Here is a 140,978-nt window from a genome sequence, read left to right on the forward strand (position 1 = left end):
ATGGAAATATAACAATATAACGTCATGTACATGCAGTCAGATAGTCAATTATACATACATAACCATATGTTCATTTAATGTGTGCATACGTACAGATGTGTATGAATTGGAGTTTTCTTTTTTCTTGTCCACTGGCTATGACAGAAATGTGGGAAATGATCGAATCAGTTGCAGCTTTGCTAGCAGTTAGTATTGTGGAAAATATGAATGAATAGTGAAGGAATTGTGCAGTCCCCAAAAAGACAAACATGTGAAAACAGTTATAGTATATGTGAGTACATACACTTTCTAAAATGTGCTCTCTTCTCCGCGTTGATGAACATGTAGCATATGTAGCTCAGAGTGAGCTCCGTGGAAGAGTTTGGAAGAAAAGAGAATGAAGTTCAGGAAGCCACTGCTGCTTACCCAACATCAGTTTGCTGTTGTAGTGTCCTTGGGCAAGACATCTTTCCCACCTTACCCCGTGTGAATGTGTTTGAATGTGTATGAATGTTGGTGGTGGTCGGAGGGGCCGTTTGGCGCGATATGACAGCCACACTTCTGTCAGTCTGCCCCAGGGCAGCTGTGGCTACAAACGTAGCTACCACCACCAGTGAGGATGTGTATGAAGGAATAATCTCTGTAAAGCGCACTGGGTGCCTTGAAGGGCGCTATATAAATCCAAGTCATTATCAGAGCACTCGTCAGCAGGGGGACCTGCTGTAAATCGGTCAATGATTAATGCGCTGTCCGCGTGTCACTTTCATACCACCCATTTATTGCCCGAAAGGGCACTAAACTGCTGGGCTTTGGTGTCATTCCTTAATTTTCCTTTGTTTTAAGACCCTGCGGTCAACGTTAAGACAATACGGTCTTAAAATTGAGGCTGGTCTCAGAGTTAAGGCGGATTTATGGTTCCGCATTACACCAACGCAGAGCCTACCTACGGGCTGCGTCGATTTAACGCGGAACCATAATTCAGGCTTTAGGCCTCAGGGCTGGGCCTTAAAGTTGAGGCTTCCCCTGTTTACATTGGGCTGCTACCCCCTGAGGAAAGTATCTTCTATTCATGCATACCTGCATTTTCCAATGCAGACTCACTGGGATCTGCTGGAGTCTTTCCAAATGCTTCAGGCTAAAAGCAGGAATACATCCAACAATCGTGTCATAACACTATCCCTTGTGGCACCATTGTGCTGCAGAACATGGTGTCTGATGTGCAGCCGTTGAGCCTCAAAAACCTGGTTTCCTGGTAGTATACCATGTACTGTGGCAATGTTTGCTGTAACGGTGAAACTCTTGGTGTGCAGCTGACTGCAGGATTAGAGCCATCAGCCGCTCCCCGTTTGACTAAAGCTGTGCAAGTTTCAAAAGGTGAGCTTTACAACTGGGGGAGAATTCTTGCTTTTTAGCCATGTCCCACAAACAACCCCACCACCTTTTATCTGCAATGTGGCCATTCTGAACAGTCCCATATTGGGCTACACCACTTTCCCCAGGAACCATGGCCATATGGAGGCCCTGCCAACCACCTGCAAGTGAAAGTCTAAGCAGCATCCATGCTTACACTGCACAGCTATGCTACCAACCTCAGGATATGGCTTGTAACACTCGACTTTCACGACCCGCATTGGTGTGTTGGCGGGAATGTAACCTACAATTCCATTTTGCATTGTTAATTTTGGTTTACCTCAGTTAACAGCATTTTGTAACCATTATAAATAAGCATTCCCCAAAGCCATGTACAAGTTAAAATCTTTATTGGCCAAAGCTGATCAGAATCTTTTATGCAGACACATTTCTGCCAGCCTTGAGAATCCTAAGCATTTCCTGCAGAAGTCTAGGAGGCAGCTTGGAAGACCTTTTTCTGCTGCACAGAACCATGGTCGTCAGAAGCATGCTCTGTCAAGTAGTGGACGGCCTGAGAGTAGTCTTTGCCCTTCTCATGGTGCTGGCTGAAGGTAGTCTGGGTGCCAGGAGGGTACAGGCCATACAGGAGTTTGTGGTCAAAGTCTGGATAGGGGGAAGGCGAGAAACCACCCACACCAAAGTGGGGAACCACCACACTTGTGGATCCCTGTTGTCCTTGGCCCAGTTGGTCAGCCGGATATCCAAATTCTTCCGTCTGCCGCTGGAAGTTGCCAAGTTCAGCTTCCCTCATAACACTGGCAGCTTCTCCTGCCTGGAAGCTCAGTTCAGGTGGTGGTAGAGGAGGTGAGAGGAGAAAGTCACTGGCATCCATGGTCTGGGCATCATCTGCTGCTTCAGTCAAGCTTCGGGGAGGAACAGCCCACTCGGTTTCTGTGGAGAAAGTCAGGATACAGTCCTCAAACACAAGACTAGTACCATGCATCTAAAGACTTATGTGGTAGACAAGACTGACCCGCTCCAGCTGGTCCTGAACCAACAACTCCTGCTTGAAAGGGTAAAGAAGAACCAGAGACAACATAGCCAGGCTGAAGAGGCACAAGTGACCCAGTACCGACAGCTCCTGCCTGAAGGGGCACAAGTGACCCCGTACCGACGGCTCCTGCCTGAAGGGGCACAAGTGACCCCGTACCGACGGCTCCTGCCTGAAGGGGCACAAGTGACCCCGTACCGACGGCTCCTGCCTGAAGGGGCACAAGTGACCCCGTACCGACGGCTCCTGCCTGAAGGGGCACAAGTGACCCCGTACCGACGGCTCCTGCCTGAAGGGGCACAAGTGACCCAGTACCGACAGCTCCTGCCTGAAGGGGCACAGCAGACCCAGTACCAACATAATATCCCACAGCAGGTGCAGCCGAGTCCTGGCTACTTCCTACTGGAGTAGTGTAGCCAAAAAGCCGAGGGGGGTTAGGATTTTGGACAAGTACTGGTGCAGATCCCAGTCTAGGGGCACTGTAGAGTACTGGTGCTGAATGACCTGTGGGTTCTCCCTGGTAGGAGGCAAAGCTTCCACCAGCACCGCTGCCACCACCACTCTGTTGGTGAGATTTTGATCCTGAGGACAGAAAACAGATGATTTAAGCCAAGTGTGATACACCTAAACATGTCATGTCTTCAGCATCTCATAGCCTACCCTTCAAATGCATTCCACATGACTCCACAATCAACAACACAAAGAGGGAAACCCTGAAAAACCAGAACAACAACATCAGAAACTTCTAGAAGCAGCTGGAAACAGTTGCTTCCAACCAAGACTGTACCAAACCTCAGGAAGAAGCCTGCAGTCTTCATAATGAAAGTCAGAAGTAAAGGAGACAGCACGACTGAGAGTTTTTAAATGTTGCCAGGGACCAGTTGTGACCAATCACAGCTTAACGGGCTAACGACACACAGCTGCTGTGGTCTAACTCTAAGGAACCGTTCTTACCTCAGCTGATGCTCCAACTGACTACATTTACATGGACCACAATACTCCCAACATAATCAGATGGAGGAAAGAGTTGCATTAAGACATTTACATGTAAATAGCAACTTGCAACTAATTAAGTTAGCATTTTCAGTAAGTGCTAATCACATTAAGGTAGGTGGAGTATCCTGATTATAAACTATATTTAGATGGACAACAGCAATCTGATTATTGACTGTAACCGAATTAAGACAAAATTCTTATGAAAACTTTTACATGATTTTAGCTTTACTTCTTTTTTTTTTCTTGAGTGGCAATGATTTTAGCACACTTTCTAAATCTCCTCGTTGTGGATGAGGCAGCTATTCAACCACTGGGGATCAAAAATGATAAATAAAATGTTAATATTTCACCTCAGTGTTGGTGTTAATGCACTAATAATCCTCAGATTTGATCATCAGCAGCGCTCCGACTGTCCTTTACGTGGACCTTGCCCCCGTACGGTTCCTTCATTCCTGACAAATTATTCACGTTTTTAGGTTGAACATTCTCTCATATTAAATCCCTGATGTTTACTGTGTGGATCTACATCCCCATGGTCACCTTTGTGAACTTTCTTTTAGAAAGAAAGCCTGTAACTTTAGAGATGTGTTGTGCTAGCTTAAAAGGACTGACATTTTAACGTAGGATAAACAGAGAAAAGGACGGATAGAGAACGGGAGGAGCATTCCCGTTCAGATGTATAATGTTTGTGTGTGGAGCGTGTATTGTCTGTGTAGTGTGTTTGTAGGCCTGTGGGGGGCATATATACATATATATGTATATATATAGAGAGAATACATGAAAGAAACATGTACATATTATCTATGTCTGGACATGTACATACATGTACCTTTAAATGCTCCTTTAGATGGAAATATAACAATATAACGTCATGTACATGCAGTCAGATATACAGTCAATTATACATACATAACCATATGTACATTTAATGTGTGCTTGTACAGACGTCTATGAATTGGAGTTTTCTTTTTTCCTGTCCACTGGCTATGACAGAAATGTGGGAAATGATCGGATCAGTTGCAGGTTTGCTAGCAGTTAGTATTGTGGAAAATATGAATGAATAGTGAATGAATTGTGCAGTCCTCAGAAAAGACAAACATGTGAAAACAGTTATGCGAGTACATACACTTTCTAAAATTTGCTCTCCTCTTCTCCGCGTTGAGGAACATGTAGCATATGTAGCTCAGAGTGAGCTCCGTGGAAGAGGTTGGAAGAAAAGAGAACAAAGTTCGGGAAGCCACTGCTGCTTACCCAACATCAGAGCACTCTTGTCAGCAGGGGGACCTGCTATAAATCACGGTCAATGATCAATACACTGTCCGCGTGTCACTTTCATACCACCCCTTTTATTGCCCCAAAGGGCACTAAACTGCTGGGCTTTGGTGTCATTCCTTAATTTCCTTTGTTTTAAGGCCCTGCGGTCAACGTTAAGACAATGCGGTCTTAAAAATCGAGGCTGGTCTCAGTCAAGGCTGATTTATGGTTCCGCGTCATACCAACGCAGAGCCTACCTACGGGCTGAGTTGATTTAACGCGGAACCATAATTCAGGCTTTAGGCCTCAGAGCTGGGCCTTAAATTGAGGCTTCCCCTGTTTACATAGGGCTGCTACCCCCTGAGGAAAGTATCTTCTACCATGCATACCTGCATTTTCCAATGCAGACTCACTGGGATCTGCTGAAGTCTTTCCAAATGCTTTAAGCTAAAAGCAGGAATACATCCAACAATCTTGTGATAACACTGTCCCTTGTGGCGCCACTGTGCTGCAGAACATGGTGTCTGATGTGCAGCCGTTGAGCCTCAAAAACCTGGTCTCCTGGTAGTATACCATGTACTGCGGCAATGTTTGCTGTAACGGTGAAACTCTTGGTGTGCAGCTGACTGCAGGATTAGAGCCATCAGCCGCTCCCCGTTTGACTAAAGCTGTGCAAGTTTCAAAAGGTGAGCTTTGCAACTGGGGGAGAATTCTTGCTTTTTAGCCATGTCCCACAAACAACCCCACCACCTTTTATCTGCAATGTGGTCATTCTGAACAGTCCCATAATTGGGCTACACCTCTTTCCCCAGGAACCATGGCCATATGGAGGCCCTGCCAACCACCTGCAAGTGAAAGTCTAAGCAGCATCCATGCTTACACTGCACAGCTATGCTACCAACCTCAGGATATGGCTTGTAACAGTCTTTCACAACCCGCATTGGTGTGTGAAGAAGTGTAGCCTACAATTCCATTTTGCATTGTTAATTTTAGTTTACCTCAGTTAACAGAATTTTCCCCAAAGCCACATACAAGTTAAACATCTTTATTGGCCAAAGCTTATCACAATCTTTTATGCAGACTGGCAGGGGACATATTTCTGCCAGTCTTGAGAAACCTAAGCATTTCCTGCAGAAGTCTAGGAGGCAGCTTGGAAGACCTTTTTCTGCTGCACAGAACCATGGTCATCAGAAGCATGCTCTGTCAAGTAGTGGACGGCCTGAGAGTAGTCTTTGCCCTTCTCATGGTGCTGGCTGAAGGTAGTCTGGGTGCCAGGAGGGTACAGGCCATACAGGAGTTTGTAGTCAAAGTCTGGATAGGGGGAAGCTGAGAAACCACCCACACCAAACTGGGGAACCACCATACTTGTGAATCCCTGCTGTCCTTGGCCCAGTTGGTCAGCCGGATATCCAAATTCTTCTGTCTGCCGCTGGAAGTTGCCAAGTTCAGCTTCCCTCATAACACTGGCAGCTTCGCCTGCCTGGAAGCTAGGTTGAGGTGGTGGTAGAGGGGGTGATGGGAGAATGTCACTGGCATCATCTGCTGCTTCAGTCAAGCTTCGGGGAGGAACAGCCCACTCGGTTTCTGTGGAGAAGGATACAGTGCTCAACCACACGACTAGTACCATGCATCTAAAGACTTATCTGGTAGACAAGACTGACCCGCTCCAGCTGGTCCTGAACCAACAGCTCCAGCTTGAAAGGGTACAGAAGAACCAGAGACAACATAGCCAGGCTGAAGGGGCACAAGTGACCTAGTACCGACGGCTCCTGCCTGAAGGGGCACAAGTGACCTAGTACCGACGGCTCCTGCCTGAAGGGGCACAAGTGACCCCGTACCGACGGCTCCTGCCTGAAGGGGCATAGCAGATCCAGTACCAACATAATATCCCACAGCAGGTGCAGCCGAGTCCAGGCTACTTCCTACTGGAGTAGTGTAGCCAACAAGCTGAGGGGGGTTAGGGTTTTGGACAAGTACTGGTGCAGATACCAGTCTAGGGGCACTGTAGAGTACTGGTGCTGAATGACCTGTGGGTGCTCCCTGGTAGGAGGCAAAGCTACCACCAGCACCGCTGCCACCACCACTCTGTTGGTGAGATTTTGATCCTGAGGACAGAAAACAGATGATTTAAGCCAAGTGTGATACAACTAAACATGTCATGTCTTCAGCATCTCATAGCCTACCCTTCAAATGCATCCCACATGACTCCACAATCAACAACACAAAGAGGGAAACCCTGAAAAACAAGAACAACAACATCAGAAACTTCTAGAACCAGCTGGAAACAGTTGCTTCCAACCAAGACTGTACCAAACCTCAGGAAGAAGCCTGCAGTCTTCATAATGAAAGTCAGAAGTAAAGGAGACAGCACGGCTGAGAGTTTTTAAATGTTGCCAGGGACCAGTTGTGACCAATCACAGCTTAACGGGCTAACGACACACAGCTGCTGTGGTCTGACTCTAAGGAACCATTCTTACCTCAGCTGATGCTCCAACTGACTACATTTAAATGGACCACAATACTCCCAATAATCACTTTAAGGTAGGTGGAGTATCCCGATCATAAACTATATTTAGATGGATAACAGCAATCTGATTATTGACCATAACCGAATTAAAACAAAATTCTGCTGAAAACTTTTACATGATTTAGTTTAAAAGTATTCTCCTCATAATCTAGCTTTACTTCTTTTTTTTTTCTTGAGTGGCAATGATTTTATCACACTTTCTAAATCTCTTCGTTCTGGATGAGGCAACTATTCAACCACTGGGGATCAAAAATGATAAATAAAATGTTTCTTTAGCCGAACATTATCCTCTCGTAGAGTCGAGCAGATGCCTTCAAGGTCCGTAACTCGCTGGCTGAGGTCTACTGTGGCGAGTCCAAGGGAGAAAAACGTTGGCCATGGTCCTTGACCGTGAACCGCGTTTGGTCGAGTTTGGAGTCGAGCTGACTGAAAGAGGTTTTGAACTCGGTGGCTAATGCAGCATGGTGTTCCTCGAGCAGTGTGGTGATGGCCGCCAGGGTTAATCTAGCGTTGGCATTGTCTTTTTTGCCCGACTTGCTGCATGTCGAAGCCATCTCCGAGGTAATAGGGCTCGTTTAAGAGAAAAAATTAAAAGGAACAATAGGGATTCCTTTTTAGCGTGAAAGCTTGGGGCTTGGTGGTTTTAAGAGTTTGGCACTCACGGGAGCACAACTACATTGCTCGGCCCCCTGGGAATCCCGTCATGGTGTTGTTGAAATTTAAATTTAAATTTTGTTGCACAAACACCTGAGCTGCAGATCATCAGGCAGGAATCTGTCTCCAGTCCCATGCAGTGACCTCTGTTGAAAAAGAGGGGTAACATGACCAGTTGGTCGTATATAAGCTATATATTAGCCAATATATAACATATTGGCTATAGTTTTATATCAATTTATCTTGTTAGCAGCGACCTCATTGATGACTTTGCACCCAGAACATAGAGACGTGTGCACCTGTAAAAGGCGTGCGTGCATGTTTAGTGCTGATTTCAGACCTGCAAGACCTGCTTTCAGTTTTTTGTGGGGGATTGAGGTGGGGGAAGTTACTTTCTTTTGATGAGTAACTGATGGCTATTTGTGATTTGTTCATTTAATTAAGTTTTGAGTTTTTATTTAATATTTATTTATGTATTGATTTTTTTTTAAATGTTATTTGAGTCATCCAATTAAAGTATCTATACTTACAGTTCACTTGTTATTATTGATAAAGGTTTTCTAGTTGAATGGCATGTTGTTATATGGTCATTTTGTACCTATAATACATTTGGGATGGGGAGAGGTGTGAGGGTGGGGGCCGGGGGGCCTCCAAAAAGCATTTTGCTTAGGCCCCCAATTCGGTCAGGGGCGGCCCTGCTCATGGTGTTGATGAGGATATAAATCAATGAAGTGGTTTGGTTTCTACTTTGTCCCAATCTTCCTGCCAACTGGGCTAAACGTTTCTTTCCTGACTTTGTTAACTTTAACTCTGTTCTGAGAAAACACACACACACACTCCCAGCCATTTCTTTTAAACATTTGATCGATTTTCTCATGTCTTTTTTGGACATTTGGAGTTGTGCTGACACTTTTTTTGACAAACAATGTTATTTTTCTTCATTTCAACTCCTTACTATTATTAATTCTCAGTATACCAAAGTTTTCTTAGAATGCATTGCAGGCCTGAAATGCATACATTCTCACATTTCTGTAACTTTTTCTGTATTGGGGTTGCTGCTATTTGCTCATTATAATAAGACGAAGGCCATCAGTTCCAACTACTAATTCTTCCTTCCAAAACTATGATCTATCTCTTAATCTAATGCCCCTATTTTTGTACGTACATGTACCTAAACTCTCCGGGATTGCATCATATAGTTAAGTTCAGACTGAGTGAGCCTATTGGTGGACCTGCACAAATACAGTACCCTTACAACATTTAAACAGAAGCAAATCTTCACTGGTAAAAAAATAATAATTTTGTAGATGTGTCCAGAGCTCTGAGTAAGACAAGTGTAATATTCTCACAGGTTTGTGCTGAGTGTGCCGTACAGAACCAGGTTATCAGCAGAAACGGGCTGCTCCTGACCTGCTGTGTTTGTGCAGCTGCTGCTTGTTCATCAAAGAAATATGGCAGTAACACACGAATAACGCTGTTGGCTCCAGGACGATTACACAGAGTTATATATAGCTATATTTGAATATATCGTGTGTGTGAGTGGAAGTGTGTAAATGTTTTTAGAAAACATAGTAAGCACTTGCCCTCGGAGGACTGGGAAGAAGCGTGTGCTAAAGCACAAACAAAAACTACCAATACACGTCAAAGTACTGCAACGATCTTCCATTGTATCTGGAAATGCAATAAAGTTCAACAATTCTGGTGGGAGATTAAACAAGCTTCTAGAGACTATCCTAGGTAAAACATTTGTTCTTGACCCTAAACTGTTTATCCTAGGTTTATATCCTGATAGACATCTTATGTCTAGAAAAATAATCCATGCCCTGGATTTGTGTTTCCTGCTTGCAAAAAGAGTCATAGCACTTTCATGGAAGAGTACCAGTAAACCAAAATTCATTAACTGGATTAAGGAAATGTCTACAACTTTACCTATGGAAAATAGTACTTACATTATAAAGGGGAAACTATCATTATTTCAAAACATTTGGGGTCCTTTTATGGAATATATGGAGAGTGTGGATTTAAAGGAGCTTGAGGCCGGATTGAGGCAGGATTTATGAAAAAAATTAGTATACGTTTTAAGTTTTCTAGTAATAATGTCAGACGAAGCGTTCCAAACCCAAAAGAATGAGTCCTCTAGTGTATCTCTCCTTTGCCTTGAACAGGCTGTGTGCTGCAAAATGTGCTGCAATTCGGTCCCGAATTTCCCGCGCTGTCCTGCGGATGTGACGTCACATGACGCTGCATGCACGTTCTCCCCGTTCTCCCGTGCCGGCTTCACTGTTGGCTGCAGTACCCCCGACGGCCGTCGTGGTGAAGGGTGGCGCTAGAGAGTCTCATTTCTTAAAAGGAGCCTCAAGCTCCTTTAAAGGGTCTGGGGCGGATGAGGCGTAGCTACCAGTGATGCTCTGCACTGTTCTAAAATCATTTCCTTTCTTTTGTTACTTGATTTCTTTATTCTGTGTGAATTGTAAATTCGAGTTTGTATTTCTGAATTTTGCACAATGGTGAAATAATTTGGGCTAACCCTTGAAAAATAGAGAAACCTTTGTTGTTTGGATTGTTGTTACTTTCTTGTTTTGTTTGGGGTTTTATTTTTTCTTTCTTTCTTTTTTCTCTTTCCCTTTCTCATATAAAACTAAATTGAGTGTTGCTTTATGATATCTCATAAATACCTGACTTGTAAGGAAATATGATTCGAATGCTGGACAATAATTCAGCTGGTGTTTCCTTTTATGTAAGAGCATTCTTATTGTTGTGTATCATTGGAACGATTTTGAAAACCAAACAAAGATAATATTGAAAAAAAGAGAAGAAAACGTAGTAAATCCAAATCTTAATGTTCTTGTAAATGTCATAAAACAATAGATTTTTATGGTATCTTATGGTAACAAATGCAAAAAAGGACATTGGAGGTGTAGAAGAATGAATTTGTTTTTATTCAATCAAGTACTGCATCAAGCTAGCAAGCAATTTTTCATTTCAATTCATGTTGTGATGCTCAGCACTTTCATTTTCTCATGAGATCAGCAGAACAGTAAATTTAGAACAATTTGATCCCAGTGCATTCAGCAAACGGGAGATGCTCTGGGTTTGCATTCAGGTAAAGAGCTGCATCACTGTTCATCGTTTCCTCTGGATCTCCTGTCAGGAACAAACACACAGTGTTAAAGAAGTGGAGAGCATGCAACCGAACAAGAACTGGCATTAAAAAAGCCAGACGCGTTTGCAATCTTAAGTTAGAGACAGGTTCTCTCAGAAGCTACAAAATGACTGAAAAATATACAGTTATTCAACAAACAGTTCTCTGAATGGCTTTTGAACTGCAAGCGGTAGATTCATCTTAAACTTCTACCGTATCTGCAACCTCATTATATTTGTCATAAAAGCCTAAATATATGAATGCTGAGTGCATCAGTTAGATATGAAATTGTGTCAGTGACTAATTGTCATTGACAAAAGAGTACGTATCTGCAGAAACAACATTTCTAGAGAGCGGTGTCAAGATAGAAAAATCACATGCTAACTTACTTTCACTTCTCTAGGAACAGCTTTCTTGGCTCAGGTATCACCTTATCGAAGGGTGATCTTGTTCCTGCAGTTTATGAATAAAACAGAAAGAATCGTGAGGAAATTGCTTCATTGTACATGCAGTTCATATTTGCAAAGGAGTTGGAGGACAGTTAAAGGTACGTGCATGTGAAGAAAACTGATCCATTATAATGAAGCTAACACTTTTAACACCCTAATGAATTGGTTCATGCATCTTTTATGTATTTTTGTAAAATTATTCTTAGATGTGCTTTTCAAATCAATATAATGCATGTAAATCAAACAAAAAAGGGGAGTTATCCAAAGTCTGCTGCTATGGCCCGAAAATTCTGTCCTGCCAGTTTGGAAAAGATGGAAAAGATGGTGGTTGCATTTAAAATCCACCACATCATGAGGTTTAGCGAGGATACTGGACAAGGAAGCTTTGAAAACTTGCTCTAAAGGCTTCTTTTTCTCTTGATTTGTCTCACCAAAAACTTTGGATCAATTAAGAAATAAAGTGCTTCATGAAAGGTACAGATTTATGAGAAAAGGACAAGTGAGTGAGGAAGGTAGTGGGAGGCATTTATTGACTATTGGCTGGTGTCGGATGTAGTTTAGAGTCCAGCATTTCACCAGTCCTGAAAAAACTCATACTTGGAGATGGAGCAGTTATTAAAAGCAATACGTACTGCATTGATAAAGGCGATTGATCCTCAGGATGTCCATGCGACTCATCTGGGTGGCTCTGCCGATGACCACATTCGCGTTGGGAATGGGAACGATGGTCGGCTGCCGGTTGCTAGAGAAGGCGAACCTGTGACATAGATGAACAGCTTAGTTTGATGTGTTTCTGGGCTTCAGAAACGAGAGACGTAAGGCTAAAACAAGGCTGCTAATTCTTGGTGTGATCATCCGAAAAAAACAGAGTTGGAGACAAGCACACAAATGCTACGATGGCTAGGCCATGCTGATGCTGCCGAAGGGCCAGCAACGTCCCGGAGGAACCGGTTGAGTGCAATTTGATTTGATTCAATTCAATTCGATTCGATTCGATTCGATTCAATTCGATTCGATCCAATTCAATTAATCAATCCATCCATCCATTTTTTTCCGCTGCTTATCCGGAACCAGGTCGCATTCTCAACAGGGATGCCCAGACTTCCTTCACCTTCCTTCACCCCAATTCAGTTCAGTTCGATTCAATTCAATTCAGTTCAGTTCGATTTAATTCAATTGAAGGGAGTGATAACCTAGTGGTTGCAGAGGGGGGGCTGGAGTCCGGAGGACCCAGGTTCAAGACCCTGGTTTTCAACTGAGGCCAACCACTTAATCCTTACTAAGAGAAAATTTGATTTATAATTCAGTTTGATTCAATTCAGTTCAGTTCATTTCAGTCACTTAGATTGTAACAAAGCATGTCGGGAGGATAAGAATCAGGATACAAACCCTTCCAATGAACATTTTATTTATTTTTTTAATATTGTCAGTGTGCGTTTTGTTTTTGTTTTGAGTTATGTTGCAGGATGACGCTAGGCGAGTGCTCGGCGTTACCTTCCATAGTGCATGACAGAGCCGTAATCGTAGGGTGTGCCAAGGTTCCTCGTCGCAATCCTCCGGAAGTTATACTCCGTTCCTGCAGAGAGATGCACAGCACTCAGTCAGCAAGGCTGGGGAAGAGAGGACAGCTCGTCTCCAGCAGTGCAGGTCCATGCTCGACTGCTCTGTCTGTTTCCTGAAGGCACAGCCGTTAGTTCCACGCTTACTTAAACTTGTATTAAGGTTCTGCGTTAAACAAAAGCAGAGCCTACTCCGTTGCCGTGACGCCGCCGTGAACCCTTCGGACTTCTCCGTCACTCCATTTCGCCACGGGGCAATACCCCCCCCAGAGCACTAATTGATACATTGTTTAGCTTCCGGTTTTTCCGGTCACAGTGAATCAAAGAGATAAGGACAACTATTGTGCAAAAAAACAAAACATAACAAATCACACACACACGAAGAAAAGAGCGCTGAAAGTACACGACTGCTTCACGAACCGGAACTGGAAATGCGTTGCTACCAAGCGAACCAATCACAGCCCTCTCGGTCTGCGACTGAGAGGGCTGTGATTGGTTCGCTTGGGAGGTGCAGGTTTTTGGGAGGTGCAGGTCAGGCTACGGCGTAGGCTACGGAGAGACTCCCGGAGAGACTCCTTGCTCAGGTGCCCAAGATGGTTCATCTTGGTTGCCATTCTGGGCCCACCTCTGTTTATGTTTATGTTTATGTTTATTGAAGGATCCCCATTAGAGACACATGACTGAGCCTCTAGTCTTCCTGGGGTCCTGAATAAAACAAATACAGTACAAATGTACAGCTAAAAATACAATTTAAAATAAAAACAGAAAATAAAAATAAAAATAAAATAAAATACAAAGAACACAGATACAAAGAACAAATTCACATTAATCTGTAGCCACTAGACTACCACCCCCCTCTTCCACCAAAGAGCTTTTCCCAACCGCTTGACTGTAAAGTCTAGCCCTCGGCAGGAGGGTCCCCCCTTATGAGCCTGGTCCTGCTCAAGGTTTCTTCCCTCCTAAAGGGGAGTTTTTCCTTGCCACTGTTTGGCTTAAGGTTTTTCTCCCACTAGGGGAGTTTTTACCTGCCATTGTTTATGTAATAACTGCTCGGGGGTCATGTTCTGGGTATGGGTCTCTGTAAAGCGTCTAGAGACAACTCTGTTGTATTAGACGCTATATAAATAAAATTGAATTGAATTGAATTAAAGCAGTGTGACCCACCACGAATCACATTCTGCAGTTGGATGCGGACGTGACTGTCCCTGTCGGAGCGGGTCTGCTCGTGGTTGAAGCCCAGCGCGTGGAGCAGCTCGTGCTGGACGATCTGATGGAAGACACACCCCCGGCGACTCAGCGACACCACCTGAGCATTACCGCGACGTCCAACGAATGAGTAACACCTGAAAGAGACGAGCGGTTAACACCTCATACCTGTGGCAGACAAATGAGCGCTCAGATCATAGGATGCTTTTATTTGTGTGCTTTTCCTCACCCAGAGCGAGACTGGATGTCCACAAAGTCCCTCTGCTGGCCACGGGGGAAGAAGCGGACGCAGGAAGATGCTGCGAATGACTGCAGGCCGCGGGTGATGATGGCTCTTTCTCTTTGGGCTAACAGTAAGATAAGAATAATAATCATTAGACTATGAAGCAGATGTGTCTGGATTTGAGACAAACGCCAGGAAGCAACTGGAGCAACTCTGCACCACTCTGTGTACAACACGTCTGCACCTGAAACAATGGGAGTTGTGAGTCTAAACATGTGCCTGATGGACACAGCAGTAGTCTGGATGTTGCTGCTATGGAGCAATCTTTTAGATTCTGCTCTGTGCTTCTTTCATCACTTTTCTAAAAGATGCCTTGAACATCCCATAATTGAACCATAATTGATGTTCTTTTACAAAGAAACAGAAGACAAAGCCTTGCTGGGACTTACAGTACTGGTTGGAGATGCGGTAGGGCACGTAGACGTTGCCATCGGTGCTTTTGGGCCACAGGCAGCCTCGCGCTGTGCAGGGGTCGGCGTTCTGGAGGCCCGTTGGCATCGCTATGTCCCCATCCATCACCAGAGGCTCGTCCAAGTTCCGGCCTACAAAAGATAACCAGGCAAATGCCACCTATGTGTGAATGTGGCGTCCTACAAACACATCATCTCAGGTTGGAATTGGTTTGTTTTGTTCTCATTTACAGAAGCTGCTTCATCTGTCATCTATGGAAGAGTATTAGGGCCAGGCAAGAGAAAAAATTTTAGAGGAGGAAGATTTTTTTTTTTCATTATGCACTTTGAGAAAAAAGTCGAAATGTCGAGATTAATGTCAAAATACAATTTCAAGAATAAAATCAAAAACTTTGTGAATTAAGTTGAAATTTTGAGAAAAAAGGTGAAATTTCGACTTTATTCACAAAATTTCGACTTTATTCTTGAAATTGTATTTCAACATTAATCTCGACATTTCGACTTTTTTCTCAACATTTCAACTTTTTTCTCAAAATTGTATTTCAACATTAATCTCGACATTTCGACTTTTTTCTCAAAGTGGACAATAAAAAAAATCTCAAATCTTTTTCTCCTGCATGGCCCTAATTCTCTTCCGTACTTGTCTCTCTAAGGGGTTATTAACACATCAGTCCAAAACCACGCAGACGCACCGACGTTGGCGTTGGCCTTTTCCAGGAGGGTGGAGATGCTGAAGTCATCATCTTCAAAGGTGTTGCCTGGGTAACAGCACAGCGTGTAGGAGTAGCACGCATTGTTAGGGGAAAAAGAGAGTTGGAAGTAACACAATTATATTTAAGAGAATAATTAGAATACATTTGAATATTAGATTTATTTATATAGTGAATTAGCAGGGATTCATCGGACATTTTACTTATCAATAGCTCTACACAATAAAAATCATACTAAAGCAGTAATCACATTGTTTAATAATATTCCATATAATGATGAACAAACTGTAAACACAAAGATGTCTTACCGGAGGTTTTATCCGTCGGTCCGGTGGAGATCTGTAATAAAGGAAGCAGGTTTAAAAACTCTTGCTGTTATGTTTCTCTTTTCTTTTAATTGTTATCGTTGAATAATAACATCTCTTGTTTAGTTTGTTTCTAAATAAATGAAAGAAGTCCCTGCATATTAGATCCACCAGAGTCAACTTTAACAGTAGGTACATGATAATGGGACACGTACGGAAGAGTTTTAGGGCCAGGTTGGAGAAAAATAAAATAATATTTTAGAGGAGGAAGATTTTTTTTTCATTATGCACTTCGAGAAAAAAGTCGAAATGTTGAGAATAATGTTGAAGTACAATTCCGAGAAAAAAATCTAAATGTTGAGAAAAAAGTAAAAATTTTGTGAATAAAGTTGAAATGTTGCGGAAAAAAGGTGAAATTTCGACTTAATTCTTTAAATTGTATTTCAACATTAATCTCGACATTTCGACTTTTTTCTCCAAGTGCACAATAAAAAAAAAATCTTCCCCTCTCAAATATTTTTTCTCCTGCCTGGCCCTAACACTCTTCCGTAGACACATCCTCTGGGTCGGCAGGATGAGTCCCTGCAGTCACATCCAATCACGTCAGCAGAGGAATCTTTTCAAACCTGAGAGGTGGCGGTGTGGGCAGAGCAGAGGAGCCCGACGAGGACGACCAGGAGGAGCATGACTGATGCTGGAACGGCAGGAGAACGCCAACACAACGCTGAGAGGAAACACAAGTGCTCACACTTATATAGGTGCAACGCCAGCAGGGTTTCATCCTAATATGGTTAAACTGGACTGGAAGTGGCAGTTATTACTTAAAAGGGGGAGTGCTATGAGTTTTGTTTTACTAGTAATTATTAGTGAGTGTTATTTACTACAGTGTAACCTGAGTCCAGAGTCTGCAGCGTTTATCACTGTTGCAGTTTTGCTAATAACATTCTTCCATTTGTCTGTAGAATAAATACAATAAAACTTTCCATTTCTATGTAAAATAAATAAGATAACTTAAAACCTTCCAGTTGCCTGTAAAATAAATACAATTACATAAAACGTTCCATTTCTATGTAAAATGAAAAAAAAAGAATAAATAAATAAAACAAATTAATTAAAAAATACACAACATTAGCTAATGTATTCATGATGACGCAAAATAAATATTATTTAGAGACTGTTAAAGACAAACTGAGGGCATTTTTGATTTCAACATATAAAAAAAGTCTAATTAGAAAAAGAAAATATTTCCCATGTTTTATTTCTTATGTCAGGCATTAAAGGGTGGAATTAAATGATTTTCTAATGATCTTATTTTCTTATGAATCATTAGAAAACTTAAGAAAAACTGGCTTGGCTGAAACTTAAGCTTAATGTTGTTTATGCAGATTTGTGTTTAGAGACATAAAAGGATGCTCAAACACACGTTTAGTCTCGTTATAATATCGTGCCTTACACATTTTCACAACCTCAAACACAAGAGTGAGGAGTTGCAAAACCCTGCGACCTTACTTCTCCAAACTGTGGACGGAGTTGCGGTATGCATTTGCTTGGGAAACAATCTCGCAATAACTTGCAAAAAATCCCGTAAGAAACAGTAATGAATTAGGAAAGACATGAAGACATGAGGCCTGCTTGATTTGTGGATTGATCAAAGATGCATCTTTCATTCATCAAAGCTGGAATCAGCCAACGGCTACATGTGTAAGCCACGTCCGTCTGCAGAGATCACAGGAATGAATGAATGAATGAATGAATGAATGAATGAATGAATGAATGAATGAATGAATGAATGAATGAGCTAAACAAGTATTAGTACCCTGTTTGTCATTGGCTTTAACAGAATGAATGATTGTGGATCCACAGGAGGCAAATCAAACATCACATTTAAAAGAATAATAAAAGCCAGTTTGATGAAGAAATATCATGATAACTGTTAAGTTATGTGGGTTTTCTTTTTTTCTCTCTCTCTTTTTAGCACCATTGGCATATTTTTTTTCTTTGAATCAAAAGAGAATACGACTATCTGTGTTTGATGACAGCTATTTTGTGTTATTTTATAACTTTGTTGTAGTTGAACGAATGAATGAATGAATGAAGGTTATTCAGTCATGACAACACAAAACAACAGCAAAAAAAAAACATTGTGCACAGCGTTAACATTTCATACAAAACCAAAAAATGTGTTGAACAATAAGTGAAAAGGCATAGGCTGAAGCAAAATGCTTATAAAAGCCTATCCTATAGTACCAACTTTCTTTTTTTGGCTACCGACCTCCAGAAAACCAAAAAGAGAATAGAAAAGCAAAGAAACAACAAAAAAGCAAAGAAACAACAAAAGGCAAAGAAACAATAGAAAAGCAAAGAAACATTTACAGATGGTCAATTGCACTTATAAGCTTAAAAAATAGCTTTACAAACCATTTTCTTAAATACAAAAAAAGAATGACATGTTTTTAAATGTATGTTGGCATCATTCCAGAATTTAACTCCAGTAATGGAGACACATCTCCTTTTCATACCTTTTTTAGCTTTTTGTACTGTGAAATTGCAGACACCTCTAAGATTGTAACGAGTCTAGTTCTGTTTTTGTTTTTTTGTTTGTTTGTTTTTTTTTAAATTACGTTTATTGGAAAGTGTTTGTTTTTTTTAAATTGCGTAATTTGTATTTTCTTTAGTTTTTTTTATTGTTACATTCATTGAAATTTGATTTATTAGGAAAAAGAGACAGATAAAATAAGCTTAGTCTTCTTTCTGTTCCCTTTCATTCAAGGAAAGAGATTTGTTGTAATTATATTGAACTGTTTTGTTTTTCCTTTAATGAATGAAATAAAGAATAAAGAAAGGAGGCAACTACCTACATCCTGAGACATATTACAGAACCCGACCCCCAACCACCACCACGGCCCTTTTTATCCCTTTCCTTCAATGTTTATTTGTATAAATCTTATTTATTCCTGACAACTGATAGAACTTACCCCACTTTCTAGTCTTTCAACTACTTTGAAAACCTTTTTTTCATCACCTCTGAATCTTTCCCCCCCTTCCTCTTTCTGCCTCTCACAGCTTCCTGGCCTGTGTGTGTCGTGTGTGTGATACTCCACATCTATGCTGTGACGGGCCGCAACACTTGATCAAACGTTGTAACATTCTCAGTCCCCTGATGAAAACACCAATAGATCTATCCTTCTTTAAGCTTTAGAGTATCCTGGTCTCTTGTATTGTGTTTATCAGGCCTCAGACGTTGGATTCTAGACCCTCAGAAAAAAGACGTCCATCCATCTGGTGGACCACTGGTGGACAACTAAACATTAGTGTTTCAATTTAACATTTTGATTTCTGATCTATTTTTCATCCTTCAGCTGTCTGCCTGCTTTATTCTGCTTTAATTACTTTATTCTGCTTTAATTGCTTTATTCTGCTTTAATTGCTTTATTCTGCTTTATTGGCCCTCCCCGCTCCAGGAGCACATAAAGTGCAGCACAATGTAAAATAGGTTGAAAATTAATCCAAACTATTCTAACCTGCTCCAGGCCGTAATGTCACACGTCCAAGCCCCCCTTGAGTTCACTTCAGTGCCAACGAGAACAGTGCAACACATTTTTATTCTAAATCAAAGCGTTTTATTTCTCATACAGAAAGTAGGAACTTAAACTGTTCTTTGCATTTTTATGAGCTTTAAAGGTTAAACGGTCCCAAGTGTGGATCAATTATTTTAATGTGTATGCCGTCATCATGACCTCTGACCCCCCCAGGAGGATATTAACATTTCAAGTGTACTAAAGCACAAGAACTGATAAGTGAAACATAAAACGTGACTACGTGAAACCTTTTATTAGATCTCTTTCATTAATAAATCAATATAATTATCAGCGTGGATTTGAGCGCACATGTGGGAGCACAACACTCCACCCTGTCTCCTCCCTCAAAGTTAATGAAGATAATTATCCATTAAAAACCGCTCATCCTAACAAGGAACTTGCAAAAACAAGTAAAACAAATTAAAAAAAAACCATCAGCCTTGAGCAGGAGACAGTCCTGTCAGAAGTTGAGGCCTGGAAAAAATAATTTATTTGGGGTATTTCTTCCGATTTCAGCTGCATTGCATTATGGGTAATGCTGTTCTTTGCTTTGCGTTGCGTTCCGTGAAGAGTTGTGGTTTTATAATGATCGTAAGGGTTTGTGAATGTTTATGGGCAGCGTTAGTGCATCATTACACTCTGCTTTTCTTGTTTTTATTTTAACACCAGACACCAGAACTTAAGTTGGTGGATGAAAAACGACTCCTCGTTCCGCTTTATTGTCACGTGTATGTACTAACGGATTAAGCCCAACGTTCATGTGTTATTGAGTCTTACAGATTGTGGATGTCCGCGATCACCTCTCTCATACCTATAACAATACGAAACATATAAACTTATATTTAAAACATCACAATCTGATTCCTCTGCTGCAGAAATAAAGACAACTTGTGCCAACGGGATTATCGAGGTGCAAACGTGAGAAATAAAGAACAAAGTTGCTGTAACTCGGAGTGTTGCATCCGCAGGAGGAGAGACCGGTCTAGATCCTGGTCCATCACCGGAAACACTTTCACGATCCTGCAGCTCCTGCAGCTGACTAATATCAGACTCTGAAAGTCGCCTAAACATTCAATAAAGACTTCTTTCATTCAACTTTATTCATCATTTCTGATTCACATCAGTTCGTACCAACCAACCTTTCCATGACATCTTACTTTTATTTTAAAAGACAACTTTACAGAACCGGTTTTTAATGTTATTTTAATGTTTTTCTCTCCAGACACAGTTATGGGATGTTTTAGGGTCTGGCTTTAATCTCCAGTAGTCGTCCCATGCGGTCGTCATGGTGACAGAGATGTCCGACCTGAAAGATCATGTTGGTCTGAACCGGAGCAGCTGGTCCAGTTCAAGACAGAGATCCAGAAGATCCTCTTGGTACCTAAACCTGATGGTTCAGTCTCAGTCCTGGACCAGCAGGTCCAGACTAAACCAGCTGATGGTCCAGTCTTAGTCCTGGACCAGCAGGTCCAGACTAAACCAGCTGATGGTCCAGTCTTAGTCCTGGACCAGCAGGTCCAGACTAAACCAGCTGATGGTCCAGTCTTAGTCCTGGACCAGCAGGTCCAGACTAAACCAGCTGATGGTCCAGTCTTAGTCCTGGACCAGCAGGTCGGTGTGATCTGATCATCAGCAGGTTCCTCTAACGGAGCCAAAGCTCCATCAGGATTAACTGGTTCCATCGTTGAGCTCCTTTAGTTGTTTGTTCAGATCATGTGGTTGATTGTGAGATTGTTGCAGCTCCATTCCTGTGTAACTTATCTGGTGATTTCACTGCATCACCAGTCAGTGTCACCAACGGACAAAACCTCAGAAAAGTGCGTACACCAGACATGATTTGTGGGTGAAAGACCAAAACTTTCCACGTTCAAATCACTTTTCGATCATACGACCGTGAGTGTAGAAAGTGGCGTACGCACGTTTTTTTTCGCGCCGCACGTTTCGATCATGAGGCCCCTGGTATCATGCACAATGTCCTATTTAGGAGCAAGTGGGCAGTTCTGAGTGCATACGTGCACACCTGACATTATGATCCATCCTCACATGCCAGCTGAGGGATTTACGTATCACTTTTGAATGCAAGTAAACATGCAGTCAACATCAGACAATCAGCAACAAGCAGTAGTCTTCTATTATATGTGTATGCACACACTGTTGCCCTTAAAGTTGGAATTGACTGTTTTTTACATCTTTGCATGAAATTATTGTTAATGAAAAGATATGAATAAAAATAAGAAATGTTTCTGTAAACAAAATAGTGTAAAATAACTTTATGGGCCTGAGAGATGACTTGCTCCCTCCACCAGCCCCAGGAGGGCCCTGCACTGAGCTCAGGTCTCTTCCTTAACCTGAGGAGTGAGCAGGCAGCTTCTTTTCACCAGACAGGGTGGGGTTTCTCTGGCCGGACGTAGCGCGTGGAAGGATCACGTTATTCCGGCCAGATCCTCCCCACTCCGTCTGGTTCCCCGGTTGGCCAGAGGGGGCAGTGTAGCCCAGGACTGCTACCCAAGGGAACACAGGGAGAACATGCAAACTCCACACAGGAAGATCCTTTCGCCAACCCCACCCAGAGTGTGGGTGCTCAAGTCATGGGGGAACTAGCACACACTACCAGCTGCGCCACCGTGCCCCTCGTTACCTGCAGTATTAACAGGTTGAGAAGATTCACTCCGGACTCGGAACAGATCAAACACGCAACATTCAGTCTTTATATGTATTTATATATATTTCAGCAATATTGATAGTGCATCTGGATATATGACAGGATACCTCTAAGTGTCAGCTTCCATTAGAGGCCTAAATTATGACGTTGAAAGGTTCAAGAGTTATGCCCATGGTTATCCAGGTGTCTTTTTGGCATCTCCAAATGGCCATTTTTGGAAAGGTCTAGACATAATCTTACAAAAACATGTGTAAAATACTAATGTTTTGTGGTATTATTATCAAATTTGAAATTGCACTAGATAAGGCTTCATGCTGTGGTCTTATTGTGTTTTCCAGCTAATAAGTCACAGATTCTCTCATCTGCAGACATCTGATTACAAAACTAATTTCCGGCCGAAATAAAAACCTTGTATTTCAGTGTGTTCAAACTTAGATTACTCAATTCTAGTAGCAATTACAGTGATTCTGAAAACTTCAGAGTGTTACCTTTCAAAAGAGACCAAAACCATCCATGTACTTCAAATGGTTCAAGAACAGCTTTCAATTTATTTTGGGTATAACTTGGATAGGCGTTTTGGGCGACTTTTACAGGAATGGCAACGAGTTCATTAAAAGTTATTGCATGCTGTGTATGGGAATGCTTTTGCATGTTGCTAGTGTTTCCTCACTTTGTTGAAATATCCACATTACAAGTATTGCAAGTCGCCCTGTTGTCATAATACGATAAGGCAAACGATTCCAAGGAATTGAAACCCTGGGAACTGGTTGTCAACATGAACTGGTTTTCAATTCCCATCCCTATTATTAGGGCCCGAGCACCTTCAGTGCGAAGGCCCTATTGTATCTGTAGGAATTTTTCTTTCTTTCTTTTTTCTTCTGACGAAAGGAGGGCCTTTTTGCCCCCCTAAACGTGCCCAAAAAGTCACCAAATTTTGCACGCAAGTCAGGCCTGGCGAAAAATTTGATATTTAATGGTTTGCATTAATGGGCGTGGCAAAATGGCTCAACAGCGCCCCCTTGAAAACTTTGTGCCTCAAGCCCCACGATACGGTTTGACGTACATGCACGAAAATCGGTACACACCTGTATCATGGGACAACTTAAAGAAAAGTCTCTTGGCGTCATGCCCGAAACCGAACAGGAAGTCGGCCATTTTGAATTAATCGTGTCTGTTTGGCACAATTTATGCCATTCCTTCGGCAGTTAATTCAGCCCGAACCATAACGTGCAACCAGGTGTGTTATACATCAAAATGTGCGTCCCTCCTGCGACCACACGCATTACTTTTCTCTTTCAAAAGCGTTACCGTGGCGACGCTAGACGCCAAAAAGCGCGCCCACCCTTCATCTGGTTGGTTCAGACAGAAAAAACTTTGCGCCTCAAGCCCCATAATACGGTTTGACGTACATGAACGAAAATTGGTACACTCCTGTATCATGTCGCAACTAAAAGAAAAGTCTCTTGGCGGCATGGCCGAAACCGAACAGGAAGTCGGCCATTTTGAACATTCTGAATTAATTGCGTAATTTTGGAGCAATATATGCCATTCCTTCGAGAGTTAATTCAGCCCGAACCGTATCGTGAACCCAGATGTGTTATACATCAAAATGTGCGTCTCCATCCTGCGACTACACGCATTACTTTTCTCTTTCAAAAGTGTTACCGTGGCGACGCTAGACGCCAACAAGCGCACCCCCCCTTCATGTGATTGGTCCATATTTGATAGTTCCCCAAAAGGCACCAAATTTTGCATGCAAGCCAGGCCTGGTGATAAATTTGATGTTTAATGGTTTGCATTAATGGGCGTGGCAAAATGGCTCAACAGCGCCCCCCAGAAAACTTTGTGCCTCAAGCCCCACAATACGTTTTGACGTACATGCACGAAAATCGCTACACACCTATATCATGGCACAACTTAAAGAAAAGTCTCTTGGAGCCATGGCCGAAACCGAACAGGATGTCGGCCATTTTCAATAAATTGTGTCATTTTGGCGAAATTTATGCCATTCCTTCGGCAGTTAATTCAGCCCGAACCGTAACGTGCACCCAGGTGTGTTATACATCAAAATGTGCGTCTACATCCTGCGACTACACGCATTACTTTTCTCTTTCAAAAGCGTTACCGTGGCGACGCTAGACGCCAAAAAGCGCGCCCACCCTTCATCTGGTTGGTTCAGACAGAAAAAACTTTGCGCCTCAAGCCCCATAATACGGTTTGACGTACATGAACGAAAATTGGTACACTCCTGTATCATGTCGCAACTAAAAGAAAAGTCTCTTGGCGGCATGGCCGAAACCGAACAGGAAGTCGGCCATTTTGAACATTCTGAATTAATTGCGTAATTTTGGAGCAATATATGCCATTCCTTCGAGAGTTAATTCAGCCCGAACCGTATCGTGAACCCAGATGTGTTATACATCAAAATGTGCGTCTCCATCCTGCGACTACACGCATTACTTTTCTCTTTCAAAAGTGTTACCGTGGCGACGCTAGACACCAAAAGGCGCGCCCCCCCTTCATGTGATTGGTCCATATTTGATAGTTCTCCAAAAGTCACCAAATTTTGCATGCAAGCCAGGCCTGGCGATAAATTTGATATTTCATGGTTTGCATTAATGGGCGTGGCCTAACGGCTCAACAGCGCCCCCTAGAATACTTTTATCTGCCATAACTTTTGAATGGTTTGACATAGGAAGTTGTGGGTGGTGTCATGGGACTCTGTAATGAGTCCTTAAGCTTCGTTGGCCTTAATTAGCCCCGCCCCTTCTTCTGATTTGTTGTCCCTATTTTCTGCTATAACTTTTGAATGGTTTGACATAGAGAGTCGTGGGTGGTGTCATTTCTGATATGCTTATGGGGGACGGTGGCCGTGAGTGCGAGGGCCCGTTCATCGCTGCTTGCAGCTTTAATTAAAGCTTAGGTCCTTCACCATTTGCAGCAAGATGTTGAATATCTTTTATAAGTCTGTCGACGTTGGGTTTAAAGAAGCTGAACAAATTGAAACAGGACCGGCTCTGTCCTGGCGACTGCTCTGGAGACCATGGACAACCCTGATTTGATTTGATGATTTTTGAACATGCAAAAAAGAGTACAATACATATATATATATATATATATATATATATATATATATATATATATATATATATATATATATATATATATATATATATATATATATATATATATATACTGCTATAAACCTCTGATCAGCTTTCAGAACCAGTTCCTATAGGATCCTTCTCAGAATTGATCAGAAATCTCTCAAGAATGACTGAAAACCTTTGTCAAACCTTGCAGAGCTCACATGATACCGGTTTATTTTTATGTTTGAGAAGCCTTTGTAACTTAAAAACAAAAGAATAGCTCCACAAATGTTCAGATCAACGGCGTGCAAGTGAAGGATCCTGAACTGATAGCACGAGTCGGCCTTCAGGCACTGGTTTGGAGAAGTATGAAGTGTTTTATCCCTTTATCCCTGTCCTGATACACCACACTTAAACACCTGTGTAAACAGGACACAAAGTTCCACAAGGATCACAAGGATTGTGATAACGGCGTGCTGCTCTGTTTGCACATTAACTTTTACTTATTAATTCTTACGGACCCGGGGCGCTTTATAAAGCTTCTCCCTGAGTGGCAGTAGCACAATAGCTGTCAGGTAAGACCCCTCCATCACCGCTGAGCTGCACACCAGTCCTGTACGCAGGATACGCCGTTTAATTAAGTATCACATCTCCTTATATGTTTTCTTCTGTCTTGTGTTTTTAGAAGATCCACTGCAAGCATGTTGGTTTTCTCCTGGTCTCTTGCGGCTCTGCTGCTGGTGTCGTCCTCCTGGGCTGAGGTGGGGGGGCACACTCTGACACAACACACAGGAAACCAACGCTGCATTTATCTGACTGTCAGCCTGTTCAGACAAAACCTGCAAATACAAAGAAAAAGACATAGTGAAATGTCCTCAGTAGCCTCTGAAATGAGAGGGCTAGAGAGCAGTTTGTAAGATTTTAAAACAATGTAGTGTACAAGACTGTCTCAGAAAATTAGAATATTGTGATAAAGTTCTTTATTTTCTGTAATGCAATTAAAAAAAACCAATAATGTCATACATTTTGGATTCATTACAAATCAACTGAAATTATTTTAATATTGCTGATTATGGTTTACAGTTTAAGATTAAGATTCCCAGAATATTCTAATTGTTTGAGATAGGATATTTCAGTTTTCTTAAGCTGTAAACCATGATCAGCAATATTAAAATAATAAAAGGCTTGCAATATTTCAGTGGATTTGTAATGAATCCAGAATGTATCACATTTTTGTTTTTGTAATTGCATTACAGAAAATCACAATATTCTAATTTTCTGAGACAGTCCTGTATAGTGTATTAATGTAATTATAGTAATAATATTGAAGTGTCATTTTAACAGATTAGACATCTCATTATTTCATCATAATCTCTGTTTGAGTGCTCCTATAACATCTTCTTTTTTTCTTTTTTGGTGGTTAATGCTGCTGCGTGACTGAGTACAGGAAGGTAAGGCACAATAAAGCCACTAAAAAATGCAATAAGAAATGAAGCAACACATTTAAAATGTTCTCTTTAGTGCTACTTGGCGTTGGACTGAATGATCACGAGCAATTTCAACTGTCCTGCATCTGCAGTCCATGTAAATGTTACTGAAATCTCCCTCGGTATGCCGTGCAGAGGTTGCTGCCGTTGAGGGCGACGCCTCCAAGGAGCTGACGGTCAGCGAGCTGCTGACCAGAGCCAACAGGGACCTCAGTAAGTTGCTCCTCCTCTCTGAAGCAGACGTGTTTGTGTCCTCCGTGAACACCACTACCGTGCCGGGGGCCCGGGCTGGCCCCGACTGGCCAGTAATCTGCCTCGTATCCGCGTATATATATATATATATATATGCATTTTTAATATATAATGTATATATATATAATATAATATATATTTTAATATATCATATATATTTATTTTATTAAAATATATACAGCCACAATCCATAATGCAAAGCAACAAAATATTTTATTTTGGTATATAGCAGCAGATCAAATTAAAGCCAAACTTGAAAGATGCATTTAAAATTGATATAGACTACCTTGTTGCAGCTATCCTTGTTCAGTTTTTGATGTTATTATGTTTGCCTTTTTTTTATTTATTTATTTATTTTTTATTATTGTATTATCTTTTTTCTGTTTTTCTTATTATTAATTGTTTTCATGGAATACTTAGTTCCAAGGGGTGGGTTTGGAAGGGGGTGAAAATATGTGTTAATGCTTGTTTGACATCATTGTGGATGCCGCCGTTTATAATAAGAAAATCATGAAGGATAAATAAAAACATTTGATCACAAAAAATGTATATATATATATATATATATATATATATATATATATATATATATATATATATATATATATATATATATATATATATATATATATATATATATATATATATATATATATATATGTATATATATATATATATATATATATATATATTTTTTTTTTTTTTTTTATTTTTTTTTTTTTTTATTAATTTATTTTTTGTATTTTTTTTTTAAATATATTTTATTTATTTATTTTTTGTGAAGGGGAGTTGTGGGGGGTGAGGGGCGACATCCGCTGCTAGTCTAAAATGCAAAAAACAGGGAAACGCACAACGAGCACACGAGCCTTGGAGATCTGTAAGAGAAAAAACAAACGAGACATGAGAACAGGCAGAGACACAAGAAGCAACCATGTCAGGTCCCTGAGACTGAATCAAAGCTAGGATACTGCGATTATCTGTCCCCCAAAACTGTGGAGTGAGTATGCACAGTAGGGGAGTGAGCAGGTGTGTGTGTCTGTGTAACTGTGTGTGTCTGTAAAGTCAAAACGCTGCTCTACCTGAACCGTAACTCTACCCCTCAGCCCCTGACTTTGATGAGCCCCGCCTGGTGGGAGGAGACATCGCCGTCAGGTCCGAGGCCGACAGGAACGCCGACCCCTGCACCGCCAGAGGCTGCCTCTGGCAGAAGTACAGCGATGGGAAAGTCTACATCCCCTACTTCATTGCCAACCACTACTGTAAGGATGACATGTCGTCTTCACGTGTATATGACCTGAGGTTAACTCGCAGCATGGGTTATAAAACTGATGGTATACAAGAATAGAAGTTACTGATCAATCTACTGTGGAAGAAATGTTGGACAGAATTTACTTCATAATAATACATTCATGGAGATATTATAGTTGCTAACCGGATGATTAAAATGCTTCATGCAGAGGTACACTATAATGGGCCAAATCATTGAAAAAATGCATTTACTGAATGAAGTTGGATACATTTCTTACAAATATTAATAGTAATGCCGACTCACTCACTTACTCCATTTGCTAGTTTTTATGGATCTAATATTGATTCTCTTTAAATTAAGTTTGAAGCTTATCACTAACTTTCGGTCACTGTCGGTGGACAGACCGGGCAGACCCAAACGGATTGTGAGGGTCTGTTGGGAACGTCTGGCTGAGCCCTCTGTCAGGGACATCTTCAACTCCCACCTCCGAGAGAGCTTCTCTCGGATCCCGGGGGAGGCGGGGGACATCGAGTCCGAGTGGACCATGTTCTCTGCCTCCATTGTCGACGCGGCGGCTCGAAGTTGTGGTCGCAAGGTCTCCGGTGCCTGTCGTGGCGGCAATCCTAGAACCCGGTGGTGGACACCGGAAGTACAGGATGCCGTCAGACTGAAGAAGGAGTCTTACCGGGCTATGTTGGCCGGTGGGACTCCTGACGCAGTAGATGGGTACCGGCAGGCCAAGCGAGCCGCGGCTCGGGCAGTCTTGGAGGCAAAAACTCGGGTCTGGGAGGAGTTCGGGGAGGCCATGGAGGAGGACTTTCGGTCGGCCTCGAGGAAATTCTGGAGGACCGTTCGGCGCCTCAGGAGGCACCGTTTATGGTGCTGGTGGGGAGCTGTTGACCTCGACTGGGGACATTGTCGGACGGTGGAAGGAATACTTCGAGGATCTCCTCAACCCGACTGACATGTCTTCCATTGAGGAAGCAGAGAGTGGGGGCTCGGAGGCGTGCTCATCCATCACCCAAGCCGAGGTCACCGAGGTAGTTCATAAGCTCCTCAGTGGCAGGGCACCGGGGGTGGATGAGATTCGCCCTGAGTACCTCAAGTCTCTGGATGTCGTAGGGCTGTCTTGGTTGACACGCCTCTGCGACATCGCATGGAGGAAGGGGACAGTACCGCTGGAGTGGCAAACCGGGGTGGTGGTCCCTCTGTTTAAAAAGGGGGACCGGAGAGTGTGTTCCAACTACAGGGGGATCACACTTCTCAGCCTCCCCGGGAAAGTCTACTCCAGGGTACTGGAGAGGAGATTACGGCCGATAGTCGAACCTCGGATTCAGGAGGAACAATGTGGTTTTCGTCCCGGTCGTGGAACACTGGACCAGCTCTACACCCTCCGCAGGGTGCTCGAGGGTTCATGGGAATTTGCCCAACCAGTCTACATGTGCTTTGTGGATCTGGAGAAGGCATTTGACCGTGTCCCTCGTGCCATTCTGTGGGGGGTGCTGAGTGAATATGGAGTCCGGGGCCCTCTATTAAGGGCTGTCCGGTCTCTGTATGATCGAAGCAGGAGTCTGGTTCGCATTGCCGGCAGTAAGTCAGACTTGTTCCCAGTGCATGTTGGACTCCGGCAGGGCTGCCCTTTGTCACCGGTCCTGTTCATAATTTTTATGGAAAGGATTTCTAGGTGCAGCCAGGGGCCGGAGGGGATCCGGTTTGGGGACCTCAGGATTTCATCTCTGCTTTTTGCAGATGATGTTGTCCTGTTGGCTTCGTCAGACCGGGACCTCCAGCATGTGCTGGGGCGGTTTGCGGCCGAGTGCGACGCGGCAGGGATGAGAATCAGCACCTCCAAGACCGAGGCCATGGTTCTCCATCGAAAAAGGGTGGCATGCCTTCTCCGGGTGGGTGGAGAAGTCCTGCCTCAGGTGGAGGAGTTCAAGTATCTCGGGATCTTGTTCACGAGTGAGGGAACAATGGAGCGTGAGATTGACAGACGGATCGGTGCAGCGTCCGCAGTTATGCGGTCGATGTACCGGACCGTCGTGGTGAAGAGGGAGCTGAGTCGAAAGGCGAAGCTCTCGATTTACCGGTCAATCTACGCCCCTACCCTCACCTATGGTCATGAACTTTGGGTAGTGACCGAAAGGACAAGGTCGCGGATACAAGCGGCCGAGATGAGTTTCCTCCGCAGGGTGGCTGGACGCTCCCTTAGAGATAGGGTGAGGAGTTCGGTCACCCGGGAGGAGCTCGGAGTCGAGCCGCTGCTCCTTCACATTGAGAGGAGTCAGCTGAGGTGGCTTGGGCATCTGTACCGGATGCCTCCTGGACACCTCCCTAGGGAGGTGTTCCAGGCATGTCCCACCGGGAGGAGACCCCGGGGAAGACCCAGGACACATGTCTCTCGGCTGGCCTGGGAACGCCTCGGACTCCCCCCGGAAGAGCTGGAGGAAGTGTCTGGGGTGAGGGAAGTCTGGGCATCCCTGCTGAGGCTGCTGCCCCCGCGACCCGGCAACGGATGAAGCGGGAGAAGATGAGAAGATGAGTGAGCTTATCACTAACTTTTATATATGATTTATCTGCTCAGTCAGAGAAACCTGTACCTGTACCCACAGATCCTGCGTCTGACTAATATCCGGTTCACCTAAGTGGAACCATATTATTGAGGTGTGATTGTTAGCTAACAAGCCTGATGTGTGTCCCGCCAGCCTCCCGCGAGAAGTCCATCATCACCCGCGGCCTGGAGTCCTTCTCCCAAGTGTCCTGCATCCGTTTCCGTCCCTATGGCAACGGAGATCACGAGTGGCTGAGCATCGAGTCCAGGAGCGGGTGAGGGCGGGCCGTAATGTCACAGCCGAACAAATACATGTTTCCATGAGTAGACCTAGTGATGTGTGATGTTTCTGCTGTGAGCCAGCTGCTACTCGTTCGTGGGCCGTCAGGGGGGCGGCCAGACCGTGTCCCTGAGCAAGCAGGGCTGCCTGTACCACGGCACCGTGCAGCACGAGCTGCTGCACGCCCTGGGATTCAACCACGAGCAGACCAGGAACGACAGGGACAACCACATCAGAGTGCACTGGAACAACATCATCGAAGGTGGAGTCAACGTCATCCATCTGTGTATCCATCATCCATCCATCCATCCATCCATCCATCCATCCATCCATCCATCCATCCATCCATCCATCCATCCATCCACCCACCCATCATCCATCCATCATCCATCCATCCATCCATCCATCCACCATCCATCCATCCATCCATCCATCCATCCATCCATCCATTCATCATCCATCCATCATCCATCCATCCATCCATCCATCCATCCATCCACCATCATCCATCCATCCATCCATCCATTATTTATAATGCACTTTATATTACTGAGAATCTCAAAGTGCTACAGTTTGATCATTAAAAAGGAAGCAGAAATAAAATCAAGATAAGAGATAAAAGGATAAAAAGTCAAGACATGGGTTAAAAGAGAATAAAACAATTAAAAACAGCAACTAGGAAAAAAACAACAACATTGCTTAGTGATAAAATGCTTTGCTAAAAAGAAAGGTTTTTAGTCCTCTTTTAAAACTGTCCGTGGTTTGTGGTGCCCTTAGGTTGTCAGGGAGGGCATTCCAGAGACGTGGGGCAGCGACACTAAAGGCCCTGTCACCCATGGGTGCAGAGTCTGGTCCTGAGAACATGGAGGCGGTTAGTTTGGGAAGAGCAGAGGGAGCGTGGAGTGGGTTGTGGGAAGAGTAGTTCTTAGGGGGGAGCATTTCCATGGACACTCTGGTGAGTGAGGAGGGAGACCTCATATTCAACCCTGGTGGAGACAGGAAGCCAGTGGAGTGACTGAAGAATGGGGGTGATATGGTCGTGTTTCCGCACTCTCATCAGGATCCTGGCTGCAGAGTTTTGGATGCATTGGAGCCTCTGGGAACTCTTGCTGGGGATCCCGATGAGTGTGTGTTACAAGTGCATTACAGTAGTCCAGTCTGGAGGAGACAAAGGCGTGGACCAGCTTTTCAGCATCTGGGAGGTTGAGGGTGGGACGGAGTTTGGCGATGTTGATGGTTATGTGGGAATCAAAGGAGAGTTGGGGTCCATTTTGACACCAAGGTTGGTGACAGATGAAGAGAGGGGAATGTTGTGTCCAGAGAAGGTGATGCTGGTTATGGATGATGACTGGGTCCGGTGAGGGGGGCCAACCATGATTGCCTCTGTTTTGGAGCTGTTCAGTTGAAGGAAATGTTGCTCCATCCACACCTTTATCTCCTCCAGACAGATGGTGAGTTGTGAAGAGGATGACACTGGTGACAGGGCTGCAGCTGTAGTTTTGACATAAAGTTGTGTGTCATCAGCATAGCAGTGGAATGAAATTGGCCAAGGGGAAAAAGGTAGAGGGTGAAGAGGGTGGGGCCGAGCACAGACCCCTGGGGTACCCCACAGGTGACAGCATGGGGTTTGGATTGGGAGTTACCAACGGAGATGAGTTCTGTTCGATTTGTAAGGTATGACTTGAACCAGTCGAGGGCTGTGTCGGAGAGACCAATGGTGTGATGAAGCCGGTTTAGGAGTATGTCATCGTCAACTGTGTCAAATGCTGCAGATAGGTCCAGGAGAATGAGAAGCATTATGGACTCTGCACCCCCCCCTTCCTTCTTTTTAAATTTTTAATCTTTAACAAATGACACTGAAAATAAACACATCAACTCTCTGATCTGCAGGCATGGAGTACAACTTCTACAAGATTGACACCCTGAATCAAGGAACTCCTTACGACTACAACTCTGTCATGCAGTATGAGAGGTGAGGACATGAAGTCGTCAAGTCTCAGTCGGCAAGTCGTAAACGGCTGTTTTTACACAAGTACCAGATGATATCTTTGTAATGATGTTGAACCTTTCTACAGCATCTAAGTCAGGACATGTCAATTACTGTCAATTAACGTCAATTAAGTGTCAATTACTGGGACTTAATAGTTTCAAATCAACCGTATTTGCTTATGCAGTAGTCTGTACAAGCACTGTGATGATGAAAAGGCCCCACGGAGACTCGTCTGGTCCAAAGTGAAGTAAACATATGCTTCTCGTAGTCATACGCAACATTGTTCTACAGAAACTCTGCATTGCAATTTCCTACTTCTCAAGGACTAGTTCAAAGTTCAGTTCACATAGTTTAAAAATGAACAGTTCACGTTCATAGTTCACCATTTTCACTTTGAAATAGTTCAAATTCTTCACTGGTCATGTAAAGACTGCACCGGGCTCGGGCATCCGTTGCCATGGAGATGGTGCCTGTTGTTATGCTAGTGTGCGCTGCATTGTGGGTAATGTTTGTAAAGTCGTCGTCTCGTGGAGTATTTTAAATGTGCCGCCCGCTGGTGAAATGAGAAGGATTATTCCGTAATTGGACCTAAACAGTGAAACTGAATCTGAACAGTTCAAATTCCAGTTCGTGATCTGCAGATCTGAACAAGTTCACGTTCAAGTTCTTTATTTGCAAATATGTTGCGTTCAGTTCAACGTTCTCACAGAAATGAACGTGTTCAATGCACAACACTGAAACTCTGAATGGGGTTTGGTGGTCTTTGCTTGAATGTACTCTTCAACATAATCTTCTGCATCAAAAAGCTAACGTTTCACTGTGTTTCCTGTTTTCCAGGTACGCCTTCTCCAAGAACAACTACCCCACCATGGAGCCCATCCCCTACAGCAACGTGGCCTTTGGGCAGGCCACCCAGATGAGCCAGAACGACATCACCAGGCTGAACAGACTCTACAATTGCTGTAAGTCAAATACTGCAAAAACACACTTACTCAAAGACCCCAAGTATTAATAAACTACACTAACAGAAAAGTTACATTATTCTGCAATCTGTGTGAAAAAGAAATGAATGAAATAAATCAAAAAGGGGGACCTTTCTCCAGTATTTTAGCCTTGAGGAGTCCATCCCTCGTGCCACTCATTCCACCTCCGGGGGCAGTTGTGGGGATAAAAACCAACCCCGCTCACTCTGTGCAAAGGTTTACTTTGATGTTCATGGTAGCCGGATAAAAAAACAAAACAACCCATGTCAGCTTCACAAAGGGGACGAGCCAGAGAGGAACTGTGGGTTGGCAGAACAAAACCTGCACTTGACCAATTCCCCCTTTTCATGCGGCTTCACTGTGAGAGTGCCAGTGCCATCTAGTGGCCGTTGTTACTACAGCAACAAGACACAGAGGAGCTTCATCTCTACTGTCCAGTTTCTTCTTTGAGTTCAAAGCTCAAAGCCCCTAAAGTATTGATTATTGTAATGCTTTCTGGTCTTCCTAAAAAGAGCATTTCTAGTCTCTAATTATTACAAAACTCAGCTGCACGTGTGCTGATGAAGACCAGAACATCACACCAGTTTTAGAATCACTGCACTGGCTCCGCAGGCCAGCACGCAGCTCCTGAAGCTCCGGCCTGCAAACATGCACAAAAGAGGAAAAAGGGGCCAGCAAGTATCCTCAGTTGCAGCCCCTTCTGTGCCCCGCAGTGATGATGGCCCCTGCTGCAGCTGAAGGGGGTTAAAGGAAGAACTGGGAGTTCAACCTCCTGTAAAAGCCTCTAGCTCAGTCAGCAGGAGAGAGTGATGTCCGGCCTGGTGCCTGTCCCCGTTCTCACTGGACTAACGAGAGGAGCACTGCCGTGTCAGCCGGGGCTGAAATGCTTTTCTTCTTCTAAAACCTCACTGACATGCATCTGTTTTTCAGAGACAGCAGCTGCGGCTCTTTGCTCGACTCCGACCAGACGACTCCAGAACATGTCAACGGTCTGAAGGAGGCCTGGGTTTGGGGCAGAAAGCAGTTTTGGCCACAGTTTTCTCATTTCTGTCCGACGACTAAATGTGAAGAAATAAAAAGGTTAAAAAAAAGAAGTCTCATTTCTTGGAGCTGAAATTGATTCCTTTTTTTTTTTTATAAATATTTTTATCCCGGTTTTTTTCCCATTGCTCCTACCTAAGTGTCAGTCCTGGGCATTGCCACCAACCCTGGGAGGGCCCTGCACTGAGCTCAGGTCTCCTCCTTAACCTGAGGAGTGATCAGCAGCATCTTTTCACCAGACAGGGTGGGGATCCTCCAGAGGGGGCATGTATAGCCCAGGACTGTGTGCATGTTTTTGTGAGGGTAGCTCACATTAGCTACCCAGGGAAACACGGGGAGAACATGCAAACTCCACACAGAGTGTCCCCGGCGGGAATCGAACCCAGGACCTTCCTGCTGTGAGACGGCTGCACTACCAGCTGCGCCAAGGACATAGCGCATTAGTCGATGTAACTCATCCAGAAATGATCAAAATCACCCGCGACATCGCGAGAGCCAGCATGGGAACTGCAGGAAAAAAAGCCGTCTCAAGCGGGAGTTCGCGAGTTCGAGCCCAGAGACTGCCGATAACGAGAACGTGTCTTTTAAGAGTAAAAACAAATGAGATGGTAGAAATAAAGGTTCATTCTACACATTTTCTTCCCTAAGCTATGTCCAATTTGGGACAGTTAGCCTTGTATAGATTCTAAAGGATCTTATCCTTTAGAATCTATAAGTTTATAACAATGGAATAAGAGGAAGAAAGTCATAAAATCACTTATAAACATACCATTTTATTGAAATAATAACAATAACAAATAACAACAACATAACAAATTATAATAATAACAAATAATAACAATAACAACAATAGAAACAGTAATACAACAACAATAGAAACAGTAATAAAACAATAAATGCTGGCTCATATTTATAAACTTCTATTAACTTATATAAATATATATTTACATGGTAAAATAAAACAGCAATAACAACAATAACAATCATAGCTGTAACGTTACATAACTCATTTATATTTACAATACTAATATTTTACTATAAGATGTAAAAGGCATATAATTACTAATATTTAGAAATAAAAAAAGAAAAACACCCATAGCAATAACAATATTCCCAAAAGAGTGAAGGTTTTAAAAAATAAAGCTGCTAAACCCAAACACAAAAACACAAAACAGCAAAAAAGTTACCACCAAATAAACTAAACCCAACTAATTAACTTTTAAGAAGCAGGAGGGTCCTTGATTTCTGGTTTTTTTTTTTGCTTTTTCTGTAGCCTTTTTTCTCCAATACAGCCCTCCATTGATCATATGATTGTGTCTCTGTTTCTCCACAGTACCAGTTGCCGAATTACTGCCTGTGTGATGGCGTTTTTCGGCTTTCTTTGCACTTGCTGCAAATAATCACATCTGTCTTTCTGGTGTATTTTCTTTTTCCTTGGGCTGTGTGCTCTTCTACCTGTTTCCTACGTCCGCTTTCATTGTGTGCTTGTGTCTGGGTGGATGGTGATGATAATGGTATATATGAAAGTATGTATTGTGAGCATCCAGGTGCAGCTGTCACCTGTGAGGATGCAGCCCCTGACGGGACAACGTAGCCAGGTGGTAGTTGTGACAGGAAGTGCAGCTGTGGATGGGGCTGTGCGGTTGGGAAGATGGCTTGGGGTTGTGGAGTTGGGAAGATGGCTTGGGGTTGTGGCCTCCCTTTCAGTTGTGCTTCCCCAGCAGTATTTGGTGGCAATATGAATTGATGAAGCGGCAGTAAACTGGCTGAAAACAGGGAAGGACCTTTCTGTAACGCTGAAGGTTTTTCTGGCCAGTCATGAGTGGGTCTGGAGCTGGGACGCCCCGGAGCAGAATTTTTTGTTCCTGTCCCCTGCTGCGCCTGCTGTACCTGTGTAAAATAAATATATAAGAAGATTAGTACTTTCTTTTCAAGGCTTTAATTACCTCGGAAATGCAGGTAAATGTGAGGTAAAGTGAAATCTCTGTAAAGCTGTCAGCAGCAATAAAGGTGAAAGATAACACTTGATTGTTTTCATTGTAAATCCATTGTTTTGGTGCAAAATTGTACAGATTCTGTCATTGTTCAAATCCTTCTGTACTGAACTGTATATGAAGTATGCTGAGGTCCTCACCATTGTGTGAGTGTGGCAGCGTTTACTTCGGGGAGCTGGATGGTGGTCTCACTCATCACCGTTTGTTATCAGATGTGCTTGTATAAACGAGCCACCACTGTGAACCGGGACACCTTTTTCCCATCACAGTGCACGGCATTTGGGTAGAGAGTGTCAGGAAGACGCCTCCACCACCCTGTTACAGACACTGAGCTGGACTGTGGGCCCCGATGAAAGATCTGAAAAATACAATCCCATACATACTATTAAAACACAACTTTTTTCAGTGTTATTATTTTGTAATGAGATATTTTGAATTGTTAATATATTTTTTAAACAGTCAAGACCTTGTTCTTGCTTAGTTTATCTACCTGTTGTAGCTCTGATGCTTCTATGGTGTTAGTTAAGTTCAGGCTTCCATCTGCCCGTCTCCTAAAACGCGGCTCCACTAGATTCAAAAATAAAATAAAAAGTTTATAAATAAAATGCAATACTTGAACAATTGGAACATTAGTCACACAGACACATGTGTGTAACTGTGTCTGTTTATTAGCAAATACAAATGTAACACTGTAGTGTGGATTATCTCATGCTAAACAGTGAATGAATGCCTGCAAGTACCATCATGATTCCCCCAGGGGATGGAGAGTTGTAGTTTATTCACATTCTACTATATACTATACTGAATTTACTTATTAATGCTATTGTTGTTAATATTAAAAACAGGGATTGAAAATATCTATGGTTTATAACAATGGATTGTAAAGATTTATTTCCAATTTGGAGGAAAACTTCTTTATGTTTTGTTTGATTGATCTACAAAGCCAAATCATGCTCATCTGATTTACTCCTTTTTCCGATTTTCAATCATTATAATTCGCCAAGGTTTGTTCATAAAAGTTGATGATCCTTTGTTCCCTTTCTGCACTGCATTGTATTCTTTATCCGTACATAACTTTACATTCACAGGATTTAGCATCCGTCCCAAAACCACCTTTACGAGTGGTTTTGGCGTCGTTTTGACGCAGAACCATAATATATAACTCAGCCCTTAATCACCGTTAGTAGCATGCACGTTACAGAGCTACGGCACAGATCTTCCTATAAAAATGTATTTCCACTTACTTCTGAAACGTCCGGAAAATGTGTTGGGGGAGGATTTGCTGTAGTCGGAACAATCTTCAGGCTGGTTTTTCTGAACAGCGGAAAAAAAACATCCCCAGCAGCTCCGCAGCGGGCGGAGCCTGTACTCGCTCCTGATTGGTCCATTTCTGGATGTCGCCGGGACATCCAGAAATTTACCGAGCCCTGATTGGTCGGAGCTGTCAATTCTTGGTTAATTCTTGGATAGATGCAGGAACGCCATTGGCTGTCACAACCAGGAATAACCAAGAATAACCTAGATTTACAAGTGGCCAGAGGCGCCACCGTGCGCCCCTGAAATTGATTCCTAATCTTTGAATATTATTCTGAGAAAAAAAACTAAAAACACAGTATTTTTGTGCTGCAAATGAAAGGCTCTTGAAGCACTGAGAAAATAATCTCTGATTCCTTTTGCTGCAGAATGTATCTGCTATTTTACTGTCTGCTGTGACACCCAGATCAGATAATTTCAACATGCTGCTGTTGTTTTGCTTGTACAGGTTAGAATGGTTACATAACATATCCAACCTCCCCGGCTCCAGCTCCAGCCAACATGGCAGAGATCTGCACATGCTGCACACTCCTTTGTTTAATTCAGGACATTGTTTAATTCAGAATTAAAACAATGTCCAAACATTAACCAGTTTAAAAACAAATGTAAAAAAATGAGTTTCACAAGGTACCAAGAGGAAGGGGTTAAGCAGCATTTAGGGGCCTGCAGATAGCACTATTGGGTGAATGGGTAGAGTTTATATTCATGTACAGAAATGGGCAGCTAATTATATGTGTATGTATGCATATGTATACATGTGTATGTGTATATATATATATATATATATATATATAGGGTGAAGTAAACATCTGAAATGCTTTGCCACAAGCTGTAACTGCAGGAACTACACAAAACTCTGGTGATGCAGATCTTCCGAGATGGTATTCCCCAGAGCATCCACATTGTTGGAAACCCTTCCGCATCGTCAGCGGGGTTCTCAGGTTCACAGGTGTTTCGCCCCTTAACCTGTACACCTCGCCTGAGTGGTGCAGCAAAGACTGACTAGCCTTCACCTGCAGAAGTATATATATATGTATGTACTGTATGTATGTATGTGTGTATGTAGATATATATAGATATAAAGCAGATGGAGTTAATATAGAGATAGTATGGTGTAAATAAGTATATTTATATAAACATGTATGGGCATGTGTGTACAAATATATAGAAATACTCAACTATATGTATGTATAGGTAAGTGTGTGAATATAATATATAACATAACATAGTTATTATAAATAAAAGGGGGTAGGATTAAATAAGTTGACACTTCCTTCTACTCCTTTTTGCACATGTATATTAAGATATTAAGTGTTAAAGTATGAAATTCTTTCTTCTTAGTTTTTTTTTGTTTTGTTTTCTCATCTTCTCTTTTAATTGTTATCTTTTACGTGTACAAAATAAAAATCAAATCAATCCTCAGCAGAGAGCTGCAGCATCTCTGGGCTGTTTTCACCGCAGCATGTCATCAAAACTCCGTGTAAATAAGTTACACTAATGAACTGCTACAAACACCTCTTCCCAAGAGTCTGAGACGGTGAGTTTCTAGACAGCGCGTCACTGGGAGCTCTATGTCCCACATAGCCTACTTATGTATTACCTGGGAAACGGACAGAGGCAGAAACGCCCGTCTGGAAAGAACCAGTGTGCCCTACTGTTGTTTCTGTCAGCCTGTTTCAATTCTAGTTTCAGTCTAGTCTTTGGGTCCAGCTATCATTTTAGTTTTTATTAGTTTTAGTCACATTCATTCTCCTTTTAGTCGTGTCAAGTTTCAGTCGACTAAAAGTCTGAGCATTTTAGTCTTATTTTAGTCAGAATTGTCCATTTTAGTCTTGTTTTAGTCAAAGATTGTATTTACAAACCCATTTTACAATTCAAACAAGGTTATCTGATTATTATATTATTGTTTCCTTATAGATTCAAGAATACATTCATTCCAGATACAGAACTCTAATTTGAGTTTACTACAGATTTTTCCGCATTTCTCCCCGTCTTTTTCTTTTTCAACGACCCATTGGGTTTTCTTTTCCACGTCTATGTAGGAAAGTGGATCCAAAGATCTAAAGACTAAACTGGTTTAAAGACTAAACCAGAGGAAACTACTTAAAAAATGTATATTAAGGATCTTTGTTATAACATCTCGTCTTGATTTGGTCAACGAAAATGAAGACACATTTTAGCAGAGTTTTTATTTTCTGATCTACATTTTAGTCTGGTTTTTATTCCTTTGTAATATTGCATTATATATTTAATCATCGTTATCGTCACATGACCAGCATTTTCGTTGCGTCTCATCTCGTTTTCCTCAGGTGATAAAGGTTCGTTGACGACGATATTTAGTCATAATTTTCTTTAACGAAAGCAACTTTAGTGCCCAGACGGGTCCGGTCCAGCGCTCGTATAAGGTAACACCCACTAGTCTAGTTTTTTAACCTAATCTTTGTTATATGAAGATGAAATCTTTCCCCCTGAGTACGGGGTAAAAAAAAAAATCAAGAAATACTTGACTTCATTGAGACTTTTAAATACATTCCCTCTGAATATCTTCGGTTATGACTCTTTTTCAGCGTAACGATGTTTGTCTGCACTGCTGGATTATCATCAGGTGACACATCAAAATGACAAGGAGAAGCTTTCAGTTGGATCATCTTTGTTAGAAATAAAAATTCATACCTTTATCCACATTTTTGGATTAAAACATGATGATCATTCGCAAACCAAGTTACTTTATTCATCATTTTAAAGATTCCTTTCATCAAGTCTCAATTTTCCTCCCCATAATAAAGTCTATGACCCTGGTGTCATCGTTGTTCCTCCAGTCTGGTCTCCAGTTTGTCTGCGGTCATGTTGAACTGACACTCCCTCAGCGCAGCTACCAGGTCCTCAGCTCGGGCCTCGGCCCCGCGCAGCTTCCTCCACTCCTTCAGCAGCTCCACGGCCGTCTCCTCCAGGTCCTCCGGGTGTCGTCTGGAGACCGACTCCAGCTTCACGTCGCTGACGCGGAGCCGCCGGCCCAGCTTGCGCCAGTTTTTCCCCAGATTCTGCGATATCACCTCCGTGGCAATCTCCAGCTTGGCTGAGAAGAGGAGAGGGAACGTTTAAGCTCAAAGCAACACATTTTTATTCCATAGTTTTATTTCTCGTACAGAAAGTAAGAACGCTACTAACTTAAACTGTTCTTTGCATTTTTATGAGCTTTTAAGGTTAAGGGCCAAGTGTGGATCATTTATTTTAATGTGTATGCCGTCATCTTTACCTCTACGGAAGAGTATTTGGGTCAGGCAGAAGAAAAATAAAAATAATATTTTAGAGGGAGATTATTTTTTTTTCATTATGCAATTCGAGAAAAAGGTCGAAATGTCGAGATTAATGTTGAAGTACAATTTCGAGAAAAAAGTGTAAATGTACAAGACTGTGTCAGAAAATTAGAATATTGTGATTTTCTGTAATGCAATTACAAAAACAAAAATGTCATACATTCTGGATTAATTAAAAATCAACTGAAATATTGCAAGCCTTTTATTATTTTAATATTGCTGATCATGGCTTACAGCTTAAGAAAACTCAAATATCCTATCTCAAAACATTTGAATATTCTGGGAATTTTCATCTTAAACTGTAAGCCACTCACTCACTACATTTCCTAGTTTTTATGTTGATTCTCTTTTTTTTTTGTATGATTTATTTATGAAATTTTGAGCATACAAATATACAATACACCACCTACACAGAGAGAAACTGATACATAGATGAATACCGTGGAACAGGGTACCAAAAAAGAGGCAGTTTTATCCCCAATTCCCACCCCCACCCTCCCGTACAAGTAAAAACGAAATTAACACAACTAAGTACATGCATAAATGCAAAAAAAAAACAAAAACTAACTAAATAAATAGATAAATAAAAAAAACACTGCTACTGCACTATAGGCTAATGTTCATGTGTGTGTGTGTGTGCGTGTGTGTGCGTGCATGCGTGGGGGGCAGCATCTAGATGTCAGGGTCGATCTCTAATTGGAGAGATCTGACATGATCCAGGAAGGGTCGCCATATTTTATGGAACTTCCGTTCGGAGAAACGAAGAGAGTATTTAATATTTTCCATTCTCATAAAATGCAGGGCGTCTTTAATCCATTGAGAATGAGAGGGAGGGTAAGGGCGTTTCCACCGCATATGTTGATTCTCTTTAACCGAAGTTTGAAGCGTATAACCTCTGACCCCCCAGGAGGATATTAACATTTCAAGTGTACTAAACCACAAGAACTGATAAGTGAATCATAAAACGTGACTACGTGAAACCTTTTATGAGATCTCTCTCATTAATAAATCCATGTAATTAGCAGACCAAATTATTCATTTAACTGCTGCCATCATTCCTATAATTCAAGAGACATTGTAAACGAGGCCTAGGCAGGACTAACTTTCACCAATTAGCCTGAACCATCTATTTCTGGGTGGGAAGGAAGCCGGAGCGCCGGGAAACATGTTAACTCCCCACACGAGACCAGGCCAAACCAAGATCAGCCAACAGTGACGCTCAGGACCAAACACAAACCTTCCTTCGACATTCCCTGAAAAAGCAGGATACAGGGATTGTATGTTGAGTAAAGATGTCCTCATGTCAAAGTAAGAAGAGGTCCACCCGGAGCAGGGACTTGTGTGGTAATGTCCCCGCCCGGGCCTGTTCAGTAACCACAGGTCCCTCCTCCTCTTCACATCCTGTCTAAGGCACCGGGGGATCACAGTCCTGGACCTAACGTGAGGATTCATTTCCACTATTTGGAATGATACTTTCTCAAAGCAGGACAAAATAGGCCTGAGTTGAAAAAAATCGATTTTCCGATTCTGAAATTGATTCTCATATTAATTCCTAAAAATCAATTCGTATGTCTAAAGATCGATTTTTTTTCATCATTACGTTACAACTTTTGGTATTTTATTTGTTTATGTCCAAAAAAGGATGTTTTGTTGGACACGAGCATAACTAGTGCCATGTTTTTGCCTTTGAATATGTTTAAAGGTATGAAAACATTAAAGTTTTCAGTTATAATTGCATAAATTGTCTATATTTCATTACTTTATATGCGTATATATGTATTGGGGTTACATTTGCATAAATTGCTAAAAACCAAATTCTCAAAAATTAAAAACTGAAATAGACAGACAATGGAAAAAATTAAAACGGAATGTGGGAAAAACTAAGAGCGATTTCATCCGTCTCTGTTTCCTCCCTGGATCTGTTTGGTAATTCTGCCCCACGATGTTTCTGTTTCAGTTCTATCAGCATTCTGGGAGCTGATTGGTCCTTACAGCATCATTAGCTTCAATACTTGCTGTTGAATCTCAATATACTACTAGTATTAATATGTTGCAGAACTACAGTCATATCATTCATGCAACAGCTCAAAAAACTGTTAATAACACTAACCCAAATCAATATCGGAATCCAATCAAATCTTGATAATCGATGCTGAATATTAAGAATCTGAATGTTCCCTGTGTGATTTAAAAACACGTGCTGTGCTGTTCTATTCTTTACATTCTTGTGGTATCAATATGGGAATATTGCACATGAGCGTTTCTACCTTTTTGGAGTAAAAATGTTTAGTATTAACTCGGAAAGTCAACAAAGTCGTTCTGAACACCTATTTGTCAGACATGGTCAGATATTATGGAAATAAAGTATTTTACAATATCCTACTGTGGAAAAAGCGCCACCCGTTTCCAGTGAAAATGTTTATTAATTAGTGTTCATAATCCCAGCAGTCTGGAAGTCATTAGACATGAGAGGGGGGATTTATTTAACCTCAAACACTATCTCAAGCAAAGGCATCAGGACTTTTCCTAAACTACTTAAAAGAAAAAAAAAAATCAAATTTTTTTTTCCCCTCCAGTGAAAATGTTTAATGTTCTTGTCTTGAATTGGAACTCCTTGTGATGAATGTAGTCCTGAACCCAAACACATTAGCCATTTTGATACATAATTAATGAAGAAACGAGGCTGTTTATTTCTGACACTTTACTGATTGTCTTGTTATCTTATTTTGAAAGGCGGAAGTTGCATTTCCCGTAAAGATAAGAATATGAGCGCACTCGAAAAACATGCAACTGGCTGGCTGGACAGTCGTCCTTTACGGTAGAAATGTTGCATAAAATAACTTTAAATTAACTCCGCCTTATCCAGAATCAGCGTTTGCCTAACGACATACAAAGCAGCCTGTTGTTTTACAAAATAAAACCTGAAGTCGCGAACCTCTGTAGAAATCGAGCCGGTGTTCTGCCAATCCTTGCTCCCTGCCGGGAAATGCTACTTTGTGGTTCTGCGCATGCGCACAGTCGATTTTCAAAGTTTGTTTGCCACGCCAATCATTTCTTGCACCATTTAAAATTGATAATATGGGATGTTGAGTATTTGATCCTTCAAAATACACGACCCATGACATGAATTGCATTACACTTTGTCAACATTATACGATAAAGAGAAAAAAAAACAATTCTATCGCTTTATTTGATATTCATTCAGTCATTGGCCTTTATTTAACCAGGCAGGTCATTAAGAACATTCTCATTTACAATGACGGCCTGGCAAGAGACAAGGACCACTTGGGGGGGAAAAGGAAGTGGTTTAGGGAGTAAAACACAGTAAAATTGTAGCTCTACAAAAAGGTAGAAAACCATTAGGGAGCATTTTCTGACATAACACCGGCTATCTCCTGTCGCGTCTGACGTTTATGACGTCAGCCGCGGCGGCACCTTTGATCTGGACCTGGTACTCACCTCTCTCCCTCTCGTCAGGAATAGTTTCTGTTTGTCCAAATCCTCCGTGTAACTTGTCCGAGAGGTCTGAGCGGTTGATCTGTTTGAGCAGGTCGGACAGGTAGTCGGTGTTCTCGGGTCCCAGGAAGCCTTTCTCCGTCAGAGACTGGAACAGTTCGTGTCCCTTGGTGATTTTCTCCAGCTCCCTCTTCCCGATGTGGTCCCGGACCAGGAACTTAATCTTTTCCAGGTGGTCTGTCTTCATGTCGCTGGAGATCTCCAGTAACACGGCGTTAAAGCGCTGCCCGCTCATGTCCGCGGCCGCCGCGGCGCGTCCCCGCCGAGCTGCTGCTTTTACTTTCACTTCCTCCTGCAGAGAGGACTGGGGGAGTTTCTGCAGAACTTACTCAGAGCCGGCGCTGCTTAGCGCCCCGTGGCCACTAGGGGGCACCCAAGACTTAATAAAATAAAAAATACTATTATTTTCTTATGTGTGAGTTATGATTCATACATTATGGGTACATATAGGTATGTTATTGTACAAAAACACAATAATTAATATTATTACATAAACAATATTATTTTCGTTACATTAACGTAAAGACTCAAATCCTGATCTTATGCGTTACATCAACGCACATCCTAGGTCACTTTTTTTTTAACATGTTTATTGCACATTTTGATATTTTACAAGCAATGAACAACACAGAACATGAAGGCACAACAACAACAACAATAATAATAGCAATATTATATATATATATATATATATATATATATATATATATATATATATATATATATATATATATATAAAACTAGAATGTCAGAAGATACAAGTTCCACTACCTGTGCATATACACACTTAATATATATAAATCAGAAAAATATGAAAAGATAAATCAGTCATCAGTCAATATCCTTTTTCTCAAGGAAATTACAAAAAACCTTCCAGATTTTCCAAAATACGTCGAGCTTGTTCTTTGAGGTGTAGCTTATCTTTTCTAAAGCAAGTAATAGGACATCCCTGTCAACCATTGTGAAGTGTTACAAGGTTTCTCTTTTTTCCATGAACAGGCTATACATCTTTTGGATTCCAAAAAACAAATATTGAGTAAGTATTTGTCATTTTTTGAGGACACAAAATCGTTTGGGTAAATATTCAGTAAACATAACTTGGGTGTTAGAGGTCCTAGGTCACTTTTGCACAGACTCATATCCGGCACTTTAAAAACCTCATGTTGTACATTTTCTCTCTCTTCATTATATATTCGGTCTTGTATTGTATTGCACCAATCACCACAACAAATTCCTTGTGTGTGTTTATCAAACTTGGCAATAAACCTTTTTCTGATTCTGATTCTGATAGAGTAGATACTGCTGGCATATTGACTGCTGCCCCTCGGCTCCAGAGCTCCAATTTGTTCATTCAACCGTGCATTGTTGCGCACGGCACTTCACATCTGAGGAGTAGGTTGAAGGCCCACCATGTCGCAAAAACTGACTTTATTTGTTTATTCTATTTAATAATGTCTGTTTTTGTACATTTGAATTTATCCTTATATGGACAACATATTGACAAGGTTCTGTTTATCTAAGTTGAGTGATTTTAATTATAGTTCTAGTTTTTGTAGTACTTTGTTGTTCCACTTCAAATTGTTGTTGCACATTGCTGTTGCAGTTTATTTAAAACCAAAAATAAAGTAGATAACATGTTTACAGTAAATGGTTTATAAATGATCTATGTGATTATTTTGTTTCTTTTAGTAGGCCTACACTGTAGATGACACTCAGTATCACACTTAGTACTATATCACTTTAAATATTAAGTGTCAATCAGGCCCAGGCCGCTCTTGTAGCTGAATTTGCTCCATTTCAGATTAAAAACCATAGATGGTAAAAACCTGCCAGGCTGACAGTAGGATGATGGAAACAACACTGCTGCAACTGTGCAGCCCTTTCACCTTTGACCTGTTGCTTCTCTGTGTGGCCAGTAGGGGCAGTTGCTGACTTTGTAAAATATTAATTGAAAGATTTTTCTGCAGGTTTGTTAATCTGTTGTAGCTTCCATGGTCTTAATCCCTGTGGATTACAATCTAAGTACAACAAAAAGTTCTTACATCTAGTTTTACAAGTGTATTTGTAATGACAGGGAAGAACATGAAATAAGTTTATAGTGGGTGTGTGAAGGATCAATAATCAGTATTATTGGCAGTAATAGAGGGCCCCAAAATCACATTTTGCTTAGAGCTCCATGGAGGCTTGGACCGGCCCTGCCCTCACTGCCACACAGACACGCGAGGTCTCAACTTGATCAGATCGATGGAGAATATACAGTTTTCTACTTACCAGTAGTGACATGAGAGATACATTTGTTGAATGAGTTCTTAAAAAAAAGGAACAAGTTTCCATCCAGAGATGATAAAGACACTTTTCTCTTTTGTGCATGTTTGCAGGCCGGAGCTTCAGGAGGAGCTGCACGCTGACCTGCAGTCCCCCCTCTGATCATCCCACTGCTGCTTCCACCTGTCTGTGTGGATGTCTGGTGGATAACTGCTGGCATCCTCACCTGGTCCTGGTCCAGGTTTCTTCCCTCCTAAAGGGGAGTTTTTCCTTACCAGTGTTTGGCTTAAGGTTTTTCTCCCACTAGGGGAGTTTTTACCTGCCATTATTTATGTAATAATTGCTTGGGGGTTTATTTTCTGGACTCTGGAAAGATCCTAGAGACAACTTCTGTTGTAATAGACACTATATAAATAAAATTGAATTGAATTGAATGAGACTTTTCTTTTCACAAAGGTGCTAGTTTCTAGTACCTTGATGTTTATCACTAAAAAGGAGAGACGGGACCAAAAGGGAGGAAGACTCTCCAAACCTTGTTTGATGACATACAGACATTATACCTTCAGATAGATGGTGTGGCTATTGTACCTCACCTGACACCACATGTGTTGTCATGATCTATAAAGAACTAAAACAAAGAGAGAAGCAGACATATATATGTATGTATATATATATATATATATATATTAAAAAAGTCCATTCAGGCAAATGACCTCTCGTTTATTTGCAGGTATTAACACGCGCAGCGCAGACAAAAGAGAGACGAACAGAATAGGTCTACATGCAAATACAGTCACATGTCGGGGCATGAGCTCTGAAGAACATCATTCAGGTGTTTCACGCGTCGTAAAAAACACGGCAAAAAAGCATCTGCACATCCCCCCGCAGGCTTAAAGAGACGAGTACAGGTTCTCCAACAAGCTTTCAGACCCTGCACAAAGGTAACCTGTCACTGAATGTCAGCTCTAGCCTACGTGCACACGCACTATTACAAGGGGAAGGTATTTGGCCAAAATAATTGTGCAGTTATTGTTACGATCCAGAGAGATGTAGCATCTTCAGTGATCAGATTTAAGCTGCATCAGCGAGTATTTCCCAGGCATCTCTGCAGAATACAGCAGATCAGGTCCACCTGATGCCACGTAGTTCTTAAAATATAGATTTAGAATCCAAACCAGTGAAGTAAAAACAGTTTATTACTGTCCATGGAGCAAAGGTGTGACACAGCGTTGGTCCTCGGTGGGTTGATGAAGCAGCCTCCTCATCATGAAAGGGAAGGACATAGGGATAATTGATGACAGCGTATAAAATGATGATCCTCAGAGCCGTGGTTATCGCTGAAGGCTGAGTACGGTGACGGAGGACACATTCAGTCTGAGCCCAGGGTCACGTCTGGGGGGATTCAGTCCAGTGGTGGCTGGTGCTAACAATTTTGGGGGGGGCGCAGTTTACCTTGGCATACATAGGGGTGTAACGGTACAGAAGAGTATTAGGGCCATGCAGGAGAAAAAATAAGTCAAAATGTCGAGATTAATGTTGAAATACAATTTCAAGAAAAAAGTCAAAATTTTGTGAATAAAGTTGAACGAACGAACGAACGAACGAACGAACGCACTCACTCACTCACTCACTCACTCACTCACTCACTCACTCACTCACTCACTCACTCACTCACTCACTCACATCCTTGGAGTGGAACGTTAAGGGGACGTTTCTGAAGTTATGCAACTGCATATGTGTGATATGTGTTTTGCATCAATATTGTAAAGCCAATTCTTATATTCTGAACCTTGTTGTTACCTTTTTTCTCAATATTCCGACTTTCTCGAAATTGTACTTCAACATTAATCTCGACATTTCAACTTTTTTTCGACATTTTGACTTTTTTTCGAAGTGCATAAGAAAAAAAAATCTTCCTCCTCTAAAATATATATATTTTTTTTATTTTTCTCCTCCCTGGCCCTAATACTCTTCCGTAGTAACGGTACACAGAAGTCACTGTTAAGTACAAGCTTGGTACAATGGGGGAAAAAAAAGGTAGAAACTAATATTCTGGTCCTTTAATTTTGAAAAATGTAACCATCCAACAATGACTTATTGGTCATAAGTTTTAGTGAAGCAGTTCAGTTCTGCTGCAGTGGAAACAGAAAACTGAACATAAAGTAGGGGTTTAACATTTCAACAAGTTCACTGTTATTTTGTATTGTTTTTTTCTTTTCCTGATTTTGGTTCAGTTTATTTTGCACATTAGAGAGAAGAAAAACATTAACATTTCCATTGTTTTGTCTGGAATTCATATTATTTGAAAAGATAACGGTCCTTTCTTTCAGATATTTGATAATATACAAAATCAACAAATATTATTTCAAAAGCAAGTGTTATTTAACCAAATTAAAACAAACACAAAAATCTGGTTTGTCTAGTTAAGTTTGATTTTCTAAAAAAGACGGGGAATGAATTGTCCAATCACCTTAGATTAAAAAAAACAACACGAGTACGTCACGGTACTATGGAAGAGTATTAGCGCCAGGCAGGAGGAAAATAAAAATAGTATTTTAGAGGAGGAAGATTTTTTTTTTCATTATACACTTCGAGAAAAAAAGTCGAAATGTCGAGAAAAAAGTCGAAATGTCGATATTAATGTTGAAATACAATTTCGAGAAAAAAGTTGAAATGTCGAGATTAATGTTGAAATATTGAGAAAAAAGGTGACATTTTGACTTTTTTCTCGAAGTGCACAATAAAAAAAAAATCTTCCACTCTCAAATATTTTTTCTCCTGCATGGCCCTTTACGAATCTAATTCCAACCAATTAAAAGAGATCCTCAGGTCAGGTGATTATCAAATGTTGGAGAGTTTACATTGGATTCTGTTTGACCGGCACCTCTTACTTCCGGAAGTAAATAAAATAAAATAAAAAACATTTTGGAACCAAATAAATATTTAAACAACATTGAGTTACTATTGACAGTCACCCACAGACTGAAACAACACTTTCTTTTAATAATTAAATGCATCTTACATGTTTTTTATTTAATTTTTTCTTCTTCTTCTCTAAATTTGATGGGGCAGCGCCTTAGCGCCCTCTACTGACCAGCCGCCACTGATTCAGTCTAATCAGGGGATCATCCCACTCTGCACCCCTAACATGTACATGTTACACAGCCAGTTCCCAGTACATATCCAGTCCCACATATTGTGTTTTAGTTTGATGACTACAAAAAAAAAAGGAAATCTTATTCAGTCTTTGAGTGACAGCAGGTAAAGAAATGCAGAGGTGAAAATAAGGCAGAGTAACGGCAAGACGGCACTGCTTCGCCAGGTTTCACTGACAGGCTGAAGTTCTGATATGAAACTATCAAGGAGACACTGAAGTAAACAGGCACGACTTCCGGGCTGTCCGGTCTGTAGTCCGATCTGTTGGGGAGTTGTGATGGAAGTCTAAGGCAGAGTTGAGTCGGCACTTTGCTGTCAGAGTTGTCTGAACCAATGTCACAGATCAGCAAACAGACACACCACAACTAAGATATTCTAATAGTACTGTATATAAAAAAGCCATTCGCAAAGCCAGAACAGCTTATTATTCATCGTTGATAGAGGATAACAAAAGTAACCCACGTTTTCTGTTCAGTGCTGTAGCCAGGCTGACAAAGCATCACAACTCTGTGGAGCCGTGCATTCCTGCAGCTCTCAGTAGTGAAGACTTTATGAGCTTCTTTAACAGTAAAATCACGAGAATTAGAGAAGAAATCAACCAGCCGGTGGTGGGTGTTTCTTCAGCTTTAGCGACTTCCCTAGGCTCTGACTTGACTCTAGACTGTTTTGTTCCTGTAGACCTCCCTGAGCTGACCTCACTCGTAATAGAGCTAAATCAACCACATGTTTGTTAGACCCCATCCTAATAGATGCTATATAAATAGAATTTAATTGAAAATTTAACTATTCACTGTCCTACCGCGATTGACCCAAGCTGCTACACAGCTCAACACTATCAAGAGTTCTTATATGGAAGGAAAAGAAAACTGGCAAGACGTCGGAGCCACACGTAGAAAACGGTAGCAGCTAAAGATTAGTTCAGATTTCTTTCTCTTTCTTTTTCCTGAGTGGCACGGTATAATGATTGTGTCATGCTTGGTGCCGTTGGATGATGATCCTCAAGGATTTGAGCCGTTTCTCAGGAAAACACCTGCATTAAAAACGGACTAACCGGAACTTTCCTGGCCCCATAGGAAAATAATGCAATACACAAAACATAAATAGACAAAGTTAGTAATTAGCTTAAGAAAAATGACACATCATTATAGAGGATATATAAACATTGCTCACACAGATCTGTTGTAGCAGGTTACGATGTTCCTGGTAGTTTATTAACAACAGTCTTCTTCTGCACCAAAATGAAAGTAATTGTACCTTTGATGAAGTTTTGTAAGACTTTAAAGCAGCACAAATGAGCATTTTTCACGTTAGAATTTCAGTTTCAATTTCGTTGGAAGGACTTTGGGAATTGTTGGTTTCTCTCCACCTGAAGATTGAAGGAACTCCGACTCCTGGACATCCTGGACATCCTGGACAGTGTCAAAAAAGTGACTCTGACCAAAAACGTTAATTTCTTCTGCTTTAAAACCATTGAATTGCCGAGCTCAGCATTTCAATAGTAGCCTAGATTTCAATGAAGGTCCACCAGACAGTGGAAGTATCTGTGTAAAACACAAGTAACACATCGCATTAGCAAGCTGGACGTGACATTTGTGTTTCTACTTGGAACTTCCAGCTTGTGCTTGCAGACATGTCCAGCTGAGCTCCGTCCAGCCGTCCCCTCGTACCCAGGGTGTCCTAAACGCCACAGAGAACAGTGCACTGTTCACGTTCGACACAAACGCTCGTCCAAAACCTGCCCTTTATCCAAAAAATACAAATAAAAATAATATAAGATGCATATTTGCATATATTAAAACTAATTATTATCAAATTCCTGGATTTGTTCATAACTGTGCAAAGGGAAATAAACTAAAATCACCCTAGCTAAGCTTTCTGCATGAATTCAGGACATGTCCTTTTGTGCCGCTGTCCGGTGACGGGTGAGCTCTTCCCAGAGGACCATTTGGACGGAATCGGAGGCAAAGCTGCTAATCAGGGTTCCTGGGAGAAGCGGCAGCTAGAAATCCTGCTTTAAACTTTGATCTCGTCGGGCTGCAGACGGACTTTGGCACTGCTTCGGTGAAGCTGATGGCTTTTTCCTGTTGGGCACATCCAAGCACTGAGGGAGAGAGATCAGAGTTCTACGGCAGAGCACTGCCCACGTCGGGGGTGGAAATATGGCTCATGGTTAAGGAGCGGGAGGAACAAGCCCTTACTGGTGAAGGATTTCTGATACCAACCTCTTTATGCTTTCATTTGGGGGAAGTAAAGTGAGTCTGAACTGATGTCTGCAGATTGGTCGGGTGTGGGGGAGGAATGTTCAGGGGTTTACCAGCCGGCCTTGCCGTGGCTAGCGGGCCGTGAGCGGGGCTGCTGGGGGCTCTGGCTTAGCGGGGACGGGCTGCTGAAATGATCCTGGTGGTGGTTGTCCCGCGCCGCCTGCCTCTTCCCCTGCTCCTCCTTCATGAACATCTCCACCATCAGGATCTTCTCCTTGTGGATCTGGAGGCTGATGTCCTTGGGGATGTCGGGGATCAGCCAGTCCACAAAGTCGCTCATCAGCATCACCACATTCTGCGTGGGACAGAGACAAAGGGAGAGTTTCTGATGGATTCAGATTCAGACGACTTTATTCATCCCTTTGGGGGAAAATGTACATCTCCATCTCACACACATAACACTGTCATTTACAAATCAAACACCCATATAACAGTGGTGAACCGTGAGCACGACCGCTGGGGCTTCACCTCATCACAGAGAAAATAAATCATCGTGGAAAAAAACAGTACACAACATCACTCTTGTCTTCCGCCATTTAACTCTGTCTCTCAACCGTCTCTCACCTCTGCAGATATTTGAAGTTCAGACTGCATGAAGGCCGACGATCTTGTGTTTTATTCCCGCCCACTTGAATTCAAACCGTGATTGGGGGATTTGCCCGTCACTCTCCACACCAAAACACATAGTAATAGTAGAGTCCTGACCAATGAATGAGCAGCTAACCGGGCCTTAATAGAGACAGACCATTCTGATTGGATAACAGGTTTTCAGGACATGAACTGGATGAACAGTAAACTTAATATTAGAACATAGATGAGTGAAAATAGATAATGAGAAAATCATTATTATTACATTTATTATTATTTCTTTTTTTTTTTAGGTCTTCTCTGAAGGCGTAGAAGGCCCTGAAGGCTCCCCACTGCCATATAAAGATAATAAGACAAAAAATTAAAAATAAAGATACAAATAAAAACAAAAATAACGATAAAAATTGCAGTGCCATAAAATAGATAAAATAAATAAAAGTTATTGCACTGTCCTGGAGATCAGCCAGTGACATGATTCTGTGGTGCTTTTCCTTCTTCCATTACTGTTTTTTTAACATGAAAAATATGAATGTTATTGTGGCAGGGTGGAGAGGTGGATGGGACACGCGCACCTGTGTCCCATCAACCTGAGTGGCTGCCGCGCCTCCACCCTGCCTGCCTTATAAGGCAGAGCTGGACAGCAGAAGGGGATGTCGGAGGAGCTGTCTAATGCTGTGCTTCTGCACTGTGTGAGGGTTTCTCCGCGGGTCCCGCCGCCTCGGGAGCCGTCGCTTGGCGGCCCGCAGCTTCTGCCTCCCGGCCTCTCAGCTGTGGCGCCGCCAGCTCCTCCCGCGCTGCTGCGGCGACCCTCAAGCGGGGCGCAGGGCTGGGTCGCCCCGCGGCCACGAGCGCTTCCATTGCGGCGAGCTGCCGCTCGCCCTGGTCGCGGAACACGGCTGTCAGGTCCGCCATGGCCTGGGCGAGCGCGTCCAGGGCCCGCTCCATGCCTCTCTCCTCCATCCTTCGCGCCCCACGTTGGGTGCCAGATGTAGCAGGGCGAGTGCTACCGTGGCCAACCGAAGGATGGAGAGACACGGAGTTTCGTGCAGACCCGTTTATTTCAGTTTCACCAACACCAGAAACCCTCACACAGTGCAGAAGCACAGCATTAGACAGCTCCTCCGACATCCCCCTTCTGCTGTCCAGCTCTGCCTTATAAGGCAGGCAGGGTGGAGGTGCGGCAGCCACTCAGGTTGATGGGACACAGGTGCGCGTGTCCCATCCACCTCTCCACCCTGCCACAGTTATATTGTTAAAACATTTATAATATAATTTTGTGAGTCCTCCAGACTCTTCCTGAAGGCATACACAAACATGTTCTGATTTGCAACACTTGCCCACGGGTGACTTTCAAAATAAAATATATAGAGAAAAATAACGACAACAAAAAAAACAGTGTACAATAACCTAACAAAAGTAAAAGAGACGATATATCGGTGCTCTCCTCTTTGTTTTTTATTCTCCCTTTTCCTGCTCTGCCCAGTCTGGTCTTCAGCAGGAGGGTCCCCCCTTATGATCCAGGTCCTGGTCCAGGTTCCTTCCCCCCTTATGATCCAGGTCCTGGTCCAGGTTCCTTCCCCCCTTATGATCCAGTTCCTGGTCCAGGTTTCTACCCCCCTTATGATCCAGGTCCTGGTCCAGGTTTCTACCCCCTTATGATCCAGGTCCTGGTCCAGGTTTCTACCCCCCTTATGATCCAGGTCCTGGTCCAGGTTTCTCCTTATGATCCAGGTCCTGGTCCAGGTTCCTTCCCCCCTTATGATCCAGTTCCTGGTCCAGGTTTCTACCCCCCTTATGATCCAGGTCCTGGTCCAGGTTTCTACCCCCTTATGATCCAGGTCCTGGTCCAGGTTTCTACCCCCCTTATGATCCAGGTCCTGGTCCAGGTTTCTCCTTATGATCCAGGTCCTGGTCCAGGTTTCTACCCCCTTATGATCCAGGTCCTGGTCCAGGTTTCTTCCCTCCTAAAGGGGAGTTTTTCTTGCCACTGTTTGGTTTAAGGCTTTTCTCCCACTAGGGGAGTTTTTACCTGCCATTGTTTATGTAATAATTGCTGGGGGGGTCATGTTCTGTTCTCTACTTCTACCTCTGACAAACTCTGTGTCTGGTAGTGAAAGGAATGTGATATTTGGATACTTTCAGCTGGCTCACTGGCTCTCCAACGATGACAAACGTCATCCCTGAAGGACTTCATCACAACTTGGTCTCCGAAGTTTTTTCCTTTTCAACTCAACGACTGTCTTCACTCAGAAGTAATAGATTTACTGTATTAACATTTGAATGTCTACTTTGCTTTGTCTACATAAGACATGAATCACAGAAAACACGAAGAACTGCTCTGATAATGTTTGTGTTGGTCCAAACCTGAAAGACGATGACGAAGCCGAGGCGGACCGCCAAAATGGCCCAGAACTCCTTGGACAACTCGTACGGTGTACTGGACCAGGGAGGCTCCCGGTAGTCCTTATATCTGCAGACCAGAACACACAGGCCTGGTTAACGCATCTACAGGACAACAGACATGCCAAATGGACTGCTCCATACACACACAGTACATAATATGTAACAGCCAATCAACTAATAAATATCAGACATTACATTTTTATTCTGGCCAAAAAGAATCATAAAAAAAGTGACTAAATGTGCTGCCCTGAGTCAGAAACTGCAACACAGAACACACAGTTGAAGACACGAAAGATGGCTAAGACCAAAACATCTGACTTTTCTAAGTACCCTTGTATGAGCCCTGATGTCAATCCTTTTTTTTCTTTTTATATATATATATATTTTTTTTTATTAGGGGGTAAGGCAAAGTAGAACAGGAATCAATGACACATTTACATTGAGTATCATATTATTTCTGTATGGCAATCTACAATATATAAGATATTTGACACCATAAAAATACTGTGCATCTCTATGAAATGAGAAAAAGACATACAGTCTACCTCCTAGGAGGTTTTCTTGATTTAAGGACATAACATTACACAATTCAATAAAAATAATGATAAATAAATAACTGAAAATTATTTTCAGTAATAATTAAGTATTAAAGCTACACAGTATAAATAAAAAAATAGATGGAATGCACATGACGTCACAGATGCCACTTCACAGCGGGTTTCGCCCACTGAGTGTCAGAAAGACTGAGTGGCAGCGTAAACTTTCAGTTTGAGCTACTGGAAAACATCTAAAATGGGAAAAAGCTGTTTTGCAATCGACTGTACTCATAGATCTAGCAAGAAATCAGAGTTATCGTTTTACAGACTGCCGAAAAGAGAGCATGCGTGGACAAATATTATTATTATTATTATTATTATTATTATTATTATTATTATTATTATTATTATTATTAATGTATTTATTGTTTTTCTCCTGTGCAGGGTCAGGGTCTTATCCCAGGCGAGAGGCAGGGCTTCACCCTGGACTATTAGTCTGGATTATTAGGTATTTTCATTACAATTTATTATTTATTAGTAGTAAATCATTTCACAATTCAAAATATGTCCCCACGTTTGCAAGTCCACATGAAAGTGAAAACATTCAACATTTTTTTCATTAATATGCTTCCATCTCAGGTCGTGTCCAAAAATCTAAGAAAACGAGGCCTTACCTGCAGACATCTACATTGTAGCCCAGGTGGTCTGGCTGGAGAGGGTCTGTGCCTTGCTCAAAGTCACTGACATTGAAATACGCCAGGGTGTGATCCACAAAGCCGTGCAAGGTTCCGTCAGGACTGTATGTGTACTGGTAGACCAGCCGAGGGATGAAGTCGGAGGTGAAGGCGATGACAAAAGCCTGGGGAGGAAATTATATATGTGTATATATATGTATATATATATATATATATATATATATATATATATATATATATATATATATATATATATATATATATATATATATATAGTTATACATGTAAAAGACACAGAAAGAAATAACAAAGAAAAATGTTGTTTTCTTACAGGAATAACAAATGCCACTTACATTAACAATGACTGCTACTTTGCTGAGGCCCCTCAGGAGGTTGTACCAGATACCTGCAGGAAGTCAGAAACAATCCCTCAGAGGAGAGCAGCATGCTGGGTCGCTGTAATACCACTATATGGCCACTAGATGGCAGAATCCCCCCCTGTACCAGCGAGGGGCTGAAGATTTCCTCATATCACCCACACACAGGACAGCTGTTCACATTACCTGCTTTGTATATTCTGAGCTGCAGCTGAAATATGGCAGACTTGATGAAAGAAGACCCATTTACGGAAGAGTATTAGGGCCAGGCAGGAGAAAAATGAAGATAATATTTTAGAGGAGGAAGATTTTTTTTTCATTATGCACTTCGAAAAAAAATTCAAAATGTCGAGAAAAAAGTCTAAATGTCGTGAATAAAGTTGAAATGTTGAGAAAAAAGGCGAAATTTTGACTTTATTCTTGAAATTGTATTTCAACGTTAATCTTGACATTTTGACTTTTTTCTCGAAGTGCACAATAAAAAAAATCTTTTTTCCCCTACCTGGCCCTAATACTCCGTACCCATTGGGCCATCTTCAGATATAAACGGAGGCCCGTGAGTTAACAAAACCACAGTTAGGAGTATTATGTTGCATTTTTGGCCAACTGATCCTTCAACAGTAACATTTAAAGATGGTCTGATGTCAAAGACCAATAACTTAAAAGAGAGATATAGCAAAGTCTGTCATTTAACGTCATATATACAGTTTGTCTTTTGCTTAAAGCAGCACAACGTAACTTTCAGCTTTTGTTGAGTTTGGCGGCTCCTTTGGACAAAAGCGGTAGTGCTTTACCAGTAGTGTGGCAGGGTTCCTACCATCCACCTCCAAGTTACATAGTGCCAGTGAAGGAGATACAGACCCCTCAGACCATGACAGAGGTTCATTAAACCTGTTGGAAGTTGATGTTCCATCACAATGATGATGATGAAATATTAGATTAAGGTGGAAAAGTTACATAGTGCTGCTTTAAAAGAAAGATTCATAGTGCCCACCCTGGACATCCCTAAGCTGCCCCCCTCCCCCCGTAAAAACTGGGTTAAACCAATACACACACGCACGCACGCACGCACGCATATGATATATATTATATATTATATATTAAAAATGCATATATATACTGTATATATATATATATATATATATACTGTATATATATATATATATATATATATATATATATATATATATATATATATATATATATATATATATATATGTGCCTTAGGTTTTTATCAACTTGGTATTAACCATTGCATGCTATTATAAGGGATGAACAATCTGGCCTTTAACGGTCTAATGTGAAGCCATCCAGTACAATGTTTTTGCAGCACTGATTCTGCTGCATCCATCTGTTGCATCATAAAAGTGAAAACAGTGTTTATTTCTCATAGTGGAAAGTTTCTCAGTGATGACACTGAGATATGAATCCTGCACACCAGTGTGGTTGAGGTCAGTGGGGCGGAGGAAACTTACCGATGTCTTTGGCCTTGGCTGCAATGGGCCTGCGCAGCTCCATGACAAACTTCTTAGCATCCAGGCGAATTTCAATGATGTTATTCAGGAGGGCGAAGAGCGGGGCCAGAGGGAAGGAGGCCACGAACAGAGTCACCATCCCAAACTGGATGACTGGAGACACAGATGAAGCTCAACTTAGCAAGATGAACCACTTTCCTTACAGATTTACAGAGACAACCACACTACACTTAGGGCCAATCCCAATGTTCACCCTACTCACTACCACTTCACCCTCAAAATGAAGCCGGAAGGGGTAGGGCTTTGTAATGTTCCCTAGGGATTGGGACACCACTTGCTACGTCACTGCGTGGTTTACGTTCAGGTACGTAAGTGGTCCTGGGCATTTCACGGATTTTTGTGAGATCAGGTTGAAAATGTAAATCGACGCAGAGCCTACGGCGTAGGGCATGCGTCGACGGGCACCGTACGGCGCGCGGCGACGCGTACCCTACGCCGTAGGCTCTGCGTTGGTGTAACGCGGAACCATAAATCAGCCTTTATTCTGGCGAGATCTGAAAAAACTTCGCAACAACGAACAAGCAAGTGATTATGTACATTCACTGAGTGAATATTATGAAAGTAAAATATATATTTCTCGCTAGAAATGTAATCAAAACGCATTTTTATGCAGAAACTAACTCAAAATATTGATTTTATTCACTTAAAAAATGAGAAATGTCCGCCATGTTTTTTTGTTTGATTCAGTCTGCAAATGATGACGTAAAGCATTCTGGGAAATTTTCTCTGGCCCTCCGTCGGTAAGTCAGCATCTGACTGAAGAGGAATTGGGACACCACTACCCTTGCGGGAACGCGCAAAATGTAGGGGTAGGGCTGAAAAGTAGGACTAGGGGGGGATTGGAACTGGCCCCTAGTGTAGTTAGTATCCTCCCTGCTTTCACCTGTAACATAGCACCAACAGCAGTCCAGGGGAGGGCTGATAGTCTGCAGTAAACTATCTGTGTCACTGCCACCAAACAAACATACATGAAGGCAAACGTCAGAACATCCTTGACCTTGTGTCTCTTCCAGGATCACAGAGAGGGAATCCAGCGAACACACAACAGGGATTATTCCCTTCTAATCTAGTTTTGCCTGGACACAATATCACTGTGGGGCCAGAAGCTGCTTAAATGCTCCATTTTAAATCTCATACACTGATTTATTGTATTCTGCCAGTACATGACCTGGAACTATCAGACCTACAGATCTGCCTCCTTCCTGTGGAGAACACGTTGTCGGTCCCTCCCCAGAGACGTCAGAGGCCTGAGGGGTTTTACTTCACTTTAAAAAAAGATAAATAAATAAATAAATAAATAAAAAATATATTAAAAAAAGTATATATATAATAAATACATATTTATTAATAAATAAATAAATAAATAAATATGATATATTAAACTATATATGATATATATTATATATAAAAAATGCCTCATTTTAAAAGAGATATAGCAAAGTCTGTCATTTAGCGTCATATGTACAATTTGTCTTTTGCTTAAAAGAACTATTTATACAGTAGTGCGCACCCTGGACATCGCTAAGCTGCCCGTAAAAACTGGGTTAAGCATATATATATATATATATACATATATATATATATACACACACACACACATGTACATATTATTAAAATAAATATATATGATATATATTATGTATTAAAAATGCATATATATATATATATATATATATATATATATATATATATATATATATATATATATATATATATATATATATATATATATATATATATATATATATATATATATATATGCCTCAGGCTTTTACCAACATGGTATTAACCATTAATATATATGCAGACAAAGTACAAAAAAAAGAAGAGATCTGAGGGTGCAGCACTGGCAGACACTTTAGTTGTGTTAAGCATTGAATAATTAATAATTACTGAGTCTCCCTCGGGAGCAGCAGCAGTCTTTCCTCTGATCCGATGATGAATCATTCATCTTTTTATAGTTAATACAGGTAAAATGTTTGCTAAATGTGCCCACAGGCACTTCCAGCAGACAGAGCAGCATTACCAGAGAAGAAATACTTCCCCTGTTGCAGTAAGGTTTGGTTTCGGTTTAGCTCCGGGCAGACAATTTATAAGAAACCACTGCTTGCTGCTGACATTTGTTAATAAACAAATATTGATCAAGTCATCACGTATGTAATACAACAGCACATGATGAATTTGCTCCTTTCAATTATTGATGAAAATAATGCAGAAGGGATTCAGTCAATACTCATTACTTCAAATGCTTGGTGGATCGATAATTGTCCGCGCAGCACTGCCTTTGGGGTGAGAAGCTCTGCTGCTCGGTGTGAGGAAACACCTCCTTCCTTACAGCTCAACTTCACCTCCAGGATGGAGATGAAAACCATCCACTTCCTTTTTTACGTATTATCTTGCAAATACCATCAGGACACAACAACTCCAGGTCACACATTTCACTTCAGTCCCATTCAAACTAGTTTACACACAATCCAACTATAAATCCTTTTAGCAGACATTTTTATTTCAATAAAAACCTATTTACAAAATGGTCATTGGTACACGGTTGTCTCGCGAAGGAAAGCAACACATTGTAGTGAATTTTTGTGTCACTTCCTCTCTTGGAAGAGTTTTAGGGCCAGACAGGAGAAAAATTTAAATAATATTTTAGAGGAGGAAGATTTTTTTTTCATTATGCACAATTTCGAGAAAAAAGTCGAAATGTTGAGAAAAAAGTCAAAATTTTGTGAATAAAGTTGAAATGTTGAGAAAAAAGGGCGAAATTTCGACTTTATTCAAGAAATTTTGACTTTATTCTTGAAATTGTATTTCAACATTAATCTCGACATTTCGATTTTTTTCTCGAAGTGCCCAATAAAAAAAAAATCTTCCCCTCTCAAATATTTTTTCTCCTGCATGGCTCTGATACTCTTCTATAAGAGTGGAGAAAATACCCTCTTAAAAACATCATAATCCACCTGGTGTTTAAAAAAGGAGGATATATGCTCTCACAATTATGCAGATACAATTTTCAAGTGTAGTTTGGTGCTTTCTTTAAGTGCCTTAAGAAGTCTGCATGCACATACCAGAACCCCAACTGATCACATAAACATACTTTAGTTCTTTCCTACTTTTCTTAGTTCACTTTTTGCACTTTTGTTTATGTAGACAAAAGACTGAACCAAAAATAAAAAAATGCTATAAATTAGTAATTGTATTGTTTTGCTTAAAAACAGGAAGCTTTCAGACTGGTGACCCAATCAGGTGAATGGAAACAACTTAAAGGATTTTCAAATTTTTATTTTTTAACTTAAATACACAAGTTGTGAGAAATATGTGTTTAGTAAATTTTACGAATTGGCTCCTTCGTTATTCAAATATTCGTTCAGTAAATTGCGTATCATCCTGATACCAGCACAGGATCAGCTGGACCGTAAATGCTAAAGCTGCTATAAGTGATAAAACCTGCATCTAGAAATCCCTTTTCTTTCATTGCTGAACGTTTTTTCCTCTCGGTATTCCCCAGAGTGGTGATGTTTTCTTCTGATGACTCTCTTTTTACTGTTATTGATCTATTATCATGTAAGATTCTATTATCATGTACGATTCTATTATTATGTACGATTCGATCTGATATTGATTTGGGTTAGTGTTATTAAAACTGTTTTTTGAGCTGTTGCATGAATTATATGACTGTAGTTATGCAACATATTAATATTAGTATTATATTGAGATTCAACAGCAAGTATTGCAGCTAATGATGCTGTAAGGACCAATAAGCTCCCAGAATGCTTTGCAGAAACACCGTGGGGGAGAATAACCAACCAGATCCAGGGCAGCAAACAGAGACGGATGAAATCTTCCCACATTCCGTTTTTATTTGATCCATTTTCTGTGTTTTTCAGTTTTTAATTTTTGAGAATTTGGTTTTCAGCATTTCATGCAAATTTAACCCCGAGACAGTATATAAACCAATGATAACTGAAAACTTTAATGTTTTCATACCTTTAAACATATTTAAAGGTAAAAACATGGCACCAGTTATTCTCGTGTCCAACAAAACATTCCTTTTTTGGGCATAAGCAAAAAAAATAGCAAAAGTTATTTGTATGAAATAAATAACTAAAAAATAAATAACTCAAATATGCCTTTCAATATCCATTTAAAGTGCAAAAAAAGAAATTGCAACAGCTCAACCGCGCATGTGTAAATTAAATGACGTACTGGGATTAATCTTCACCGGGCGAAAATGTAATGATGAAAAAATCGATCATTAAACATAGGAATCGATTTTTAGGAATTAATATGAGAATCGATTTAGAATCGGAAAATCGATTTTTTTCAACACAGACCTAATCATTAACATTCGAGGGTTTTCTGATGGCTCATATTTGGACGAGAGCAAAAGTACACTCTAAAGCTGGGCATACACTGTGCAATATTTTAAATGGTTTGATTCAGCCCCATCTCACACTGCACGACTAGATTGCTGAGTTCAAAAGTTCACAGCCCACGATTTATGGTCTCACACTGTACGTCCCGATGCTCTGATGCTCCGTCTGCTCACACTATACGATCATAATCCTCACGTCGGACTTTTGTTACTGGAACTGCAACGTCAAAAAGAAGTGGAAGAGGAGGAACCCCGAAGTGGTAGACACCAAAGATGCTCAGCAAAAACAAACGCGCTGCCTTAAACCTGAATTATGGTTCTGCGTTAAATCGAACCTCGTCGTGAGGTGTTACTCTCTCGTCGTGAGGTGTTAATCTCTCGTCGTGAGGTGTTACTCTCTCGTCGTGAGGTGTTAATCTCTCGTCGTGAGGTGTTACTCTCTCGTCGTGAGGTGTTAATCTCTCGTGGTTACCCCACGTTTACTGCACGAGGCACGACCAACGATTGGGTCGAAATCTGGCCCGATCCAAAAAATTGTCACACGACTGGAAAATTGGTTCAAAACGAGCCGATAATCGCAGAAATGTGAGGATGCGGAGTGTGGCGGAGTGAAGCGAGGAAGGTTATTCTGAGAAGGAAAGCGGGACAGCAGACTCACTCATCTCCATGTATTCAGGGTTGATGCCGGCGAAGGGACCCAGGATCTGGTCCTTCTCAAAACGCCGGAGAGACTCGCTGAGCTTCTCTTGTTCTTTGTCTGACAAGTCTGACTTCCTCTTCCGGAGCAGCTTTTTCAGCTTCCTGCACAAACCCAGAACCCAGGACAGAAATGAAACATGCACCTTTGTTGAGGCCCAAACTGTTCCCAGGAGCCATCTAGGAACAGATTTTGGTAACTATGCATGTACCTTTAGAGGTTTCTGTAACTGGCTGCCTGATATTGCCTGATCATATGAACCGGGTCCATTACGTGTTTCTCACAGGCTCCTTCTATAATATTATGCATTTATGAGGTTAGTAACTGTACCGTACATCAGTAAGTTTAACTGGAGACCATAGAAGGTTTATGCAGTGAATGAAATACAGAAATGTGTCCAACTAGATTCCTTCTTATTCCAGTGGATGAATGTCATTAAATAAACGACAGGGAGGACTATTGTTTGCTGACATGAATATAAAAATACACAAACCTGTGTTAAAAAACACCAATTTGCACTAAGGGCATCAATGAAATTACCATAAATTTTGTTCTCCTCAAAGGGGACCTATTATGAAAAACAAGTTTTTTCTTTCATTCAGGCAGCCAATCAGCACAGAGCCTCATTATCATAGCCCCGCCCACTCAGAATCCTGCATGGATAATGAGGTTAGAGACTGGGAAGATAAAGACATGGTTTAAAGGCTGAATTTCTAATTTATTAAGCAAAAACAATCAAAAGCTTGTTTTTAAGACATTCAAGGCCTGTTTAAAATAGGTATTAGATGCCATAATAGGTCCCCTTTAAGTTCAAAAACACAATTCTTTTTAGCTCTGTATCACCAGCAGTCATGTATTTACAGTTTGAAAAGCTAATATTTTGGACTACATAACTACTTTCTGATTGGTCTGGTCGGGTTTAAACCACTGACAGAACAAAAGTAATAAAGTTAATGTTTTTTTTTTAAAAGTATAACTTAACATAGAGAACAATTCTACAGTGAAAAAGTTCAGCAGTGTTGTCTGGCCACCAGATAAGTGTGTTTGAAAAGCAGACGGGCGTTTAGATGATTCCTTTCAGCTGAGTGGGCGACGTGCAGTAATGTATGTGACTTACTAAACCCACGTACTGCGACCTACGAGGATCTCTTGTTCCGCTCGTGTACTGTATGTTTCAGGTAAATGGGTGCTTGAGTGTGTCCCACGGCCCCTGCTTTGCACTTACGGTATGCCGATTTCAAACAGGTTGTTCTGGATGAGCTGCTTGCCGAGCATGGTGATGCACAGCTGGATGCACAGCTCCATGAGGCAGCCTGCATGGGCACACTGGACAGAGCACAGAACAGTCACAACGACGGCCAAGAAGAACCCATCAAAGCCCAGAATCACAACCAAAATTAAAACTGACCCTCAGTCGGAATGAGATGCACTAATTTTGGATTGAATTGATTTGTATATGAACGGGCCCTCGCACCCTTGTGCACGTTCAGACTGCAGTGGAAGCTTGTATGACTTCATGTAGATTCTTCAGGCCTGGACATTTAGTGGATGACACTAGCCACGACTCTCTATATCAAACCATTCAAAAGTTATGGCAGAAAATAGGAACTACCAGATATCGACCAATCAGATGAAGGGGCGGGGCTAATTTGCACCAATTATGTTCAAGGACTGAAAACTAAGTCCGATGACACCACCCACGAGTCTTTATGTCAAACCATTCAAAAGTTATGCCAGAAAAATCGGAAGTATCAAACATGGACCAATCAGATGAAGGGGGGCGCGCTTTTTGGCGCCTATCGTCGCCACAGTAACACTTTTGACTGAGAAAAGTAATGCGTGTCGTCGCAGGATCGAGACGCACAATTTGATGTATAACACACCTGGGTGTATGTTACGGTTCGGGCAAAGAAACGGCCGAAGGAATGGCATAAATTGCAGCAAAATGACACGATTAATTCAAAATGGCCGACTTCCTGTTCAGTTTCGGCCATGGCGCCAAGAGACTTTTCTTTACAAAGTTTTCTAGGGGGCGCTGTTGAGCCATTTTGCCATGGCCATTAATGCAAACCATGAAATATCACATTTTTGGCAGGCCTGGCTTGCGTGCAAAATTTGATGACTTTTGGGGCACGATTAGGGGGAAAAAAGGCCTTCATTTCGTCGGAAGAAGGAAAAAAAAACGAGAACATTTCCTAAAGATACAATAGGGCCTTCGCACTGTAAGTGCTCGGGCCCTAAATATACGGAGAAGCAGCCGGTCTGTGATTTACCTCCTCCATTCTGTAAGTTCCAACCACATACAGGTATTTTCCAGGTCTTCCAACAAGTCTAGAAAATGAAACACAGCAATAATCACATACTTATACAATGGAAAGCTGTGAATGTACACAGTGAAACATGATCTGGGAGGAGCATTACTGGAAGTGCCTGTCGTCTTATCATTACTGCTCCTTTATCAGCAGAAACCAGCTGAACCGGTCGTCTCACCTGCCCCTGAAGAAGGCCAGGTACACGATGGGCGTGAAGGCGTTCACAAACTTCAGCACGAAGGTTTTGAAGATGAGGCGCTCTTCAAAACTCTTATCCGTCTTTGGAACCTCTGACAAAAGAGACAACACTTGTTTTTCCTCGTATACACACATATTTAGCTCCTAAACCGGTCTGACTTTATTGACTGAAACTCTCCAGCAGTGACTGGATAGTTTGGACTGCTCATGCAGCAGCAGCTGCAGCCATCACAAGCACCACTTCAGGCGCCGGAAAAATATTCATTTCACTCATTAAAAGTCTGTAAATGGCCCGCTCGGTGGCGCAGTGGGTTAAGCAAACTGTGGCTTGAACCCAGAACTTCATGTGTGTAGAGCAGATGTGATGATCTCTACACTACAGACCTACTAAGTATCTGAAGAGGAAATTAAAATCTAATTTTAACACCATTCCTAGTTAGAAATGGCTATCCAGGAAGAACTAGAAAAGGTTAAAGGTTAGAAACTAATTAAAATTAGAATTTTTACTGCAGTGGGTTAAGCAAGCGGCTCATATACTACAGTCCTACTGCAGTGGGCGCAGGTTTGAATCCCGGCCTGCGCACCTTTACTGCATGTCATCCCCATTCTCTCCTCCTTCCTGTCTGCAACTTGAAAAAAGGCCGACTAGAGCCACAAAAAAATCTTTAAAAAAAAGGCAGTGAAAACTACATTGACACGTAAAAAAATACAAAGTATCAAGGATACAAATCTGTGCAAAAAAGGCATTAATTAAAGAGAAGAAAAGACTACAGAAGAGTATTAGGGCCAAGCAGGAGAAAAATAATATTTTAGAGGAGGAAGTTTTTTTTTTCATTATGCACTTCGAGAAAAAAGTCGAAATGTCGAGAAAAAAGTTGAAATGTCGAGATTAATGTTGAAGTACAATTTCAAGAAAAAAGTCGAAATGTTGAGAAAAAAGTCAAAATTTTGTGAATATAGTTGAACAACAAGGTTCAGAATACAAGAATTAGCTTTACGATATTAATTTGAAACACATATCACACATATGCAGTTGCATAACTTCAGAAACGTCCCCTTAACGTTCTAATCCAAGGATGTAAGTTAGTTAGTTAGTTAGTTAGTTAGTTAGTTAGTTAGTTAGTTAGTTAACTCCAGTGTGATTAGCAGACAGCACCGTGGGTGAGGGGACGGTGATGTGACGGTGCTCCTCACCCAGCGTGGTGAGCCAGCGCGCGATGGCTCCGTAGATCTCGTCCAGGATGATGATGATGATGACGTTGATGACGGCGGCGGTGCCTTTGACCGTGGCCCGGATGTTGGAGCGGGCGGCGGGGTAGTTGCTGAAGTGCAGCGCCGCCTTGACGCTGATCCGGTACAGGATGACCCCGAACACCATGGCAAAGGTCAGGGCTATCTGCAACAGAGCAGAGAGATGGACGCAGTCCCAGGTGGATGAGGCTTCTCTCCCTCTGTCTAATGAGCAGCTCAAAGCTGCCACACCACACCGTGGAGGGGGGTTCAACTCTCCAAACTCACAACATGTACAAGCGTGGCTCTCAGTAAACATCCACGTCTCATTTACGGCTGCTGAAACTCACCATGAATCCCATCATGACCACGGTGGTCATGTAAGCTGGCATTCTGTCTGTGCAGGTGAGCTTCACCTTCTCCTCCTGGAACAGACAGTCAGAGGGAAGGCAGTCAGACAGAGCAGGCTGGGGGGGGGGGTTGTCTCTGCTCCAACCACTGGAGCAGAGACAACCCCCCCAGGTGCCGGCCATGGTGCATGTGCAGATGTGACCTTGGCTGAAGACGGGAGACGGGAGAAACCTCCAGGCTGATTCACAACCATCATGGTGAGTGGTTGTGAAAACAAGCTTGAGCCTCATCAGGTTTGATTCTACGTTACTCAGAGCTGATTTTCCTGAAATAAGTTAAATGCAGCCTCAGATGAATACGGAAGAGTATTAGGGCCATGCAGGAGGAAAAATATTTGAGGGGAAGATCTTTTTTTATTGTGCACTTTGAGAAAAAAGTCGAAATGTCGAGAAACATGTCAAAATGTCTACGAGGCATTTTGTAAAGACCGTCACATGCGCTGTTTGTTATAGTCTCAAAAGGTTGACTTTATTCTAGAAATTTTGACTTTTTTCTCAACATTTCAAAGTTTTTCTCGAAATCGTACTTCAACATTAATCTCGAAATTTTGACTTTTTTCTCAACATTTTGACTTTTTTCTCAAAGTGCATAATGAAAAAAAATCTTCCTCCTCTAAAATATTATTTTTATTTTTCTCCTGCCTGGCCCTAATACTTCTGTATATTTTGAGTCTTTTTTCCATGATTTCGTATCCATCATCCATCACTTCATCTCCTTTCATCATATCTGGATTTAAACCAATATAACCTGTGAAATATTCTCTTTTAGAAAATATTACACTCAAATGGAAGAAATGTCACACAAGCTCGTTCCCTCACAGGTGGAGCACCTACGAGTGAGGAGAGCTGAAGGGCAGCAACGGCAGTCTTACCTTCGGGGCCGACTGATCCTGTCTCATGCTCTTCTGCATGACGCAGAACTCGTACTCTGCTCGATTGTGGTCCTGCAAGAGAATCCACATTTAGTGGTGCTGTGGTTTATGCATGCACACTAAACTCCTAACAGCAACTGCAGGAGCAGCTCGCCTGCAGGAAGGAAGCAGCATTGGTTGGAGTCTGAGCACAGAAAATAGAGAGTGAATGAAGCCGACATGAAGAGATGAAGCTTCAGAGCGGTGTGGTACCGCTGACGGAAACTGTTAAGACAGAAACATCTTAACAGTGTGGTGAAAATCTGTTCCAAGATTATTGGACTCAAGCAGAGAGACCTGGGCTCCCTCTGGGAACAACAGGTTTTGAGGAAAACTCAGAGTATTCTGGAACTTGTGGGCATGTCTTGGGAAAATAATTTTTACTGCTGCCTTCAGGACGTCGGGTAATCGCTTTTCCAAGTCTTTTATCCCCTCTGCTGTCCGGCTATTACATTTATCCTTATGAATTTGTTTGGTATTTGCATTTAGGTACTGTGTACCTTCTAGGGATGATATCACCCGGTGTTTGTATAGACTGTTTTTTATTAATTAATTTATTGGTATCAGCACTTTTAATGCAACAAATTGCAGATTTTTGCACACAGCTGCCAACGTTCTCTCTATGTTTCTATTGAATGTGTTATGTGTTTGTTATGTGTGTGTTTGGGCGCAAGTTGTCGAATCAAATTTCCCTTCAAGGGATAAATAAAGTTGTCTTGAATCTTGAATCTTGAAACTCCTTTTGTGAACAGAGTTCTGTTGCTAGAACTTCTGCATGGAAATTTGTCACATGTTTGTCCCACGTTATCAATTACATTTGGTAAAAGGTTGAATATGGATCCTCCTTCCATCCAGCTGTTAACCATGCAGTACAAACATCTTCATACGACTTTGAGCCTGACTGGTGTCGCAGTCACGTAATCCTTTCACAGTGAGGAATAAGGCAACATAGACATATATACTTATACATACATATATACTTATGTATGTATTTAATATGTGTCCAGGAGAGAAGGGAGGTGTGTATTTGCATCAGTCTCTGGTGATGGGATGCCGCCTTTAAAGAAGAAAGTGCTGCCAGAGAACAAGGTTGAGAGTTAGAGCCAGTCCTGGCCTGAAGGCCCGCGTGCCGAGTTAATGTACAGGTGGGCAGAGTGGAAAGATGCTGACAAACCCCAGGAAAGCAGATTAAGGCTGCTCAGACGGAGCAGGAGGGGATTTCAATCGTAAACGTACGACAAACATGATACCTTCAGGGGGGAACGTCCATGTGGACGGCTCTGGACCACTTTTTGGGATTCATTTCTTTAATGCTGTTGCTTCATTTTCATTCTTGCATGTGTTTAACCAGTGAGTTTCCATGGACACTGTGATAACAAGCAGCTTTTAAAGTTTGTTTTTTTGGATACTAGTGTTATAAAGTACGGAAGAGTATTAGGGCCAGGCAGGAGAAAAATAATATTTTAGAGGAGGAAGATTTTTTTTAATTATGCACTTTGAGAAAAAAGTCGAAATGTTGAGAAAAAAGGTGAAATTTTGACTTTATTCACGAAAATTTCGACTTTATTCTTGAAACTGTATTTCAACATTAATCTCGACATTTCAACTTTTTTTCTCGACATTTCGACTTTTTTCTCGAAGTAAACAATAAAAAAAAATCTTCCCTTCTCAAATATTTTTTCTCCTGCATGGCCCTAACACTCTTCCGAAAAAAAGGGATATTTTGCACGAAAACCAGAGTCTTAATCCACCTTAGCTAACAACACAACATATATATAACAACAACAAATATAGCTTCATGGTAGATATGCTGCTATAGGCCTATGCTGCAGGCCCCGACATGATCCACTGGGCGGTGCCTCTCACCCTTCTTCTCCTCTCCTCTTCCCTCCCTCTCTTCTCCATTACCATTTTTATTTATTATAAATATCTCATAGCTATCATTTTTGTCTATCGTTCCTGTAGTTTCTTGTGCCGGCCCCCCTTTTTTCTCTTTTGTGCATGTTTGCAGGCTGGAGCCTCGGGAGCGGCGTTCTGGCCTGTGTCCCCCCCCCCCCCCCCCCCCCCTCTGGTCATCCCGTTGCTGCTTCCACCTGCCTGCGTGGATGCCTGCTGTGCTGTCGACGTCCCTGACTCCCCCAGTCTGGCCTTCGGCAGGAGGGTCCCCCCTTATGAGCCTGGTCCTGCTCAAGGTTTCTTCCCTCCTAAAGGGGAGTTTTTCTTGCCACTGTTTGGCTTAAGGTTTTTCTCCCACTATGGGAGTTTTTACCTGCCATTGTTTATGTAATAACTGCTCGGGGGTTTATGTTTATGTTTATGTTTATGTTTATGTTTATGTTCATGTTCTGGGTCTCTGGAAAGCGTCTTGAGACAACATCTGTTGTATTAGACGCTATATAAATAAAATTGAATTGAATTGAACACACTAAATCACGACTGTGCATCACAGTATATCAATACTCCCCCCTCGATTCAGCTCAATGCTGCAGGGATTTTTCAGACACAACTTAAATGTCTGCTGAACATTGTTTGTGTGAGACAAAGCCGTGCCATCCCAGCCAGTGATTTTATTACTTTACCTCTTTTGTTATCGTTTTATTTGTTATTTACTGTTTAATTGTGTCTTGCTGCTTTTAATGTGGATGTAAAGCACTTTGAATTACCTTGTGTTGAATTGTGCTATACAAATAAACTTGCCTTGCCTACATCAGTGTAACATCCTGTCAGGATGAAAGACTGCTGCTTTTCTGCACTAACCAGGATCTACGGGACGAGGGTGAACCTGGGAAAACCTGTGAAAGCTGCAGAGCAGCAGCAGGAGAGACGATGAGACTGTGCCAGAGCTACAGGTGCACCCCAAGGGGAGACAAGCAGACTGTTAGGTCCTTGAGGGAGAAACTGGGTTTAGTAAGCAGCCGCAGAGCAGATCCGAAATAGTGAGTCCAACTGAAGTCAGCTGCAGTTAAAAAGGAACAGAAAATAAAACAAGTCAAATCCAAACCTTGTGTTCCTCCTGCAGATGCACACACACACATAAAAACACAGGGAGAAGTCGTCAGCATACAGTGTTTGAAGACAAAAAGATCATTAATGTTCACATCTTGAACCGTTAACAAACCACAGCTTAGAAAAGCTTCCAGAAAACGTAACGGCTCTCTTCTATTTACAACTGAGAAATGTTTGTTGAGGGCTGAACTTTGACAGAAACGAGCAGCTACTGTGACTTGTGTGTTTTAGGTTCACCTACACACACGCTGCATTAGGAAACATGATGGAACTGGTGGGAACATCATTGTAAAGCTGTGCTGGACCTGAGCGTGTAGCTCAGCCATCACACTGTGCAACACCAGTGATGTTACATGCAGGATTAACACAGCTAATTCATGAAAATCAACAAGTCCTTGTAATAACATGGTTGTAACACAGCTCAGCACAGGGTGGCACAAATATGACTTGACTGAAACTCTTCATCATCTTCTCTCTCTCACACACACACATACACACACACACACACACACACACACTTAGACAGTGATGGTCAGAAATGGCAGAGAATAATTACATCTCAAAAAGCTGCTTCAACCTCTCATGGACGCGTTGTTTTTAAAAGAAATGCAGAGTTGGTGCATAAAGGTATTCATAGATTCATCGTACCTCCTCCTCCTCGCCAAAACCTGTCAGGTCCCAGATGTAGTTGAGCCTCATCTGTCGCCTCTTCCAGTGCTCCATGAAGAGAACGGCTGAGGGATCGAGCAGGGAGGAAACAAGAAACAATTCATGTTTTTGGAAATGTATCACACCCACACATTATGGCCCTTTTCCACTAGTACCTACTCTGCGCGCTTCTACCCGCCACGCCCCCGTCTTGCGCTTTTCCACTACGGGCTGAGACGGGTAAAGGCTGGCCGAGTAGATACTTTTTCTGTAACTATTCTGCCGAGGTTCTAAGCTGCTGAGTCGGCTGTATCTGACATCATCACACTACAGGCCACCGATTGGTCGGGGGGTTGGAGTCAGACGTCTGAGTCAGGAAGTGGAAATCAGTGCGAGAGCAGCCCGTGGCTTCCTCATTTTATCCGACAGGCAATGGCAGCAAAAGTCTGTTTCATGATCCAACTCTGAGATGCAGATGTTCATAAACCTGGTGCTGAGGAGAGAATTAAAAAGGGATCTAGACGGGAGATAAGGAACGACCAGGCGCTCTGTCACTTCTCAGCCGCTCGCTGATTTATGGTTCCGCGTTACACCAATGCAGAGCCTACGGCCCAGGGTACGCGGCGACGCACACCGTATGCCGTAGGCTACGCCGTCGATTTAACCCGGAACCATAAATCAGACTTTATTTCTCATCAGCGCCGACGAACAAAATAAAAAAAACGTCGCCACTTGAAGCTTCTTTCACTCTCATTTTTTAACTTGATATCGAACACAAACCACAGACCCAGCAGCACATCTATCATCTCCTCCAGGTTCTACATCTTTAGTGTTGTTGTCTTCTTCCTTTAGATACACAATCAAATACGTCACAGCAGCTTCACTCCAACCTCCTACTTCTCACCTGGGTGTCGAAAAACAAACGAGGACAAAGCAGGTGGAGGCGAGACGAGGCAGGACGAGCCGTCCCAAGTCGGGCCGCGCTGAGTAAGTACTAGTCGAAAAGGGCCAATACATACATACACACATACATGCATGTGCATGCAGTCCCACACATGCACCCTTGGGTTTTCATGTATCCTCCCTGGGGAAGGGGGGCGGGTCCTGGAGGGGGGGCGGGTCCATACGGCCTTCATATTGAGACTATCAGACATCAGATCAACTGAACACAACACGTCTCTGCTCTGAACCCTGCTGATGCTAGCAGATGGCAGAGACGTCTGGCAGGACATCAGAGGAAGACCAACTGTGTGTGTGGTAGCTTCATGGATTCATGCTGTAAATGTGCGCCAGCATTCATTTTGTTTGTCAGAAGTCCGATGGGTAGGTTGATGATACTGTATTAACTGTAACTGAACCAGTAGACGTGTCTGAAAGGGTGCTAGATACTGTACCCACTGGTTGGAGTGTTGCATATGTACGTATGAATACTGGATGTAGGAGTGTATCCTTACCCCAGAGGGCCATGAAAATGGAGAAAAAGACTGTTGCTGGGTTGTCAAACAGGTGGCTGGCTCGAGCCGTGCCGCACGCCGTCACCAGCTTCCAGTAGCTGCAGGCGCGGTCGCACAGAGGACACATGGTGATGTTGTTCCTGGGATCACAGATCTCCATGCTAACCAAACCAAAAAGAGACCCATTACTCCCAATGTAAGGCAGCAGATAAGACATGGGCTTTTCAGATTAAGCGAGTGCCTTTAAATGTGCACGCTCTGATGAAATCCTTTTGTGTTTACAGTCTGATCCATCTTTTCAGGGAGGATATAAAAGGTTCAGCGCTTGCTTCATACTCATTAAAGAGATTTGGAGAAACCAATTTGTCAAGCTGTAGTAAACACCTTCTGGGTATCAACTGGAACTATGATATAGCACATGTGGAAGAAAATCAGTTAACAAAAAAGAAAACTCACCTATAAAACTGCCTCACATTAGTGTAAATATACTGTATATATTTTGCACCAGCTCGTTGTAAACAGCGTGTCATGCTGGTCGTCCTATTGTCCAACACTGACACGCTTTCTCTAGAGTATACATGACTGTGTTGCAATTACCTTCAGACTTTAAATAGCTTTTATGTGAACAAGTCGAGTCGTGTTGAGGGTGTGGAGCTGGGAGTTTACCAAATACATGAACTTATGGTGATAAAATTGTGAGACTACTTTATGAAGCTGGCTCGGTTACAAAAGACAATTTTAGTGATGAAATATCTACAAAATTAAAAACATCATCGTAAAAAAAGGAGGGAATAAAAAAGAAAACCTGTAGTACACAAGAGCACGTGCATGAGACGTGAGAGATATGCTCTGCACACCTGGGTATGTTGTCGTCAACAGTGGCACAGCCATAGAGGAACACGATCACTCCGACAATGGCAGCGGGGATGAGCATCTGTGTGTAGACCCCCAACCAGGCGAAATACAGGCCCACCTTCTCCCCAAAGTACTTCCTGCAGGAAGAGATATGCTGTCAACATAGTACTGTCAAATTCACCTTGATACCTTGTATTAACAGGTGAGCGTCTGGCCCGTGGGATTAGCTCATATTTGTGAACATCAAAGTCACAGTTGAAGACTTGGACCCTCCGGCCGTCTCTAGATTCCCCTCCCTTCATTAGCACGAGTCATTTGGTGCGTCCGAAATGCCATACTATACAGTATATACTCAAAAAGTATACTTAAGTTTGGCACACTTTTGAGTAAATATCAGTAGTATGCATTAATTCATACGTACTACTAAACATTGGGAGGGGGAGTTGTTACCATGGTAACAACTCCTGTCACAGTAGCAGTAGCAGCACCGCTCTGCTCTTTCCCGTTTATCCTGGCCCAAACAAGATGACATTTCTCCTGCGCTGCGTGGTTTTATTATTACCTCTTCAACTTCTAACGAAAAACAGAAGAAGAAGGCTTAACAGACGTCGGGACTGCGACACCTAATTACTCACATTTGAATTGTAGCGTGATGGTGGTGTTCCTGCTACAGCTCTGCTTGGTACCGGTAACGTTATCCTTCATTTTTGTTGGTTGCTAATCTGCGCAGCACTTAGCAACCAAACACTGCTGCATTGCATTGTGGGAAGTTTCTGCTTAGCTAGTGTCCATCAATCCACACTAATACATTTCTCCGGAATGAGTATGGATAGCGCTACTATTGTGTACGTACTAATGTTTCGGACGCACTAAAAACTCTCACATACCTACTGTTTTTGCTACTCATTAGGGTGGAAGGATGGAATTTCGGACGCAGCTAATGTTTTGTTTGGTAAGAAGACCCCCGCTTCACTCAGATTTACTTCTGAGCAGCCCACAGTGCAGATCAGCTTCCTGCAGCGCCACACCTCACATTCACATCGGTCTGTGACATCACTCCTACAAGCTTGTGGGACCAAGAAGAATGGGACACGTCAGGCAAATGCAACTCTCTACACACTGTGGTTCTGACCTGATGAGTCCGATGGGCTGGTACTTGTAGAAGCAGCTGTAGCTGGCCCACTCCTCGTACAGCAGCTGTGAACCGAGGCCAGAGTTAACAATCCCACCGCCACATTTCTTCCTAATGGTATTACGCTATCTGTTTGTAATCGGAGGTAAGGCAGAGCTCGCAGAACCTGCGGTAATTTCATCAATTAGCCTACTGATTATTTCCTCTGTCCTGGTCTGTTATGTCAGTGAAGACTGTTTTATGACATGGCGTATTAAGATACTTATTTCTGATTAAGCAACTTATCAAACATTATTCATTGGTGTTCAGGGAGAGAGATAAAAGCTTCAGTATAGACTTCCCAACATTAAAAGACTTAACTTTGACCTTTATGTATGTATGTATGTAAAGTATGTATGTATATGTATGTAAAGTACCCCCCCACCCCAAGCAATTTTCTCACACACAATTATCTGAAGTCCTGGGTCTTCCCTGGGGTCTCCTCCTGGAGGGACATGCCTGGAACACCTCCCTAGGGAGGAGGGACATGCCTGGAACACCTCTCTAGGGAGGAGGGACATGCCTGGAACACCTCCCTAGGGAGGAGGGACATGCCTGGAACACCTCCCTAGGGAGGAGGGACATGCCTGGAACACCTCCCTAGGGAGGCGTCCAGGAGGATCCGATACAGATGCCCAAGCCACCTCAGCTGACTCCTCTCAATGTGAAGGAGCAGCGGCTCGACTCAGAGCTCCTCCCGGGTAACCGAACTCCTCACCCTATCTCTAAGGGAGCGTCCAGCCACCCTGCGGAGGAAACTCATCTTGGCCGCTTGTATCCGCGATCTTATCCTTTCGGTCACTACCCAAAGTTCATGACCATAGGTGAGGGTAGGTGCGTAGATTGACCGGTAAATCGAGAGCTTCGCCTTTCGACTTTCGGCTCTTTCTTCACCACGACGGTCCGGTACATCGACCGCATAACTGCGGACGCTGCACCGATCCGTCTGTCAAACTCACGCTCCATCATTCCCTCACTCGTGAACAAGACCCCGAGACGCTTCAAACCGCTTCAGCACATGCTGAAGGTCCCGGTCCGATGATGCCAACAGGACAACATGATCCGCAAAAAGCAGAGACGAAATCCTGTGGTTCCCAAACCGGATCCCCTCCGGCCCCTGGCTGCGCCTAGAAATCCTGTCCATAAAAATTATGAACAGGACTGGTGACAAAGGGCAGCCCTCCCGGAGTCCAAAATGCACCGGGAATAAGTCTGACTTACTACCGGCAATGCGAACCAAACTCCTGCTCTGATCATACAGAGACCGGACAGCCCTTTTTGGGCAAATTCCCATGAACCCTTGAGCACCCTGCGGAGGGTATAGAGCTGGTCCAGTGTTCCACGACCGGGACGAAAACCGCATTGTTCCTCTTAAATCCGGGGTTCGACTATCGGCCGTAATCTCCTCTCCAGTACCCTGGAGTAGACTTTCCCGGGGAGGCTGAGAAGTGTGATCCCCCTGTAGTTGGAACACACTCTCCGGTCTCCCTTTTTAAAGAGAGGGACCACCACCCCGGTTTGCCACTCCAGCGGTACTGTCCCCTTCCTCCATGCAATGTTGCAGAGACGTGTCATATCCCTAAACATGTTGGTAAATCTACTCTTACAGACGACACTTAAAAAAAATTCACTGTCAAAACAAACAAAGTAACAAACTCTTCCAAAGGCATCAGTGACATCTCTGAGCTCGGAGGTGTCTAGAGCGCCATTCAGAGCACGGTTTCGTTTCACCTTTATAGCCCCTTTATTCTGCCCAGCTGGCCTGTGAATGGCGAAGGAAGAGGAGCGGTACAACCCTTTGTTCTGCAGCAGTAGCGCCTGGCGGGACAAGAAATCTGACAGCACGATTCAGATCTGCCGTAAACGCCTGTTACGAGCGATTAAAAAAAAATCCCACCAGGTTTTCAAACAGTGGTCAGAGGCAGAGACTAGCTGGACTAGCTGTTTTTAAAACTTTTTCACTCAACTTAGAGCCTCCAGCAAACCCTGCAGTCAAGTTCATGAACTGGGACCGGCCAAAGCCGGGCCGGCACCTCTGTTCCGCTGAGGCTGCGTCCTCCACCTGACGAACCACTGCAAAGTCCAGCAGCCACAGGGACACTGAGACCAGAGCTGTCACCCGTGTCCCAAAGACGTGGTTCTTTTTTATTATCGTCTCTTTCAGCGCCTTGTTTTATCCAGCACTGACTGAACAAAGCCGCCAGTGAGCAGAACCCGTGGGGACTTGGACCGCCTTTAGGTTGTGGAATGCCGCGCTGCTTTGTGAAAGCACACACTGTGGCGAGATTATTACACCTCCGTGGGCCTGCGGGAGAGAGGTGGCAGGATGGAGAGGCACATCTTTCTAGTAGGACTGTTGTGTGATGGTGGTTCAGGAAGGCCTCATCACTTAGTGCTCTAGATGCATTCTGTGCTCTGGAAATGTCCTTAGGGTCCCAGATTACTGGGAAGGTGTTTCTGCCTGACATGCAAACATTAATGTATATTTACAAAGAAACTGAAGTTTGTGATACATGATACACAAACCCTACATGATACAGACCCTAGCCCTATCCTAACCCCTAACCCTAACCCTAACCCTAATCCCTTTTTAGGGTTAGGACCATGACGGCTGCGTACAAATACAATTCAAAGTTCTATTGTTCCCTTTTGCGTTTTCCATGTCATCCCATTTTGTTTTGGGGTTGTAGCTTCTACAGGTGTTAAGATTCCCTGCATTAGAATCTATCCATCCATTTTTCATCCTTTAACAAGTGCTACGTCTAAAACAAACAAATGTACACCACCGTGAGTGTATGACGTTCCGCTGACACAGAATATCACCACATCCATGAGGCACTTTTCAGGAATTCAGCAATTTGAAATTTGGTGAAAAGGATGAGAAGTTGGATGAACAAACGAACTGCTAGGTGCTCATGCAGCTTTTCACGAGACCAGTGAACATCAGTGCGGTGGTGATGACTGGTCCAACAGCAGGTACTGCAGCTCATCGGTAGTTCGGATTTGGAGTTGAGACTGCAAGAACCCAATGACAGCTGCAGATCGGCTGTTTCCACTGGAACAGCAGCAGCGGGTCTTCCTGGACAGTCTTTCAGGGTGCTTTTAATTAAATTAAATTAAATTTTACTTGTATAGCATCTAATACAACAAATGTTGTCTCTATGCGCTTTCCAGAGACCCAGAACATGGCCCCCGAGCAATTATTACATAATTTCAGACCTGTGGCCCGTTTGTTTTGTTCCGATTCAGGGGCTAAATCGATACAGTTGTTTCGTTTTACGTTTGTGGCGTTTTTGTTCACAAGGCAACCGTCTGTAGCGGTTCAAAGCTGTTAAAAAATGCCATGCGTGAACCAACTGTTCTCTCATTGGTCAGAAATGAACGCGGAAGGAGTTTCCTCTTCGTACCCGGGAAAAACAACAACTATGGAGCATCGTAAGTGAGTGTTGAACCACAGTTATGAGTGAGTTGTGTCGGTTGCTGTGTGGATTATGTTCTCACTCCAAACAAACTGCTCCAGGTCTGGAATGGAAGCGAGCCGAGACCACCTCTACTAGGATCTCGGCTTGCTTGTTTTGTGCTGCATTCCGAGCGTGATTGCTGTGTTCACATGAACCAAACAAACCGATCTTTAGGGGGAAACGCTCCCTGTTTCGGAACAACTGCTCCAAACGGGACAGGTGTGACAGCACCCTCATTCCCAATGTTACAAACTGTTAAGCAAGACTTGTGTCTGAAAGTACTTACAAAACCTCCAAAGAGAAACTGCCCACAAAGCATTCTCAGCTGCTGACTTTCAGAGTGCTGCACCTGCACATTTCTAACTCAGGACTTCGTTAACTTGGGAGTAATTGTGAAGCTGAACGAGTGTGCAACTGGAGACCCGAGCAATATGAAGAAAACAATCACACGTGTGTGTGTGTGTGTGTGTGTGTGTGTGTGTGTGTGTGTGTGTGTGTGTGTGTGTATGTGTTTGTCCTCCAGTGTGATCGAAGGAACATGTTGTAAACCGCATTTATATGCTAATCACTGCTGTGTGCTATGGTCATGATCACATAGCTGATTGCTTCTGTTTCCTGTGTTCCTGTTCTGATCCAGATACTAGAATCACTGATAATCACTCATACTGACACGCTCCATTCACAGGCTGCACAGCGACAAATGAAGCCATTCTATCACAGGAAAAGCCCAGCGCAATGTTCCGACGGCAGACTGAGCCCGGGGAGAAAGCAGCGTTGTACATTCAACATGAAACATCAATACTCTACTCCCACATCCCACAACGAGGCCTTCCTTCAAAATGCACATATGGACTTTTGCTTCAAGTATGTTGATGTGGTGCATATTCTCTTATGCTTGAGAAGAACAGAGGAGGCATGATTTGGCTGTTGCCTTAGAAACACAACCTAGAATATAATTATGGAGAGGGTTGGCATGGTAGGAGGTGTCTCCAGACCCACAAGCTCCGCTTCCCAATTGTGAAGTTAATTTTATTCTGAACAGTAGGAGGCAATGACTCAAAAATGCTAAAATGTTCACATTAGTTGTTTTTGATTTGTCACTGTCACTGTCGGTCTTGTTATCAGCACCTCTAACCAGCACGAATCTGAGGAGGAATATGAGGAATATGAAGAGGAATCTGAGGAGGACTTAGATATAAATACTTAAGAGATAGATAGTTTGTGTGATTAGTTGTTTGCTGGTGGGTTTTTTCCCTTTGATTTTCAAGTTCCCTGTGAGGAAGTTTTGAGTTCCCTGTCTGAGTTTTTTGTGTTTTGACTATTAAACTACGCCTCGTTTTGGCTAAGTTTAACCCTGTTTGGTGTTGTGCGCTTTGGTTCAGAAAAGAAATGCATAACAAGATAGATAGACAGATGGATAGATAGATAGATCAATCCAAACATGTATTGCATTGGTCAGTTAAAAATGTCTTCACATCGACTAATTAATTGGTTCTTGCACAAGCATGTGTTTGGTGCTTCCATCTCATTCAACTGCTACCACTACCACTACTACTACTACTACTACTACTACTACTGTCATTTACCAGATGCTTTTATCCAAAGTAACTTACATCTGAGAGAACAACCAGCCATAAACCTTATATGAGGGTCCAGCTGGATCAGATCAGAGTTCTGAGAGTCCAGTTGGACACAGGTGCTGTCATGCCAGTGCTAGAGGATTCTTTTTTTTTGTTGTTCCCTTCCCACCCTGCACAACAGTCCCTTTATACAGCGAAACTAGGTGTTAAAATTCACCATCATACGATTGGCTCACCTTCCTGTCGTTGGGTACTGCGTTCACTCCCTCGATATCTCCCTGAAACACACACAATACAACATGTTTAGTAAGCACTTTGCTCAAACAGTACAAACATCATGAAAAATGCACTTCCCAAAATGACAGTCTTAACATTGTTCTCATGTTAAAACGGCGACTTCCTGTCTTTTGTTGTTTTCTGTGGCAGGTAAAACAAGCATCAACCTGTACGTAGCTCCAGTTTGAACCACTAAACAATCTGTGTGGGGGTTGTTCTGTGTCACTGTGTCTGTCTGTCCCTGATACGATCTACGGCCAGGGTTGAGGATGAAGGAGGGGGGCGTTACGTTCCACATTCATAGATATTGAATGAAGCCCAGGTCAAACTGCATCTAATCCTTTTATGTACAGGAAGGGATTATTTCTGACGGAACACGCTTTAACAGTAAACAGACAAACCTGCTCACTCATTTTGAACTTTTTCAGGAGTTCAGGAGTTTAAAAGCAAACAACACGACTCCCTTGTGAGAAACTTTGGGAGCTACTCGAGTTATTGGAAACAGACGATATCTGATCAGCAAGTTCTTTGGGATTTTCATTATGAAAACCCAAAGAACTTGCAGTAAATATCTTAGCATATCAACCTGGATCTAAAAGCTGCTGTTGGGCCGGTGAGGGAGAGGCGACCGTGGAATCTGACAGCAATACTCACATCATGCAGAGGATAAGCCGACGTGTAGACAGCATTGGCTAGCAGACTGGTGATCCCTGCAAGAAGGAAATTCAGTGGGATTAGCACTGAAGCAGCAACACACACAAACACACACATATGCAACACACACAAACAAGACAACTGAACCCAGAATGCAGCACAGTGGCCGACGATAAGTAAGTCGGATGCTTTTTGAGGCACAAAACTTCATCAAGAGAGCTGGGTTGAAGGTCCAGAGCTGAGCTTGGACTATGCCAACATGAACATGGATATTAGTGTCAGAACTACACACCACACTACTAGTCCAGATTGGTTTTTACAGAATTTACGTGCAGAATGTACACAACTGCAGAGTCTGACGTTTGTTTGTTTGTTTTATTAAGGATCCCCATTAGCATTAGCAACAGCATTAGCTATTCTTCCTGGGGTCCGACATACACACAACACACTAATGAACACTTAATACATAACAGACATACATTATACATGACAAACAACACAATAATAGACACAACTCCCTTAGTCTCAAACAACAGAGGAAACTAAATCACCATCATTCTCAGACATAAATACATAGAAATGAAATCAAATAAAACACCTTCATAAACAAATGACCTTATCTTAGAATTCTTGACCACTTTTCATCTTTATTGTGATAGGGTTTACACTACCTGTAATTCTATTCAAACTTCATTCTGTTCCTTCTAAATGTCAAATCATAATTCATTCAATTTTAAAAGATATTGTTTCAACTGAATCTTAAAGCAATCTTTGCTCCCTACATGAGAAATATGAACTGTATAGAGTTCCAGCCAACCACGGCTCTGTAAAAACAAGTTCTCTGAATCAAACCTGTTCTCACTCTTGGTATGAACCTCCTTTCTGATGTCATTCTTGTACTGTAACCATGGTGAGCAGAATGATAGTATAATCTGACGTAAACACAAAGATGGGAACGATGGTAGCAGTGTCCCACGTAAACTCTGGGGGTGCCCTTGCAGAGCTATACGGTTGGTCTTGTACTGTATCTGCTGGCCACTGAAATGAACTCTATTAAAGGAACGCCTGCAAGGAGGAACTTAAACTTGGGACTTTGTGGGACCATTCAGATCAGAGATGGATATACACCAGCATCAGAGGTGTATAATTCAGGTGCCATAAAGTAAAAATCCTGTCCAGCAGTTGTTCCAACCCTCTGAAGAAGCATGTGAAGACAAGGCTACAGCAATGTCTGCTGTTTGCAACATGGGAATTGGTTGTTTTTTTCCCAGAGGTGTTTAATCCAGGTGCGATAAAGTAAAAACCCTGCCATGTTTCTGGATCAGCCTGTACATTTAGAACAGGGGTTTTCACTAACAACCATCTACCTGCAGAGGAGCTGGTTTAGTGACTGGTTGGAACAACTGCTGGACTGGATTTTTACTTTATGGCACCTGGATTATACACTTCTGATCAGCATAAACAGATTTAAAAGGTCCACACATAGAACAATATAATTAAAACATCAGCACACGACATGGACCTTCGTATCCGGGCTGGCTTTGCTTCGTGAACGTATACTGGTGTTTGGCAAAACTAGAGACAAAATGTGGCCAAAACTGATAACTTGATCCATTCTGAGTGGACTGTCTCTCCCTCTTTTCTTGAGCCTTCTCTCCGGTGCTTCATTAAGAACGGCTGAACTTTTTAACCCAGTAAAATGGCAGCATACATAGCAAACGCCGATATTAGGATGTTTTTATTGATTTTTCCTGTGTTGTAAATTTTACATTTTAAATTTTAAAGACAAACTATGATAAAGGAACAGTGATGTACAGCGCTACGTCTGCATGGAACCCACTCCCCAAACACTTTAAGCAAACTATTAACATAAAAGAATTCAAATTGTTAGTAAAGAAACATCTCTTGAATAGATATATATAAAACTTATTTAATTATTATTAAAAATATTAAAATATTATTAAATAAATAATGTAGATAGTATACATGTACATATATACATGTATATGTATATATATGTATACGTGTATGTATGTATGTATGTATGTATGTATGTATGTATGTATATATACATATGTATGTATGTATACATATATATATATATATATATATATATATATATATATATATATATATATAATATAAATAATGAATATTTATTATAAATATGTATTGTTTTTATTTATATCTAAATGTTAAACGGAATTACTTTTTATTTTTTCTTTATTTTCTGTTTTTCCTTTCTTTTTTATATGCAACCTCTTTAGGTTTGGTGTGTTATGTGTGGGACCCCAGGAAGAATAGCTGCAGTTTTGCTGTAGCTAATGGGGATCCAAATAAAACTATAAAACTATATAAACTATATAAATAAAGGATGGCTGGAGTGAAATCGTCCACTGGCCGTCTCTAACACGTGATGCTTAGATGGTCAGTGTTGTCCACAGGCTTGTGCTGATAACCCAATTACCCCTGGATCCATACTGATTTAGTCCTTAGAGAAATGACGGCTGTATTACCCATAGAATATTTGGCTCTCGTGCATCGTGTCCTCTTCAGCACCTCATAAACCTGGGGAAAGAGCAAACACAGAAGAATCTAAGCAATGCTTTGGAAATATGCACTAGGAAATGGCATGAGACAAGAGTTGATCATTCACTTGCTGAATATAACACAAGAGAGTTTGGAGGCAGCGAGCAAAATGAAGAAGGTAAATGGCTGAATTTCATGCGTCTGTCCTCAGAGAGGCTGCAAAATAAGGAGAACTCCACAGAGTTTTATTGATGAGCGCTGATGCACGGCGGAGAGACGAGAACTGCCGTGATTGAGGAGCTTCAGCCAATACTGCGAGGTCAATGACATTATGTAGTGATTAGTGAAGCCCTGGGTAGCTGTGTAGGTGTTGGAGGGTAAATGATGCAGAACATGGCAGCTGCTCTTTCCCTTCACAGGCAAGATGTGTTGCTGGATAAATGTGAACAAGAATGAAAGCTAACGGCCCACAATAAAAGAAGAGTACTGCAGTCATTCTTAAATGAGATTCATAACCAGCGCTGAAACAGAGACTTACTATTGAGCTCCTGGTCTTGCTGTCAAAGAACTTGTCCCTGTCAGACATATCGAATCTGGGGAAGACAAAAACCAACAAAAACAGGCTCAGGTTCGGCTGCAGGTGCAGGAAAGGTTGAGGAATACGTTTGAAAAATACACTTAATCTTTGCATCTTGAGTCACAGGGGCCACTTTCATTGGACTGCCTTAAAATACAAATGTAACTATTTAAAAAGGCTGAACATTTGATTTCCCCCAAAACAACCTGCAATGAAAGTACAAACCCAAAGATCTGTCAACTTCAAGTCAGCTTCATTTATGTAGCACATTTAAAGCAAAGTGCTTCACAGAAGGAAGAACAAAAACAGGGATAAACATGATACATACACAAAAGCAAGGTAAGATGGAGGTGTTCCTCACTAAAGGTGAGACATCCAGAAGTTGTTTCAAATAAAAGAAAATAAACACAATCTCAGGGGAATATGTAATTTCAAAAAACAGCAGGTAAGAACAAACATCAAAACCCATTGTGTATCAGTGATGGGAGTTAATCTGTGGAACAACTGTAAAGATGAAATGAAATCATGCAAATCACCAAGTAAGTTTACTCTTAATGGATACAAAATGGAAATGGACACATGAACTGACAGCCAAAGTGCCTTGCTCAGCTGAACCACCTTTTCTTTCTCTTTTATGCTTTTCTTTTGGAGGTCTGTGAAATGAAGAAATTGTAAAAACAGAACAGAAGAAGGGGTAGGACTAGAAAAGTTTTTTGAAACTTCATCCTACACCCTTTCAAACAGGAAATATTTATCTACATATAGATGTGTCTTTTTAATTTGCTTTGTTTTGCTTATGTTTTTTTCGGTATATACATTTTATGTATTCTGATTATTTTTTTGTTTTTGTTTTAACCTGTTAGAATAAATAAATTAAAAAATTAAAAAATTAAAAAAAGGTCAGGTGACCTGAGGAGTCTTGGCGTGACGATCTTTGCTTCCAAAACTGGCTCTTGGAAGGTTGAATATTGTTGTAATGTTTATGTAATAATTGCTCTGGGGGTCATGTTCTGTCTCCTGTTGTAATAGACGTCATATAAATAAAATTGAATTGAATTGAATTGAATTGAATTGAATTGAATTGAATTGAATTGAATTGAATTGAATTGAATTGAATTGAATTGAATTGAATTGAAAGTCAGCTGTCTGGCTAACATGGAAGGGCCTGTTTGGGAGGAACTGCCTCTGATTGGAGCATTTTAGATGAAATTTAAACATGTTGACGCCGCAAAAGATTGAGTTGACAAGGTATCTGAGGAAAAAGTAGAAATGTAAATAGATTTATTGTGCAGGGCACAATAAATCAATAAAAGTGTGATAATAAGAACAAGGAGAACACCATTCATGTTCTTTGAAAACCACACTCAGCTCATCTGGACTGTATTCAGAATTGATGAAGGGGTGGAAGTGTGAGGGATATTCCTATTAGCTATTAGTCAGAGCTTTATATAGAGCTGTTTACTGTCCACTTTATCGTCCATACGGCCCAGCAGGCTGACGGTAAGACACTCTTGGATTCTGAATGCTACATATGCACCCATTGTCATCTGTTGGTACTAAACAGGAGTGTTGGTACTCCTGTTTAGTACCAACAGAAGGAACAAAAAGGAGTGTTCAACAAGGAGTGTTGTGTTGGTACTAAACACTCCCTCTTGGATACACATGTATCCAAGAAGGAGTGTCAAATATAAAGAAGATGGAAGCTCCTGCGGGGCATCCCTCGTGAGCTCAGCCCAGGAGGGAATCGGAGGAAACTCAAGAGGAAACTCCAGAGGAAACTCCAGAGGAGCCAAGCAGCACCAACTGGTCCACACTGGAGTTGCTAAAGAGTGAGATTAGAAAAAGCATCTGTGCTCCGTCTGGATCAAGGATAGGAATGGCCGGGACTCAGTATTGCATTGGTGGATGCTGGAATGCTTGGAGAAGTACAACATCAACATCATCTGGAGCTCAATGGGAGTGAGGAAGACAACTGTAGAGGCCATTTACACACGGTCCATACCAAGGAGATCTCTGTCCCCACTGCTGTCCTGCTTAGGCCTAAACCCTCTCGGCCAGATCATCACATAAGAAGTGGCTATATGGTTCCAAGCTGTATACCAATAGGAAGTACATCTCTGACCCATCTCAGCAGGATATACAGCAGCAATATCACAACGTCATTCATGTAAGGGAAAATGCCCGACGAGGCAAACCGTCCTCCGCTTCACGTCGGACGGTTCACGCCCCTGCGTCGTCCATATATTTATGTTCATGGACACCTCGAAGGGCATTATCCCGCATTATGCCAAGGTCACTTACCAAAAAACATATTTATTAAATCAGTTATTCATGCTTTAATGTGTTTTCAGTGTAAATCATTAGTTTTATAACAAGCCACAGCTGAGCGGCTGAGCGACTATTTAATCTCTCGTCTGCAGCCGTTGGAACCTGGTAAGGTACAAAGTTTTTTAACAAGGCATAACTCAGTTTCCTTGGTAACACCTGAGGGTCTGACTAATACCTGGAACAATCACTACCGTCCCATAAGGTCCTAAACAGTGTTGACTTCTCCAGTAACTAGGACGGACTTGAGATACGACTTAACAACGGGAGATATTCTAGTCCGCTCAGCTCCGCTCGGCTATGCTACAGTAACAAACAGGAAATAGATTTGTTTCAAAGAATCAAAGTCCACAGATAGTTTCCTAAATCGTTTTATTAAGCTACATATATGATCAACCATTCAAAAAAATAATAATAATAATAATACCGTCCTGCAGTAGCTGGCTCTTCTTCTCTGAATCTCGTGCCGTGGTTACCACCTGGCAGTTGATCCAGTAATGATATTAAAGATATCAGGCAATTTGACCGAACTTGTTTTCTAGGAGTCCATTAACACTTTTCAAGGGAAAGACTTTCTTGCCAGAAAGCGACAAGCCTGGAACGCTTGCAACAAACGCCTCAGAGTCTGGCAGTCAGGAACTTCAACCTCCATCAAGGTCTCTTTCTTCAGGGCCTGTGTTGAAAGCATCCTATTATCTGGTGCTGAGACCTGGACTATGAAGAAGGAACTACAAGACCGGCTCAACGGCACATACACAAGACTCCTCATGTGTGTCAAAAACATCTCCTGGAAAACTCATCCAACCAAGGAGCAGATCTATGGTGAACTGCCACCAATAACAACAACTGTAGCACGCCGTAGAGCAATCTTTGCAGGTCATTGCTACCGTGCTACGGATCAAGTAATATCAGACATCTCTAGGGACACAGGACTAACACTCCAAGAACTGGGAGCAGCAATGGCCGACAGGACCCGATGGAAAGAAGTGACATCTAGGATCTCGACAACAGTCGAAGGATGATAATGATTAACACTTTTAATCTACACCTGCCAGCCAATCAGAATCGAGTACTCACACAGACCTTGGTATAAACTGGATTAATGCACTCAGATAGTGTCAAAATTATCCCCAGAAGTCAACATATTAGATGTTCAGCACAGCTACAAATCCCCCTGGGATCCTGCGAGCATCATGCAGACGCCTCATATCTGACTCCATGGTCAACCCAGTGACCACGGAGTCGTTTAGACTCAGTGCTTGTTGTGGATTACAAAGAAAACAGAGCAGCATTTGTACCGCACATAGAGACTAAAGACTAATCGGGTATGTGTCAGAATCATGGTGACGATATTAATAACAACAGCATTCACTCACAGATGGTCTTTCTCTCTAGAAAAGGGATGACAGAGAGACTTGACACTTTGTGGCCGGTTGGCATCGACCTTCGGGCGGAGAGGAGTTGTGACTTTGTGGATGAAAAGCCTGATCTTCTCCACCAAGTTGCCGCCTTGTTTTACATCATAAACCTGCAGGAGAGATGGACAATCTGCAACTTGATCTCAGTGAATAAACCTGTTAGAAGAAATGCATTAGAGGATCTAACCGACAGACAGCATAAATACAGTATAATGGAATCATCTGTAAGTGTGTGTAGGCTACACTGCATTATAGAGACAAAGATGACATTATTCACACAGTGAAGGACCAAGATTATGTTTTGAACAATGACAGCCTAAAAGCTCACTGATGAGGTGCGACGCCCACAGAATGATTCATATATGGAATCAGATAATATGGCCAGAAGTTTTAGACTGAAGCAGTTGATATTATGCATGTATACAAAGAACAGATCAAAAGTAAACCTCTCTTTTCTCTTCTTTGCCCTTAGCACAGAAAAAGCTTTAAAAAAATATGCAAATTCACAAAGTGAGTGTTGGCTGAAGTACCTTCTTTGTCGGCATCTTGAGCTTCATGAACTCGGCCTCTCGACACAAAACGTTCCAAGGTGCATGGATTTTCAAAAAGCCAATTCCAGGAATTTTGCACTGGGGGAAAAAAAATGCAGATATTGAATCTGATATTAGATTTGTCTTTAGATATTTAAACTAGGTCAGAACTTGCAAACCTAATTAGACAGCAAATTAAAAAAAAGGTGGCACAATAAATTTCATTTAAAAATTTAAATGTTAAACTTTGCTCTCATGGTTCCTTGGGTCTTGTTCATCCTTGAAGGTCCTGTGCATCCACTAACCTTCTCACTGCATATGACATTATGCCTGGAAGCTTATGTTATGCAAAAGCACTCATACGCTGCTAGACTCGCTTCACCTCCCTCAGCTCTGCAGTGAGCTGTCTGGATAGTTATATAACTAATGTAAACGCGCTGGATTACTGTGCATTACCTCAAGCACAGGATTCAGCTTGACTTGAAAGAAATGCAATGTTGGTTCTTTTTATTATAAGCAGCAGCTGAGAGAACTGTTGAGATATTGCCAATCAACGAGCCAACTGAGGGAACCCTGGAAAGGGTTCATTTAAATAATGTCTGAAATAACATTTAAATAACGTAAAAAAAACTCTGCACCTTGTAGGAGAAGTGCAAATAATATGAAACAGGGCCGGAAGCATAACCGTAATCACCGTGTGTCTGCGTTTGTAGCACTTGTTCATTATTGTCCCTGAACTAATTGATGAAAACCTATCATGGAAACCTCATATTTCATTAATTTCATCTAAAATTGCAAAAAAAACCACTGGAATAATTGGTAAAATCCATTATCTCCTCAACACAAAAGTTTCACTCAACCTTTATTACTCTATGATTTATCCCTTTATTAGTTACTGCAACATTTCTTGGGTCTGTACTCACCAAACAACATTACAACCAATTCTTAGGTTGCAAAAACGAGTGGTGAGAATCATTCGCCTCGCCTCTAAAGGCTGAAATATGGTTCTGCATCAAAACGACGCCGTGCCTACAGCGTGTGGTTTTCGTCCACGCAGACCACACGCCGTCACTGACGCCGTCACTGACGCCGTCACTGACGTGCACCTCCCGAAAATTGTAACTACGCGTCGAGGCGACGCAGACCACACGCAGACGAGAGGGCTGTGATTGGTTCACTTGGTAGCAACGCATTTCCGGTTTCAGGTTTGAAGCAGGTGTGAACTTTCAGGGCTCTTTTCTTCGTTTATATGTGATTTGTTTTGTTTTGGTTTTTTGCACAATAGTTGTCCTTATTTCTTTGATTCACTGTGACCGGAAAAAGTTGGATAAACCATTCAGGAAAATATCGCTAACTAGCGGTCACGGGGGGTACTGCACCGCGGAGAAATGGAGTGACGGAGAAGTTCGAAGGTTCACGACGGCGTCACGGTGACGGCGTAGGCTCTGTGTTGGTGTGACGCAGAACCATAATTCAGGTTTAAGAAGTCTCTCGTTACCTTTGTTTCGTAAATTTGGCATCCTTAATATCTATCAGATTAATAACCTCCAAATTGCTCAATTTGTATATGGTTCTTTCAATAAAACTCTTCCTAACTTTTTTCTCAATTTCTTTTCCCCGAACAATGAATTTCAAAAAATCATCCCAGCTTCGGCCCCCACAATCATAAACTATTTCATCTCAATTTAAGATCTATTACAAGATATGGAATTCACTTCCTCCCCACCTTGTCAAACTTTCTCATGAATTATTTAAAAAAACCTGTGAAACATATTTTGCTATATCAATAGCTTAATAATATGCTGTAAACTTCTACTTACTCACATTTGTCTTTTTTCCTCATTTTTATACAGTAAATCTGGTCCAACAGTGGATTTAATACATTGATCATCAAGTAAGCATCTGTGTACGACCCTTGTAAAGCCAAAATTAAAACATCCCGCTCTCATTTCAAATTCACTACTTATCAATTAAATGTCAAAAGTCATGAGAAACTGCTTTTGCGCACTTGAGAGCGTATGTTTGGGTGTCTGAAATAACACGACCCCGTCACTTTGTACGTGGCACGCTGCGTCTGAAAAGAACTCGTTCAATCCTAAAAGTGTCTTTAAAGCAAATTCAATTCATCAGAATGAAGAGAAAAAGCCATTAACTGACAAACTATAACCAAGAGAGAAAAGAGGAATCATCAATAGTGAAATGTATTTCACTATATTATACATTTCAATCTTCAATCTTCAATTATTTGTTTATTTTATTACAGTATACGCAACTCTAGCTCACGACCAACTTAGCAGCTTTTCCCCCTCTGTACTTTCATGTTTTCATTATGTAAAGCACCTTGGATTGCCTTCTTGCCGGAATGTGCTGCATAAATAAACGTGCCTTACGCACTAATGTCAGTAGTATGAATCAATTACATTTTTAATGGTTTCATGCAGCTGTGATAAATGAGATTTAATGTGAACCAAGATCTCAATGGGTGTGTTTTACAGTACGTCAATTTATCACCTTGAATGTAATATCACAAGAGAAGGACCTGTTTCCAAACACCGAGGGTATAATCATATAAGCTGCTTAACTAATCAACATCATATTTTCATTCTTCTTTTTTGAAGAAGTTGTAGTTTGATATATATTATTTTATGTACTTTTTACTACACGTGAAAGCCGTTATTTCCCGGTTTTGTACATGTTTTTATTTACATGTTCTGCTCTTTGCAAACTCATATTTCCAAAATTTTTTGGAAATGGGAGGAAGGAAACTCTGCAGATACTAGCTGGTGTGAACAAGACTGATACAGAAGGTTTAGCTTAAACACACACTCAGTGCGTTTACATGGGAAGTTTAATTCCTCTTTAATTCAGAATTAAAATGAAATCTGATTGAAAATGATTAAAAATGACCACGTAAACACCTGATTCCGAATGAAAATGGCCATTCCGAATTAAACTTAATTCCGAAGTAAGTGGGTAGTTTATTCCGATTTTAAATCATGTATACACTCATTCCTCTTTAAATTAATTCAGGTCTTTTTGCGCTGCTCGTTCCCTCGCCTGTCTGTCTCCATGACGCTTATATTCCTGCTGGGCTGGTTTTCCAAACAAAGTTTCAAGATGGCAGCACGCTGTAAACGCTGGTCAAGAGCAGAGACCATTTATTTAATAAATAGCTTGGAGGACCAAATCCAAAAAGGATGCTAATAATGTGGTCCTCCATGTTGTTGCTAATCGAGTAAGTTTTCTTCCTGTAGACGTAAAGACGTAAAGACGTAAAGACGTCCGCCCCCCTATCCAATCAGAACCTTCCCAACCCCCAGACCTTAAGAGGAATTGGATAAAGCCGATCAAAAGTGTTTTCCATGTAAACCTCAATTCAGAATTACTATTTCCATGTAAACTCGAAAGAAAATAGTTTAATTCGGAATTATTTAATTCGGAATAATTAATTTCAAATTAAAAAAACATCATGCAACCATGGCCATTTATGTAAATCCTCCAACGACTCACCTCTTCATCCTTTTCCAGCTCCAGACCCATTTCACAGAGGTTCTGCTCAAACTCCTCCCGCTTGAAGCGCTTGTCGTCCTCGTGGTAGTCGGTGCGCTGCTCCTGGGCAGCGATCTCGGGATCCTCCTTGGGCTGCAGGGGAGCCCGGCTGCTCCTCATGCTGAGGCTCCGGCGAAGGCGCCGGAACAGGGTTTTGTCCCCGAACTTGGATGAGCGTCGCCGGACGCTGCTGGGCTTTTGGATGCTGTACGTCAGGACGTAGTCCACGCGACGCCGCCCGTCCGAGAAGTAAGGGCCGAGTTGTGATGGACCATCTTCGGCATTGAGCTTTTTCAAAGGCTGGAAGCCAGACAGGGAAAATCAGAGGATGGATTACATACAAAACTTATTTAATAAATATACGGACAATGTGGCCAGCATCTGCCTCACAAACACTTTCATTGTACTCCTGAAGCGGGAAGTTACTCCCTGCACATGTTCATGCTCATGTTCGCGTTTGTTTGAATGGCGGAAGAGGAATAATCTGACATTAATGAAGTGTTCCCTTTTATTCTCAGCACAACAACAACAGCACAACAACAGCATTCATCTTCCTAAAGAGCCTGAAACTCGGCGGCAGTGAGGACCTGAAGGTCAGGGCCGTGTAAAACTTCTGTTCCGTTACGCTTCACCTTGACTGTGCGTTTCAGGGAGCTACATGGAGGAACGGCTACTCAGGTGTACAGGAACATCTGTGGATCAGACACCGCAGGAAGTATGTATTCATATCACAACATATAGGGAACAATAGGGAACACTGAGGTACTAAACAAGGAGGTGCGGGCTACGGGCTGCCAGATCTGCTGGTCTATCCTCAGTCCTCATACTGCTGGACCTGTCTGCTGCCTTCGACAAGGTCAACCACCACATCCTCCTCTCCACACTCTCAAAGCTTGGCATTTCAGAATGTGTCCTCTTGTGGTTCACCTCGCAGAAAGACCCTTCATGGCAAGGACGAGTATCATGGCAAGGACGAGTGCCCAGATCACATGAGCTGGCAACAGGGGTACCACAGGGACCGTTGCTTGGCCCTCGTCTTTTTTCACTATACACCTCTTCACTAGGTGAAATCATCAGCTCTCACGGGTTCTCCTACCACTGTTATGCCGATGACACCCAGCTCTTCCTTTCCTTCCCACCTGGCGACACGGCCGTCTCAAGGCGAATATCGGCCTGTCTTTCTGATATCTCTGCATGGATGAAGGACCGTCACTTTCAGCTAAATCTGTCCAAGACTGAGCTTATTGTCTATCCAGCCAGTCATTCCTTACCTCCTCAGATAAGCAGCTGGATTCCACTACACTTGTGACCATATCCTCTGCTAAGAATGTTGGTGTCATGTTAGACAGCCAGCTGACCTTTAAGGACTATGTTGCCTCGGTTTCCCGGTCTTGCCGATTCGCTCTTTACAACATCAGGAAAATCAGACAGTACCTTACAGAACATACATCACAGCTCCTGGTTCAGGCTCTGATCATGTCACGTATTGACTATTGAAATTTCTTGTTGGTCGGCCTTCCTGCGCCCTCAGATGATTCAGAACGCAGCAGCACGTCTGGTTTTCAACCAACCCAAGAGAGCTGATGTCACTCCGCTGCTAATCTCTCTGCACTGGCTTCCAGTTGCAGCATCAAGTTCAAAGCTCTGCTTTTGGCTACCAAACACTTACCCAAAGGGCTCCTGCCTACCTTCACTACTTGATCCAGAGCTACTCCCTCTCCACAGCTCCGCTCAGCCAGTGAAAGACGCCTGGTTCTTCCACCACAACGTGGCGTGAAATCAATAGCCAGACTCTTCTCCTCCATTGTTCCCCAATGGTGGAACGACCTACCAAACTCTGTCTCTGCAGGGTGTGTACTTACTTTTAAGAGCAACACGGTGACACTTTGAAACGTACAATTGACGAACTAAGAATTTTCTGATCTACTGAAGGTAGAAGTCGATTCTTGTTCCTGGAGGGCAGTGTCCTGCCCGTTTTAGGTGTGTCCCTGCTTAAACACAACCCTGGTAGAGATGTCTCATTACCAGACCGGTGTGGCCCTTGATGACTATGGATAATGATCTTTAATTGGAACCAGGCGTGTCGAAGCAGAGACATATCTGAGGTGTGGAGGACCAGCCCTCCTGGACCAGGAACTGCCCAACCCCGGTGCAGAATCGCTCACTCGCACACACGCCCAGCCTTAAAGTCAGTCAGGTGACAAACACCCACCATTCTGTACCTTAGTCTTTGTGTCATCACAGCCACCATCCTATTTCTCATGTGGATAAAATGAAAAAAAGAAGAAGGTACTGCAACAATGAATGCTTCAGAGATGCAGGAAGTATGTTGTCTTTCCTTCCACTGCCAAGCGACCACGTTGGAGGTTTGACAGTGGGAAGAAGGACGCCACTCTGTTTCATTTTTGCTCCACAATACTCAAGCAAACAAAATGAATAAAGAATTGCAAAAACTATGATCTGTTAAATAATTTGGCAACACATTCTGAACCTCCAGGAACAGCAGCTTCAGTCACAGCTGGTATTCAGTCACGTTGTCTGATTCAATCACACCTAATTCAACAGGTCAAAAGTCACCTCTTCCAACACTCTTCTAACACTAGTTTCAGGACATTTGCTGTGAGAGTTATTCACCCCCAGTCTGGCCTTCGGCAGGAGGGTACCCCCTTATGATCCAGGTCCTGCTCAAGGTTTCTTCCCTGCTCATGGTTTTTCTTGCCACTGTTTGGCTTAAGGCTTTTCTCCCACTAGGGGAGTTTTTACCTGCCATTGTTTATGTAATAATTGCTTGGGGGTTTATGTTCATGTTCTGGGTCTCTGGAAAGCGTCTAGAAACAACATCTGTTGTATTAGATGCTATACAAATAAAATTGAATTGAATTGAATTGACATTTTGAAACATAGATCATTTTGCGTACACATTTTCATAACAGGAGCTGTGTGAAAAATCCTCAAATGAAGCTAAATTCTCATCAGGAGATTCAGTTCACTCCCACCTCTAGCCGCCAGGCGAAGACGGAACTGGAGGGACTGAAGAGGAACAAGGCTGCAGGTCCAGATGGTGTCAGCCCCAGATTCCTGAAAGCCTGTGTGGACTAGCTATGTGGGAGGCTTTAGCACCTCTCCAACCTCGGCCTGAGCCAGGAGAAGGTTCCAGTGCTGTGGGAGACACGCTCCCCTGTTCCAGTATCAACAAAAAAATATAATCCATCTTCTTTAGTTACTACTGTAGAAGCCTGTCATCCTAACATCCCCCATCATGAAAGTCAAGGGGTTGGAGTTGAAGATGCCATCATACACCTGCTTTAACAAACCCACAATCACCTGGACAAAGCAGGCAGCACCGTCAGGATCATGTTCTTTGATTTCTTCAGTGAATATAACACCATCCAGCGTGCATTATTACGTAAGGAACCCCAGAAGACACAGGTGGACGCTTCCACAATCCCCTGGATTACCGACTACATGACAAACAGAGCAGCTTTGGTCAGGAGCACCCCAGGGGACTGTACTCTCACCACTCCTCCTCATGCTGTACACCTCAGACTTCCAGGACAAGTCAGAGTCCGGTCATCTGCGGAGGGAGACACTCGGATGACCCTGCGGTCGCAGGGTGCATCAGTGGTGGACATTAGACTGAGTGCAGATGACCGCCGGACCGTTTTCTGACATGGTGTGGGAGGAATCATCTCATCTTGGATGTGAACAAAGATGATGACTGTGGCTTTTAAGAGAGGCAGCCTCCACTCTAAAATGCATTAATCCCCACTTTAACACTTAAAAAGTTTCCTCAGAGAAAGGTAATAAAGAAGACTTCCTTGCCAATATCGTGGAAAATGAACATCTTTCTCATCAGAGACCATAAAAAAGACAGACATTTACCGGCAAATCACAGCATGCTTTGTTCTGAATATCAAATATAAAAGCACACAGTGTCTATTATATGACTAAAAGGTCAAAATTAAAAGCTTGTTCCAACTCTGGAGGACACCCACTTAGGTGTTAACTCTCTTTGACCCATCAGACTGAAAAGAAGTTTTAATTTAGACCTTGTACAGTAGATATTGGCCACAATATGTAACTTTGCTTCTTATTTCTCTTATTCCTGCTGCAACTGAAACCAGATTAAAGGACCAGGAATTTTGATATATTACACTTTTTAAATTAAAAAGTGCTTATTTCATGTTGTCAATAATTTTCATGTTTAAATCTGTTTATATTTCTTGATTTGTTTGCCTGCTCTCTTAATGGTCCATGTGTTACTCCCGCCACTCCATGTGGAATAGTGACATAAAACTCTATATGTCGCCTCATGCTTCTGTAAATCTCTCTGCTGTGCTGAGTGAGAGTGCTGCACATGTGGAGCGTCGGGAGAAGCCTCAGCGCATATTTGTAGCACGCCCACACCCACTCCACCTGTATGTTTACCTCAAGTGTACATAACTCTGTACTTCCATGTCGTATTCTATGAAGATAAAAACCGGCGGTGACTGCATCTGCAAACATGCCCGCGAGGCAGAACCTTTTTCTGTCTGATTGACTCATACATTTTCTGTCCAGCCACAAGAAGAAAAAAACGAGAACCAATTTCCGCTAATCCAGCCATCTGACCCGGTCGCCAACGGAAAGAAATGGTTAATTAGCTTAACTTAAACTTAAAGGGGACCTATTATGGCATCTAATACCTATTTTAAACAGGCCTTGAATGTCTTAAAAACAAGCTTTTGATTGTTTTTGCTAAATAAATGAGAAATTCAGCCTCTGAGCCATGTCTTTATCATCCCAGTGATTTAATTGTCAAAACGAAAACCAAAAGCACTGCTGAGCAGGATACAAAACCCAGAACATGAACAAGAACAAGAATCAAAAAATGACAAAAACCTGAGCAGAAAACACAGAGGAACAAACAGTACGGACCAGCAGGGAGCAGGGGAATACAAGACCAGATATACACAAGGGTTAACGAGACACAGGTGCAGACAATCAGGGCAGATGGGAAACAGGAAGTTCAAAACCAGAACTGAAACACAACTTCAAAATAAAACAGGAAGTAACAAACCGTGACAGAACACGTGTGTAATAAGTACTACTCCGTATTCAAGTGCTGACCCCAGTCGCCTGTTGACTCATTTAGAAAAAAATATGTTTGTACGTAATTCTGCGCGTAATCAGGGTCCGACTACGTTTCCACAAGAGAAAATCTTTCCACTGCAACACCCCTGTGATCGGATTGTCAGGTATGATGACGAGAGCATTAGTGAGTGAAAGTTTAAATGAACCGTTGGCTTTTTGCTTTGGCTCTTCATTCCAGAGGTTGGAGCTTCTGTAAAGGTCTTGGAGAGCTCCTGAGATCCTGGCATGATGGCAGCACCATCGCCAACAACACACACAACACCACAGGCTCCATATCAGAGGGTCATACAACTTGTCCTTTGTATTATTTTACCTCTTTTCCTATAATTTTATTTCATTTAATTTTTTATTTACTGTTTAATTGTGTACTGTTGTGTACTGTGCATTCTGACGTAAAATTGGCAAATTGGTTTGATTCACCGCATGAATCGGCACAGATTACTTTTGTAATACTGTATTTGACCCGGTCTTTGTACGTTTTGACCGTATAGAAACGTAATTTTTGCCATTGTAAGAATGAGATCTACCTGCTCTACTCTACTGCCCTTATTTTTTAACAACTTGTCCTTTTAATTATTTAACCTTTTTTCTTATCATTTTATTTGTTATTTACTGTTAAATTGTGTCTTGCTGCTTTTAATGTTGATGTAAAGTACTTTGAATTGTGCTATACAAATAAACTTCCCTTGCCTTATTTAAAAAAAATACTACCAATATTAATAATTTCATTAGTTGAAAGGGCTGATAAAAGAGTTCAGAAGAAAAAATCAATCCTGTGAATGCCATTTTTATCATTTTTATAACATTTATAAATTGCCCTATTCTTTTTATTTACTTTACTTTTAAACTGCTACATGCTTGTTACTTCACACAAGCGTTCTTTAAAAAAAAAAAAGAATATAAAATGATATTCTAAGCTGTGTAGAAGATGAGAGCCTTGTGAAAAAGAATTATGCTGGTTGAATACATGATAGTGCTGACTTTTATCTGTTGTTTTCACAAATAAGCTGTTTTTGGCTTAATTTGTGGGAAAAACAAGAACAAACAGAAAGAACCCCTGTGTCCAGATCGATGTGAGTGGGACTAAGTGGAACTAAACTCCAGGCTCGTATTAACCCTGCTCAGTGGGAGAGCTAATCTCACTGATGGGAAGAATCCTGCTCAACGGCACGTTTGTTTTGGATGACCTCCCTTTTGGGAAGGGACAGCAAATCCTCAAATCTTTAGATGTTTAGGTTAAAGTAATGCTGGCCATTCTTAATAAGGGGCTTTAAGTCCATGTGGTGAAGAGATGGAAGCCCCACCATGTGTGTATAATGTATGTGTGTGTGGAATATGAGATTACAGTATGAAACGAAATGAAATGAAATGAAACACTGAGGCACACAGTAGCCACACACACACACACACACACACACACACACACACACACACACACACACACACACACACACACACACACACCCTCGGCTGCTTCCACTGGCCCCTGTAAGTTGACATAACCACAAAAGACTATCTGTTTATCTAAAGGATGAGTCTTTGTTTTGATTAAGAGAAAAATAATAATGCCTTGGGGAAATTGTAACATCAGAGTGCTATAAAAAAATGACACGACAAGGACACACACATTAAAGTACGGAAGAGTATTAGGGCCAGGCAGGAGAAAAATATAAATATTTTAGAGGAGGAAGAAGTTTTTTTTCATTATGCACTTCAAGAAAAAAAGTCGAAATGTTGAGAAAAAAGTCAAAATGTCGAGAAAAAAAGCGAATTTCGAGAATAAACTCAACCTTCGGAGACTATAACCAACGCATGTCTCGTAGGCCTCTAGATAAACTGGTGAAACTGTACTTCAGAATCGGCTTCAGTAACAAAGAAATTCTTTCTCTTTTAGCTCCTAACTGGATTTGTTGGTGCCAGAGGAGACATTTCCACTTTATTCACAAAATTGTATTTCAACTTTATTCTCGAAAGTACGTCTTTATTCTCGAAATTTCGACTTCATTCTTGAAATTGTATTTCAACATTAATCTCAACATTTCGACTTTTTCTCGACATTTCAACTTTTTTGAAGTGCACAATAAAAACAAATCTTCCCCTCTCAAATATTTTTTCTCCTGCCTGGCCCTAATACTCTTCCGTATGAAAGAGTGGACTTACAAAAATATAAAAAAATATAGAAATTGTGCTACATTTAGCCGTGCCGTGAATCTCTGTCAATGACGCCATGATGATCAAAAATAAAGCAAAGTGAAACATTAATATACCGTTGTCAGTTCATTTAGGAGATTACAGCTTAGACTCCAGGATTCCAACACATCTATGGTAGTAAATCCAATTTATCAATAAGTTAACGCTGGCTTAAAGCGACACTACGTAACTTTTCCACCTTAATATCATATTTCCAGAGTCATTGTGATGGTACATCAACTTCCAACAGGTTTAATGACACCTTTGTCATGGTCTGAGGGGTCTGTATCACCTTCACTGGCACTATGTAACTTTGAGGAGCATGGTAGGAACCCTGCCACACTAAAAAACTACAAATCGTTACGACTTTGACTGCTTTACGGCATACGTCACTTCCCCCTCCTTCCCGATTCGCAGTCAAGACGAAAATGGGCGGGGCGTGGAGCTCAGAGCTCCGCAGAAGCTGTTGCTGTGTTATGGCTGCAGCAGCTCCACATAACAGACGTGGGGAAAAGACCCTAATGGTTTAACTTTTCAACGGTTTCCTGCTCGGAGGCAGAACCACGCAGGCCAAGTATCTGATATAACAAAGTAAAAGAGTGAAAGAGTCGTCGGCTCGCTTTGGATCGCGGCTGTAACGACCAAACACACAGTAAAGCCTGAATTATGGTTCTGCGTTAAATCGACGCAGACCCACGGCGTAGGGTACGTGGCGACGCGCAACGTACGGTGCGTGTCGCCGCGTACCCTACTACGCCGTAGTAGGCTCTGCGTCGATTTAACGCAGAACCATAAACAGCCTTAAACCACAAACACTCACACAGACGGGCGTCGGATCAAAACTCGGGTTTTATTCCCCACTTCGCCAGCTAAACGCAGTTGCTGGCCAGCTCTCTGCGGTGCAATTAACCCCAATCTTCAGATAAAACTAGTTTGTTGAGGAAAAAATATTAACTCTATTTGTAGCTGCAGAGGAAAAAAATAATCTCACGAGGAAAACAAAAATATTGTTCACGCCTCTTCAACATAATATAGCAGTCAAAAAAAAAGAAAAGAGAAGTAAGATGGATACAAAACATGTACTGTATGTTGTACTATTATACAAATTTATTGAAACACATGGCTCTTCAGGGATTCAGGGATCTCTTAGGGATTTCATATGGATCCAGACCGTTAATAATCATTATTTTCTCCATATACCGCTCCCTGGCTTCCTTGTTTAAGGTATCCCGGTAAATTCCAGTTCCTTTCCAGCAGTTTAACATCTTTTTTTGCGTTCCTTCTGTTCACTTGGTGAAACAGAAAAGCGTCCAGTCTCCTCTCATCAAAACAAATGCAGCGACGGGACAGGATTTTTCTGGCAGTACGCGCTGGTGCTCATGGGAAACGTAGTGTTCTTTCTGGAAAAACACTACCGATTTTGTCCACAAGATGCCGCCAAACTCAGAAAAGCTGAAAGTTACGTTGTGCTGCTTTAAGCCTCAGCACTCGGTTGACTAGGTATCAGTGAAACAGGCATGGGATTAATGACAAAACATTAAATAGGAATTTATCACTGCAATAAACCCTGTTCATATTTGTCCCTGCTGTTTACATGCTGATAATAAAACCGCTAACATGCCAATACACACAGGTCAAACAGGCTAGTGTCAATAGAAGATAAAAAAGTAATAAAAGGTGTCATAAAATCACGCTGAACGCAGGGGAATTGCCTTCCTAAATCCTGAAGCTAATATTAATACAGCAGACATTTCTCTCTGCATCCCAAACCGACTGTACAACTGTGTTCTTGTGTGTTTATGACAACAAACAGCATGTTTGTGCGTTTCTGGTATAGATTCGCACGCATGTTGGGCCCTCTCAAAACAGGAAGTATTCATAGCTGCAAAGGTCAGAAGTGACTTCTCAGAGGGCAGATGACGAGGTTGTGGTGTATTCATCATGCACCAGTAGGAATTCTGTTCTCACTAAGCCACCAGGAAGTAAGGTTCTCCTCTCCTCTGGGCTTTAACCAGCACATAACCGCCCCCACAAACACACAAACACACACACACACACACACACATTTCTAAGCCATGCTACGCTCAGGATGAGACACTCTAGCAGTTTTCTATCCTTTTCTATTTTAGAGCAGACCTGAGCTGCGTGAGGAAGCTGGAGCAGCAAGATTCAAGCCATCACATCTCACGGTGGAGTTTTAGCCTTGCAATTAAGGTGGTCATAAATCTGCTTATCTGCTTACAAACCCAAACAGGCAAAAACAACAATACTTGCTTTTGGACATGCAGTTGTCAACTTTTTCTGGAATGACCCAAAACGCATAATAACTCCATGAGTTGCTTCTGGGCCAACTATCGGCACATTTCCACTAGCACCTACTCAGCTCAACTCGGCCTGGTTTCTTTTCAAAAACAATTCAGCACCTGGAGCAGAAGTAGGAGGTTGGAGTGAAGCTGCTGTAACCTATTTGATTGTTTGATCTAAATGATGAAGACAACAACACTAATTAAAGCTGCAAGCAGCGATGAACGGGCCCTCGCACCCTTGTGCACGTTCAGGCTGCAGTGGAAGCTTGTATGACTTGTATGTAGATTCTTCAGGTCTGGACATTTAGCAGATGACACCAGCCACGACTCTCTATATCAAACCATTCAAAAGTTATGCCAGAAAGTAGGAAATATCAGATATCAACCAATCAGATGAAGGGGCGGGGCTAATTTGCACCAATTATGTTCAAGGACTCAAAACCGAGTCTGATGACACCACCCACGAGTCTTTATATCAAACCATTCAAAAGTTATGGCAGAAAATAGGGACTATCAAATATTGACCAATCAGAAGAAGGGGGTTGGGAGTTGGACCAGAACAGACTTTTGCTGCCATTGCTGGTGGAATAAAATGAACAAGAATCCGTCAGAGTCTCTTTCTCTGATTTCCTCCTCCTGACTCAGACGTCTGACTCCAACCCCCCGACCAATCGGTGGCCTGTAGTGTGATGATGTCAGATACAGCCGACTCAGCAGCTTAGAACCTCAGCAGAATAGTTACAGAAAAGTATCTACTCAGCATGTTACAGCCCTAGTGGGAAAGAACCAAATCGAGTGGAGTCGGGCTGAGTAGGTTCTAGTGGAAAAGTGCCATATATGCACCTTCTGTGTGAACACAGATCTCTCCTGGGCTTGACTGAAAGCTACTTACCAGCAGTGACCAACAGTAACTCGTTTATAGAGACCTGCGCCGCGACGGAGCCTTCGGTAAACTGCGATACGCTTCACTTAAGGCTGTTGGTGTGAATGAAACTAAAGCACTGTTGTTTAATCCGGCTCTCAGGACGTACTGTGTGTCAACGGTTCAGGGTGGGACTGAATTTCACTCTGGATCATTTCAGGTCAAGTGCCAGTTCTGGCTGCGTTCTCAGTGTATAAATGTGTTTTTTCAAGATCCAATCACAACCATCATGATGCTAAAAGTGGCACCCTAGCAATCCCCTTGAAACTCAAACCACTGAAGACTTGTCACTCCAAGGTATGGACAACGTCCTACATTCACTCAGAAAAAATACTGTTTTAATACACAGTACACCAGGTGTTGCATGCCACTCCTATACGGACGGCATCTTGGTTTTGAAATATTCCAACACAACACTCCGGCAGAGGTGGTGAGAGTGGCCAGCGTCCACTCGACACACAGAAACAAGAGGATTATTGGAGAAACCAAACTTCCTCCAGAGCCGATGAAGATTTCCACAACATAACCGATGCTTGAACAAGTGACCATATGTAGCACAAAACCAGCTTTCCCCGACCTTTTGTTTGGCCCTTGAACCAAACAAATCAAAGTTATTTAAAGAGCGCTTAAACACAACTAGTGTGTCATCTTACTGGAAATACTAAAACGAGGTTAATAAATACATAATACATGCAGCAAACAGAAGCTTCTGTAAACAGGAAGGCAGATTTCAACAGTCAACACTGGTTGAATAGCGCTACTGCTATCAAATTCAGGTCATTCAATTCAATCATTTTAATTAAATCAACACACATTGTTGGGCAGAATATATCAACAAGATTTAAATGAACACTAGATTACTAATAAAATCTCTTTTTTCATCACAACCTACATAACCATCAGGCCAATCAAAGAAACGAGTGTAGGTCTCCAGATAGGACATTGCTTTTTAAACTTCATACTTTGCATGTAAAGAACCATGCAGTATGTATTTTTTAGCACAATAGTGAGCATTACAGCAACAAAGGATGAGGGGGTTATGCTACAACATAATCAGATGCCACTAGGCAACTACAGTTGCTCATTCAGTCAAAACTATTAAAAATACATGATCTTGTAAAATATTATACATATTATACATCAATAATTCAACAAATTACTAGCAAGTTTTTTTCACAATTCGGGAGAGAACTCTTAATTTGAGAGGATATGGAGATTTTAAAATACCTAAAGTTCCAACTACTCGTAAAGGTTTTTGTGTGTCTGTATGTGGTGTGAGACTTTGGAACAGTCTTGATATCCAACACAAGCAATGCAGAAATATCCACAGATTTAAATTGCTATATAAACATATGGTTTGGTCAAAGTATAAAGAGAGTGGGTTGTAACACTTTGTTAAATCAACTTTGGTCTTGAAATGTTGATGTGTACTTGTTGTTCCTCATTAAGTAAGTATGTATTGTCCATTACCTTCTGGTATTTTTGTCTTTACCATTGCTGGTATGTATTATAAATGTAAGTTAAAGGAGCATGATGCTCCTTTTAAGAAATGAGACTCTCTAGCGCCACCCTTCACCACGACGGCCGTCGGGGGTACTGCAGCCAACAGCGGCACTGGAGAACGCGCATGCAGCGTCATGTGACGTCACATCCGCAGGACAGCGCGGGAAATTTGGGCCCGAATTGCAGCACATTTTGCAGCACACAGCCTGTTCAAAGCAACGGAGAGATACACTAGAGGAAACATTCTTTTGGGTTTGGAACGCTTCATCTGACATTATTACTAGAAAACTTAAAACGTATACGAATTTTTTTCATAAATCCTGCCTCAATCCTGCCTCAAGCTCCTTTAACAGTTAACTGTCACCCGTGGTGACAATATACATTGTTCTTAATTTTACACACATTGTGGTTATGAAATGCAAATACTGTAGAATAATTTTATTATAATTTGATATAGGTCTTTTGTTCATTGTTCTGGTTTAAATGTTAAGACAGGAGGAAGTCAAGTTATGTCAAGTTATTAATGAGAAACAGGGGTGGGATTAAATACGTTTTTTTCTTCCCACTCCCTTTCCAGTGTTAATGAATTAATTTGAATATTGAACCTGCACGTCTACTGTTAAAGGTATTTGCTTAATTTTCTGTTGCACGCAAGTCAGTTATGTTGTAAAAATGTTGTACCGCTCGAAATAAAAATATGAACTGAAATGAACTGAACTGAACTGAACTGAACAGTGACAGGCCTCCTCGGTAGTGGCCCCCTGGGCTGCACAGACTACGGTACCTGAGGTACGTAGCCAGTATTATCATCCTGGTATTTGTCTCTGCTATGCAGCTGTTTGCATACCGCATACTATTACTTTTCCAGTATATACTGGCAGTGTTTTTGCAGTTTCGATGGCACACCTGTCTTACAGAACAGAACAACTGCTCTGACTCACGGCTGGGACTAATTCAACCGCACCAAGTAATCACCAACAGATCTGATCACCAGCAGATCTGATCACCAGCAGATCTGATCACCAGCAGATCTGATCACCAGCAGATCTGATCACCAACAGATCTGATCACCAACAGATCTGCTGTCCCGCATGAACCAAGTCTCTCCAATGACAGTAAATACAACTAATGGCTCTGCTCATAACCATAATCAGTACCTCTTGACAGATGAAGTCAACCCGTTTACAGGACACACTAGGAAATACCAACCACCTCCAATAGACATGAGTGTCGCCCACTTGCAGTGGCAACAACGGATATGAACACCATCCAAAGCCTGAACCACAAAGTGGACAGTCTGCAAACGTCTTTTTACAACCTTGATCTGGTTTTTGGATACTGAACTCTTGTTTGCCCTTTCAACTCCAACTATATTGATCTTCATTAAATTGAAACAATGCTCATACACCACAACTCAATGGAATGATTACCAATGTAACGTCTTACAATAGACTCGTTGCTCCTGGGTTTGTCGTTGGCCAAGTGTCCGTCCAGGGGCTTCTCCTCCCCAGGAACTGGTAGGTAATGATCATTCCTCCTCATCGTTGCAGGCTCCTCCTGCTGCGGGGCGTCTGAGGAGGAGAAAGGTGGGGGACCTGCCAGAAAAGCACAAAGATGGATTTTTAAATTGGTTTATTGAGGTTTTTTTTAAAGACTTCTTAAAATGAAAAAAAATCAAATGAAGTTGATCCACAAGAAAAATGTTCCAACCGACATAACAAGGGCCGACTTTCTGGCCTCCAGCTCTAAATATGCTGGAGAGGTTTTTATACAGTCACAACGGCGGTGGGCTCCAGGCTTTCAGGAAACAGCTGTCATCGTAGGAACTGATAGATGGCTTGTTCACTGAACTATTGTGTGACTTTTGCTGTTCCTCTACAATCTACATACAGTAATGTGTGTTATGCAGTCTGTCTGTCATGTTTACATGTATTTATTTAGCGCAGAATATCAGCTCCTGCACAAAGACCAATATTATCCACAACATATGAACAGACAGTTTGCTTTCTCATTCAAGAAAAGTTTGTTTGTTTTTATACGACTGTGTCCCACCCCCCCAAAAACAAACAAACCTAAAAACTAAGAAGCATTGCAGTTCCCCCAACTGGCCACTGGAGGTTCCCTCCAAAGTGGGTCAATCTCCACCGACCTCCATATTAAATGTCCAAGTTTAGAGAAGAAATAAACATATTTACAGCCTGGTTCAAACAAACGTCTAACGGCTACTGCACTAGCAAAACCCAGTGAGAGAGTGTGCCTTTCACAACATTGTTGTTGCTTTGGATACTCCAAAGCAACGACGTAGCAACATAGTATCTAGACTCAGTGTTCCAATGATTTGGAAGCAACTTACTATTACAACTAGACATGAATGAGGCAAAGCAAAAGAATAAGGATGACAGGTCATGGGGTATATGTCGTCCCCACCATCTATCTTAGTACCGAGCCAAAATAACAGGACCTGATAAACTGAACCCAAAGGGCACCAGACCTACAATTGAAGATCATAACTAATGAGCTTTTATGACTCTTTACCATGGATAAGCGACTAAGGCCACGTTTACACATAGCCGGGTATTTACAAAAACGGATATTTCCCCCTCTACGTTTTGAAAAATGTCATTGTTTACACGAGATTGTTTCAAAATCTTTTCATTTACACGAACCCGCATAAATACGCTGTTAAGGGGTGCTATGAGCAGCCAAACCTACAGGGGGCAGCATAACGAGAAGCATAAAGTCATGCTAGCCAATCGGAATCCTGGAAAAAAACGTCAACAAATGACACGTGTGAAGCCTGAATTATGGTTCCCCGTTAAATCGACGGCGTAGCCTACGGCGTAGGGTACGCGTCGCCGCGTACCCTACGCCGTAGGCACTGCGTTGGTGTAATGCGGAACCATAAATCAACCTTGACTGCCAGTTACTTCCAAGATGGAAAGAGAGTCTTTCGTTTGGAGTGACAGAGAAGTGGAGTTACTTTTAAGTGTGACTTTAGAAAATAAAACAGGTAAAATACAAGAAAATATTGACGGTGGCCAAACAAATTGTAAACACAGGTCGCACACATGATGCTGGTGACGTTTCTGTCGCATAATGTGACGTTCTGAAGCCTAAATCTCCGTTTCCCTCTGTTTACAGGCAAACGTGAAAACAGAGTTTTTGCAAATCTCCACTTTGGCCGGAGTTTTCAGAAATGATGATTTTTGGTGACTTTGAGCTTCGTTTTCGTGTAAACGAACGGCCAAAACGCATGAAAACGCCACAGTTTTTGCTACGTGTAAACGGGGCCTAGTCTCTTGTGGATATCTAGTAGAAGATGTGAACACAGTGCTGACTATCATTCCTACTGGGACCACCACAGAAACCAACTTAGCTGACCGTATCCGCAGGGATCCTAGAAAGGCTTTAAGACCAACACCACAGGTGATAGGCAGCACCACTGGGTGAAAGGTCAGATCACGGCAGCGTGAAAGAAATTAGCCAGTTTGTACTGCAACAAATGTGCAATGAAAGAGCAGCTTCCAACAACGCATAACGAACTCTTTAGACCTGGGGTGGGCAAGTCCTGGTCCGGGAGAGCCATGTCCTGCCCATTTTAGCGGTGTCCCTGCTTAAACACAACCCTGATAGACATGGCTATGTCATTACCAGACTTGTGTGGCCCTTAATGACTATTGATAAAGATCTTTAATTGGAATCAGGTGTGTTGAAGCGAGGAAACATCTGAAACGTGCAGGACACGGCGCTCAGGGACCATGAACTGCCCACCCCTCCTTTAGACACACAATACATTTGCACTCTGCAAATCCCATAAAGAACATATTAAACCATTACAATGTAGAACATGACGCCTGTTTTTAAGATTAAAGAACTCAATAAAAAGATATTTTCCAAGCCTCTGTCTTTACTCGATCTTAAAGGTCCAGAACAGATCTGGTTCAGGAGGGGAAGCAATTAGTCCCCGGCCGTTACTCTCACCTCCGCCAGCCTTTCATGAAGCCAGCAAACCCCACACAGACAACCAGCAACTACAAACGTCAGAATGAGTTGCACTCAGATAATCACCAAACTTTTCACATTCATCACAGTACGTCCTTTTTTTTATATATAATTTTTTCCCCATTATTATCACCCAGTGCTCCTACCTAAGGCTGCTTTCAGACCTGTGGCCCGTTTGTTTTGTTCCGATTCAGGGAATAAATCAATGCAGTTGTTTCGTTTTTCGTTTGTGGCGTTTGTGTTCACAAGGCAACCGTCTGTAGCAGTTCAAAGCTGTTAACAAATGCCATGCCAAATGAACGCGGAAGAAGTTTCCTCTTCCGTACCCCGGGAAAAACAACAACTATGGAGCATCGTAAGCGAGTGTGGCGTTATGAGTGAGTTGTGTGGGTTGCTGTGTGGATTATGTTCTCACTACAACCGAACCGCTCCAGGTCTGGAATGGAAGCGAGCCGAGACCATCTCTCCTAGGATCTCAGCTCGCCTTTTTTGTCCCGCATCCGAGCGCGATTGCTGTGTTCACATGTACCGAACGAACGGATCTTTAGGGGGAAACGCTCCCTGTTTCGGAACAACTGTTCCAAACATGGACAGGTGTGAAAGCAGTCAGTCCTGGGCTTTGTTCTCCCCCAACCCGGGAGGGCCCCACCCTGAGCTCAGGTCTCCTTCTTAACCTGAGGAGTGAGCAGGCATGTTTTTGTGAGGGTAGCTCACATTAGCTACCCAAGGGAACACGGGGAGAACATGCAAACTCCCCACAGAAACGCCCTTTCGCCAACCCCACCCAGGGTGTGAAGTCATGGGGCAAGTAAACACGCACTCAGCGCCCACAGCGTCCCCGGCAGGAATTGAACCCAGGACTTTCTTGCTGTGAGACGCTGCACTACCATTGCGCCACCGTGCCTCCTACAGTACGTCATTTATATGCCTCATTTTGTTTGGGTCCAAACAAGCGTGACAGCAAGCTATGTTGGCAGACAAAGAAGAATAAATTTGATTAGGAAAAGATATGGTCAAACAGCCAACCCAACTGGTTTCTCTTAATGAAAGCTCAGGAATAATATCTGTCTCATTTGAAATCATCACTTTTCCAATGGAATATCAGTTGCTTTTAAATATAGAAAAGATGTTTATAGAACCGTAGCTGGATGGAGCGAAGCCTTCAATAAAACCAAAAGTGACAGCTGTCATACAAAAAAAGAAAAAACACAACACTGCATCAGATATTGCTCTTCACCACCTTAATTGTGCACTTTGATGTTTTTATACTGCTCTGGAATGTCGAAGGTTTTAAATATTGTGCCATCGTTTCACATTGCTTCTTCGGCAAACAGCCGACACGCATTTCTTTTAACCATCGTAACAGCCTTTCCCTGACCTTGCCCTGATCTGGCAAGCAGCACAGACTGAGACAGGATGATGTCTCGGGCGATAAGTCCAGAAAATCTGGCAAAGATATGGCTTGTTTCTCGCAGACTGAAATACCTGAGGGCAAAGCTGATGTTACATGCCTTGCAGGGTTAGGGCAGGTTTCATCCTGCACAGTTAGAAAGAGTTATTGTGAAGCGTCTGTTGCATAACTCCATCCATGCATCTCCTGCCATGTTTCTGTCTTTCTTGTTCCATAGCATACTGTTATATTTGATTTATTCATTTCTGCATTGTTTTGCGATATCTTTTTGATATCTTTAAATGTTAAACATGGACTTTATGCAACAATGGAACACTGTTTTTGTAGGGGATTCACCAAAATGGCCAGCCTAAGACTTGCTATCAAACTATTTGAACTGACCATTTTCAAGTATAAATGAGCCTCCCAGCAATGCTTGATCCATTGTTCTGATCTGTTAACAGCCTGTTACCATTTATCAGCCGTTTCATCTTAGCACGTTCTAATGGGCAGACAGTAACCCGTTGACGAGCTCACGTCTCCATGCAAAAAATGAGAAACCTAATTGTAACATTGCCTTGGGAGCTGGATCTGTGGACACACAGTAATGCCAGGAGTTGCACTGCCTGCTGAAAAATTCCAGTGGCAGGTCCTTGTCATCCAGCACAGAACAGACACCACGACTGGAAACACGAGGGGACAAAATCAGACTAGATCGCTACAGTTGACAGTCTAGGGCGATGTGAACTCTAGGTAGTGTTTTTATACAACTATCAACTATAGTGTGTGCATGGAAGCCACTAGTATTAATATTAAAAAAGTTATAGTCAGAAATCATTTTCAACAACACGCCACAGTAAATATGCTGAACACATTTTATTGTTCTTCCATTGTTTGATATGAATTACTTCTGTACTTGTTACTACTTCAAACATTCAAATATCAAAATGTTCCGTTTTTTTCTGGAGATTTCTAACTTTTGGTGTTTCAGATGTTTATATATATATATATCTTTTTTTTTTATATATTTGGCTTTACGTCAGGCTCCCTCCCAATCAAATGAACGGTACTTTTTATGTAGACGGACGGATGGATATAGAGAAGTATTAGGACCAAAGTATTGACTTGAGAGGCATCTGCAAAATTGTACATATCTATACAGATGGATGGTAGAATATAGAAATGGAAATAGGGATGAACAGGTGTGTCAGAGGTATATATATATATATATATATATATATATGTATATATATATATATATATATATATATATATATATATATATATATATATATATATATATATATATATATATATATATATATATATATATATATATATAAACATTTGTATATATATAAATAAATAAATATATGTGTGTGTATATAAATAAATATATAATATATATATATATATATATATATATATATATATATATATATAATATATAAACATTTGTATATATATAAATAAATAAATATGTGTGTGTATATAAATAAATATATATAATATATATATATATATATATATATATATATATATATATATATATATATAATATATAAACATTTGTATATATATAAATAAATAAATATGTGTGTGTATATAAATATATATATATATATATATATATATATATAAAATATAAATATTTGTATATATATATATATACAAATATTTATATATATAAATATAAATATTTGTATATATATATAAATAAATAAATATATATATATATATATATATATATATATATATATATATATATATATATATATATATATATAAATATTTATATATAGAGAGATTTATTTATATAAATAAATAATAATAAATAAATAAATAAATATATGTACACATATATTATTGGCCTACATGAGGTTGTCTTTAACAGCCGAAGATGAATGATATTTTACATCAAATCCACTTTCAGGGTTACCAAAAATGACATTTGTCGTGCAGCGTCTTGGACTACTGAGCACGTGCACGCGGAATAGCTCCACTTTGACAGTTGGAGCGCGTTACCGTCACCACCGGGATCAATGCATCCATAAACTCATCCATATCACCAACAGAGTCAAGACACCCATCAATAATACATCAGCCAATAATACATTATTTCTCTGATTTGGAGAAAAAAACTCCTTGATTTTCTCTCGCGTCGTTTTTCACGAGGATCAGATATTTATTTCGGAATCTGAAGAGCGTCTCTTACCCGGCTGGGTTAAGCCCGGTTCCTCTGGTGGCTCCATGGGTCGGTGAGGGCGCACAGCCGCGCAGCAGACCTACAGAGCCGCGGCTGGCCGCAGCATCAGCTGCTCCGCCAAGCAGCGCTGCATGGAGACGCTCCGATCACACTCTGATCCCTCACCATTCACCACACACTGGCTCTAAAACACGCAGATCTGTCTGGCTGAGCCGTCCCTGGACGCGCTGGACCTGGGTGACATCTGTCAGCAGGAAACCACTCACAGCTCCAGATGGAACTCACTAGGAACTCATCAGTGCGAGGTTCGCTCCGTCAAGAAGACACGACCCAAGCCTGATTTATGGTTCCGCGTCACACCGACGCAGAGCCTACGGCGTAGGGTGCGCGGCGACGCGCACCGTACGGTGCGCCTACGCCGTCGATTTAACGCAGAACCATAAATCAGGCTTCACGCGCATCCTACCGATGACACGCGTGCTGAAACGCTCTACAAATATGTTGCATTCATTTTCCCTCCGAAAACAGGGAAAAAACGGCCAGTTTAGAAGCCCATAGACTGTTGATGTTTTTAAAAAGAGGCTCAAGACCCATCTCTTTAATGAGGCTTTTAACTGACTCATTTAACTCTTTTAAATTTTTTATGCTCACCCTTATTTTTATTGGATCTTACTGCTCTGTTTTATATTTAGTTTATCCTTTTTTATCATAATTTATTTTCATTGTTTTATCTTAATGTTTTATCTACATATTTTAGTCGTTATTTATGGTCTGATTTATGGGGAGCGGGGGGCATTAATACATTTTATGTTTATGTTTTATGAAAAGCACTTTGTGTTACATTTTTTGTATGAAAGGTGCTTTACAAATAAAGTTTGATTTGATTTGATTTGATTTGATCATTGCGCACACCGGTTAGGTTGCTATTCCCGTTTTGGATTATAATCAGAAGTTTTTAATAAGTAATGTTTCGTTTATCATGTCTGATAAAGCCAAAGTTGAAAAAAAAGGGTTAAAAATAGCGTCCTGCCGAAGCCCACGCAGCACACGATGCAAGCATGGAGTTATACATGGAAAACTGCTCCACATAAACATTGTAGTTGATAATGGGCTAAATCTACTTCCATGGAAAGATATTGCTGCCTTTATTTGACTGAGAAACACAACTTGATCGTTTTGCTTTCAGTTCAGTTCAATTCAATTTTATTTATATAGCGTCTATTACAACATAAGTTGTGTCTAGGATCTTTCCAGAGACCCAGAACATAAACCCTGAGCAATTATGACATAAACATAACATAGACAATGGCAGGTAAAAACTCCCCTAGTGGGAGAAAAACCTTAAGCTTTCAGGGTTGGGGTTGGGACACAAGGCTCCACACAATGTGTTTGTTGCGTGATGAAAGGAATGACCCATGTTACATCCTGTTGCAGTACTCATCTTTAGACTCCAGTGATTTTGCTACAGTGCATTCTGTAACTAAAGCTGAAAGGAAACTGATGAACTGGTTCCCTAACTAATGGAGTCAGTTTACCTGTAGATCATGCAATGTGATGACTCCACATGCACTCTGTACTTTAAGTGCTCAAACAGTATATTATCCATCCATCCATATATTTTCTATACCCGCTTTATCCTGTGCAGGGTCACGGGGGTCTGCTGGAGCCTATCCCAGCTATTTTCAGGTGAGAGGCAGGGGTTACACCCTGGACAGCTCACCAGTCCATCACAGGGACACATATATACACACAAACCATGCACACTCACGCTCACACCTACGGGCAATTTAGAATCATCAATTAACCTAGCATGCATGTTTTTGGACTGTGGGAGGAAACCGGAGTACCCGGAGAGAACCCACGCAGGCACGGGGAGAACATGCAAACTCCACACAGAAAGACCCTGCTGGGCCTGGGAGTCGAACCGGGAACCTTCTCGCTGTGAGGCAACAGTGCTAACCACCAAGACACCGTGCTGCCCTAAACAGTATGTTATGCCCAATGCAATTTTTTGTTGAAACTTAACATTGGGATTCCAGCTGGGATGGAATGGCAAACTGGGTGCACTCCTCTTTTTACACAGTTCCAGAAGTCCATGACCCCGAATAGGACTGAAGGATGGATGGAGGATGGAAGGATGGATGGATGGATGGAAGGATGGATGGATGGATGGATGGATGGATGGATGGATGGATGGATGGACGGACGGACGGACGGACGGACGGACGGACGGACGGACGGACGGACGGACGGACGGACGGACGGACGGATGATGGATGGATGATGGATGGATGGATGGATGGACGGACGGACGGACGGACGGACGGACGATGGATGGATGATGGATGGATGGGTGGATGATGGATGGATGGATGGATGGATGGATGGATGGACGGAGGGACGGACGGACGGACGGACGGACGGACGGACGGACGGACGGACGGACGGACGGACGGATGATGGATGGATGATGGATGGATGGATGGATGGATGGATGGATGGATGGATGGATGATGGATGGATGGATGGATGGATGGATGGATGGACGGAGGGACGGACGGACGGACGGACGGATGATGGATGGATGATGGATGGATGGATGGATGGATGGAAGGATGGATGGATGATGGATGGATGGATGGATGGATGGATGGATGGATGGATGGATGGATGGATGGATGGATGGATGGATGGGTGGATGGATGGATGCACAGACTGAATTGGACTTTACTTCTGATGCTGTCCATATAAATTGTGAACTGAACTTAAATAGCCAACTTCCATAGCGTTGCATCATTATGATTAACAAAAGGATCATTTAAAGTATATTTCTTTTCAGTTGTCTTTGGAAATAGTTTGCTAGTTCTCTTAAACAGATGGGAACGTGTCATTCCTGGGAATCCGTGTGATCGTGATGAAGTGAGAAGTCTTCAGGGCAGGGGGGAAGAAAGGAGGTGAATTGCTTCTTTCAAGCCTTCGGCTGATGTAGGTAACGGTTTACCGGTCTTGAAATATATTGAAAAGATTCTTTAAAAGGGATTATTTTTTCCAGCAATAAAAAAACATATTTCTGGAGGGACTCAGAAGCACAATTTGAGTACATTTGAAATGTTAGATCAGCTTCAATGTCTTCCGGTGTACCGGTGAAATATGGGCAGCATCTGACCCCAGAGTAAACAAAGGAGTAGCCTAAAGCACACATATCACTTTTAACCGTTATTTAACCAGGAATAGCTTCATTGAGATTCTAATCTCTTTTGTCCTGGCAGCAGCACCTTAACAGTTTCAGACAGAGGCCCCGTTTACACGGAGCAAAAACGGTGGTGTTTTCATGCGTTTTGGCCGTTCGTTTACACAAAAACGAAGCTCAAAGTCACCAAAAACGATAATTTCTGAAAACTCCGGCCAAAGTGGAGATTTGCAAAAACTCCGTCTTCACGTTTGCTGGTAAAGAGAGGGAAACGGACATTATGGCCACGTTTACACATAGCCGGGTATTTACAAAAACGGATATTTCCCCCTCTAGGTTTTGAAAAATACCATCATTTACACGAACCTGCATAAATAAGCTGTTAAGGTGCTATGAGCAGCCAAACCTACAGGGGGCAGTGTAACGGGAAGATAAAGTAATTCAAAGTCAGTCAACAAATGACACGAGTAACTTTCAGTTACTCCCAAGATGAACGAGAGTCTTTCGTTTGGAGTGACAGAGAAGTGGAGTTACTTTTAAGTGTGACTTTAGAATATAAAACAGGTAAAATACAACAAAATATTGACGGTGGCCAAACAAATTGTAAAAACAGGTCGCACATAGACGCTGGTGACGTTTCTGTCGCATAATGTGACTGTGAGTGGTTGACATTTCCCCCAGTTTGTTTCTGTTTTGCCCCGCCTGTGTCCCATCTGCCCTGATTGTCTGCACCTGTGTCTCGTTATCCCCTGTGTATATCTGGTCTTGTCATTCCCTTGCTCCTGGTGGTTCCGTACTGTGTTTTCCTCCATGTGTCCTGCCTGTTTTTGCTCCAGTTTTCTGATCCCTGTTTTTGTGGTTTTTGATCCTGCTAAGCAGCGCTTTGGTTTTTGGTCCTTGCCTTTTCTTTGGAATAAACCCTTTTTTGTTGAACTCCTGCCTTCGCTCTCCTGCATCTGGGTCCTCACCACACCAGTCCTGACAGTGACGTTATGAAGGCCCCGTTTACACGTAGCAAAAACGGTGGTGTTTTTATGCGTTTTGGCTGTTCGTTTTCACGAAAACAAAGCTCAATGTCACCGAAAACTATAGTTTCTTAAAACTCCGGCCAAGGTGGAGATTTGCAAAAACTCTGTCTTCATGTTTGCTTGTAAACGGAGGGAAACGGACATTTAGGCTTCAGAACGTCAAATGTCAACCACTCACAGTCACATTATGCGACAGAAACGTCACCAGCAACATGTGTGAGACCTGAGTTTACAATTTGTTTGGCCACTGTCAATATTTTCTTGTATTTTACCTGTTTTATATTCTAACGTCACACTAAAAAGTAACTCCACTTCTCTGTCACTCCAAACTAAAGACTCTCGTTCATCTTGGAAGTAACTGGAAGTTACTCGTGTCATTTGTAGATGTTTTTTTCCAGGATTCTGATTGGCTAGCATGACTTTATCTTCTCGTTACACTGCCCCCTGTAGGTTTGGCTGCTCATAGCACCTTAACAGCGTATTTATTTGTTCATGTAAATGATGGTATTTTTCAAAACGTAGAAGGGGAAATATCCGTCTTTGTAAATACCCGGCTATGTGTAAGCGTGGCCAGAGACACAGACAAACATCCACGCATGAGCTGGCTGAAACAAATACATCTCCCTTTTCACAAAGGGAATGATTCAAACTTACTGTATGAATAATTTAAACTACCAGACTCCGTATCAACACGAAGAATCTGCAGGAACTAGCGCTCCTGAGCGTGGAGACCGTGAGCGTTATTTCCCAGGGGGCCGTGAATGCAGCACTGTTCTCCGTCTCCAGCATCACTGGGCCAGCTGGGGCCGCCCACTCGCGCTGGGGTCTCCACACACGCACGGAGGGAGGGAGGGATGGATGGATGGATGGAGGGATGGATGGATGGAGGGATGGATGGATGGATGGATGGATGGATGGATGGATGGATGGATGGATGGAGGGATGGATGGATGGATGGATGGATGGATGGATGGATGGAGGGATGGATGGATGGATGGATGGATGGATGGATGGATGGAGGGATGGATGGATGGATGGATGGATGGATGGATGGATGGATGGATGGATGGATGGATGGATGGATGGATGGATGGATGGATGGATGGATGGATGCTGGAGCGCACGGTGATGCTGGCTCCCCAGGAGCGTCACGGCGGCAACACCAGCTCAGAAATCTCCGCCGGAACTATCTGCCTTAAAAAGCTCTTCATGGCATTCCCACTCAGCCCACTCAGCCCCCTCATGCACTAGCAACACAATAAAAGTCAATATTTCCCCCAAGTGGCCGCTTCTTTCTCATATTTCTGTACAATCTTCTTCTTATTATATTCTTATTATAATGTTATTATCATACTATTATTTTATTGCTCCCCCGTGTTCACTAAAAACAGGTCAAACAAGTTCTTTAAACCCCAAGCCATTAAACTTTTAAATATTTCTAGGAAATAGCACCCCAGCTGGCTGGGAAATACCATGTAAGTGGATGCACCGTGTTTGTGTGACGGTTCTGTGTCCCTGTTTTTATAATATGTTTATCAAATTGCCATGTGTGTCTTTTGCTGCAAACAAATCTCCCCACGGGGACAATAAACACACATCTATACAGTATCAATCGGCTCCCCTATATAGATGCGCGGCTCGGTCCCGACACCTTCAGGACCGCTCAAGAACATGAAAACAATCATTTAATGACGCACCTGAAGCATATCAGGGGATGATGGATATGCACTGACTAATAAACATATTTTTCTTGGCATAAATCAAACGTAACACCCCCCACCTAGCAATTGGAGATGTAAAAGTAACCATCGAAGCAAAATCTGCAGCAGAAGCGCAGTAAAGACGGTGCGCCGGGAAGGGTGTGGGGTGGAGGGGTGGAGGGGTGGAGGAATGGAGGGCTGGGAGTTAACCACCTCTTCTGGAGGAGAAGTTCACCCGCAGCCCTGACAGCATTGATTTAGGAGCAGTAAGATAAGGACAGGTTTACCTGTGGTGTTGAGAAGGGCGCACGGCCGGTGGCGCACGGCGGGTCCAGGTACAGGAGCAGGTCTGCGCTCACCTGTGCGCTCTCAGGGAGGAGGAAGGAAAGCTCCCCGGCCCCTCAGAGCAGGCTCCTCCCTCTCCAGCAGACAGGTGAACACGCAGTCCCCGGATTGGTGGCTCGGGGAGTGTGGCAGGGGAAAAGGGTAAAGGCAACTCAAGGAGCGCACAGATCTATACTCTTTAACACGTCAAGGGAAAATAATGCATTCGCTGTGGCTAATTATAGTGATAACAATCACTACACTCATTCAGAAAATGTGGAAGAAAACAGAACAAGAGAAGCATCAGATGAGGAATGGGGACAGACATTCCCAGGGAGGCATGTGCAGACCTGCAGGAGAGTTCCCACCTCTGGAATAACATTCCCCTTCTTCTGACCTCAGGAAGACTCAGACACTCAACACGAGCAGAACACTTGCATTTGTCCAGGTGGGTTTTTAAAACACTAGAATAGAATAGAATAGAATAGAATAGAATAGAATAGAATAGAATAGAATAGAATAGAATAGAAAAGATAAGAAATTCTTTAATAGTCCCGCAGAGAAAGAAATTTGCAGATTACAGCAGCAAAGGGAATAGTGCAGAAAACAAGAGGCATCAATAAAAATAGTTATCACACAGTAATAATAAAAACACTATAAACAGTATATACAATAATAAGAAGAAGAAGGAGAAGAAAAATAAATAATAAGAAATACTAGTATAATAGAATAGAATAGAATAGAATAGAATAGAATAGAAAGTCTTTATTATCATTATAATGATACAATGAGATTAGACAGCAGCTCCATAAAAGTGCACACATAAAGACTATGTAAAAGACAAAATAAGAAACAGGAAACATAAATATATACACGACTGTCTCAGAAATTTAGAATATTGTGATTTTCTGTAATGCAATTACAAAAACAAAAATGTCATACATTGTGGATTCATTACAAATCAACTGGAATATTGCAAGCCTTTTATTATTTTAATATTGCTGGTCATGGCTTACAGCTTAAGAAAACTCAAATATCCTATCTCAAAAAATTAGAATATTCTGGGAATCTTAATCTTAAACTGTAAGCCATAATCAGCAATATTAAAATAATAAAAGGCTTGCAATATTTCAGTTGATTGTATGACATTTTTGTTTTATTTAATTGCATTACAGAAAATAAAGAACTTTATCACAATATTCTAATTTTCTGAGACAGTCTTGTACACTAGAAAATGAATGAATGAGAGAATATTGCACGTGAATGGATGAGAGCATATTGCACATAAATGAGTGAAGAATATTGCACATAATGGATGAAGAATAAAGATTATTGCACAGTATGAGGTGGCTTATGAGTTCAGAAAGTTCACAGCTTTGGGACAGAAGCTGTCCCTGAGTCTGTTTGTTCTGGTCCGGTCCTGGTTCTGGTTCTAAATAAGAAAGAGTCCATCATTTATGTGGAAATATAAAGAGAGGTTATTTTTCATTGTAGCCCGTATGTAACTTTGCTGTTGTGAACAGAATCTGCATCATTTGCAACGCTGTGGTGCTTCCTCTGCTACACATGTGTGCATATTACAGCAATAATCAGGATTCAATACTGTGAGGATCAGTCCACAGTTTGGGAAATGGAATTCTGATAAGTGTTTTCTTTTTTTTTTTGAAACATGTCTTTATTAGATGTATCACATAATACACAAAAATACAGAAACCCCATTCGGCAGCGCAACGCAAAAACACACAACCAAAAACAAGACAAGGGCAAGGATATTAAAAAGAAAAGAAACACATTAACACAATGAAAACAAGCTTTTAACGGAATTCATAATAACAATAACAAACTAAATAGAAAAAATTAATAAATAATATAAAAATAAGAGGCATGATTGAAATGTAAGTATTTATATAAAGTATAAATTATCTCCACCATGCCTCTTCAGGTCAACTCACCGTAAATTCATGCTCATCAATATCACCATTTTTAAGAAAAGCTAACAACTTTCCCCATATGTCATAAGATTCAAAGGGCTTTTTCTGACACAGTAGGTGAGTTTTTCTAGAGCCAGACATGACGTTAGATGTCACAGCCAGAGGCCTAAGGTTGGGCCCTTAACACTTTTACGAAGTCTGTCTACACTTTAGAGCTCACTGTCCCGTGGGAAAATTTAGTCGAAGAGGCATATGCCCTGCCCCATATGAGCGCAAGAAACTGCGCTACACAGAACTGGCAGCAGAGGCTGGAAAACCAAGGTCTATCCCGTTGAAGTTGGATGCAGAGGGTTTGTGGCTTCTTCCACCATCAGGCTGCTGAAAGACCTGGGTGTCCATGGGCAGGCTCTACAGCAGACAGTTAGATCAGTCTCTGAAGCGGCCGAAAGAAGCAGCCAATGGATCTGGATGAAGAGGAAGGACCCTTGCTGGGCTCATAGATCAGCAACATGACCCCCCGATTCCGCTCATTAAGAGTGCTTTCACACCTGTGGCCCGTTTGTTTTGTTCCGATTCAGGGGCTGAATCGATACAGTTGTTTCGTTTCTCGTTCGTGAGGTTTGTGTTCACAAGGCAACCGTCTGTACCGTTTCAAAGCTGATAACAAATGCCATGCGCGAACCATCTGCTCTCTGATTGGTCAAATGGACGCGGAAGGAGTTTCCTCTTCCGCACCCCGGGATAAACGACACGCCCCTTTCAGCGCAGACCGCAGCCGCCGGCTTTAGGCTGATTTATGGTTCTGCGTTACACCAACGCAGAGCCAACGGCGTAGGTTGATTTAATCGATCGATTTAACGCGGGACCATAAATCAGGCTTTACACATTCATTTATGTGCTACCGGCGCAGAGCGGAGCTCAGCGGCGGACGAGAGGGCGCCTGCCGTGGCGTTTGCGCTGCACAAACCCTGCCCGAATTGAAAATTTTTTAATTTCACCGTGCCGCGCTGGGACGACATCTCGGCACGTCCAATAGGAGAGAAGGTGGTGGAGGCTGCGCCGACTCTTCCCCTTGCGCTGCGGTCGCACATACACATTGAATGGAGTTGTATCTATTGCTGTGTCGATTATGTTCTCACTACAAATAAAGAAAATGAACCGTTTCAGGTCTCGAATGGAATCGGGCCGAGACCACCTTTCCTAGGAGATCTCGGCTCGCTTGTTTTGTGCCGTTTCAGAGCGTGATTGCTGTGTTCACATATACCAAACGTTCCGATCTTTAGGGGGAAACGTTCCCTGTTCCGGAACAACTGCTCCAAACGGGACAGGTGTGAAAGCACCCTAAGATCCCCCACTGACATTCAAGAACCCTGTCAGAGCCCTCCAGGAGGAGCGATAACAAGGTATGCGTTCAGCTCTAGGCCTGACTCAGGGAACAGGACACAGAACACAACAACTGATTGGGCATGGGACACAAGCGCGGGCGTAATTAACCTGTCGCTGGCCACCATCGATAAGGGTGTCTAGTGAAGAAAGGCCGAAACACCCCATGATTCGTTGGAACATTATTGATGATGTGTCCCAAATTTAAATCTTTCCTTTCCCCGAGGTGCAGCTCCCATGCCACTCTCAACATCAAGGCTAACCTCATGTGAGTACCATCCATTGGCACAACGGACAGAACAACATCACGTCCAGTGTTTCATGATTCCAGCACAAGGCTATTGATCATCTAGCTTGTAGTAAGCATAGGTCAACCATTTTTTGTCCTTATTGGACAAAGCGCAATTGTCCAGGTAGGCAATCAAAACACACAATTTAGGGCTTAGAGCAGGGGTGTCGGACTCCAGTCCGTCCGACCCCAGACCGAGGGCCGGTGTCCCTGCAGGTTTTAGATGTTTCCCTGCTTTATTGCACCATGATACAAGTGACTGTGTCATCAACAGAACTATCCAGACTTTGATGACAAGGGGACGATGATTAATTAGAATCAGGTGTGTTAAAGGAGTGAAACATCTAAAACATGCAGGACACCGGCCCTTCTGGGATTCAGTTTGACACCTGTGGCTTAGAGGAAGCAGGGCGGAAATAATTTGTGAGATATATTGTGTCACCATCCTCCAAAATGTTTGGATTTCTCTACATTCCCATAGACAGTGATATAAAGTACCCATAAGTGTTTGTTTAATAATTCCCACAGATCTGATGCTCCCTAGATCCAGAGCAGTGGATCCAAACCAGCATGGTGGAAACAAAAGTCCGGTTCCAGTTCAAACACAGAGAAACCCCACATGCTGCCCTCATCACGAGAACATTTCAAAAGATGTGCTTTCATTTGGAAGATTCAGTCTAGTTTCAGGCATGCCCTGGTCTGGAGCTATATGGAGTAGAGTGTCTATCTGTGTACTCATGCTAAAATATTGTGAAATGTTAACCTACAGTCTGATGTAAGGCGGGGTGGACAGATGTATGGGAGGGTGTAGCTGTGTGGAAGGTGTGTTGTAGTACATTCCTGTCTGCATTCTGAGCAAACCCATGCACAGTCCCCAGTGTGTTGGCTCATATATCAAATCAAATTAAATCAAACTTTATTTATATAGAACTTTTCATACAATTGTAATTCAAAGTGCTTTACATAATAAAATCAACATTTGACATAGAAAAACTCAGTCACGGTTAATTTCATTTTTTTTTTCATTTTATTCTTTATTTCATTCAAAAATAAAACAAACAATTCAATACAAACACAAATGTTCATAAATTGTGAATGAAAAGGGAGCAGAAAGAAGAAGAATTTTATCTAATGCCCCCAATCTAATTATCTAATTTTCCCAAGAAATACATTTACAAATAACATAAATTAAAAATTAACAACAACTAAGTAAATAAAAAAATAAAATAAAATAAAATTACCGCCGGCTATGGGTATGTCAATCAAACTTAACTAACATTTATCATTATATTTCCTTAACATACAGGCTTTAATTGTTCTTTTGAATGTAATATTGTTCTTTTGAACCCCTGATGCTGGTCACCAGTCTGGCTCCTCCCCCTCTTACTGGTCACCAGTCTGGCTCCTCCCCAGAGCATCACACTGCCTCCACCAAAACATGTTCCTCTATCGGTACAGCAATCAGCATAGCGTTCTCCGCATCTTCCCAACACTTTGATCCAGCTGCTGTAGGCAGAATCAGGACTCACTGAACATAACGTTCCTCCACATGTTCACGTTTCAGTGCGCGTGTTGCGACACCAGCACAATAGTCAACAGCAACATAAAAATTAGTTTTTTGGTATTGGCAGAGTGTCAGGGTTTGACATTTCCCCCAGTTTGTGTTTTCTGTTCTGCCCCGCCTGTGTCCCATCTGCCCTGATTGTCTGCACCTGTGTCTCGTTATCCCCTGTGTATATCTGGTCTTTCCCTGCTCCCTGTCGGCCCGTACTGTTTGCTCCCTCCATGTTCTCCTCGTCAGGTTTTTGTAGCCACGTTCACGGTCTTGTTTTGATCCTGCTCTGCAGCGTTTTTTGTTCTTGTTCTTTTATGGAATAAACCCTGTTTTTGGTGAACTCCTGCCTCCCGCTCTCCTGCGTCTGGGTCCTCAAACAGCCATCCCTGACACAGAGAAGATTTGGCAAATCTTCCATGGGTGCAACCCACATACTCAGCTCTGCTGCTCATTACACAAATGCATGTCGCTTACAAATGTGTTATCATTTAAGGGGGAAATAAACAGGCTTTCCAACAGTATAAGATTTATTACCAAGAAGTATCGTTAGAGTAAAGAAATAATCTACCAAATACAAATGTCTGTACAGTGTATGCATGTACACAGACAGCGTTTGAGAGTAAACCTGACTAATGGTATCAATTCAATTAAATCCACAACCAAAGTCATGTCAGGGAATTTTAAACGGAAAGCAAACAAGTTTAATGCAGTCCAGTTAAAATGAATCAACACTCAGTCTAATTATGTTACAATTTATCCAAATTTGTTGTAATTAATTCCAAAAGTAATCATTCATATAATACCATTTCAACAAAGACAACTAGATGTCAGGGAGTGTCTGCAGTCTGATCCCCCTTCAGTCTGCTCTGTATCCTATGTGCTTCTTCTTTCAAAAGCTGTTGTTTGCAAAGTATTTCCCGAACGGGCGTCATAGATACTATTGGGAAAAACCGACCGAAATGTAGCCTATATCTTTTTTATGCGCAAGGTAAAGGCAGCAGCAGGACGTCGGCCCGAGGGAGGGAACTCAGCATTTGCATAAGCTTTGTCCACCTATTGTGTTTTCCATGGAGACTTTCATGGCCCTGGGTGTTGTTTTACACGGCCCACACCCAGGTCTGGAAATCTCACGGGAAGCTCAGGGAAGAAGGCTGTCATAAGTAAAGCTCAGTGCTGGAGCTGGTTCATTCTTCAAAAACACCTATAAATACACAATGATTAATACATAAAGCAAAGGTATAATACACATAGGCATGTACCTATGGACATGTGTATGTATATGTGTGTATGTGTATGTATGTATGTATGTATGTATATATATGTGTGTGTATGTGTATGTATGTATGTATGTGTATGTGTATATATATATATATATATATATATATATATATATATATAGTATGCGTGTGTGTATGTATGTATGTATGTATGTATGTAGGTATTTGTATGTATGTGCTTATATATATACTGTATGGAATGATATTTAGTAATGCCATGTGGAATAGCTGTATGTTTGTGTACAGTTATTTTGATTATACTCATATGGATCTATTTATGTATTTTGTTTTATTCACTAAATCCTAAATGCACTAGTTTATAAAAGCTAACTTTTTTTTGTTAAAAGGGTAGGTGTCATAAGCTTAGGCTTCAGTCTACACCTTTTGGTCCTTGGTTTTTAGTTAAAATTGTATATATATATATATATATATATATATATATATATACCAAAAATCATATATTTTTTTGTATTACACTGACGATTTACACTTGTCCTTTGGGTTATTTGTGTTGTGGAAATTGAAAGGACCAATAAACTAAACTAAAACTAAAAAAACAAAAAAACAATTCTTGAATCAAACAATGCAACATTTTACACCACCTGTGGTCCCCATGTTGTTCTAATTATTCACTTATTTTCTTCTGATAAAGTCTTATATTTTATAAATATTGACTCTGACAGAAAATAACTGAAATTAAGTATTTAATTTACTTTAATAAGGTATAATAATTGGTATAAAGGTAAAGGAAAGGCCTCATGAAGGTACTTCTGTGTACGGCGTTGCTGCTGTTACTGCAGAAAGCTCCGCGGTGACGACGGACCTGCCAGCAGCTGGGGATCGTCCTGCCCCGACACGCATGCACCATGGATTCCAGCCGTGTGACTCAGGCCTGGATACACGTTCACCTGCGACGACGTCACAGCTCCAGCCGAGCGAGGAGCTGTGGGAGTCAAACCGGTTCTGCGTGAGGAACAGACACGGCTCTATACAGCACAGGTCTCTAAAAGAATTTCTAAAGAATAGCTGCCACATGTGGCTGACATGTTCTTCCTTCGTTCCTCTTGCTCCTCTTATCTCTACAGGAAACTTATTATCATCTTTTTCAAAACTTTTCCTGAACATTGACATTTTTGGTCAAAGGCAGCTCACAAATACGGTGAAAGCCCCTTTTCAAGCAGGCTTTTTTCAGCTCTGTTAATAGCAGCTGCTTTTACGGGCTGGAAGAAGCAACTTAAAACCACCCCACCCCTCTTTACTTTAAGGTGTGCCTCTTTTGAAATTGGGGTGTTACAGTTTTGCGCTAGCAGCTGCAGAGGAGCAGCAAACACAAGCCGCTTGTGAAATCAGGTGGAGTTAAGATAAAGAAGCTTGATAATACTACTCTGATCTGGGTCTGTGATGTCATTTACCCTGCAGGTCTGAGTGTTTACTGATACTCATGAAGACAACAACGGCTGGCCCGAAAGAGTGATAAAATTGTGTTCTTAGTTTAGTTTTTTAGTCCTTTTCAATTCCCAGTACACCCAGCAATTCGTAGGTGCCATACAAAAAAAAAAACATATATAATTTTTGGTATATACACACAAATATATATATATATATATATATATATATATATATATATATATATATATATATATATATATATATATATATATACACAATCTTTATACAATTCTAGCTAATCACCAAGGACAGAAGCCTAAGCTTATGATGCCTACCCTTTTCACAAAAAAATTTTAGTTTTATAAACTAGTACAGTGTCATACAGTATTTGTATAATTAATTAATTAATTAATTAATTCATTTTATTTGGAGGCGCCTTTCACGTCACCCAAGGTCACCTTACATAATAAAACAAGAAATACAATTAAAATACAGTAAAACATCCATAAAAGCAACAATACAAATAATATAACAGTAGACAAACAAACTGGTGGGAAGTAGTGCGTGATGTCCGGTTATAGTGAATGGGCAAGTTTGAACAGGTGGGTTTTGAGTTGTGTTTTGAATGTGGTGATGGAGTCTATTTGTTTTATGTGTGGGGGGAGGGAGTTCCAGAGTCTGGGTGCCGAGCAGCTGAAAGCTCGGGCACCCATGGTGCTAAGGTGTGAGGTGGGAGTGAAAAGAAGTCCAGCAGAGGTTGAGCGGAGGGTGCGGGAGGGAGTGTAATCTTGCAGTAGGTCACAGAGGTAAGTGGGGGCTAGGTTGTGAAGGGCTTTGTAGGTGAGGAGGAGGTTTTTGTAGATGATGCGGTATTAGACTGGGAGCCAGTGGAGTTGGATAAGAACGGGGGTGATGTGGTCGGATGACTTGGTGCGGGTGATGATCCGGGCGGCCGAGTTCTGTATGAGTTGCAGTTTGTCGGTGAGTTTGGTTGGGAGGCCAGTGAGGAGGGCGTTGCAGTAATCAATACGGGATGTGATGAATGAGTGGACCAGGATTTCGGGGCTGGATTGGGACAGTGCTGGACGGAGTCTGGAGATGTTGGTGACCAGAGGTGGAAGAATGCAGTCCGGGTGATGTTGTGAATGTGAGGTGCAAATGAGAGTGTGCTGTCCAAGATGACGCCGAGGCTCTTGACGTGGGGGGAAAAGGGTACCGGGAAGCCGTCGATGATGATGGGAGGGGCGGGAGAGGGTTGTGACTTGGTGAGGGTGGATTTGGAGCCGATGAGAAGAGCCTCAGTTTTATTGCCGTTGAGTTTTAAGAAGTTATTGCTCATCCAGGTATTGATGTCGTGTAGGCAGGTGGTAAGGGAAGTGGGAGGAATGGCAGCGGTGGGTTTGGAGGAGATATAAATCTGAGTGTCATCGGCGTAGGTGTGAAAATGGACCCTATGGTGACGGAGAATTGAACCTAGGGGTAGGAGGTAGATGGTGAAGAGAAGTGGACCCAAAACTGACCCCTGGGGGACACCCATTGTGACACCCGTGCACCCAGATTTATGGTTCCGTAGTTGGACAAACTGTTGACGGTCAGTGAGGTAGGATGAAAGCCAGGAGAGTGCAACACCAGTGATCCCAATGCCAGCCAGGCGGTCCAGGAGTATTGGGTGAGAAATGGTGTCAAAAGCTGCGCTGAGGTCCAGGAGGATGAGGATGGTGAGTAGGCCGGAGTCAGCTGCACGGAGGAGGTCGTTGGTGATTTTAACCAGGGCTGTTTCAGTGCTGTGATTGGGGTGGAAACCAGATTGGAAGGGTTCGTGGAGGTTATTTGAATTGAGGTGGGACTGTATTTGTGCTGCAACCACCCTTTCCAGAGTTTTGGAGATGAAGGGAAGGTTGGAGATGGGCCATCAGTGTCATACAGTATTTGTATAATCAATAATACAATAATACAATAGTACATACACATACCTACACATATGCATTCATACATATATACACGCATACTGTGTATACGTATATATATGTATACATACACACATACACATATATACATACACACACACACACATGTCCATAGGTACATGCCCATGTGTATTATCCCTTTGTTTTATGTGTATTAATCATTTTGTATTTATAGGTGCTTTTGAATTGTAATAACGTGCTACATATTTTTATTTCAGTATTTAAGCTGTTCCACAAATTAACTCCTGTCACTGAGATCATCGTTGTTTAACGTTGCTCTTCTGAGTTTGTCATCACTTCAGATATTCAAACATAATTAATCTCCCTTTTTTATAATGTGCCCCAATTAATTGCTTCTAATTATGGCTTGTAAGAAAAGTAAAGATCAAAATGACATTTTCAAAATAATGAGTCGAGGAGACAACCTAGTTTCCTTTGACCGCTTCAAGTGACCCTCAGCTCAAGTGGCTCTTTCAAAACGACATTTTAAAACTAGATTTGAATAACGTGTTTGCCGGATACGTGCAAGTAAAACCAGAATGATTTGCTGTTACACACAAGAAAATGAGCGATGGAAAGAGTTTGGGGAAAAAAGCTTTTCACAATTTAATACATGTATAATGTATATTATGATATGGTAGTTTTCCACAAAATCTCTGTCAACCTTAAATGAGCTCTGGCTCATAGAAGACTGCACCACTTCCTTGCCTGTGCTTCTTTCTTTGTATGAGGGCGCTTTAACTTACAGTATAGTGTGTACAGATACAACAAAACATCAGAGTTCATCCTGGCTCCGTCTGGCTGTTTGTGCTGATTTCTACCACTTCAGAGTTGAGATGAGACGTGCCAGAGCTCATGATCGTCTCCATCACTAATCTGGTTCTCATCGTTGCTTTTAGCAGATACAGACATCTCTCTCATTTCTAGACATTCTTAAACAATATTATTAACAGTAAAGAGATGTAATATAAAAAGATAAATGATAAACTATTACTTTTTTTCAGAACGACTCAGCCACACTGGGATTCTCTGTCTTTGTTGTTGTTTTTTAGTGACTGTTTTAAATGTATGTAAATCTAAGGAGTTTTACCAGCGTCTGTCCAGGATGTGAGTAGGGATGCCCCCGATACTGCTGGGCCGATACTGCTCCCACTATACTCGTACTCGCAAAAATTCTCCAATACCACGCACCTATACCACTTCATTGTTGTTGTAGTTACTGGTTAGTGACTCTAGGGGGAGATGTTCCCCGGGTGAGTGTGCAGCTCGGTGGCTGAGCAGCCGCCGAGCCGCCGCTGCTCAGCCAGCTGTTCCAGTTAGCCGCTAGTCGGCTAAGCTCAGTGTGGTGATGAGAAGAGGGTGATACCCATGAGTGAGACTGGCAGCGCCGTTTCAGGTAAGATAGCAACAATTAATGCAGCGGGACGTCAGCAGTGTGGACATATTTCAGAATAAGGGACGACGACAGAAGCAAGACAGACTGAAGCTACTGCTGCTAAGGTGTCAAGATGAGGAAAGGAGAATACGTGGTTTAATACCAGCAACTTGATAAAACATCTCAAGACGCATCGTAAAGCTGAGGATACGGAGTTTGCTAATGCTACTGCAAGACCACAACAGCAACATTAGCTCTGTAAGGACCTTGACTCAATGGAGGACTCAAATGCACGACTCCAGGAACAAAAAGAGTATTTATTCAAAAAGGAGCAAAAAGGGTCATAGCAACAGAAAACACTCTTGACGAGGAAAAATCCAAGGCTGAACAAAAAGCGCTCTAAGGGAGGATCAATCTCTCACAAACTTCAGGAACAAAATATGGCGACGTGACGACACTTGACTATACTCAACGTGAGGCAACAAACTGGCAACAAGACAAGGGGAGACACAGACTATTTATACATGAGGTAGGGGAACACAGGTGGAGCCAATCAGGGGCGGGGTTGACCATCATACAAAGGGAGGAAGTCAGGATCTGCAACGAGAGGGAAAAGGTGAGTATCAAAATAAAACAGGAAGTGATGATGAGACTGGACATAAGCACACGATGCCACAAGGACTAAACATGAAATGAACACAGACATGACATGAAACATGAAACACTAAACTTGAACATGACTGACACTAACACCTTTGACGAGACACAACAAGCTCAGGTTCTGCAAAAGAGACAGACAATGGCAAGAGACGACCCCCGGGCCGTGTTGGGACTCAGCGGGCTGTTGGCGCAGCGCTTGGCCGGGGGGCTGACCGGGCCGCGGAGGACAGCCCAGCCCGCTGAGTTTTGTTTAAAATAGTTCTACTCATTTTATTTATTTTTATTGAATTCATCTGTTGCAAATAAAACCTGTCTTCCAATTCATTGCATTTTTCATTTCATTTTTAGCCTAGTTATTTTTGTGGTAGTATCGTATTGGTATTCGGTATCGGCAAGTACACAAATTAAAATACTCGTACCCGGTGTCAAAAAAATGGTATCGGAGCATCCATAGATGTGAGGGGTCTGCAGGGACGTTACCTGCTCTGTCCTTGATCCTGTAAACCTAAAACACTGAGAGATGTTACAGCACTGATGTGTGTGGGTGTGATTTTGTTTTTATAAACGTCTTCTTATCATTGATCCTGTTCCAGCTTTTTTTTCTTTTGTTTTCCTGACATTGTTGTTAAAATGAATCCCAATGAGGGCCAATAAAGCTGGAGGGAAGAATTTGGAGTCGGTTGCTTCACTCTCTGTCTGCTGGGGAAAACTTCTGAATTTAAATTAAAACAATATGTACACAAATCCTAATTTAGCAAAACTACAAACAATCATGTACAACAGTGTGAAATAGAAGCACAAACAAACAATATACTGGCATATGCACCAGCAACCAATGAATTATGGTTGCATGGGGCGTGTGTGAGAGTGTGATTGTGAGTGTGTAAAGGTGACTAAGATGATGGTTGGATCTCCCTACAGACCAGCGATCCAGACCACCGTCTCCCTGCTTGCCTAAAGAAAGTGTTCTGGTGTCTTTTTTTTCCTTTTTGGGTCAGTGCTCTGTTGTGTTTATCAAAGAGGAGGAGTTAAACAGTTTGTGAGGAGTCTGCAATGCTGTTACCTCCTCTGTTCTTGACCCTGGACTGGTACCGGTCCTGGATGGAAGGCAAGGCCGTCCCGATTGTGTTTTCTGCATGCCTCACGTTACGGTGTCTCTGTCCTGTTGGGTGGCAGACTAAAAACAAACGGTGGTGGAAGTCCTTTTCCGGATAGTGTCTATGTGGGAGGACGACTTCAGATCCTGGGACACTGTAGAACACAGAAACCCGAATGGGTTCCCAGTGACCTTGGAGCTATTGAGAATTGTGAGGGTATTTGATGGTCTCCCCCTGAAGTCCGCTGTCACCTCAACAGTCTTGTGGATTCGGCTCAAGGTGGATCTGACCACAACATAGGACCAGTTGTTCCACCTCCTCCATGTAATGGCACTTTTCCACTAGTAGTAGATACTTTTTCTGTATCTATTCTGCCGAGGTTCTAAGCGGCTGAGTCGGGCTGTATCTGACGTCATCACACTACAGGCCACCGATTGGTCGGGGGGTTGGAGTCAGACGTCTGAGTCGGGATGTGACATCAGTGAAAGAGCAACTCGCGGCTTCTTGTTCATTTTATTCGACCAGCAATGGCAGCATAAAAGTTTGTTTGGTGATCCAACTCTGAGGTGCAGATGTTCATAAACCTGGTGCTGAGGAGAGAATTAAAAAGGGATCTAGACGGGCGATAAGGAACGACCAGATCTACCAGGAACTCTGTCTCTTCATAGCTGCTCGTGGCTACCAACGGACTTTTCAGCAGCACAGAGACAAACTAACAAAAAATTAAAAAGCGTTGCCGCTTGAAGCTTCTCTCACTCTCATTTTTTAACTTGATATCAAACACAAGCCACAGACCCAGCAGCACATCTATCATCTCCTCCAGGTTCTACATTTTTTGTACTGTTGTCTTCTTCATTTAGATCACACAATCAAATACGTCACAGCAGCTTCTCCAACCTCCTACTTCTGCTCCAGGTGCTGAATTGTTATGGAAAAGAAACCAGGCCAAGTTGAGTCAAGCTGAGATGAGTTGAGTAGATCCTAGTAGGTACTAGTGGAAAAGTGCCATATGTGGGCTCTTTGCTCCCCCGAAATGACACCGGTGACAGTGGTGTCTTCTGCAATATTTAGACAGGTCCCGGTGGTGCAGAGAAAAGAGCAGTGGGGAGACAACATACCCCTGGGGTTTCCCAGTGCTGGTAGACCGTGTGCTTGATGTTACCATGTTACCCTCCCCAGGATGGCGATGAATGCTGCGCTGAAGTCCACCAAGACAATCCTCATGTAGGTCCCCAGGGTTCATGATGATGCAGGATGTACTTCAGTTCCATGTTGAGGTTTTTGAAGGACTGGACCCAAAACACAAGACAGACAACGGTGAGGGTAAACAGTTTATTGTAGCAATGTGTGCATGGTCATAGTATACTACCAGAAGTTAGCAGACAAACTAATGCGTGAACGAGGCCACGGACTTTTATGAGAAAGCCAAGAGGAACATCCTAACAGAGACATCAAGACACCAGGTCTGTAGTCAGTGACAACGGGCCACTTGGGGACTGGGATGATTGTGGAGCGTTTGAAGCAGGAGGGCAACTCACACAGCTGGTTCAAGATCTGAACAACCACGACATTGAGCCCTCCTGATCTGCCACTTCCAAATAGATTCTCAATGCAGGGGTGTAATTGGAAGATAGATGGGTGGGGTGGTAGAGGGTGTAGGTAGACCTGTAGTGTTGGGGTTGGTAAGGGGTGTGAAACTGTCCTTTTCAAACCTGGTGTAGAAGCTGTCAAGGTCATTAGCCAGATGGGAGTTAACCAAATGCGGATGGTGTTGTCCTATTGGCTTCATCAGACCAGGACCTTCAGCATCTGCTGGGGCGGTTTGAGGCCGAGTCCAACTTGGCAGGGATGAGAATCAGCACCTCCAAAATCGAGGCCATGGTTCTCCACCGGGAAAGGGTGGCGTGCCTTCTCCGGGTGGGTGGAGAAGTCCTGCCTCAGGTGGAGGAGTTCAAGTATCTCGGGGTCTTGTTCACGAGTGAGGGAACGATGGAGCGTGAGATTGACAGACGGATCGGTGCAGCGTCCGCAGTAATGCGGTCGATGTACCGGACCGTCGTGGTGAAGAAGGAGCTGAGTCGAAAGGCGAAGCTCTCGATTTACCGGTCAATCTACGCACCTACCCTCACCTATGGTCATGAACTCTGGGTAGTGACCGAAAGGACAAGATCGCGGATACAAGCGGCCGAGATGAGTTTCCTTCGCAGGGTGGCTGGACGCGTATTTATTTATTTATTTATTTTTTTTGTGTGTACATATACATATATGCACATATAAATACATACATATATATATATATGCATATACCAATATACTATCTACATTATTTATTTATTTATTTAATAATAATTAAATAAGTTTTATATATATGTAGGTAGGAAGGTAGGAAGGTTGGAAGGTTGGTCTCCATTGTGTTGTTCCCTCCCTCTTCCCTTGTGCAGGGTTGTGGGTCCTCAGTTGTCTCACGTTGTTTGACTAAGTGTTCTTCCCTGATCGTCATTTGGTATTTGTCATTTTCCAGATAATCTATTTGCTGCCAGTCAGGAAACACTCAAAGATCCAAGCATGGAGCCACATGGTCTCTTGCTGTTGTCTAATATTAGTCTGCAACCACACTTCCTTTATAGCCGTCTCTCAGTTTAAAGAAGCCAAGTCTGGACTTGTGTACTGTATAGTTCATACTTGACCATCACAGCTCAGAAGAACATACTTTGGGCGATGGGAGGATGCAGATCGTGTTTCTGCAGCTAGAATACTTGTGCACTTGATTGAATATTAACATGACTTGAATGTACCGTAGATTTGTCTGGCCAAAACGTTCATAACCATTGTTTCAGTGTTTTTAACGGGTTTTATGCTTTTGTATGTCGGCCAAGAATCAAATAAGAAAAAAATACATCTAAATGGTCAGATAGGTTTGATCTTAATAAGCATAAATTGTCACGGTCTGGGGTTTTGTCTTGTATTTGGCTTTTGTCTGTGCTCTGTCTCCCCCTTCCCTTCGTGTTTGGTTCTGCAGGGTGTGTGGCAGGAGGTGTGGCCGGCCTATTTCCTTCCCGGGCTTTATGGAGGCAGACCTGTTTCCCATCCCATCGAGCTCCCCATAAAAGACCGGTTCTACCTCCACTACTCTGCCAGATAGTTCCTTCCTGTCCGGTGGTTTACCTCATGCCTGAGCTCCTCGATTGTTTCCTCGTTCGTGTGGCCAGCCTGCCTTCTGCCACTGCCCTCTGGATGTTGTTTTTTATCCACGAGTGGTTGGTGCGTTTTGAGTTTTTGTCTTTTGTGATCATTTTTGTGACGATTAACCATCGTAAGACTATTCCTATGGTGCACCCTCCTCTCTAGCTACAGTGGTCCATACTAAACCCTTCTGAACGTAACACAAATCTGGAGTTGGAAGGCTCAAGTTGTCTCATGGAAACGTCTTCAAACTATATTCTGTTGCAGATAAGCCTGAGAGGGCCTAGTACAGGTCCCTTTCATGCAAATAACACATTTGTGCCTCTGTGTGACTGTTGTGGTCAGCTGTGTGACACGCAGCACAGATCTGACATGATAAGTATAGACAGGTGTAGCTCTACCAGAAAAGGTAAATTCCAGCTCACAGTGTCATCAGTGTCAGGGTGTCATCAGAGTCAACTGAATTGTTACAGATTACTTGTGTAATACTGTATTTGACCCAGTCTCTGTACGTTTTGACGGTATAGAAACGTAATTCTCATCAGTTGTGTGAAATAAGACCTGGAAACAGGCATTGTGGCATAGAATTTTCAAATTGGTTTAATTCACCGTACGAATTGTTACAGATTACTTTTGTAATACTGTATTTGACCCGGTCTTTTTGATCGTATAGAAACGTAATTCTTGCCATTGTAAGAATGAGATGTACCTGCTGTGACTCTACTGCCCTTACTTTCTAACAACTTGTGCTTTTTATTATTTTACCTCTTTTCTTATCATTTTATTTCATTGTATTTGTTATTTACTGTTTAATTATGTAATGTTGATGTAAAGTACTTTGAATTAACTTGTGTTGAATTGTGCTATACAAATAAACTTGCCTTGCCTTACACAAGTCTGTCAACGGCCCACTAACTTGATCAACATCTAAAACCCGCAAGGCAGCGCGCCCCGAGGACCAGGGTCGGGAAGCACCTGTATAATATAGGATTGTACCACCGTTACAGCCCACAAATACAGCATGTCCGCAGCAGAACTTTGGTTTTCCTGATCTTCAGAGTCAAACAAAGTAATTGTAATTGTAATTTATTTATTTTAAAACACGGACAGTGCACAATAAGACATTAATCTTGTACAAGAGAATCTGCATTGTGCCAGGTTGTAGGTTGTTGTATTTTCCACCTGTAGTCCCTGGGCAGGTTGATGGAACACTACATAAAAATTAGTGTAGAAAAAGAACAAATAAGTAAAAGAGCAAAGCAAAGAGACAATAGATAAATAGAAAAATGGAAGCAGATTCAACAGAATGGGATCTGCCAGATGTTGGCACCTAAGATTTAAAGCTAGGCTGCCACCCCGACACACACACACACACACACACACACACACACACACACACACACACACACACACACACACACACACACACACACACACACACACACACACACACACACACACACACACACACACACACACACACTTGCCTTGACAGTAACCAACGCTTGGCTAGATGTGAGAAGGTGTGGGGACTTCATATGAGGTTGATGGCTGACAGTGTTGTGCTAGTTACTGAAAAATAGTAACTAGTTCCCGTTATTAGTTAGTTCATTAAAAAGTTACTTAGACCAAAAAGTAATGCGTTACTATGAAAAGTAACTTTTTAGTTACTTTAAATAAAAACATTATTTTAAATGCTCCCATTTGCCCCTCTAGCCTTCATTTCAGCAGGTACTGTATGGATTTGCATTGTGTATCGTGTTCTGCATTCTAAACAGTCTCCCCGCTTCTTCACTTCCTGTGTCAATAACGTTGGTTGCTTAGCAACAATGCTGAAACGGGACCCTTTGATGAATCGTTCATTACAGTTCTCAAATATAACCAATGGTGGCATGTCAGTTTATAAGAATTTTTGCCCAGAAGAAAAAAGAGCGACAACAACGACCCATAATAACTATTTTCTTCTCTCTAAAAAACAGACCTGCACTGAGGGCTTTAGGAGAAAAAGACGCTACAGAGTCAGGATGCAGCGGCTCAGAAGTGAAATACGTGCGAGGCGGTGCTGATCTCTGCAATTTGAAGCCTTCTATAATAATTGTAAAAAGAATTTCACTTATCACGGATTCTTTTTGGAACGTAACCCCTGCGAAAAACCAGGGATTACTGTAATGACAATATCTCCACGTTGCGAAACTCGCCGTCTCTTGGCTCGCCATGACTGTCATGTTTTTGAACGCACACACACTACGTTCCCTCCGGTCTCCACGTGTGGGGAAAAAAAGCTTCACTGTAGCTGCAGAAATAACGGAGTAACGCACCGTTTGGTAATGGTAACTGCGTTACTGAATTTAAAAAGTAATGCGTTAGAGTATTAGTTACCGCAAAACTAACGCGTTACTGTAACACATTACTAAATAACGCGTTAGTCCCAACACTGCTGGCTGAAGTGTCTTCTTTTTCTTTTGATTTTAAAGGAATAAAACCTTGAAATTGGAACATTGTGGCTGGTGGAAGACATAATTGTGGCAGAGTTATGGAAACTTCACGGGAAGTTATACAATACCATCATTAAGTGATTAGTAATGACAGTTTATTGACCAAGACATGATTGCTCAATCTAATCTCAGTAAATCCAACGCATACAAAGCAAGACCAGCTTTGAGACAGAAGCCACCGTTTGAAACACTGAGGGAGTGAGGAGAAACGAGGGAGGAAGGACCCCTGACCCTGCCTTACTGATTATCAGTAATTGCAATTTCCTGTTGTGATTCCAGAGAAGCCAGTCAGTGAGAGCTGCAGCGCAGCACCTTCTCTGACACGGAACAAGCTGTGTGCACAAGTCACGTCTTCCTGTGCTCCCGTTGAATGGAAGGAGTTGTCCTTGTGATGTTGCAGGTTTGTAATGACAAGTGTGACTTCTACAAATGTGCATTTGTGGTTTAAAAGTTAAGACGAGGACCAGTAGTGAACATATCAGAGCCGGGCCGGGGGCGGGGCTTATGACCGGGCCCCTTTGCAGCCTGGAGCCTCTCGTCTCATGACCTCCCCGGGAGCTGCTGAGTCTCTATTATCAAAACATTAATAAGCCCCAAACTTGAATTTTTAAGAAAATAAGAGTGAAGTCTTGACTTTCTTTGAAGATTATCTGTCGGGGTCCGGGTATGTAGAACCAAGATACAGGATGCAGAGGCGGCAGGAGTTCCCAGAAAAGTGATTTGTTTTTAGTAAAAAGTGCTGCAATGCAGGAAAAACCAAGAAACAAAACAAGAGCCTAAAAACTTGAGAAAAAACCCCAGAACTAACTGATATGGAACATGACGGAGAAAACAGTACGGATCAGCAGGGAGCAAGGTACAAGATAGGACTTGAGGAGACACAGGTGCAAACGACCAGGGCAGATGGGAAAAAGGGAGTCGAGACACAAACTTAAACACATTATTTGTGTATAATTAGTGAGCAAGTTGAAGAAGGGAGACATGTTATTATTATTGAATTTTAAGGCCTTTACTGACTAGCCACACAGTGAAGTACTTGGATGCAGGTGATTTTTTTCCTATACCACCTCTTGAAGAAAGTGTCTTCTAAAAGCTGTCAGTAGGTTTGGCAATGTCAACCTGAAAAGGTCCAACAAGCTCAACTTCAATAATACCAGACATACCAGAACCCTGCCCAGTAGTGGAACATATCAGAGCCGGGCCGAGGGGCGGAGGATATGACCGGGGGCGGGGCATGTGACCGGGGGCGGGGCATATGCAGCTGCTGAGTACCTATTATCATCATGGCTACAGCGGAGAGACAGAGAAGGACATAAGCTCGGCGGCCGGGCTACTATATCAACAATTTACCACAAACTCCCATGTTCTTTCTGCCAGTGTGTGTGTGTGATTGTTCTAACTGTATCTACCTGTAAACCTGCTCCCTGACCAGGTTGCAACTTTGGCCCGGACCCAGGGATGAATCTCTGCTAACAACGTCAGGTTCATCTCCTACAGGAGGAGGATTAGGGCCAACAAAATATGCGTCTAGCTTGGGCAATTTGGCTTTTTCTTGCTCCCTTTTTTCTTTTTCTTTGCATTTTATCGCTCCTCTTTTGTGTTTCTAACTCCCGCTCATGTTTAGGCTGTAGGATTACTCTGTTGACAAGTGATCCATGATGACGTTGATAGACGGCTGTTGATGACCAACCATTTTACCCAAAATACATTTGGAGATTCACTTGCAATTTTTGTTTTAATGTTAACTGTGAGTGTGAAAATCTCAGCACAACATATTATACAAAGCTTTATACCTAATATGAACCAAGTGGAGCCACAAAAAAAAAAAAGTACCGCCCCCCCACCCCCCATTTAAGCCCCGCCCCTGCGTTGGACAATACTGCCCCTCTTAAGCCTAATTTATGGTTCTGCGTTAAACCAATGCAGAGCCTACGCCGTTGCCGTGACGCCGTCGTGAATCCTTCGGACTCCGTCACTCCATTTCGCCGCGGTGCAGTTCCCCCTCCAGAGCTCTAGTTGATACTTTGTTTAGCTTCCAGCTTTTTTGGTCACAGTGAATCAAAGAGATAAGGACAACTCCATCCATCCATCGTCCGCCGCTTATCCATTCCCGGGTCGCGCGGGCAGCAGTCTCAACAGAGATGCCCAGACTTCCCTCACCCCAGACACTTCCTCCATCTCTTCCTCCAGCTCTTCCTCCAGCTCTTCCTCCAGCTCTTCCGAGGGGAGTCCGAGACGTTCCCAGGCCAGCCGAGAGACATAGTCTCTCCAGCGTGTCCTGGGTCTTCCCCGGGGTCTCCTCCTGGAGGGACATGCCTAGAATACCTGCCTAAGGAGGAGGGACATGCCTGGAACACCTCCCTAGGGAGGAGGGACATGCCTGGAACACCTCCCTAGGGCGGAGGGACATGCCTGGAACACCTCCCTAGGGAGGAGGGACATGCCTGGAACACCTCCTTGGGAGGAGGGACATGCCTGGAACACCTCCCTAGGGAGGAGGGACATGCCTGGAACACCTCCCTAGGGAGGACGGACATGCCTGGAACACCTCCCTAGAAAGGAGGGACATGCCTGGAACACCTCCCTAGGGAGGAGGGACATGCCTGGAACACCTCCCTAGGGAGGCGTCCAGGAGGATCCGGTACAGATGCCCAAGCCACCTCAGCTGACTCCTCTCAATGTGAAGGAGCAGCGGCTCGACTCCGAGCTCCTCCCGGGTGACCGAACTCCTCACCCTATCTCTAAGGGAGCGTCCAGCCACCCTGCGGAGGAAAATCATATCAGCCGCTTGTATCTGCGATCTCGTCCTTTCGGTCACTACCCAAAGTTCATGACCATAGGTGAGGGTAGGTGCGTAGATTGACCGGTAAATCTAGAGTTTCGCCTTTCCACTCAGCTCCTTCTTCACCCCGACGGTCCGGTACATTGACCGCATAACTGCGGACGCTGCACCGATCCGTCTGTCAATCTCCCGCTCCATAAGGTAAGATAAGGACAACTATTGTGCAAAAAACCAAAACAACCCAAAACAAAAAAAAATCCCACACACATGAAGAAAAGAGCGCTGAAAGTTCACTACTGCTTCACGAACCGGAACTGGAAATGCGTTGCTACCAAGCAAACCAATCACAGCCCTCTCGTCTGCGTTGGGTCTGCGTCGCCTCCACGCGTAGTTACATTTTTTGGGAGGTGCACGTCAGGCTACGGCGTAGGCTACGGAGAGACTCCCGCGTAGCGTACCCTACGGCGTAGGCTCTGCGTTGATTTAACGCGGAACCATAATTCAGCCTTTAAGAAGAAAGTCATGGCCAGAGGAGATTGCG

The 140,978-nt window shown here is 42.3% G+C and overlaps 4 protein-coding genes and 1 long non-coding RNA gene across 6 annotated transcripts; 1 reads left to right on the forward strand and 4 right to left on the reverse strand.

Annotated features, from left to right (window-relative positions):
• Positions 1-10,727: 10,727 nt before the first annotated feature.
• On the reverse strand, positions 10,728-16,613 carry LOC133457576 (low choriolytic enzyme-like). Its single transcript, XM_061736951.1, has 10 exons — positions 16,502-16,613; positions 15,879-15,909; positions 15,553-15,618; positions 14,840-14,992; positions 14,397-14,514; positions 14,126-14,304; positions 12,897-12,978; positions 12,035-12,159; positions 11,343-11,406; positions 10,728-10,955 (listed from the first exon to the last, which is right to left on the reverse strand). The coding sequence occupies exons 1-9, from the start codon at positions 16,559-16,561 to the stop codon at positions 11,345-11,347; spliced, it is 876 nt and encodes a 291-aa protein (XP_061592935.1). The 5' UTR covers positions 16,562-16,613; the 3' UTR covers positions 10,728-10,955; positions 11,343-11,344.
• Positions 16,614-25,899: 9,286 nt separating this feature from the next.
• Positions 25,900-35,076, forward strand: LOC133457649 (hatching enzyme 1.2-like). Its single transcript, XM_061736956.1, has 9 exons — positions 25,900-25,965; positions 26,652-26,655; positions 26,827-26,904; positions 28,047-28,202; positions 30,898-31,018; positions 31,107-31,285; positions 32,914-32,995; positions 33,851-33,975; positions 34,927-35,076. Coding segments are annotated over exons 1-9 (807 nt in total). The 5' UTR covers positions 25,900-25,905; the 3' UTR covers positions 34,929-35,076.
• A 1,059-nt stretch (positions 35,077-36,135) lies between these two features.
• On the reverse strand, positions 36,136-37,663 carry LOC133419347 (uncharacterized). The gene is made up of 3 exons (XR_009770509.1): positions 37,522-37,663; positions 37,172-37,389; positions 36,136-36,927 (listed from the first exon to the last, which is right to left on the reverse strand). It is a non-coding gene; the product is annotated as an uncharacterized LOC133419347 (long non-coding RNA).
• A 3,315-nt stretch (positions 37,664-40,978) lies between these two features.
• On the reverse strand, positions 40,979-45,481 carry fadd (Fas (tnfrsf6)-associated via death domain). Its single transcript, XM_061708477.1, has 2 exons — positions 45,122-45,481; positions 40,979-41,421 (listed from the first exon to the last, which is right to left on the reverse strand). The coding sequence occupies exons 1-2, from the start codon at positions 45,411-45,413 to the stop codon at positions 41,147-41,149; spliced, it is 567 nt and encodes a 188-aa protein (XP_061564461.1). The 5' UTR covers positions 45,414-45,481; the 3' UTR covers positions 40,979-41,146.
• A 2,661-nt stretch (positions 45,482-48,142) lies between these two features.
• ano1a (anoctamin 1, calcium activated chloride channel a) lies at positions 48,143-119,125 on the reverse strand. Of its 2 annotated transcripts, none has more exons than XM_061736953.1 (25): positions 119,018-119,125; positions 106,661-106,809; positions 93,122-93,460; positions 89,612-89,710; positions 89,040-89,191; positions 85,300-85,354; positions 84,749-84,800; positions 82,233-82,288; positions 81,539-81,580; positions 76,223-76,287; positions 75,093-75,227; positions 74,236-74,396; positions 72,782-72,867; positions 69,089-69,160; positions 68,157-68,231; positions 67,771-67,972; positions 66,557-66,668; positions 66,340-66,397; positions 65,292-65,392; positions 64,028-64,170; positions 58,935-59,087; positions 57,436-57,488; positions 57,062-57,246; positions 55,813-55,918; positions 48,143-53,155 (listed from the first exon to the last, which is right to left on the reverse strand). In XM_061736953.1, the coding sequence occupies exons 2-25, from the start codon at positions 106,754-106,756 to the stop codon at positions 52,910-52,912; spliced, it is 2,844 nt and encodes a 947-aa protein (XP_061592937.1). In that variant the 5' UTR covers positions 106,757-106,809; positions 119,018-119,125; the 3' UTR covers positions 48,143-52,909. The 2 variants fall into 2 exon arrangements, with proteins under 2 accessions (XP_061592937.1, XP_061592936.1); XM_061736952.1 differs by lacking the exon at positions 119,018-119,125 and adding an exon at positions 112,822-113,095.
• Between the last annotated feature and the right edge of the window lie 21,853 nt (positions 119,126-140,978).

Source organism: Cololabis saira, chromosome 2 (assembly GCF_033807715.1).
Source record: "Cololabis saira isolate AMF1-May2022 chromosome 2, fColSai1.1, whole genome shotgun sequence".
Lineage (NCBI taxonomy): Eukaryota > Metazoa > Chordata > Actinopteri > Beloniformes > Belonidae > Cololabis > Cololabis saira.

Coding starts and splice junctions, on each gene's coding strand:
- ano1a (XM_061736952.1), bottom strand. CDS start 112,858: ATGGAGCCACCAGAGGAACCGGGCTTAACCCAGCCGG. Junction 84,801..85,299: donor GCAAGACCAGGAGCTCAATA/GTAAGTCTCTGT, acceptor CTCTTTCCCCAG/GTTTATGAGGTGCTGAAGAG. Junction 69,161..72,781: donor GTTTTGGCGAGGAGGAGGAG/GTACGATGAATC, acceptor ATTCTCTTGCAG/GACCACAATCGAGCAGAGTA.
- fadd (XM_061708477.1), bottom strand. CDS start 45,413: ATGAGCGGGCAGCGCTTTAACGCCGTGTTACTGGAGATCTCCAGCGAC. Junction 41,422..45,121: donor TCCTGACGAGAGGGAGAGAG/GTGAGTACCAGG, acceptor TCCTCTTCTCAG/CCAAGCTGGAGATTGCCACG.
- LOC133457576 (XM_061736951.1), bottom strand. CDS start 16,561: ATGCTCCTCCTGGTCGTCCTCGTCGGGCTCCTCTGCTCTGCCCACACC. Junction 15,619..15,878: donor ACCGACGGATAAAACCTCCG/GTAAGACATCTT, acceptor GCTGTTACCCAG/GCAACACCTTTGAAGATGAT. Junction 14,993..15,552: donor AAAGGCCAACGCCAACGTCG/GTGCGTCTGCGT, acceptor TATCTTTTGTAG/GCCGGAACTTGGACGAGCCT.
- LOC133457649 (XM_061736956.1), top strand. CDS start 25,906: ATGTTGGTTTTCTCCTGGTCTCTTGCGGCTCTGCTGCTGGTGTCGTCC. Junction 26,905..28,046: donor CAGAGCCAACAGGGACCTCA/GTAAGTTGCTCC, acceptor TCTACCCCTCAG/CCCCTGACTTTGATGAGCCC. Junction 32,996..33,850: donor TCTGTCATGCAGTATGAGAG/GTGAGGACATGA, acceptor CCTGTTTTCCAG/GTACGCCTTCTCCAAGAACA.